Below are 144,179 nucleotides of genomic sequence, written 5' to 3' on the forward strand. Positions count from 1 at the left end.
GTCTTTAGGTTGCTGGTTCACAGAGAGTTTGCTCGGCTCTTGACATGATGGAGGAGACTGTGGAAAACAGCGGTCAAAAGGCTCAAATACAACCTCTGCCATTTGGCTGCCTGTGGTGTCTTGATAAACTGTTGCAGCTAAATCCCCGCTGCCCTACAGAAAGTGAAACAACCTCTTTTATTGTTCCCTTTTCACTCTTGGCATACTTCGCCAACAGCGGGTGTTATGAAAAAGCCTCCACAGGCCAGCTGATGTTTCTTGCACAACGCTGGTATAGAAGGGATTATCCTCCATTTAGCTATAGGCTTTATGTTCCCTGTACATTGGACTTCTGTGCCTGTATAACAGATCTTAGCCAGGCTTCATTTAGATACTCTAGTTTCATTTAAGATGAGAATGTTAACATAATTCAGAATGTAACCAAAGATCACCTAACAGCAACCAGTTATTAATAGTGACCTACTTTCTTGGATCAAATGATACTACCCATGGCAATAGTCAAGGTTATCTATATAAGGGGGTGTGTGTATGTGTATATACACACTCACCCACCCCTCAAGTTAGTTCAGCACACTGGTGAAATTCCTTGCATGTAGAAAGGAAGAGCGCAGATTTCGAAAGCAGATTTGGAACCTAGGTTTCTTGGTTTCTAAGTACATTTTCCATGACAGTGTAGTGTCTAATTTTGGATGAGGACTGATAGGACCTCAACATACAGCCTAATGCAAGCATGCTTTCCTTTTTAACTTTACAATATAATACTTAGCATTGAAATAGAGTTTTCTAATTAAATTATGTCAAGTGTAAAGATAATTCCAAAGATTATTGTACTGTCTTTGTTATAATCATGATTGGCCTCTGACTGGTCCTTTTAGATTTAAGTATCAGTGCATACTAGGAAGGTTAAATTGTTGCCATTTTTAACAAATCTGGTAGATCCATTATCTAGACATAAGAACAGATGCTACTACTAATTTGGGCTAATCTGGATGCTTTTGTAGTAGTTGAAGATTTCTTTACCGAACACAAAAGATGTAATAAACCGCAATGTAGTTTAAACAACTCTGGCAAGGAAAGACCTAGAAGACCACCTTCTTATAGAAGTGCTAGCTGTAGAAAAGAACCTTTGATTGAAAAATCGTTAAGTCAGTAGGTGGAAGAATATGCGAAAAGCTCCTAGAGCTATCTGAGAAACTACAGGAAGTAGTCAATGACATTAACTGGGCTGAAATTCCAAATGCAAGTATTTGTATAGAAGATAATGTAACATTTCCTTAGGTTAGAGATGAAAACTATTTGGAATTTGAAGCTCAAGGAAGAGAAAAAAAATGTTTTGAATGAGCTTGAAATGTCACTGGATGAATAATCATCGGAAAAAAGATGACAAGATACTGATAAACAAATAAACTACATCCTGAAGGCCAGAAATGCCCAAAATGAACTACCAGACCTGGAAAAAGAAATTAAAAAAAAAAAACATGAAGTTCTTGAGTTATGACACATAAACAAAGCAGAGTAACTAGTTATGGCTTGCCAGCTGCTGCACTTCATTAACAATATCCATGGGTTTTGGCCCTCTTCCATTAAAAGATAAATTACTTCAAAGTACCTTACATTTTCCACAGTGTAAATGTGAGTTACCACGGAGCATCTGGCAGGGAATGACTTGCTCCTTTGCAGCAAATTACTTATCTGTTGAGCCCCTATTCATATTCACCTCTACAGCCATTTAAAACAAGGTGAACAAGGGAAGAAATGACACTATCATGTAAGAAAGATGAACTCAAGGTTAGAAGTAATCTAGGATATGGCTCTAATGCTAAAAAAACATATATCCACTTTAAAAAAAAAAGTATTATACTAATGACATAGTGGTATTGACAATAGCAGAGCTTTGTAGTAATGCAATAAGGATTTTCAGTTTCAAAACCTACTGAAGCAAGAGTTAAGCATGAGTAAAAAGCAATAGCTCAGCATAAATGAGAAAATCAGGGGTATTAACTTCTATGACCTAAGGCTTGTAGTGTATACAGGCTTCACCTGTACCAGGCTGCAAGAACAGATACACAAATCATACATTCTTTGGGTTATTTGCTGGCACTGGAAATAGGAACTACAAATAGACAGCAGTAAACAATGTAATTATACAGTCAATATGATGTGTTCTTCTAATAACTGACATAGCATGATACATTTCAATGAATGAAATAACAAATTGGAACCTGTAGTGGGGACCATATAATCAAACATTTAGGAGGGGCTTGAGGAAGGCTGCTGCTACTAATGCACCTGAAGAAGTGATCAGAAGAAGCCTGGACATACTATCTGATCACAGAAAGGGTAATAATGCCCAATGGCCCAATGCAGTACAGGTGTGAAAAGGCACATAACAGCTATGAAAGACCACACAAAAAAAAAAAAAAACCAACAACAACAAAAAAAAACCAACACAACTCAACATTTTCTAATTACTTCAGGGAGGTCAATAGTAGGGAAGGAAGATGAGTGAAAAACCAACCTAGCAAAACCCCCCAGTATTGGCAAAATGTTGTGAAAGAGTAGTATAGACTCATGGGAAACATCTCTAGTTCTCTTCCTTTTCCTGCCCCTTCCTTCTTCCCCCTTGTGTTAAGACCTGCTTATCTGTGTATCAGCCAAGGAAGCCAACTCTTTAACAATCTTCATGAAAGACAGTAGTTCTGAATAATTTTGGGGTGTAACATCAGAAAGCTTCCAAACATCAAAGATGTTTCTGAACAGTCTCCAAGAAGAAAAGATGGCGATAAGAAGATACAGTTGTTGTGAAATGCAACTTGATAGTCTTCTGAATAATAAACTTGATAGTCTTCTGAATAATAAACAGTGGCAGAAAAAGATACAATTATCTTGTGGTGGTTTTTTTTTTTTTTTTTTTGGCTATAGTTGTTCTGGAAGTATTAGACTAGTTGACCACCAATAGACATATGAAATACCACCCTTCGCTAACACCTCTCCAAAGGCCATTAGAGAATAGCTTTATAGAATTTTTTAAAAACATTTCCACCATTAGATGTTACAGTTTATTCGAACAGAATCTATTTGTTGTGAGGAAACAAATAGGGATAGGAAATCATTGTTAGGTTTTGGCCACTATATTGATAAAAAGCAAAATTTAAAACTTTATGTGATAAACAACTGGACAGAATGTAACCAATGTTCTCTCAAAAATTTAATATCAATACGCAGGAAGACAATTTTCTTCAAAATTAATTGTGACATACTTTTACAGCATGTAAATTTAAAAGAAACTTATCTTCAACTGCTGCGTTAATAAATCCATATGAATATAAATAATCTGATTCAATCACACTTGTCATTTCCAGTTACAGTTTAGCAATCACAAGCAAATACAAGTTACTAAGCTAGAGTCATTTTTTGTCCTGGTCTGAATATTGAGCCAACTTGTCCTTTCCTCTTCTTGGGATTCTGAAAATTATCATACCTGGAAACAGAAAAATATATTAGCAAATTCTTATGAAATGCCTTTGTTTGCATATGCCTCTTCAGATACACATTAATGCAACACAGAACTACAGAGGTTTACGTGTATTTTTATGGAAATGAAGAGTGCCTGTCTCCTCAAACCTGGGGACCTGGAGAAGTTTTCATCCACAAACCTAACTCAGAAAGTTCTCTGCCCTGCTCCCTCTATTTTTTATTTTTACTTTTTGGGGCTGGGGGGGGAAGGTGGGACAAGGAACAGAAGTGGATGGAGTAGTATAGACTCCTGGGAAGCATCGACTCCTGGGAAGCATCTTTTACTCTCCTCCTTTCCTGTCCCTTCCTTCTCTCTTTCCCCTGCTTAAGACCTGCTTATCTAGGTATCAGCTGAGGAAGACAACTCCTAACAATCTTCATGTCAGAAGAACCTGCTGGTGAGATCACAGAACATCGCGATGCCAGTTTCCAGCTTTTTCACTCCAGTCTTTTCCAAGTCTAAGGAGACACATTCTCCTTTTATGCAGATTGTTGCCTTTTCCCAAACACAGCAGCTACAAAGACCACTACAGAGAGTCAAAACCCAGCAATTTGAAAATATGAGGGGCTACTACCCAGTGGGAGCAGGCAGGACCTAGCTCTAAGTCTCCGAGAATCAGTACCTCTTTGTACTGGTGTAGCTCTGAACATAATACAAGGGTTTTCTGGTCTGTGATTAGAATTTCTAGGTCCTACATTAATAAAAACAATAAAAGACAATGCACCAGTAAAATATGTATGTAATTTAATATTTTGTATGTAATTTAATATTTCTGAAAAAAATTGCTGTGAGAAGCTATTCAACTCTGCCATTCCCCACATTAAATAACTATTGTGTTTCTGATGAATAAGAAATGTGAAAAGACCAAATCTCCACTGAATACACAATTACAAAAAAAAATGTAATACTTACAGTTCAGTAAAATTCTTCCAGTCATCTTGACTAATGGATGGTCTTATACCCTCAAGTGCAGTCATCAGATGGGATTGGGTAATAATTAAAGTGTTCTTGGCAAGCACGGACTGATTAAGGGTGCTGTCCTCCTTGAAAACAGAGCCATGAACAGACAATGAAAAATTACCATAGAACCAAAGACATAGTGCCATGCATATCAGTAACTCTGGAACTTCCTCATTACATGTACAGACAAATGTATTCTAAATACAATCACAGCTCTCCCACCCCCCTCCAGTATTAATAACACAGAAATAACTATTTAGTTATATGAATGTTAATATCTGGCTTATTTCTCCTCAAACTAGGTATCATTTATCTTTGCTATTTTTGTTACATTATACTTAATATTACTGCAGAAATTATTTATTGAAATGCCAAGAAGTGTGGGAAAACAACAGAAAAATGTTAAGACTAAATAATTGAAAAAACTGCCATACTCCACTCTTGCTTCTGTAATTGGCTTTGATAGCATTGATTTCTGTCCTCAGGTGCTCTATTTGCTGCTCCTGGTTATTTTCCAGGGAGTCTTCTTGAGAAGCTGTTCTAAGCATTGAAGGTTGTGATGATGCTGCATCTCTCTGAGTCACGCTGGTAAAATCGTGAGTTATGGAGTTTGGTCCAGACAAACACAAAGAACTCTAAATTGTCCACAGGGAGAAATACATTAACTCATTATTGAGCCAAAAGAGCAACTCTACCATTACGGTTTAGCCTACAAATTTAATTCAGTATAAGCTTACCCCCAATGGCAAAAAGAGTACTTTCTCTTAAAAATATATCACATACATCACTTTTTGAACAGAAAGTTTAGGTTAATTTGCTACGGTGTTTGTGGAAAAGTACAAATTTGAAAATAAAGTGTTTCATCTTTAGAAAAGGTCTAAACATTTTTGCAATGGCCTATCTCAAAAAGAATAAAGATCTACTAAGTCCATTGTTTTATTTACATATGAAAATCAGTGGTTCTGAAACTTGCGCAAGTTTATGTAGTTAGCTTTGGCGTGACTCATAATTTAAATATTCATCACCTCCAAATTCTCTGTGCACTTGATAAGCGTGAACTTTCAAGTTCAACAGCTTTAAGACATCAAAGTCCTTGTAGCCTTGCTGAACAACTTTCACAGTTAGAGGAAAATTGAAGTCTCTAAAGACACATTAATGGAACACTATCAACTATAATGCGAGATAAAACACACAAAAGCACCTTAGCAGTCAGTAATTAGTTCTCCAATGTCAAGATAAGTTATTTTTGGCTTTAAAAATCAATGCAAGACAGTTTTGAAAACAAGAGTCTAACAACTTTGATAACTAACCTGTAATAGCAATTCTACAACAGATCTTGAAAATGAATGTCCCATGGATCACAAGCAAGCTCTGAAGTCATCTGCTCACCATAAGAAGCTCAGAGGCAGCATATTCTGTTTTGCTTACCTGGCAGCCAAGCCAGACGAGCTGGCCAGCTGATCACTATGCAGGTGCTGGGTAGCCAACCAGCAGATCCCTGTCTGCAAGCTAGCCAAAGAACGTGCTGCTTTCTGTGCAATGTGATACTACAACAACAGGAATTCCGCTTCTTCAGAGCAATGATGGAAGCTAAGGTTTACTTCTGTTGTTTACACAATCCCATGGTCAGACTATTCCGTTAATGCACACTCTACTGGAAACTGAAAAACGTTCGTTGATTCTTAAGATTATGACTTAATTCTTGAAAGCTGGATGGTCATTGTTTAGCAATAAAACTAAGTTAAAAAAAAACAAAACAAAACACCACCACCAAAAAGTCAAAAACTGTTTTGATATTAAACTTTGGAAGGCAACAAGCCATTAGACCAGACAGTAAGTTCTAGTATGAATGCAGTTTTCTTCATTATAAGGTATTAAGCAGTATTTTGGGATTTTTATTTTGAAGTCCTGCAAAGTTGCAGAGAAGTCCATATTGTATTTTGTCAGATCACATCCTTCCATCTTCTTCTCCACTGTGGAGCACAAGGTATAGGCTGAAGACAGTTTGAAGGACAAAACAGACAACTGTATTTATAAAACCATACCATTTGCTTAGTTCTGTTTTTCAGCTTCACAACTGATAATATTTAGAAAATTCAAAATATTAAGTGAGTAATTTACCAGTTCTGAAGGAGTGCCATTTCCCAGCTCTGATTCATAAGAGCTTCCAAAATAAAGACGATACATGTTGGACCTTGGATCTTCAGGAAGCAAGTCAGACATGTCTAAAGAAATAAGAGACTGCTCTAGTCCTGCTTCTCCATCTATTGCTGAATCATCTGAGCCACTGCTGTGGTTTAGAAAAACCATGGAAGAGAGGCTGAAGTCACTATCAGAACTAGAACCAAAATCCTGTGACAAAGAACAGAATATTAGAAGTGTTAACTCATAATTAACTGCAATCTGAAATACATTAAAAAATTCATATACAGTGCAAATGAAAGTATTGGTTTACATTTGATTCTAGTAATTTGTCTTTCCCTGGGAATATATTTCCAAATATTTTGCCACGAAAATCCAATGCCTTTAAGCAGAACCTTCTGTCTTGATGCTAGAAAAATAATTTGAGGAGATAATCTTAAGGTTTTATTTGTTTGCTTTGAACTGTTTCACTCACTCAGTAACAGCAAGTCTTGGGAAACTTCACGTACTTTTCCTGTTGTAGAACCGTATCACATCTGTCTCAACCATTCCCTCCAGGCAATTTAATAGCTTGTGTAAAGTGCTCTAGGAGATTGCGGTGAGTCTAATTTTACAGGGCCTAATTGTTGTACTCATCTTTAGTCATAGCCAACACATTTTAAGTGCTGATGTGGAAATCATAGTTGTTGCTTTAGACTGGTGTCTGCAAACCTTTTTGATTGTACACCCCTAACAGTAAAAAATTTCTGAGCAGACTCCACCAAATATATGCATATTTATTTATTTGTAATTTATATACAAGTACTATTGAAGTTCTAATATTTTCTTCCTGCACCTCAATGGATTGTCTTGTGCACCACCCTGGGGTGGGTGCACACCACTCTGGAGACAACTGCTTTAGACAATGCCCTCCTCTAACGACGGATAATCACCAGGTATCCTTACAACTACTTACTGATGCTACAAGTGAAGGGATTGTTAGGGAAGGTATGCTGGAAATCCCTCCCAATACTAAGAGTTGCATCCTCAGAGCCCCATCCCTTGGTAACAGCTGGGGCAAAAAGAACCCAAGAGGTCTCCTTGCTTTTGCACCCCTGACCCAACCCTTCCCTTTGATGTCCAAGTAGTAGAAGCCGTGCCTGCCCCTTTCCAGATAGAACCAGAAGACAGGCATTAAAAATGTGAGGAGAGGTGGCTGAATAGAGGCTAAAAGAAGAAAGGACCTGTCAGTCACATAAGTGGTATAAACCAAGGGTGGGATCCTGTACCTTGGAAGTGCAAGTATTAGCTGGTGCCTGGAAGATGAGCCAGAGCGGGCCACTCCAGATAATCACCATCCTCTCGCCACTTCTCTCCTGACCTCAGATCAAACTCAGTCTGTTGGAACAACTCCACAAACCCCACCAATTTCTTGCTTCCTCCATCATCCAAAATGTGCCACCTCAAAACTGAATTTGCTAGCTGCTCCTAAGAAACTCTGAGTGGGAGCCTTCCTATTGATCTGTCAGTCACTCCTCATACCAATGATAAACAGACTTGGCTTACATAAATCTGTTTAACATTAAACACCTATCGTAAAATGAAAAAAACTTGTGTTTAAGAAGTATTTACAGTAATTTGTTATTCTTGCATTTTTCTGCAAACATATTAAGATTTTAATCCTGTGTACAAATACGGGAAAACTAAACCTTATTAAACAGAATTTTGCTAAAAAATCAGGGATAAAATTAACCATTTCAAACATATCAACATCAAAATAAAAAGAGGAGAGACTTCTTTTATATCAGTTTTATTTACCTGTGTTAAACCTGAACCTAAATTAGTATGAATTGCCTCTAATTGGGCATTGTACAATAAAGCTTTTAGGTCAGCCCCTGTGAACCGTTCTGTTCTTGCTGCCAAATCCTGAAAATCCACATCGTTTGCCAAGGACAGAGAATGACTGAGAGCTTTTAAGATCTCATAGCGTGAATTCTGTAAAAAGGGAGAAAATAGCCAGTTAATAGCTGGGATTTTAAATATGAAATATATAAAAATATGAAGGTGAACTCTTGCTACTCATATATCCTTTTGCAAAGAGAAGTATGACAAAAGTGAAAAACTTCTGTTTATGTGAATAATCATATTCTAAATCAGAAGTAGGGGGGGAAAGGAGGGGGAACGGGGGGGGAAGCGGGGGGAAAGGAGGGGAAAGGGGGGGAAGGAAAAACTAAAAAAAGAGTATATATGTGTTCTTAAGGCATAGGATCATCTTCTTCATTTGTGTTTCAGAATGAAATGATGGGGTATTTGTTAAATGTGCCAACTGATCTGAAAATGAACAGCACTAACTTTTTCTCATAAAATGGGGAATCAAAGACAGACGTTGTACAGCCTCAAAGGCCTGATCCAACCTCCACTAAAATCAATGGGAATCATTCCTTTCCTAACTAGTGACACATCCGACTTAAAAAGAGCCTGAATATTCCAAATTAAATGTGGGTAAAGAGTGGGATCAACTGGATTCGGAATAAAACTGCTCTGAAAACTTCAGATAATTCAGGAGTTGCATTGGGAATGGCTATGGTTCATCACTTCAAGCAAACGGCAGATCCACTGGACTCATAATTCAGAGAAAGACACAGAACATGATAAACACTACCCCACATCCAATTTCTTTCTGCAGACTAGTTTCCTTTTTTAATTTTTTTTTTAAATCAGCTATATCCACAGGAACATGATTTGATCCTGAAGACTGTGATAAACAGCCTTGTCTTCCCCCAGTTTTATGTGAACACACTACACTAAAATCAGTGAATTTATACTGTTGTATAACTGGAATTCGGAAATCAAGTCCATTTTATCCAGGTTTGAAATGCCACTAAATATAAAGGAAAGGAGAATAAAGCCCATTAGTTTGATTTTTTTTCCCTTGCCTCTCATGTAAAATGTTTTGTTTCCTCACCTGATCAGGAGGTGGACAGTACAGGCACTTATCCAGTCGACCTGGCCTTAACAAAGCAGGGTCAATCAAATCTGGGCGACTAGTAGCAGCTAGCACATAAACCCCTTAGGAAAGTGCAGAAAAATATCATTAGCATCTGCTAAACTTTTGCATAAAAAGGAGCACACAGATGAATTTTTACCTTGTAAGCCTTCCACACCATCTAACTGAGTCAACAGTTGGTTAACCACTCGGTCTGTAACTCCTGTGTTGTCATGACCTCGGCGAGGAGCAATAGAATCAAACTCATCAAAAAAAACAATACAAGGCTTAGCTGCCTGAGCTCTAAAAGGAAAAAAAAAAAAAAAAGGCAATACTTAAATTCTGTTTAAGTTTGGGTCACAGGTAAAACTGCTTGTAAGTATTAAAGGTAATTGCTTTTTGCTTCAGAGAGTAGTTATCTTCAATGAGAGAAGAGAAAATCTGTTAATCTGTCTTCTGTAGAAATTAAGAGGTTCTGAAGAACTGGATTGCAATGGAATCACTGCTCATTTTTATGACACACCTTGCGCTCACTTTATAATTTCTGAAGTGCTTAACTGTCGTGTTAATATACATGAAAGCTCTAAAATCCAGTCACTGCAGATGAGGTCTTGGCTTATGTACATCTAACACAAAGACTGCCTACACTGTAAACTACACAAGAAGCAAAGCCTATGTAGGATAGGTTTACATTAGTGTGCGTTGAGGGTCAGTAAGGGCAGATTTGTAAAAACAAAACAACTGGCACTGAAGACTGCAATACCAAGTCTAGCATGATCCTATGTACTGAGTGTTCATTACTAGTTGGAGTACTGTCTCTTGGAATCATCTGAAAAGAATTCAGCATGTGTTTTCCAAGACAGTTCTGTGATGAGAACCAACACACTGTAAATGGAGAGAATTGGGAGTTCAGCTTCAAAAGAGCACTCCTGATCTGAGCTGAAATGCTCGGTTCTTAAATAATGACTGTCAAGCTGAACTTGCCAAGATCTGAACATCTGGTTTGGCACAATTAATTATTTCAGATGCTTTTGTGATCAAATGCCATGTCTCTCCTAGGACAAAAAATTATTTCTTGGAGCTTCAACCAATAAAATTCATTAATAACATCACAAATCTTTACAAAGCCAACCTGTTAAAGATATCTCGAACTGCTTGCTCACTTGCTCCGATATATTTGCTGAGCAGCTCTGGTCCCTAAAAAAAAAAAAAAAAAATTAAAAAAAGAAAACCAGAAAAAATATTCATTATATGTTTCTTAGTTTTAACATGTAATTCAACATCAGCCTAGATTTCATATACTAGAGTGAATCTTCTTGTAACCAAGAGAGTGGTTATCTCTGAACAGAAGAGCCGAAGGGTCTAGATAAGCCAAAAGAATCTTTTAAGCATTCCAACTTATTTTAAAGTAATAATTTCCATTTTTCTACTATAACAGAACATGTATTATAGTATCACAAGGCAACAGCTTACACTGTATTTTGAAAATATGTTTAAAATGCATTGTTCAACTTCATTGTCTAGTGGAACCAAAATCCAGGATCTTTTTAAAAAAAAAGGGAAACTAAGAACATCTAATTAAATTTTATAATTCTGCCTAATGAATAATTATACAAAAAATCTCCGTAATAAAACTGTGAAGTTCCAGAAGTCAGATGGTGTGATATCCAGAGACATACCATATTTTAAATGTGAGTTTCTTACTTAGATATTTTGCCCTCACCAGCACATACTCACAGGTATTACATTCAGCTATTTCATTCATTTAATAAAATTAATCAATTAATCTTCAAAATCTTGCTACCTTGATGCTGATGAAATTCATTCCACTCTCTCGAGCAACTACTCCTGCTAACAGTGTTTTTCCTGTTCCAGGTGCTCCATACAGCAAGACTCCTGATCTCTGTCGTATGGGCAGGTTTGCAAATAATTCTGGATACTGGAAAAGAGTTTCAACAAGATATATGCTAAATTATGTAATTATTCTGCAGTGTACTGTAACATCACTGACTAGTGTTGATTTTTGTCTAAACAGAATGTGTCTAATTTCTTTTATCCTCATTATTATCACAAGAGCTCATCTGGACTGTTGTTAGTTTACCTGGGGCTGAAGTGGGTTCCTAGGCTTCATAGGTACTTATTATACAAACGAGTGGCATTTTCTACCAAGAGGAAACAGGACAGACTAGGGATGCACCAGAGCTTTATAATGTGCATATTGGTACTTCTAAATTCCTATTTTAATTACCAACTGATATGACACAATAAAAGATTCTGTCAATTGTACAGAAAACTGTTCAGTCGTTTCTCTGAAGACTGAAATGGATGGCTCATCTCAATGCTGGAAGTTTTAAGCAAGGCAGAAAGGCCAAAGTAAAATAAAGGGGAACTGATGGGTTGGCATTCGTCCAAAAGAGAGTACTCCTCTAGCAAAATCACTGCAGAAGACAGCTGGAAATGTTATCTTTACAGAGCCTAATCACAAACCCTGCAACAGAGAGTGTAGCAAAGATAATGTTAGCAATACTGCAATATTCTAGAGCAACACTTGATCTATAGAAAGGCACAGCCATTGCCTTTTATATTTGGAAGAGGGAGGGGGAAGGAGAAAGAGTCTTCCAGTAGCTGAAGACAGTTGAAGACTGGGAAGCTACAAAAGTAGCTTAAAATCATACCCGTCGTCTTTCTGTCAAACACCATGTCACACCTTAAAAATAATTCTTCCCCTACTAACATTATGTACAAAATTCAGGTAACTAATTTAAAAGAACTGGGTACCTTTGCAGGTAACATGATGGTATCCATGAGTATTTGCTTCACATCTTTTAAGCCACCAATCCTGTCCCAGCCAATGTCCTTAGGTTTATGAAAGCTAACATTTCTCAGAGCTAATGGAGTAAAATCTTTTAGAGCTTTCTGAAAATCCATAGTTGACAGATTCAATTCTGCTTAAAAAAAAAAAAAAAAAGAAAAAAAAATCCTGAACAAAAAAAAAGAAGACATGGCCTACCAGTAACAAGTTCCTCACAATATGTAACAATTAAATACATTTTAAACATAAAACATAAAAACTGGCTTTTTATTTCTGTATTACTCCACAGGTTCTGGATAACAGAAGACAGATTATGAAATTAGATATTTTGTTGTCAACATACCACCATTTTGAAATGCATTCTGGTTGGAAACACAGGCATGGATGGCACGATCAACCAGCATAGTAAAATCTCTAGCAACAAAACCTTCTGTTTCCTTTGCAATACATTGGAGGTCAAGATCAGAGAACTGCTTTACATCAGAATTCAGCTTCTTTTTTATTATGGAATACAGCATTTCATATCTTTGCTTCTGAAAAATAGAATTATGCAGCAAGCGTATATTAAGTTTACTATTTAAATAGATTTCAGAAATTAAAAAAGTAAATGCATACAAGTTACTAAAATTTCCTTAAATATTTACATGTCACCAAACCTTCAACTAACAAAATCTGAGCAGGCATGAATATAAACAAAAGTTAGTTCTTCAGGTGAATTTCAATAAATTCACCAGTTTTACAACTTTAAATTTTTACAGCTATCTTAAATACAACAATAATGAAACAACCCTCCACCCCCCAGATTCTACTGTTTTACATCCATTTTTTTTTTCTGTTTCACAGGAAAAGAAACATCTTTAATTTTGCTGATATGAGTAGAATGTATTTGAGATGAAATATATTGCATTAGATAAAAATACATCAGATAATTTGGTATCTTTTGAGATCCTGACTTTTCCAGTGAAGTCTCATCCTTATTCATGTATTAGTATTAAAATTCATAAAGGCAGACTTGCAGGAAGTGGGAGAAAGCTACATTGTATCTAATGCAGAATGCCCTCCTCAGTGGCCTTTAATTGCTGGCCTGTGACAGAAGACAAGCAGGCAAGAACAACATGTGTTACATACAAATGAGTTGCCATGTCTGTGTCATGCCATTAGGGCATGCACAGGTACAAAGTGCTGCTTTCTCCTGCAATGAAGTTGTACCATTTATTCTTCCCTCTATCCTTTTCACTTTTCAAAATGGACTATATTCAAAAGTAGAGGAATATAATTAATACAGAAAACCAAACCAAAACCTTCCCATAAAATTAACATCTAGTTTTAATAACATTTTTAAAATACACATTCTAGGGACATACTTATTCCTCTGAGCAGTGAAGAAAAACACTTAGGTTTAATCTCATTTATTTAACTGTAGTGACTTACATGTTTCATCAAAGCTGCTCCTCTAGAATCCCCTTACAGGTAACAAGGAGACCTGCATATCTCACCTATGTTAGACAACCTGACTTGTTTTACATTGAACTGAAATGTCCTCTGAATACACCCTTCTCTTACCACTGAAAATAAGGAGAGTGGGGCCAACTGGGAGTTTTCATTGGATTACTTTTATTTTTTAAAAAATTTATAATGACAGATGTAAGTTCTGACGTGTTTAAGTATCATGAAAGAACTTCTAAGATTTCCAGATTTTTTCTCATCTTTGGGTGTAACCTACTGTTTTTGCAGCTGTTCCAGTACTGTATTTGAGGCTGCAGGGAAGGCAAATATTTTAACCAAATGAATAAATACCTGAATTTACCTGATCTGGAGATCGGATACATTTGAAGCACTGAAATATGTGAGTTCCTTGAGCTGAAACCAGGGAAGGATGTAGGGAATGCTCGGACTGACTTGTGGCAATTAATGCAATCAAACTCCCCATGGAAATAACTTCTTTTATCACATCTTTCAAAACTAAACACATAAGACATTGCTCCATGAATTGCAAAATAACAAAAGATTCTGCATTTCATAACAGACATTTCTACTGTACTGGAGAGCAGGATTAGGGCACACAAAATGTAACATCTTATTATATATTTGTTTTATTCCTATGTTTACAGGCTTTTTTTAAAATTAAAAATATAAAAGATGTATAATTGTTTTTCTAGGACAGTTCATTCCATTAATAAAATGCCATCAGAAGTGCTCTTTAACAGCTAAATTTGTAACATCAATGATGATGTCTACCACAGGATATTAAATGTGATTTTTTTTTTGTGTGCTATGATTCCTGTTCTAGAAATATTATTCCCTCCACACAAACAAAACAGGGAAAGTTATAAGTATAAAAATAGACGCTAAGCCTAGAAAATAAGCAATCTAGGAAAAAATAATATATGTAAGTCAAAGAAATTATGGATGCAAGGTAGATCTTCAAGGAATAATCTTTAAAACTCTAAACCTCTGTTGTATGCATTATACCTGTAAATAAAGTAATAAGAAACACAAACAATTCTGCAAGTAACTTAAGTGCACATTTTTTAAAAAGAAATGATGGTAAGATTTTTCTGAACTTCAAAAGTAATTTAATAAAAAAAATTATGCTAACTCCCTCAAACTGAGCTAAGAAATGAAAGATATTTTTTGCTATGGCTTGAATTTTACATGAGCAAAGTTGAATACAGCTAAAAAAATAAAGATATTAACATTGATAATTTAATTTTATTTTGCAACTTATCACTGCCTAGATTTTAGGGAATAAAAAAGAAGTGTATACAGGACGTCAAACTACAATTGATAATTTTATTTTTAACATCTGTGGATTGTTACATTGTAAAATAAAACAGAAGTTCTACAAAGCATACCAAGTAGATGATAAAGAAGTTAGTATTCAGCTAAAAGAAGTTGGTTCTAAACATCAGTAAGTATCAAATTTATGTATCTCTGTAATTGTAAATAATAATTATGGAAAATGGGATCAACTGTAATGATATGTCAATTATAATATCGATCTTATCAATAATTATCAGTTAAAGATTCATCTGTAAATTATAAGCAATTGCAACGTATTTGAGTGCATGAACAATATAAAAAGGAACTGAGAAGCCTCTACCACTGGCAGCGGTACTGACAACAGGCATTGCCATCAGCAGCGGTGGTAGACGTAACATTGGCAATGACTACTCCAAGCTCCAGAGTGGACTATTTTGATTCAGCTAGGGGTCCACAAATGGTCTACAAATGGTCTACGTACCATACTTTGTGAATCCCTGCCATGGAATACCACATGGTCCAGAGGCAATAATGATACAGACAGAATTGTCCAGGTAGTACAGTACAATTCAGGTGCAAGAAATTCTAAGTTGCATTATATTTTTATCCAGACACAGGTAGCACAGTATTACCATAAGCAAGTCTATTGCTTTGAACGGTTTCAGGGGTGTTCTCATGCTCTGGTGTAGAAGGTACTCCAACAATGTGGTCAAGATCATCCATCAAAAGAATGGATGGTTGTCTCCATGCTGCCTCTAAAAAAGCTTCTTCCACATTTTTCCTTATGTTTACTAATCTTTTTCCTAAAGCAGAAATACAGTTTTATATGACAAAACATATCAGGAAAAAAATCATCAGACTGACTACATCTTGCTCATGTAATACTACAATGTTTTGATTCCTGTAGCTTAACTTTAATCCTATAAATCCAGGTACCAAGATTAAACCAGAGTCAACAGTCAGTGAAGAAAAGAGTCCACATCTTCTATCAGAAAAGTACTAGAAGGATCCACCTGTCCTAAAATTAGATTAATCATCTTTCACTAACCGCTACAGGTCTAATTTCTAGACAGTTAAAAACAGAGCAGTATCAGTAGCACTCTAAATTAGCCACAAAGAGTCCCACAATTGGAAGAATTTTTCACAGCGAAGGACCCAGCTCTTTATCAATCTTTCCTTTTTTCTCTGGAGCAAGGAGCTTAGTAGGGACTTAAGCAAAAAGAGTATAGCCATGCAATATAAGGGATCTGTAAGAAAACAGCTGAGTATTCTCTGCCTCTGTAACACCAAGACTATTTGGTAAAGCCAGTGAATGAAAGAGTAAAAAAGCCTTTTTTGTCCTCTTCCATCTTTGACGCAAAATACTAGTTTTGAACTCACAAAACCTAAGGACTCATCTCACCATCATCTATAATCATGACTGTTAGATGACTATTGCCAACATACACTAAGTTAGTAAATATGCCATCATAAATCAGGTTTCAGCTGGTTGTTCGATCCTTCTTCGGTGCCTGTGTCATCCTTTCACGGAGTAATACAGGTATCCTTTAACACTTATGATTTGTTAACGTAACATTTGTTCCAGCTAGCGCAGCTGAAAAAACCCACACAGTTCAACTTGCAACTTCTTCCTATTTTGTAGCAATTAGAAATAAGCATGGCAAGCACGATTTGAATTTGGTGGTGGTACAGAATCACAGAATCATTAAGGTTGGAAAAGACCTTTAGTATCAAGTCCAACCATCAACCTAACACCACCATGCCCACTAAACCATGTCCCACAGTGCCACATCTACACATTTTTTGAACACCTCCAGTGATGGTGACTCTACCTCCTCCCTGGGCAGCCTGTTCCAATGTTTGACCACTCTCTCAGTAAATAATTTTTTCCTAATATCCAGTCTAAACCTCCCCTAGTGTGAAATAAGCTTACTGCAGCTGTATTTTCATCAGACTGTTAAAGATGCTCATTGCAGGGCATCAAATATCCTTGCAAAAGCAGTAATAATACTACAAAAATTATTCAGACTAAATACAGTAACTTCATAATTGTGCTGCTTCATCATACAGCAAACATTTGAGATAAAAAAGAAAGTCATACCTCTTAAAGCTTTACAATCAATTACTTCTACATGAGCATCCAGTCTATCGAATGCTTCTTCGCAGATGGCCTTTGCTAATGTTGACTTTCCGCTTCCCTACAAAAATAAATGTGAGCTAATGTAAATTGACAGAACTATTTCCTTCTGTTTCTGTGGAGTTTTTGTCACAGTATACACCAGTTAACAAGCTGGGAAAGCTGTATGCAGATTTTATTCCTCACCAAAAGTATACACATATTCTGTCTTTGTATCACTTGGTAGAGACCAAAGCCCTAGAGTGAAACAAGTATAAAGAAATGCATTGTGGATACAACCATGACAGATAGTGTTCTGATTCCACTAAGTTCAGTGTTAAGAGATCTGTTAGTTTCAGTGGAATACGGTATTCAATGATCACCATAAGAGGCAACAGGAAAATAAGAGTATCAACTCCACTGATATTTTATGTTGTAACACAGGAGAAAATACTATATTCTTATTTTCATTCAAGTATTTCAGAGACAAGAATGTTTATTATACTATAAACACAAAGTAGATCAATCCCCTAAGCATACAAATTGAAATTGAATTGGTAGCAATCTGTAAAACCTACAGTATATATATGTTATATATACATGAAATATAAATATACATTGATGAAGCGTGCATATAATGTGTATACGTATATATAACGTTTTACTGAATTAACTGTTCAGTTAACTGCTCTTTTTTCAGCTTGTTCTTTAATTTTTTTGAATTCACATGGTATCAAAGAAAACTAATGAAAACAGTTTTGTAACTACAGAAAACAACGTGAAGGGTTTGCAAGTAGAGAGTAGTAAAGTGTGTACCTTTCCTCCTGTGAGAAGCACCCCTCCACTTCGCAGTCCCACAGAAATAGTAGCCAGCTTTTGAGATAAAGGACGCCCCAGAAGACTGTGGCTTATGTGTTCAAAGGAAGATGTTCCTAATTTGTCCACTCCTCTGCAGAGCAAATAAAACATTAAATGGCCTAGGGTAGCATCAGTACACACCATGTAAACAGCTTGCAGTAGGGTGAAGTTTCAATGCTGACACATTTCGATGTACTTAACCTTTTCAAGAAAGAGCTAAAGACAATTCAATTTGAAGAGACAGCACCTTTATTTTGCAGTGGTGACACAGGGGACACAGACAGACATTGCAGAACACCCCCACAATGGAAGGGTTATCTAGTCATTCTACACCATCCTAGCTTGAGGTACGTCTCAGAAGATAAGAGCTAATTGTATTTTGGGGCTTCATCTATTTGAGTGTCTGAGTAACAACCTACTAAGGAATGTAACAAATTGATAAAACATGGAGCATGCCTGGGTCAGAAAACTTCTCAGCCTTTTCAGAAGAGCAGCACATAGTGCATTTGAAGGCATCCTTATCCTCCATCAGTCCTACATCTCTGTGACTTTGGACACAACAGTGCTCCTTTCAGGCCCACGAACAGCAAGGCTATCAGTTTTGTATTTCAACTTTTTGTTTAAAGTGTTGTTCCAGGAGAAATGGAATGAACAGATGAATCCTGGTTTCTAATATCTCTACTCTTGGAAAAGGGTTCCTAGAGAGGTGGTCAATGCCTCAAGCCTGTCAGTGTTTAAGAGGCATTTGTACAATGCCCTTAATATGCTTTAACTTTTGGTCAGCCCTGAAGTGGCCAGGCAGTTGGACTAGATGATCGTTGTAGGTCCCTTCCAACTGAACTATTCTATTCTATTCTACTCTACTCCTACCACATCCCATCCCTACCACACTACCCCTAAATCAGTTCCTATTCCTTCTTCAACATAATATCCTCAGTTGCCTTTCACAACACCGATAGCATACTACCACAATACTTCAAGTCTCTTGTGCCCCCTCTGTCTCATCCCTGCCTCAAGTTTGCTACACAGCACCACTGTCTTTCCTTATACTAATGACCACAGCTTAACATACCACTTAGTTATTGGCTGGGAAAGAGCCAGCATGTCTTACGGCTAGTTCCAGACTATACCACTGCCACTAGCGACCTAGCAGGTTAACCAAGTAGTTGTTGAGCGTATATTGCACTTTTTGCTAGTGGAGACATGATTCTGAATTTCTCTGCTCAGATGATAATTCTGATAAAACTATGAACTAAGTTTCTTTGAGACCCATACTATTAAATTTAGTTAAACAAGTAAACAGGTTTAAGTTACTGTGGGAAGAGGATTGACAGACAGACTGCAACATATCGTAAGTTTTGCTTCATCTGGAAACCCCAGCTAAAACCACTCTTCAACAACCCCAGTATCCCTTACTGCTACACAGACGTTCTGTTTCATACCACTTAGAAGCAGAGCAAGAGTCACTGAACTATCAGTATTTCTTCTGAAACTTACACAGTTCTGAAACCTCACATCCTATTGTCAGACATGGTGAACTTTTCAGTACATGAGTACCTTTAGTTATGTAAAGTTTTCTATTCACTTCAGTTAAGACTATTCAGAGGACAAAATTAACCATCTACATACACTAGGATAAGGTCTGAACCTGACACAGGCCAAAAGATGCAGAGTTTTTTTTAGATCTGGCTTAGTTTTTAAAAAATCTGCTTTTCCACCAATAGTCTTTTTTTTTTTTTTTAATTCCCATTCCCATTCCCTCCCATGTTTTCTACTATGAAAATGTCTCACCCTAAATCATTTAGTTTGTGGTAAGGAGGGTTCCTGGCTGTATCACACATAGGTGGCTCGCTGTCACCATCAGCTTTTCTAGTTAGAGGATGTAAAAGAACCTACAAAAAAGGAAAGAGTTAGTACTTTACATTAAAAATAACTACAGAAGAAGGGTATAAAAGTAACCAGCCATTTTTGGAATTGTGTAAAGAAAATGTTGCACGTATGCTTTGCTGAAGCTTATTGCGCTTAAAAGAAAGATGCACTGGCAAAATGGCATCGAAACAACTAGTTGCAAAACACAATCCCTTGTTTACAATGATGTAACAACCTGTGATTAGATGTTAGGCCAAGTGCTGCTTATACCAGACTACGCAGCCCATCACCTCTTTCCCTACCTGTAACTAATTATTTCTTCTCCTCCTGTGCCCTCTCTTGTTGAGCTGGTACAAGCACTTGTGAGGCAAGATAGTGAATCAGATCAGGAGTCTGATCTGGGTGAAAAGTAACCTGACAAAACACTTGGCTTTTTTCACCTGCATGAATTTTTCAGTCTAGTTCACTGCGGAGCTAGTATGGAAAGCTGGGCAGGCAAACAGAGCTAACAGAGAGGTTCACAGATAAGAACAGGCTGGTAGAAGATGCTGACACTGCTATTAAGAAATGCATTTCACCCTTTCACCTTAGTACCGGTCACTAGCACTATTTGTAGAAGTCTTCTTGTACTTCTCCTCTACAAATAGAAATAAAGCTCTTGTTTTACTTTTTTTTGAACAGGAATCCTAAATTTTGCAGGAAAAAAATCTATTCTAAACAGCCAAAACAGAACACCTTAATTCTCAGGTAGAATTTAAATGTATCAGTTTAAAAATGGAAAAATGTTATCCCACTCCTATAACCATAAACCTGGCGTCACATGCACTGGTTCAAGCAGAATTATTAATGAAACAGTAATTCTAATATTAAATAGAAGTATTTATTCTCCTGAGAAAGGAAATACTGAACAAACAGAAGCACAGAAACTATGTAAATGAAAAGGCAGTGTGAGCTTGTTAGGTTTGAATGGGGAACATGTCTCCTCTTTGTCAGAACAAGCTACCGTTCCTGACAGATACATAGACTACAAAGTGATTTTACAGTGGTTTAGGCATTAAGGGAAAGAACAACTAAGTATAAGGATAGTATGTTCAAACTTAGACAGTACTGACTTTCCTCTGCTCTAATTGATTTTTCTGAGAATTCAATATAGACTATGAAATTCAGTAAGTTGGGTGGCATGCCTGGAATCTCACCAATGCTGAGACTATAAAATAACAGATAAAGAATGCAGATGTTTAATTTAACGAACAGACTGACATTATTTATTTAAAAAGGGAAACCAAAATATGTTATATATAAAATATATTACATTTTTAACCAAATAAAACAATTTAAATTACTTGATACCTGATACTATGTGATATTTACTTGTATATTAGTCTTTTGCAGCAAACTGGGACTCAGTATAAAAATATTCTCAGACTTATTTTCTTCAATGTGCGTAGGATGCACTACACTAAGGAAAAACTCCTCCATTCCTGTAAAAACCCAAGGAACAACTATTAAAATTCCAAATAAATTTAGGTTTTATTCCTTACAAGATGAAACAGATTAGTGTATTTTGAATTACTACAATCTAATCCAAAATGAAAGAATAAAAAAGGTTAATCATTATTAAAGCATAATTCATGCTTACAGTTTCAGTGTAAAGAGGTATCTGTTACATTAAATGGTGTAGAGATTAAATGGCATATTGCCTAAGTAAATTCCATAACGGACAGTTGACAGCTACAGCAAAGGACAGTATTATCCTTACCTTCTTTAACAGACAGATGTATACAGTCTGTACTTGTCATTATCCATGGGAGATCATCAGTAGTAGAATCCTGCAGCCAAGAACTGAAAGCAGATTTAACATCATCTTCATGTATATCTTTATGCTAAACAGGAAAAAAGAAAGAGGGAAATGAAACAAATCAAGGTGTTAGTAAGTAAAACTGTTTTCTTCTGATGCAAGAGGCATTTGTTTCTCTTATGGTAGCAGAGAGATGGAAGAAGATACAACAGTTTTATTTATATAGAAAAGAACATTTTGCCAACAAACACCATTTCTACCAATTGCTCTATGGAAAGCACCTGTCTAGCTTTTGCTACGGCAACAGTTGAATCTTCCACTACCTCTAAAGATTTTATCTTTGGAACACTGATGTGAGGGCAAGGAAAAGCTTTTGTTGTTATTTTACTTATCTGTATTGCCAGATCCAAGAGCACTACTCAACTCCTGGGTTTGAAAGAGCACCCAAGATATGCACCAATATTGACCTATGACTTACTTCGGGTGCTCATTACACCCCCGCCTCTTCCCTGTATACTCTGCTTCCTATACAAAGAAGCCTGGGCTCATCTAAATCAGGGGCACCACCAACAAACTTCAACAGGCAGGCAAAGAGATCAAACAACTTACCCCAGATCACCTAGATAAATGGAATAGGAAAAGAACTTGAGTCCAGATCACATATATCTTGGCTGAGTTCCTAATCACAGAAGCATAATTCTTGTCTAAAAAAGGGGGAATCAACCAAGATCATGGAAGCAGTGTTCAGAAAGGAAAATGAAAGTTACTGTTGTATTTCTTTATGTGTTTGTCTGGTTTGTTCCAAGAACTAAAAAAACTTCAACTGAATTAAAAAGAAAGGAAGAAATCTGTATTTAAAACATATAAAAGCACACTTAACTACTTTGTACTATTTTAGCAAATTACTGACAGAATACTCTTAACTCCAATATAAAAAAAATAATAATGCAGTTCCACCATTCCTCTGTAGGTAAGAAATCAAAATAGAATATTGGGGATAAGAACAAACCATGCATAAGCCCTGCTAGGATGGGAAGTGCTGTATTTAAAGTTTTGAGGGGCAGCTAACATGGGAAATAATCAACCCAGTGTCGCACAGAAACAAGCATATGGTACATTACGAAGACATACATCATTCCAGAGCTACATCTGACAGACTGTGAGAACCGGTACAAAGTTTGTTCTTACTGTCACAGATGCTCACTCAGAAGACTGGCTATGTCTCACTTACAGGAAAACAGAGGGATTCAATGATATAACTTGAGATAATTAAATCTTTAGGGGAAAAAATATCAGCATTAAAAGGAAGTAAAAACCTAAACAGCACATAAAAAATTACAATAATTTTACTGCAGTTGTCTTCCTTAGGAAATCCATTGGGCACTGCAACGTTTGAAGAGTATAAATATGTCTTCTCCCAGAAGACTTAAAATGGATATTTCCTCTTTAACTCTATAATTCTTTTTCTTTTTTGTTTTTGTTTTTATAGGACTAAATGTATACACTTGAAATTTGCTAGGTTGGAACCAGTATTAATGTACTGCAGATGAGGGTCTGATGCGAAATTAGTATCGATTATTGTTGCTATTTCAACAGCAATTGTTTATGTTTGAGACCTAATTAAAGAGAAAATGCATCTTTTCCCTACCAATGCCATTTCTCCTTCACGATGTCAACATCCTTTTTAATAAGAAAGACAACAGAAATTTTTCACAATTTGAGAATAATGGAAGATTATGATTTAAAAGGTACTATACAGCATTCCTCTAATAGCTTCAGGAAACTGGGAGTTAAAATTCAGAAGTTGTATTTCCTCCTCCACCCTCTGTGACCTCTGCCAGCTCCTTTAAATAGGAAATTGTTATAGATAACATGCCAAACTACTTGAAATATTTACCAAGTGCATAACAAAATTCAAGGGCTTGATGTTTGCAGTATCCTTGATCAAAATACAAAATAATATTACTAGACAAGCCTTGTTTAAGTGGATCATAGCATCTTCCTAATTCAAATGACTTACATAGTAAAAAGAAAAAGCAAGGAATTATCCAAAAAGGAAATTCCCTTGGAATGATGTCATACATGATAGACAACTTCCAAACTATCATCTAACAAATGAAAACAAATAAACATTGAAAAAAAACCCCAGCCTTGACCACAGCAACATTATCAGTTCTCCAGTATACGAATAAGTATTTGACCAAGAATATCAACTCACTAAATTCTGTTTGGGTTGCAGTCTAAGAGACACAGGAATTTTAGGAATAGATTCAACCGACTTAATTCGGACTGTTGAATGCATTTCGATACGTAGTTTTTTTCTCAGACCATCTGGAATCTGAAATATTTAAAATAAAAGCAAAGAAAAAGGAAATATCAGAAAGTAAAACTTTTATAACATTGCATATATAGTAGAACATCAGTTTCTTCATCCTAAATAGAACCTCTACATTTGATCATAGATCTGTTTATTGGTTGTAATCTGGAAGAGAGTTAAGGAAACCATAAAATGGATGGTGGTATCCAAATCTTGTTCTCCCATGCACACTTCTGATTGCCTTTTATCCTATTTGTGAAAGTGCTCACTATAGCTGACCATCTACTAACTTCTTTAAATAAAACCCAAAAGGTTGAAAAAGAAGAATTAGGAGGAATTCCTAGAATGTTTTTAGTATAGGAGAAAAACAACTCTACTATCATTTGGTGATTAAAATTAATTTTACATGAGCAGGTAAATATAAATAGGCCATTAGACAGATCAGAACTAAGCACACCTGCAGCCCAGAGAGAAAAAATCCAGTTTCCCTAAATTGTATTAGTCAGTTTACTCTTTTAAAAAGGAAACTACTTTTCAAACATTCTGTGTTATTTTAAACATATATCCAAATTGAAAACATCTCATAAACGTTTATTAAGTCTGAAAGACTTTACGGTTGCTGGCAAAAGATTTAGTGGTAAAGACCACTGCAGGCTCTTGCTCTCGTTCTCAACAAAAAAAAAAAAGTGAATGGTGAGAAGTATATTATGTCAAAATAATCAAATGGTGATTTGGAATGCATTTTATCTATTTTTGTTGATCCCCCATGTGCTTCCAGGAAAGAAAGAACATAAGCAGGCTGTAGTTGTATCAGAACAAGCTGAACTGTCAGTGTCTGCACACCGGGACTTGTGGCACCTTGCAAAATAGTATATAAAAATTAAAATATTTTAAATTATATAAAAGCTAGTTATTTGAGATTATTTAAGGTTTATTTTAAAGACTATATAAAAGTACTTGCAAGCATCGTGTAGGACTAGGATATATGATCCCATTACTTTACAGTTTGATGAAACCCAGAGTCCAAATCACATTTTAAAGTGATAACTGCTGAAAATAATCTCAGTATGCAGTACTGAATGTATGTAAGTAGATACTTTTACGTTCTCATGAATACAGTGGCCACCAACAGATTTTGAAGAAAGCATGCATTCCCTCCAGAAACACTGAAGAATTTGCCCCATTTGGTGCAAAAATGCTAAGGGTGCAGAAACCCTGAGTACACCGTACATCTTGGAGGAAGATGGTAAGTATCGTAGTCCAGAATGAGATGGCTTAGCAAAGCATAGCTCTAGTAAATATTATTTGATTCTAGTATACTCTACTTGAGAGCTTAACACAAAGCGTATATCCCAAAACTGCATGTTAATTAGCCAGTTTCACAATTATCCAATAGAAAATATTATCCAATAAAAAGTCCAGAAGATAGTGTGCTCAAACTGACCCAAACTCTTCCAACATGCAGGGCTTCCCCACTGTGGCCATACTCTATGACACTCTTTAGGTCTTCAAATCCGTTCCAAACAATTTGAACAACAGATCCCTCACTGGATGCTTGACTGCTATTAGAATTAGAATGATTTTTGTCTTGCGTACTAGTCAAATGCTTTTGCTTTTCAAATGGCAGGTTTTGCTTCGCTTCTTGATGACGCTGTCTTGGGGAAAGAAGCTCATTTATTTTCCCATAAGATACTACAGGATTTGGATCCAAATCAACAAATTCTAAATTCCACGGAAAAACATGAATAGCATTGCATTTCAGAAATGCATGAGCAGCAGACGCATTTTGTACGCTGGGAGGCTGGGACTGACATACTCTAAAAATGGAGTCCATGTGAATTAAGTTCAGCAGCTTGTCTTTGAAGGTGCTCATTTCATCTTTATCACACAAAGTCTTTTGTTTCTGCTCAGATGTATGACAGAAAATGCTCCCTATGAAATTCCACATATTTGGGAGAACATTTGAGCCAAACGTCATGTTTGCATCAGCCTTACTCTGTTCAAGGACTCCTGGCTTTAGGTAAGGTTGCTTGGCAAAAGGATCCTTTACAGTTTCTTCTTGCTCCATGTTATTTTTAACAAGACTTTTGAGCAAGATGTCACTTTCTGTGGAAGGCGTGCTGGTGATATTTTCCTCAAGTTCACGCATTTTGGGAATTATCAGAAGCTCTGTGCACGGCTCTAGTCTCCCATAGGGGGCTGCTGGCATAAGCGTACCTGAGTATGAACAAAGCAGGTCAATGAATGCATCCACTCTTGCAAAACAGCTTACTCAAGGTGCCACAAGAGCCTTCACTGTTGCTTACCAATTTTGATGTAAACGTGAGTGTGCTGTTCAACCCATACAGGAAAGATGGCTTTTGGAAATACTATTCGAATCTGGTCAAGAAGATGTTTTTCAAGAGAGGAAGCGTGAAGTTCCTGGGAAAATGTGATATCTTTATAAATTAAATTCTGCATACATTTTAAACATTTGTTTGAAGATAAAAACTCTAGGCCTCTTTCTAATACACCATTTGAAATATAAAATACAATTAAACCCCAGCACATTTAGTATTTCCTTAAGGGCTGAAAAGAATGGTGTATTGTGCAAAAAACTGCTTGTGTCAAAATCCCTGTCATCTGTAAGAAAAGGACGTGAACAGGGGAAAAGGTTTTATTACCAGAATTTCCCAATCATCTGTTGAGACTGGTTCCACTTCTACTTGCTGACAGGAAGAGACGTGGGAACAAGGTTCAAGAAATACCTGGCAAAAGTAACACCATTTCAAAATATTTAAGTTCTTATTTTTAAACACAGAAAAGCTCCATCTTGAATTCAACTAGAAAACTGACATCTCCTTCATTATATGTTTTCACTACTTTGAACAAACATCTACTTAATGACACTAGGTAATTCATAAACAGAAGATGATATTCAGCATACTGGAAATGGATTGCACTGGGCGTGCCTGGGGACTTCAACACACTGTGAATGGAATGGAATGTGAAAAGCATGAAGAGCTTTATCAGCTGATAACAAACAATCAATTTTTAATGCATATTGATCACACAACTGTCTTTGTATTTTTAAATTTTTATTTTTAAGTGTCCTGGACTCTAGAATGCTGAAAAATTTGTCAAGTTGTGCACAAATTTAGATAAGGCAGAAACAGATGAGGAAATGAGGAAAAAGTACAATACAAAAGCAAAATCAGCTCCTTTATGAATGGCTTCACAGGAAGCAGCCCCACTTCCACAGAACAGTTCTAAGGTCCTGTGTATCAGGAGGAATGATAAAAGCCATTGTGGCTTAGGCTTTTCAGAAAGCCTTAAACATATATTTCAAAAGTTAAATTTTTACCAAAAGATCCATTTGACAGAAAGTAACAATTTTCAAACAATATCATGTCATACATTTTTAAATAAACTAACTTAAATTTCTCTTGAGATAAATCTAGTTACCTGTCCTCTGAGAGAGATTTATTTCAGGTCAGCTTTTATAAAAGTAAGCATTGATTTTAAATTCCTCTAGGTCCTCAGTTTGAAGCAAAAGTTGAGAGGAGTATCTTTTCCCCAACGCGGTAAATAGAAGAGCATATTATTATGAAACACACCAAACATGCAATTCCTGAATCCAAAACAATGACAAAACTACCTAATTATTCATTTATTCATTCGATTGTACAGATGATTATTTCCAGGCAACAGATGGGCAAGGTTTTCTTAGGTTTCCATTGTCAGCTGTTTTTCTGTTGAAGGCTATTAATTGCTAGAACAAAAAAGGGTAGTTACCTTGCCACTGAACTAGTAAGTTGTAAAGTTCTGCAAATAGATACATAATTTCTAGAGAGAATATGCTAAAAAAGTAAACAAGGTAAGATAATACACTGCTTTGAGTCACATTCTTTGATACCTTCTGTTATGCTGAATAAAATTTTTGCATATGAGAGAACAAGCATATATGAATATACTACACAATAACACTGTGTAGAGTAATTATTTTCTATTCTTGTTCCTTTAAATCTCTACCTATTAATTTTAAAAAACCCCTTGCCTGTTGAGATTTTAACAGTCACATGTCAGAAAGCTCTACTTGCCTCTTGGGCATCTCTTCAACTTCTGTCCAATGAAAGAATCGTTTACAAGAAGTTTAACACAGTGTCCAACAGTAAGAAGCCAATTTAAATAGCCGTTCAAATAGAGAGAACACACAGGGACATATGGTGAAGAGGGAAAAAAGGGGATGAAAATGTAAACCCCAAGTAAGTCAAACAAGAAGAAGTATGCAGCAAGTCAGTAATTACTTTAAAATAACAGGAACTCCAGAAAAAATATTCTCATAAGGTAATTCCCATATTGTTTAATTGCTTAAAAGCGTATTTTCCTAAAATTAATGGCATTGCAGAGAGTGGCTCCAGCCCTGCAAAGACCTACCCAGAAGCCTATCCTAACATTATTTAGGCAATTGTTAATGATTTAATGAGCAAATCTTTTCATGTTTGAGACATTTCATGATGTTTAAGTAACTGTCTAAATACTTGAAGCACGAAGTTCATAGCTAACTTGTAAATTATTACCTTTCCAGGTATCTTGCAATATAGTCTTTATTTAAATAAGAAAAAAAGATTGCATTTCAAACCTGTTCTCCATCTGTAATGCCAAGTTTCTCTGCTAACTGTCTGTTAATCTCTGCAATATTTTCACCTTGGTGACCTCGATGCCTGATTTCCATCCAGCTCAAAAATACAGGCTGGTGACCACAGGATACTTTCACAGCTTGGCCCTGTGAGTTTCAAAGAAATAACATAAATTAACATCAAACAAGCTAAATAAGATGACTGTCAGTCAACCTAAACTGTATTTGATTAGAGAGATCAAAGGAATTAAAAATATTTTTCTGGATTCTACATGCCTTATTTTAATTAATATTCCCTAACAATAACTTGCAGTATTTACAACATGTTAGTAAAGGGTGTTTCTATTAGCAATGACAGATTTTTTTAAAAAATTCTGGCAGACTGTCCAACTTCCCAATAACCAAGACCTTCCTTAGAATTCTTCTCCACTTTACCTATTTGCACAACCCTCAACATACAAGTGCATGCTGGTTTTGTTCTGTAACAGTTTCAATTTTTAAACAGCTTTTAATTTTTATGGAAAACAATTCCTCTTCCCTTCTGTATTATAGTCTACCAGAGAAATATCTTACAGTAATGTATAACAATGCATTTCTATTTCCCAAATGAGGAAAAAACATAAGCATTATGCTTAAACTTCACATGCTTTTTAACATTCACATGGACTCCAAGAGTGCTTGCATGAGCTGGGGAATGTGTAAACTAAGTTACAAGTCACACAACCTCAGACCAAAAAGATTTTATCAATCTGTTTCAAAACCGCTCAGCTATTCTGATTCCAAACTGAAGAATCTTAATATGTTCACTCAGTTTCCATATAAAGAGGCTGTATCCTACATTGTATCATTCACCTGACATTTTCTGTATTTTTTTTTTCAAAAATGACTATTTTTATGAAAATCAAGTGACCAACATAAGGTACACTGTGAATATACCACAGGTTTACTTGTTAACGTAAGTGATGTTTTCTGCCTTGTTCTCAACTGTATCCTAATAATTTCAAATATTATTTGACTTTTTGGTACACTCTGAAAACATTTTCAGAGAATATCTACAATGGTTCTAGGATCCTTTTACCAAACGTAGTATTTAATTTACAGCTCTCCCCTGTATTCACACAGATAAAGCCTCTCCCCAAGTGCCTTAATCTTCACACAACACTGAATTTCATAGACCATTTTATCACCCACTTACCTAATACCTTCTGCAATTAGACTTAGCTTTTGATTCCATTTAAGTTTTTATATGATTTACTCGGTGTAACCTATTAACATCATTATTTATCCCCTTATTAATATTTTTATTCAAGAGTTTGCATTTAATAAACTATTTCTATCAAGATTTCAGAGATCATATATCTTCATTTTGCGGATCATGTTAAGTAAAAGCAGGAGCCTACCATAACCAACTATGCGCAGAATGACGCTACAAGACTTCAAAGCAATTACACTCCCTTTTCCTCCCTTGTGCCAGCAAATTCGTAAAACATCCAGAAACCGTTGCAGAAATGAAGCTAACATGTATACCAGATTTCTTGCAACCCCACCAACTTCTTTCTAAGAAAAAAGAGCAGGTTTCTACAAGTCTAGATGATTTTGCTGTTGTGAAATGTCCTTTTTGGCCTTGGGAAATTAGCAGGTTACACACACCGGGTGAGGCCAGCTTGGCCGAGAAGGGCTTTGCCAGGACTGTGGCCACAATCTCCACTCCTGAGCTTCACTCCCATCTCCTCCTTTTCACCTGCTCATTCCTGCCTTTTTTCATCCTGTCTGTTCTGCTGGCAGAGTCTAGTGTTCATCGCACAAGGGATGCACACAGGTTTTGCTCTTGTTTTCATGTATGAAGTGTTATTTAAAATCTAAGGTGCACTTCCTGCAACCGGTCCATATACTTAGTAGAACTTTGCATGGCAGGAGTCCCTTTCTATACAGGAATGTATAGTGGAAGATTTACGTACACCAAGAATTACGATCCTCCTTGGACTTACCATCTTACCTCCTGCTTTAAAGATTAATTTACACATTATTCGGTTAATGCTGGTGAGTTACTGTGAAAACTGGTACACAAAGCACTAAGAGACGCGGATGCCAATACTGCAAGGCTACGTTGGGAAGTAAATTCCAGCCTTTCCCGCATCTTACGAAGAAGAACGGACGGCAACGCAGGGCGTTTCCTCCGGGGCCCGGCCACCAGAGCCGGCCAGGGCTGCGCACGGCTGCCCGCTGTCAGGCGCCGCACCTGCGGGGTCGCCTGGGCCCCGCCGCACGAGGCGCCGCGGGGGTCGAGGGGCGGGGCTCCCCGTTGCTATGGCGACAAAGCAGCTGCGTCTCCGTGAGGGGGGTCCTCCAACTGCGGGGGGAGGCTCGCGGGCTCTGTCACCATAGCGACACCGCAGCTGGTGGTGGGGAGGGCTGAGGCGTGAAAGGAGGGAGGAGGGCTCTTCGTGTCACCATAGCAACGGGATGCGGAGTGTGTGTGTGTGTGTGTGAGACGGTACTCTCCCATAATCCTCTCTGACTGAGGCGTCCCTCCGCCCAGGCCCCGAGTGGAGCCGACCCGGTACCTGCTCCAGGCGGAGGTGAGAGGCCAGCACGGGAGGCAAGTGCAGGAAGCAGTCCCGGGTCCCGCTCAGGACGACGGTCACCGCGGCGGCTCCAGCTCCCCCTCCGCCGGGATTGCCGCTGCCCCACATGCCGGCGGCCAGCCGGGCCCCGCAGCCCGGCGCCACTGCGCGCCCGCTCCGCCCTAGCAGGAAGCTGCCTACTCGGAGGCGGGCGGGCCAGGCCTTCCCGAAATGCCCCCTTCTCCCCCCTGCCACCCCGAGACAATGGTATGACCCACTGCCGGCCAATGCGGGCGCAGCATATATCCATTCCCTGCCTCCGATTGGCTTCTCTATCGAGGGCTTCGGCTCTTTCTATCCGGCTTATCGACACCGCCGATTTCCGCTTCAGTAGGCGCCAATGAGAGTTCTGTCCGTTGCTGCCTGATTGGCTGTTCTCTCGGCGAGCAGCTAGAGCTGCCTTACGCGGGGCGCGGTGGGTGATGGGAAGATGGCGGCCGGCAGCAGCCGTACCGGCGGTGGGCTGGGTGATGCCTGCAAGCACCACGCGCAGCTGGGGGTCTGCGAGTCGCGCGCCAAGTACCGGGAGGGGCGGAGGCCGCGCGCTGTGAAGGTGGGGCCGGCCTGGGCCTTCTGCGGGCCGGAGCCCGTGTTAGGGCCGCTTCTGCTGTAAGGGCAGCCGGGCGCTGCTGGTGGGGCCGCGGCACCGGTCTGCCCGTGCGGGACCCGAGCGGGGGGCCCCGGTCCTGGAGCGCCGCGTCCTCAGCGCTGGCGGGCGGCGCTGGCGCGGGCTGCAGCCGCCCAGCCCGCGGCCGGGGTTGTTGGCCGTGGCTTCTCGGTGACAGGGAGCTCACCAGCCGAGCTCCCTGCATCCCTCCGGCTGCAGTTGCGTCGCCGCCTGGTCTTCCTTCTTAGCGCTTGTCCCCGTTTTGGATGTTTTCCGGTTATTGTTCTCGCCTCGCTGCTGAGGTGTCTCGGGACGGGGGCTCAGGCAAGCTTCCTGTGCTTATTGTGCGAAACAGTCATACTCTAATTATCTTTATTACAAAAGTCAAGCTCTCAGTGGAGAGGAATTGGCTCTTCTGGATTGCAAAATCAAAGCAGGAACTTGATTTTATTTCTTGGAGCAGTTTATTTCTTACTATTGAGACATTTCATGTCCTTTATTAGTAGCTAAACTATCCTGATGGTTATGTCACAGTCCCCTTTGAGCGTCATCATCGGGGGCAAAGCTCTGTTGTGCCTGAAGTATGCAGCTGTGTAGCATGATGGAGGCCCTACCCTGAAGGGTTTGCAACCTTAAAATGTTAACGTGTTTATTAAAAAGAAAAAACAGATAGTAGATACTGGAAGGAATAGGTGGAATTGGACCTGATAAATCTAGTTAACTCCCACATTGCATTTTGTAAGTTAATCACTTAGAAATGCACACAGCACAAGTAGTCTAGTTCTATGCAAAATATAAAAACAAAGATTAAGAGCAATGAAAGGAAAGTTCAGGAGTGGAATGTTGCCGTTAGCCAACATGCAATTGGGTACAGAATGCTGCTGAACTCAGCAGGACTCGTGTGCACCAGGCTGGTTTTGTACTTCTGCTCTGGTGTCCAACACCATCTCCTGGGGAGATGAGGGGAAGGCCACGCATTGTGGGCCTTGCCCGCTGCACAGTAGGAACTTCTCATTCCAGCAGCAAAAATGCTAGATTTGCTTTTTGTGTGTGCAGTTATCATAATGCTGTGCTGCAGCACCTGCTAGGGCTGACTTGAGAAAGAAAGCAGGTAGTCAGCTCCTATCAGAAGAACAATTTATGTGACCTGTTTGCAGAGAGTATCTTTTATGACGACAGTTTGAGAGCTGGTTTCCCAAGTGGTTCCCTCTTTGTTCTGCATTTGCTGTTTTTTGAGAAGGATGTGTAGCTCATGTAATCTAAATAGGTTTTTTTTTCAACAAAATCAGAATGAATTCCCTTTGATCTTATGGTTTAGCTACGTATTGTATGTTGTGAGCTGTCACAGAACTTTCCTTAGAGTCTGCGTTACGTATCAGTCATTACACAAAGCAGGAAAGAGTAGTTCATGTGTTTTTTAACCTGCTGGAGGAAGACCTTGCTTCTCTCAGCATCTTACTTGTATCTGTCCATCTTAAAAACATATGCTGTTTGATCACTGTAGCAAGGAGACAGCTTTGCACACGTGATCTACCCCAAGGAATTGTGGGGGGTTTTTCCCTCCCTGTGTTTTACCTGCATGGCCTCTCTGCCTGTGAACAAGACAGGTTTTACAGTGTTTTTGTCTTTATTTTGACAGTGCCTCATATTAACTGGTTACTAGTCAGTCTTGCAAGGAAACTGGCCAGAGACTTAGCGATATTACTCAGCAAATGGTTGTACTCTGACCTGTTGGAGAAAAGTCAACTCTAATGTGTTCTACTTTGAGTAAGGAGCTTGAGTTCAGTTCCCGTTCAGTGATGAAGAGGTCCCAGATAACTGTGCCCTTACTGCTCCTGCAAGAGTCCCAAGTGAAAATAGAGTACAGAGGGATTTTCAGCATTCTGAGAAGATTTGAGGAACAACAGAAAACAGAGAAAATTCCTTACTTTTACAGTAAAGCAAGAATGTGAACATCTTAGAATACTCTTTCTTTCTTTTTTTTTAGGTTTATACGATCAACTTGGAATCTCGTTATTTACTAATACAAGGAGTTCCTGCATTAGGTGTTATGAAGGAATTAGTTGAACAGTTTGCATTATATGGTGCCATTGAAGAGTATCATGCTCTAGATGAATATCCAGCAGAGCAATTTACTGAAGTTTATCTTATAAAATTCCAAAAACTGCAATGTGCAAGGTACTGGACAGGGCAATACTGTCTCTTGATGTCTTAATCTTTTACACCTTCTTTATTTACAATCTGTTAAGATTCTAGAGAGTTGAAGTAAAATCCTCAGTTTTGCCAATACAATTTAATTCCCTTCAGGATGGCCAAGAAAAAAATGGACGAACGAAGTTTCTTTGGTAGTTTGCTGCATGTGTGCTATGCTCCAGAATTTGAAACAGTCCAAGAAACTAGGGAGAAGTTGCAGGATAGAAGAAAGTATATATCAAAAACAACAAATCAAAGAGGTTTGTAATTAAATTTCCTACAGAATCTTAATAACTCACTTCAGTAGTAGGTGGGGTTTTGGTTAAAGTGCCCATTAAAGAAAATGTTTTGTATCAGGCTGTTTTAAAGATGCATTTTAAGTATGTTTGCAGCAGAATGGAGACATCTTTCAATATTTAGAAGACTAAAATGAACAAATGCTTAAGCTTTAATAATGAAGTACTTCCTTCTCTTTTTGTTTTCTTTTCAAAATGTTATCAGAAATTTCAATGAGGAAATTTGGGATCATGTTTTCACCCTTGTTCCAGCTTATTCAGGCATGCCCAAAGGGACAGTTTGTAAGGAAGGTGACTATGCCAGAACATTCAACAAAAAATTTCTCCAGCATACATGTTGGCCCTGGAGAAACGCTAAGAATGAACTGGGTTTACAAAGGCTATTGTACTACAGAGTTCCCAGGCAGCACTGAAGGCTGGGCAATCTGAGAAATAAGCAAATTGCTGAGCACAGGCTTCTCCTTTCTTGTGCTTAGGTACTCTGATATCATGATTCATTGCATGAGGATATTTAAAGGAAGTAAAATCACTGATTTTTAGCATTAAAACAGCTGTGTTTTCAATGTTGCAAGACCAGCCTATCCTTGAAATCATAACTGGAAGTAAAAAACATTGATTTGCAACATTGAGAACTCAAGGAAAATATTTCTAAACTGCTGAAATACTTCTACTCAGGCATTCCTCTCAAACCAGCAGAGGGACGAGGCTGAAAAATTTTAGTTTGAAAGGTGCCACTTAGGAAAACAGAATCACAGAAAGGTGTCTGAGAATGAAATATCACTGGTAATGCTTCTGTAATTGTATTAAATGTTTTTTTCTTATGTGTTAGAACTAATAATGATATAAAATAGTGAAACTACTTTTTTGTTGTTTTAAAGATTGCTTTGTGTTTAAGAAAGTAGAGGGGCCTAAGAAGACCATCTCAAAGAACTCCGAGCATGATTGTCCATGGAGTGCATCAGGATCGTGTGCAGCCAGTAGCTGGGATCCATCCTGCTTTACAAGTTCTCACGGGGTATCCCACAACATGGGGTATCCATCTGGGAATCATAATCAGAGGCTGTTGATATTTCCCCAGTACGGTAACAGTTGTTCTGAAACTTCTGGGTGCTTTGGTCAAAACGCATCCCTAACTCTAAGTGCACGTCCAGGAGGATGTTCTCCATCAACTTCCTTAACGCAGCAAAGAATGGTTCTGATTGATAATGGAATTGATAGGTTTATGCCTCATACAACTCACCTGCAAGAACGTAAGAGGAAGAGAGAAGAAGGTAGCAAGTTTTCCCTCATTGGAACAAGTGCAAACAACACTGAAGTCATTATTGGTCCACAGCTACCAGAAATACCTAAAGTGGATATGGATGATGATTCATTGAATACTTCAGCTACATTAATTCGAAATAAACTGAAAGAGGTATAGATTCTGAAAATTCTGTTATTTTCAAGCATATATATTATGTGCTTGTTATCCATAGAAATAACTTAATTCAACATTTTTTCAGTATTATCAGTTTATTTGCCACTTAAAGCTAGTGTTCTTACTACTTAACAGAAGAACTGCAGTTACTACTTAACTGCAGAATATTGCAGGCCATTCTACTCCATACCTCTTACGCTACACTTCAGAAAATATAAATGTCAGTGCATGCTCCTAAATGATTTTTAGTAAACTACACTTTTTATCCATGTGGGGAGGCATGATAACTTTGGAGGTAGTCTTGCTGACTCCAGGGAGGTACTTGTTACCTGGTTCTGATTGAAAGGGAGTGAAAAATAATGAAGTCAGAGTTCAATGTAATTTTGCTTCAACACTTCTTACAGCATTAAAAGATGTACAGAACCAGAAATTCTATGCTGAGAAGCATGTCTTAAGCTATATAACCTTTTATGGAGAACATTTATCAATTACCAGGTCAAACACTCCTGATAGAACTTTCCATTTATATTAAGATATGAAAAAGCTCCCTTGACTATGACTAACTAGACTGATTTGAAAGAGCTTATATCCAGTCAAATTGATAAATAAGCACCCCTTATACTAAGTACATTTCTCAAATATGTGTCAAAACACACGTTTTTCCTTTCCCTTCCCTTTTCTTACTGGAATACCCGAGTTTAAAAAGTATACTAAACCTTACTTTGAAAACACCTCTGGTAGGGAGAGGTGATAAGATACAGAACACTCTATCACTGCGTATCTGAAATCAGTTTTATGAAATACAAAAATGGTACTGCTAACACTTCTAAGTTTCATCTCTCTTGTGTTTAATGCTGCCTTTGGTGTTATTTTTTCCCTTTTTCTGCAGGAAAAGTCAATACAAGTGTGATTATAGTAATTTATCCCTCCCAATACTCAAATGTTGGAGACATGGCCTTACTCTAAAACTAGCATGAAAAGGAAGTGGTTACAGTTTACTAAGATTTTTTTTTTTCCCAATTTAGGTAGCAGATTCTGTTTCAAGAGCATCTATGGAAAAGCCAGAGAGTAGCTCAGCCAAACCACTTGTAAAGCAGAGAAGAAGAATATAAATACTGCTGGGAGCACCTTCGAACAGTCATTTTTTTAAAGGATATAGTTTAAAATACTTATTTTTTTATGTTAAAATAAAACTATTTTATACTATATTTCCAAGCAATTCCCTGTTAAAAAATTGTATCAATTTGTTTCTTGGAATGAACAAACCAGTATAACATACTATTGTTGCAATCTTATGCTGTGTACCTCATACTATAACATATTTCATAACTCATTGAAGAACTGTATTTAGGTAGAGTAATAGAAGTAAGTTCTATTTATTCAGTAGCTTTTACAGTAAAGGAATACTGAAACTTAGTAATAGTTTCAAGTTGCTCCTATTTTTTACTATACCATGAAGAACGGTGAAGAAAAAACCTCTTACAACAGTATTCCACTTGGAGTTACAGTTTATGAGTTTCCTGGAAAGTTTTCTGTTCAAATGCCATGCTGCTCTGTTTTAAAAAGAAAAAAAAAAAGTTTATTTTCAGTTAACTAAAGTATTTAAATTTAATTGGAAAGGATGCTAAACTGAAATGTGTAAGCAGTGACAGTCCTTATACTTCAGCTACATCTTGCTTTTCAGCTTAGAAAAGGTAAATTCCATTGCATTAATGTCATTATCACTGAGAGACCAGTCAGAACATTTGAAGTTATAACTGAAGAGGAAATAAATTAAAATTTTAACTGCTCAGCAATGGTAATGTGTGACCAAGGAATGATCTGGCAGGGAAAGTGAGAAGGCCCAGCTGCAGAATGAGTTAAACTGGCTGGAAGCAGGAATGCCAGAGACGGAGATGACTTAAAAAGGAGTGAAGTTCCCCTTGGTGATGAGATAAGAAGTATCTACAGCATTGTGTTGTAACAATCCTGAAGCGGGAGTGCTCGGAGGCCACTTTTGGGCAGCAGAACTGGTGCTGGAGGGATGAACCCAATGCTGGGCTAAGGTGCCCCATGCTGATGGTCACAGGATTGGTGCTGGTGCAAGTGTATATAAGGAATCAGCTCGTGGTGCATCGTTGCAGACTTCTTGTAGAACCGCTTATGGTGGTAGGACTCTGTCCAGTAAGTTGTTCATTACATTTTTTGAAAATGTATTTAAATACAAGTGAATATTTAATTTGCGTCAAGGGGTATAATTAAATTCCCCAGCATAACCCCACTGGGATATCTAGTACATCATGGATTTTCTTCATGTAAAGCTCATGGCCAAAAATTATTTATTGCCTTTAGGGCTTGAAAGGACATATAAATAGAGTTCTCTTTTAACAGTGAAACTAGAGACCTAGTAAAAAGGCCACAGTTGGGTAGGGTACAAAACACAGGGCACAAATACTGTAAGCAAGAGACAAACTGAGTTTTCTACCTCTCGCCATGATTAGCCTGAATTGGGTACCTGTTTTATCACCAACTCTGACAGAAAGCAAGTAGTTTTTCTATGCTGAGTGAACGTAATTTTGTTCAGAAACTCTTTACTGGTGTAATATACTTGCCAATAGTACAGAAAGTATTTGCACTTTTTTTTTTTTTTACACTCAATGTACCTTTATGTCTGGCAAACATGGTCCAAAGGCTTCTAAGAGAAGATTTTCATCTCTGACTGCTTTTTCAAAGTCCATAAAAGAAAGCTTGCCATCATGATCATAGTCCTACAAAAGGAAAAAGCAAAGCAAAGGATGGTCAATTGTAGTAACTGTATTTTTGTTTAATAGACATTTTACTCATACAGATTCTATTTTCAGTTTGATTGTATGCAAAAACCATTTTCTTTGGGCCATCAGTCTGCTCAGAAAAGATCTGCATCATTTGCCTCTGCCTAAGGCATAAAAGGTGGAGCAAGCCCAACTATCTCACATGGCTTTGCTAACAGAATTCCAGAGAAGGCAAAACTTCAACATATGAAGAGGCTGAGGTGAGAATTGCGTGGACAAATCTCAAGCACAGTTGCACTGAGATAAATCAAAAGTAGGAGACTTCAAAGTAGGAGAAAATGTTAGGATATATTCTGTGTATGTATTTACATCATGAGTGCACCTACACGCTATTCATGAGGCCAGAAATACTTCACCCTAGTGGTTTCTGTAGTAGGCATACTTCTGCCCTGTCTTTTTCACGTACAGCACTCAGAAGCATACCGTGGAGTATGCTGATGCCAGCCCACTTCTTTTGTATTGCAGAATCTCAGCATAGCAGAATATTCCTCTGGGGATGGAAAAAGCATCCTCATGTTTATAGTATTTCCGCAATTTGAAAACCTCCTGTTTCTACTGACGTGGCAGCTTAAAACACCAACAAATGCCACAGTGAGCGTAAGTACTTCTTTAAACCATATAAAATAAAGGCTTTAAGTGAAGATTGATGGGTGGATATGACTATCGTTCAAGCCACAGGGCCAAATAAAAATTTTTGACGATCAAGCCATGGAACAATCACAGCTGGTGAACATGCAGGGAGCACAGGTTCTAATGGCCAGAAAAGCAGAGGCAAGGAGCTATGTAGACAGATTCCTGAACGGCAAAACCTGCCACTGGATGCTTAAGAGAAACAGAAGTGGCCGGGTACACTCTACCTTTTACGCTCCTCAGCACAAGGGAGAGCAGGGCATGAGCGTGTTCGTTACAAATGCTTTTAAGTATGAAAACATTTATCATGGGACTGGATGTACGCTTAGCCACAATGCAGTTGTACCTACAGGCAATTGCTCAAAGAGTAGTTTTGAGTGATGGACTCCACAAATGCATTTTTGGATATCTAATAATTAGTTGTTTAGTTATTTGACATGGGCAGCAATCAGCAATATCCTACTCAGACAACTGCCCAGCAGCCAAATCAGGTATGGACATTCTTCAAACAAGTATCAGAGCTTTCTTAAGTTCTCATGTAACAGGATGATGTACATGATTAGTTTATATATGTACTTACACATATGAAGATTTCATTAGGTCTAGAGTATACTGCTTGTACTTGGACTAGCATAGCCCACTTACCAACTGCCCAGACATGAGGGTGTTCATTTTGGATGCAACCTGCAGGAAAGCCGAGCATGTAGGTGCTCCAAAGATTAACAAATGGCTGAGTCATTGCTTTCTGCATGAAACTAGACTCAGCACTGTCAAGAACTAAGGGTAAGATGGACCTTTCAGATGAGGGTGTGCAAAAGGGGTGGGGTTGAGAAATAGAAAACATGGGGTTAAATGAAAGGAATTGGGATTCAAGATCTGGTTTAAAGGGAGATTTTTGAACTCCACCATAGAAGGGGAGGTTATATTTCTTGATTCGATGAAAATGTTGAAACATAGTCCCTGGCTGATTTGGACATCCTAGATCAATCACAGTAAGACAAGTTTTACATTAATAACCTTGAGGTTACTATTCTAATAGAATATAAAAATTACATAAAGACATTTCATGATCAATTGATAAAACACAAATGTACTTAATAATAAAGCTACTGGAGATTCCTAGCACTGATGTAAATGCAGATTACGCTTCTGAATTTTCTGCTTCTGACTGGGCTTTTGTTTGGATTGGGCATGCAGATGTGTGCATGCACACATACGCATGCTCATTTATGTATAAAGTTTATAATGCAGTCACATAATAAATTAACAGTTTCGTGTGAGGATACTGGACTGGGGCTCATTAGATCTGGATTATATTTCTGGCTTTCCTTAGGAGACTTGTTTATCTCAAGTATGTAACTAACTCTGTGGCTCAGAATCTCACTGTAAAGCAGTCACAGTATTTAGTTACCTCATAGGAACGTTCTGAGGTTCAGTTCATGAATATTTGAAAGACACTCAAGTGTCACAATGAGTAAGTACTTGCCATTTTCTTCAGGGCTATGTCTACCAAGTCCTTAATTCCTTCATCAGGATCTTCTTCTGATGGTTGTTTGAGAAGGCTGTTTTTCAGCATTTGAAACATTTCCTCTCTTGAAATGTATCCATCACCATTCAGGTCGTAAACCTCAAAACAGTCTTTTTGAAAGACAAATTAATTTAAAGTACATACAAACTATATCACACACCATTAAAGCTGTCACCTACAGACAGAAAATGTGAACTGTATGTTGTACAGCATAACTATTGAGCCACATTTACCATATATAATATTTATAGATGAAATATGTGTCACATCTTGATATATCTACTAGTCAATTATTGGCTATTTACCCTTCATAGTTAAAATCTATTTCTGCTCAAATAAATTATCTTCAGTTCACAGAAACCATAGTAACTTACAGATCTTAACTTCTCTAAAAGTGTCAATGTAGAATATAAATGAGGTTCTGGTTTGGAAGCCCAATTTCCCATGGCAGGGACCAGCTGTCTATATCAGAAGGGCTTTGCACCTACAAAACACATCCTAGTTATTTCAGAAGCTGGGTTAGAGGAGTAAAGGAAAAAGAAGAATAAGCTGTAGTAGCATGGAAAAGAGAACTGAAGTATCCCTTAATGCAAAGAGGAAATCTCTGTAACAGAGTATTTTGAGTATCTGCCTAATTTATCTTCTAATTGTTTCTACCTCACTGGAATCTGAAATCTATGCCCATAATAAACTTTACTCTCCTTCACAAAACTTATTTAAACAAACAAACAAAAGTCTTCAGTTTTGGAACACAAGAGGGTTTTCTTCCTGACAAAGACTAAGCCTACAGTGAAAAACTGTACTGGCATACATTTATGACAGACAACCCTGTGTATCAGTACGCTCTAGTATACTCTATAGTGCTTACAGCAGAGCTGCGTATTTTACTGCTTGTAGTCGTACTGACATACTGAATTACATCCTGGGCACACATCCTAGTGCTGTGACATCCTTCCAGATGAGTTTATATAGTGCATTAGGGATGGCTGATGCTGCAACCTGGGAACTATGGAAAGAACATGCTGTCATTCTCCATTTTCTATTATCCTTTTCCTTACATCCCCTATTTTTTATTCTGTCAGAACATATATTCTGTCAAAACTGTATACTGTAGAACAAGCTTCAGTTCAAATGCTAGTTTTTGTCAGCAACAAAATAAGGTGGCAGCTATGATAACGGCAGTTTACACAGAAAAACCTCTGTCTCAGAGAAGCCATTTCAGAACTCAGTTTCATTGCATTAAACTATACAGACAAAACCTCTTCAGTTACTAAATACTAAATTATAACAAAAGCAATGTGTAATTTAATATTCATGAATTCAATGATTACTACTAAATACTACCACACAGATAAACCTTACATTTAATCCTTTCTTCCAATGTTCCCCGAAGAAATACTGATAAGCCTTGCACCCATTCCACCACATTGATGCAGCTGTCGTTGTCTCTATCAAAAGTGCGGAACACTGGGAATTGTATTAGATAAATTTAAAATTTATATAACAGGAAAACACAAAACCAAGATTTTTTTTCTTAAATGAAATGAAAATATAAAATCATATTTTTTTCTAAAGATGTTTCTCTGCTTTCATCAAGGTATGATTACCCTTCTTGAATCTTTCTAAGCCATAACAACGAAGGGGATTTTGCCCCTCAGTTGACTGATCTTCCACTCCAGAATCCTGCTGGTATAAGACATTTTGTTTGATTTCTTGCTTTCCTGACGTAAACAACTAAGCAAAGTATGCTGCCATGCAGATGTAAACCAAATAAACCAATGTTCCTTACACTAAGGCATATTTGCATGTAGAAGAGGATTTTAATTACTAGGTTTTGTCTCAGAAAATCTTGGAGAAAGTAATCCTAGAAACAATACATACAAAGAAAAATAACCTTTTCCTGTCTTTCACATACAAAGGTCTTTTTTTTCCTTCTCCCTTCCCTGAAGTAAGAAACTTTCAATCCTGCAGCTTCACTATTCATACAGCCTGTAATATAGTACTTCAAATCCAAGATATAATTCAAAGCATCAACTAACATCTAGAATAATTAATATTTTAGAATGTTAATTGGTAAGTTTGCTACAGGAACACCTCTACATGCAGAGCCAACCATTCTGGAATTGCAAAACAATAGGTTTGCTTTTGAAAACTGAGATCAGCCTCCTTGTACATAAGCATTAAAATAATTTTTAAGAATGTGTCCATGTAAGGTATTTTTCAAGTCACACTTGACTTGTTGCACAAAATGGCAACAAGGTTTTGTTTTATGGCATTTAAATACCCCTCCTGCTAGAGAACAGTAGAAAACTGAACCAAGGGGTGGCTCTTCGCAGCCTGAGACTGAAAAGAATGGCAGACTCATGTCTCCTCCACATCCTCTTCTAGACACCTGTACATCAGAGATCGTTCATGTGACTTTCACAGCAACTGCAAATGTGGCTCTCGTGTTATGAATCCGTAAAATCACTGTATTTTCAAGGGGTTATTTGGCTCATTACTCTCATCTCCCTGTATTGCCTGCGTAGTCCCCTCAGTGCTGTTCACAGCACCTCTATTCCAGAAGTTATCCCCTCTAACAGAACGCCTTTCTGGGACGGCCAAGCCCGAGACAGAGCTGCCCGCCAGCTGCAGGGGCTGCAGCTGCCGGTGGAACCACCGGAGAAAAGAGGGAAGTGACACCACGCTGCCCTCTTCTGTCACGACACTGCAATGACTGGGATAGAAAGAGCCCCAGGATAGCACTGCAACTGCCTCTGGCTGGTCTCCCTCGTACAAGAGCGTGCGGTATCCTGAACTAAGGGAAAACTGTTCTGCATCAAGGAGAAGATACCCTTTACTCGGCAGCTCCTGAGCGTAACTCTTCCTTTGCTGTCCTGACAGGGATGAGATGGCACTGCTTTGTCTAGGCACGCTCATCGGGTCAACAGCGTAAAACTAAAATCTTCCATCTTTTTTAGACCTGTCAGTCTCACCTCTGTCCATCATCATGTCATCCGTCATGCCAAACGCGCTGTGCAGAGTGTCTCTGAACATGTTACGGTCAAAGCCGATCGCCGCAAAGCGGTTGCTGGACTCGGCCACCAGCATGTCGAAGAGCTTGATCAGACATTCCACTTCGCTTTTATTAACTGCCCGGTCGAAACACAAGCGAAGATACTGTGTAACTTCACTGGCTAAAACTACACGGCAGGCACAGGGAAGCTGCAGGGCCCGGACACCTCAGCTGTTCACCGTCAAACCGACTGCCCCCCACCCCTCCGCCGCGTACCCGCTGTTCCCAAGGGTATTTTCAAGGGGTTATCTGCCTCATTACTCTCGTATCTCCCTACTGCCTGCCGCAGTGTCAGCACAGGGGACAACGGGAGGTCCCTACTGCCTGCCGCAGTGTCAGCACAGGGGCCAACGGGAGGCGGCCGGGAGCAGCCAACACCCCCCAGGCGGTGGCGGAGGCACGGCTCCCGCCGCCCACCGCCGCGCTGAGGCGGCCGGGCCCGGCGCGGGGGCCGCCCGCCGCCCCCCAGACTCACAGTGCTTGGCGGATCGGCCCAGCGAGTCCACCAGCTGCTGCAGCCTCTTCCTGCTCATGGCGGCGGCCTCGCCGCTCCCCGCCGCCGCTGCCCTGGCAACGCGGGCGGGGCGGCCGCGGGCCCGGCCGGCGGGGCTCGACGGTGCCCGACGGTGCCGCTTCCTGACGCCGGCGGGCCATACATAAACAGAGAGGCGTAACGGAGAGAAACGTTTATCAGACGTTAAAAAACAGCAGCTGCATAAAAGAAAACAACTGCAGGTCAAACTTCTAAAAATGTTTCTGGCAAGAAGAGCTAAAAATTAAGTTCTACATACAATTCTGTTCGTTCATCTGCTGTCGGAACACAGAAGTCTTAAAATACTTTCATTCCCGCATTGCTCATTTTCTACTTTGCCCCACTGCTCCAACGTGGAACACGCCTGCAGGTTGCCTGGTGCCGCCCGAAACCCACATCACCTCCTCACGTGCTCAGCGCGTAGAAATCGGGAAAGCTGAAGGGTTGTGACCAGACTTCACTCTTCCTTCAGGAAAAAAGAGGATGCCAGAGGAGTCACAATGTATTTGTTAATGTATTGGAAACAGAAATAGTTCGCTGTCAGTATTAAAGCAGCTTTGTTGTGAACTGGCAAAGCCTGTACGCCCCTTGAGCCGCTACACCACTTCCAAAACATGACAGAAGCATTTGAAGCACGCAGCTGACCAGAACAAATAGTTATATTCAGACAATTAAAATGACATACTGGCTGATGTATTTGGAAGACTGGGGCTCTCATTTCCATTTTTATTTCTTTCTGTTGCAGGTAGTTGTGTAAAAGTCAAATAAAGTATCACACAGGACAGAGCATTTATGCTATGGTTCGTTATATGTTCTTTTACCAAAACTGCAACACCACAACTTAAAAAGAAAACAGCCCCAACAAAACCAAACACAAACCCCAAACCAAACCCCTACTGTTCACTGCATCTTGCCTTTATTTTAACCTCACTGACAAAACAGTGTCTAGAATCGGTAACATCAAGCCCAACAGTATAAAATATTCGATTAAAATATTCTTACTATGGTTTAGAGGGACATTGCTGCCACTCAATGGTTGTATTTTACCCAGAACTTAACTTGACGTCGATTTCTCTGTAGAACGGCAATACGAAATCATCTTTCTCCGCCAGTTTTTAGTTATGGTTTGCAGACTAATAATCAAGATCTTACAATTCTTGGCAATACAATATTTGAAACATCTGTATGCAATAGAGGTAAGTTCTAAGTTAGCACCTGTGCAATGAAAAAAGGGGTGGATCAAGAGTAAAATCTACAGCTGACCCTCAGGATGGACAGGCAGTTTTTAAAGGCTAACAGGAAGCCCAGCAATGGTACTTTAGTGGAAAATATAATGAGAATTTAATGTAAAAACTAAAATCGAATGGTTGCTTGTGTTTTCTTGTGTGCACATTTAATTTATAAAAGCTTTTTTTAAATTTCTAAAGCAACTAATTTAAAGTAAAACATGATTTAGGTCAACATTCTGTAGCCCTCAAGTACAAAAATATAAATACAAACTGTTTAAACAGTATCTTTAATGAGATTCTGGCAGTTTTCTTATCTAACAAGACACATCACGTAACAGGTCTGCCACTGAACTTGCTTAAGAGTAGAATCAGCTTCAATATGAAGCTGTTAAGGTATCAAAACCCTGCTTTTTACATGCTAAATATCTTCAGCAAGTGTGCACTTAAACACAGCAATGAACTTAAGAATAACTAAAGACATACAAGAAACTCTGCATGTGGAACATAATTCATAGAACTGGTTACAACAAACGATTACCTGCATTTCGTTATTTTAAAAATGGTACAAGTCATGCAAAACAATTCTAAAGATAATGCAAAGAAAGCTACCAGTGTTTGCAAGACGTGTTCAACTAAACCAAAATAACATTAAATGAAATACGCATATTTACTAGCAAAGATCTATCGCTATTTCAAAAAAGCAGAGGTAAAATCTTCAGGTTGTGAATGTCAGTTATACTGCAAAATGTCATTGCTCTTGCTTAATGCAGAAGCACATGCTTAGAAGCCCAGAACCGCTTATTCAGAAAGTCTGCTGACAATAGTTCTGGCTTCCCTAGAAGAAGAGATGCTGCAAGGATTAAAAATAGCAGAGAATTGCAAGAATCAACAGCAAAGGCACCCTATTCAGTTAGCCAAAATGGTAGGATTCCCTTTTTCATAAGCATGGAGACAGTAATGGGGCAGATCATAAACATTTCTACAAAGCCAGCATTTTAAATGTTAATTATTAATATCCCATTTTGTAAATGCCATTAGCAGACACCAGCTTGTAATAGTTTATGTGTAGTATTAACCTGCAGGATGAACTTGGGATTTTATTTGTCCCGATTTACAAATAAAGACTATTACTAATGCTTTAAAAGACTACTTTTAATATCTAAAAAGTTTAACTCTTATTTTCCAATATTTTACACCTCAGCTGGACTACCATCTGGTATTGTTTCAAACATCTAACACTGCTTACTGGAATTTTATAAAAGTTGTACCTCATGTATTAAGCAGCAGGCAATAACAATGGTCTTTCCCAGCACAGCTGGATCTGGCTGGCTATTGAAAGATCAGGAATATTTCTAAAACACAGGAAAACTCATGCAGTTTGGTAAAGTTTGCTGTCATTTCACAGTTTAAGTTTCCTTTAGTCATTGCACTTCTGTTGATAGTCTTGTTTTTTTTAAATATTATTCTGAATCCGAATTTGAACCAGCAATCTTCTTTTTCTTCTTTTTACCATGTTTCTTGTGCTTCTTTCTCTTTTTTGTTTTATTCTAAAAAAAAATAAAATTAAATAGAAGTTATTGTATAATAAAATTGCCATCTATTAAATTCTGCTAAGGCAAAATGAGAGCATGGAAAGGGTATCTTTACAAAGACATGTCGAAAGAGATTTCTATAAAAGCCTTTTGAGAAATTACAAAAAGAAAATTTCTATTTTACCCACTAATTTGCACTATTATGAGCAGTCTTCAATTCATCTCCATCATGGTCTGGCTATTTCACGCCTCTCATCACTGTCACTATTACATTTCCTAATCTTTTAAATGTTTTTCAGTGCTTTATAGGTTTCTGAGAAAGTAAGAAGGAAGTGCTTTAACAAGCAGTAACATCTTACATATGTGGGAATAACTAGGATGTTCACATATTTTAAATTAAGTGCTTATATTTACTGTGCCTAATTAAATAGTTCAACTACACTTGGCTAGAATCTCCAGCACTTGCACCTTGTTTAAAATAAAACAATTATGATCCCAATTGTAAATATGAACACACTCAATTAACCCTATTGGATTCAGTCCAATAGGGTTATTCTGTAATACAGAAGCTGAGAGATACAATCTCGTCTTTTTGCAAGCAGAATTTCAACTGAAATTCTTGACTAGGTGTGGCATTATGTAAACAAAACAATCTTGGTATAAAAGCTTCGTTTTATACATATTACTTACACACACAATTCTTCTAAGAAGAAAACCTCAATCAGTCACTAGAAATTTTATGGCAAACAGCTCATGTAATTATGAAAAACCAAACAAGTTCCATGGCAAATGTGTATTGAATATCACCGATATTCCTATGCTTTCATTTTTAGGTGACTAATGTAAGCCTTCCCTTCGCCCTAACCCATCTAGACCACTGAGATGTCTAATTAGGAACACTTGCTGACATGGGAGACAGAAAGATACACAGACATCTCAAGTGGCCATTTCAGATCTCAAAATCCATATACTCCTCTAACTGAGGAGCCTCAAGTACATGCAATGAATCTGAGTTCTATATAAATCACTGTTGAACCTTTCTCTCACTTTTACCAACAGAAACAAATCAACAAAATTGAGACAAGCAACAGGTTGCTAACAGCTTTTTATGTGGTTGGGGGAAGAATTATATTAGCATCGAAGTTGCAGCAATTATGTCCTAAGGTCCTTTTCATGGTCTGCTACAGGGGGCTTACCAAGGAAGAATTATACACAACACTAATAAAGGAACAGCACTGATGTCTGTGTGGCAAACTGCTACCCTACCCAATACTATATAGATCTTAGTAGTTTAGTAGGTTGATACAGAGTAAAATACATGCTACAATAAGTGTTAAACTTACATAAATCTCAAATCATATGTATCTATATAGCGACAAATATCTACAGTGACAAATTCTTTATTTAATTCAACAATTGAAAAACTGACTTCGGCAGGTAAATAGAGAAACTGTTAATTTAGATTCATGTGACAGTAGACTTTTCCTATAAAACATTTGTATTACTGAAAAATGTGAAACTGGAAATTAAACAAGTACAGAGTATTTATATCCTAAAACTACAGTATGAGTAAGAAGAATACTTGCTGTTTTCTCTTTTTCCTCATTGTTTTTCTTCTTTTTTGCTTGCACCTAAAAAAAAAAAAGAGAAATCAAACGTAATGGGAGAGCAGCTTTGGAAATGCTGTTTTAGATAAAATTTTGAGCTTTTGTTGCATGTAAATGAATGATGCTACAACAGTGGTAGAACATACTGAACAATAACCCATGAAGAAACACTGGTTATCTGTGTTGTATTCTAGAATATGCATTATCCTATAGACATCTGATTTGGGAACACCCTCTGCTTTTAATACAAATCTTCAAAGCAGATATGCACAAGAGTGAGAGTAAGATTGTTGAAAATTTTGTAATTCACCAGAAAAGGGAGCCAAAACATTTCAGCCATCTTGAAATCTACCAATCTACTCACAAACATCAGAGAGAAATCTTGTGAAGGACACCACACCAAACACTTAGCTTCATTTCACTGATCTCTAAAATACCCATAGAAAGTTGAAAATTTTTAAGAAAATCAATTCAAAATTACTTGTAGGTGTTAGGAGCTGTACTAAACAATTCTTACTAAAATTTTTTATTAAAGAGAAAAATACAAACAACTTTGAATGTGCTGCACTCTTAAATTCAACTGTACAGAGCACAACAGTTTAAACAATATATTAAATCTAAGCTAGTTCGTTCATTCACTCATGTGAATCAGTAAGCTAAAAGCATTATAACATCTGAAATTGAGGTTTCACACTGACCTCCTCTGTCTGATCTGATTCTGATAAGGAGTCTGATGATAAAGGTCCATCACCACGATCGGCTTTCTTCCTTTTCCTGTGGTGATTTTTGCCTTCCTACACAAAGTAATATATTTGTGAGTCAAGTCAGGCCTTTCAAATTTTATAAAACTTCTGCTTAAAACTTAGATTGAAATATTATTTCTAAGTTGTGAAACATTTTTAAATATTGTCGACATTAAACTAATTACTTATCATCAATAAATTACCCTACCAACTGTTAAAATGCTTTTAGTGGAAATAATATTTTTCTGTACATTCCTTTCTCTTGTTATCATGATACAGCAGCCTTCCAGAAGTGAGAGGAATAATACTACAGTATAGGCTCTTCTTTTAAATAATAACACCTGAAGGAGTAAGCGTTTGAAAATAAAATGTTTCACCACTTTTAAATACTACTGAGTAAATGAAGATGTCTCAATATGTGCATACAAACACTGCAGCTTCAGACTCTTGCTTTGTTAATGAAATTAAAAGAAAAAGCTCCTCTATATTTGTGTCCAACCAGGACAAGCTGTGTCTGCCAGGTGCACTTCAACACTTCATATATAATCTCAGTATATTTGAAGGATGGTATTTTTTAAAATTATTTTTAGAATTTTGATGCTGCATGAGATTGCTCTGATGAGTTACTTCCCCCTACCTCACCCTCCGCCCCGCCCTTTGCTCTGGACCAGGCAAGGCGTTCATAAGACTGAAGCTGCTTTCTTCCATTCAATTTCTAAGGCCTGAAACTGTAAAAATTCTTGCTAATCATCTTTTTGCAAGGTGGGATCATGCACCTCAGCTGTGCTATGTAGTCTATTTTAGGTACCTCAATCCTTTCCCAAAAGTACTCATGAAAAGTACACATGATGCAGCCCATTTGAGAGACAGGGTATCTTCAGATAGGAGAAGACCTCAAGTCCTCAAATGCCCTTTGCTTTCAGATGTGTGTAAGTGGTATTACAGCTTAACCAAGACTAAGGGGCTATGGGAGACACCTGGTCTTTGAAGAGAAGCTACTGAAAGTTAAAAGGAGTTGGTGGGAAATGGAAACTCTGTGAAATGGAAGCAGGAGCAAGAAAAAAAAATAATCAACGCATTTTCCTTATGCAATGGAGAATTTGTACGTCAAAGTCAATACTGCTGATTGTAGTACTAGAGGCCAATGTGGTAAGAAAGGTAACTGGATAGAAAGACTAGGGTGGACTCTGAAAGCATTGTTAGTTTACACGTAGTGTAGAAATACTGAAATTTAAGTCAACGAGATTATTTGCATTAAACATAATGGAAGGAAGAAAGTCCTCAGATGTATGTACAAAATAGTGAGGTGGTGGGAAGGAAAGAGGGTTTTCATGCTCAGAGAAAAGACAGAATAAGGTAATTTTTCTCAAGCTAATACATTTTTCTCTGAATTTTTCAAAGCCATCCTAAAGTACAATATCTATAATTACGACTACATTTAGATAAATATATCCTCTGCTTGATGTTCCTTAATTTACAGCACAAGCCAGTATCCTACCAGGCATGCCACTGAAATATCACCACACATATTTTTAGCTCAATGTGACTGCTCAAGATAAACCCCAAAATACTAGAATGCAGCTGATCTACTACAGCAGATTAGGTACTTTTTTCATTTACCTTCATAACAAAAACAGATCCAGCAGTTTCCACTAACAACAATTACTAAAACAGGAGCTGAACGCAACTAAAAGTCTACCTCAAATTGAGGGTACTGAATACCTTCTGACTGTGTAAGTTTTGGACAAAAAATTTCTGTAGGTGTAAATTGAGGCATTCAATATTTCAATTCAATATTCAATATGAAGGTAGGGAGGGCAGGAAGAGAGAAAAAGAGAGCGAGCGCTTCATTATGTATGTAAAATGCAGTTCTGATGTAAGTACTTCAAGAGTAAAAATACCTTCTCTTTTTCATAATCTTCCTTTGACCTCTTCTTTTTTGTGCTGTCCTAAATAGAAAGAAAAAACATAAACCATGACAAAATTATTTCAGGAAAAAGGCAGAAATCACAAAAGCAGTCTGACCCATTGTTTTTTTCTGTCTATTGAAGGTCATTCTTCAAAGTTGTTCCTTCTACCTTGCAATTAACAGGAAAAATATGAAAAAAGCCGTAATTCTGATACAGCTGGTAAGTTCCTGAACCAGCAGTGTGAAAAGGTCTGTATGGAATCAGGTAACAGAGTACTTGCAGTACACGGAGAGAGCCTCTGGAAAGGATACCAGCTATCACTACTGTAACCACATAGAACATATGTCTAACATGTCTTTGTTATCTATCCAGGCCCATCTCTGCTGATCAGGCAGGGGTTAAGCAGATATTTCTATGGAGTTTTCTGCCTTCCAATTTCAGCAGTAAGGGTATCTCTGTGTCCCTTTATGTAGCAAAAGTTTTCAAACTCCCGTTAGCACAAATTCATAGGTGCATGCAAACAGTGATTCATCACAACTTATACCACACTGAATTATGTATTCCAGTGAAAGCCTGTGATAACGTCTACGCACAGAATGTTAACAACTCGCTGTATTATTAATATTTAGGCAAGAAGTACAGTTACTATCCACTGTAACACAGAAAAATGCTAACATAACAGAACACATTGCCTCATATATCTTCTCCGCTTTTTTGTTCATTCAGTAAGCCTGTGTATGTACATTGCTCTACTTTCAGAAAAGGAAAAAGACACCCTCAACTTAATATCCATTTGGGAAAGGCTCAGTTCTCCAACAGGAAACTACCCAGTCCACAGATATTTCAAAAAGCAGTATTCTGGCCACTGATATCCTGCAATATCTGTATTTTCACAGATGGTGTTCTATTAAATAGCATATTCACAAGAATTTCACGGAACATTTTATTTTTTAAATGTTAATGTACTGTTAAAACTAAACATTTGAGCAGCACAAAAGCTGCGTATGTCTGAATTCAGAGAAATAGCTAAAAATTGCTGGTATAAAGCATGTTCGTTTTCTATAGATCAAGTTATTTCTGCCCGGTGTTGTGGCCAGTGGAGGTAGATTCCTGATTGCATCTGGAAGACAGAAGCGCAGCTCAGCTACAATAAGAATGCATAGCTTCAAATTTGAAAGATAAAAAAAATATTGATATGCGAAAGTCAGAAATGTTTATGTCTTTATAACACAGATCAAGAAAACTTGCCAAGGGTAACACATCTGCACATTTACCTTGCTGTCGGACTCTGATTCAGAAGTTGAGCTTGCTGAAGATTTCCGTGAGGAGCGATACTTCTTTTTCCTTCTCTTCTTCCCTTGCTTTTTATCCTATCAACAAATATTGTAAGAAAAAAGAAAAACACAACCCTGAATTTATTCTCACTAGAATTAAAGACTTACATTAAATGTAAAGAATAGGGAACACCAAATTCCTACATGTTATCATGTTCTCTTGAGGAATAAAGTACACTACAATTGATTCTTTTAGCAGGGGAACTTCATAACTCTTCTGCATTGAAAAAATGTAAACTGGTGAAAAATCCAGGTTCTCTAGATTCTGTTTATTACTTAGATGCGTGCTGTAGAATCTGATTATCTGTAACAAAGACTTTTTGCTAAAAAGTAAAAATGGTATGTTTGCATTTTTATGATTAGATGGGGGATTCTATTGAAAAAGCATACAATTCAATGTTGAAACAGAAATTGATCCAGTTTACAAGACAGCCACCCAAAATTTATAGTGTTCATAAAGAAATTATTGAACATATATCTAAAATTCACAACTTTATTGTATGTACCACATGCATAAAAATTAAATAATTTTATGCAAACCAAGCCCTCAAAGAATATTCTAAAATATATTACCAAAATCTGTGTTAAATAAGCCTCATGAACAAAACATGTTAGATTCTAGGAAGTTAGTTCTTACCTCATCTTCTGAATCAGATGAACTGCTGGAAGAATCAGAGCTTGATGAAGAAGAGGAAGATGAAGACAACTTGACCAAACACAACAAAAAGTGAAGCTTGTGAGATGCAGCATTTTGTCTGACAAACAGTCAAAAGTCCATCCAAACACCCTCTTTAAAATTTCTTCATTTGCAAAGTATTATCAATGGAATTATACTTCCAAGAAGCTGTTCTTACATAGATTTTCTTAAATAAAACTGTGGAAAGTCACTTCTAACATTTTGCATTTAATAATATCTATTTAATGCTCTTTTCCTCCCTTTAAGCAGAAATAAAATTCTCCTTGTCGAGAATGTATGCCACCCCTCTCAAATAAAAATCAGTTAATTTAACAGCTAAATTCAAAATTACAGCTATAATATCTTTCCAAGAGAACTTAAATGACAAATAGGAACAATCCCAAAGCAAAAGAGCTCAGAAAACTGAAAATTTTGCTCACCCTATTAGATTTCTTCTTTTCCTTTTTCTTTTTCTTAAAAACAGAATAAAACAAATATTACTTTAGAGTCGTGTTCTTTTGTCATGCATTTAGGTTTATGTACAATGATGCTGGCTTTTAAAATGTATCTATGACATTCTGTATTGGCAGCATTGATGATAAATCCAGTTCCAAACACAGACTGTATGGAATTGAAAATAACGTACCTCTTTCTTTTTGGAGGAACTCTCGTTTCCACCCAGTAATTTCTCCCTGTGTTTTTCCAATTCTTTCCTCCAATTCTGAAAACAAAACCACAGAAACAGTGACATGAGCATCATTTCCAGACAGCTTTTTTTAAGAGACCTTTTTCAAAATCCTGTCCTCTACCTGACATTGTAGTTTTCACAAAACCCACAGAAAATAAACAATATATAATGTTAACCAAGACTGTAATGCATTTGATTTTACAGAAGATTAGTATTCATTGAAATACCATGTTAGTTCACACCTTAATGTTCAAGTTATTTGCATTTAAGAGATTGTCATTTATCTTGAAGTTCATCAATCATGGTATTTTTGCTTTTGTATCACTGTGTTCTTCTTGCTAGAGCACTTTAGAAAGCCAGAACACCCTACCAGAAAAATTACTGTTTTGTCTTCGTTTTAAAATCACCTGAAGCAAAATTTCAAGACAAATTCTCCTGGCCCTTCTTCAACGTATGGGTGTCTCTAGTGTCTGTTCTGGGCCTTGTCAGTGTCGATAATGATTTGAATATTAAATTATTATACAAATCTTCATAGAAAAGCTCTTATTTTTGTTAGGCTGAGCGCACTGCAAGGATAAAAGTCTCCTCCCATTCCTCCTTTTCAGTCCCTCACAAGGTCTCTAGCTCTACCTAAAATCCCCCCTTCAAGAGCTCTGAAACGTCCAACCTGCCCCCATCAGACTGAAAGGCTGCTAACTTCAATCTGTGCTATTCCTGCTTCCTGTGTCACACATCATGTGCTGCCTTCTTTATTACTATTATTCTGATCTCCTCTTTCCTCACCATGAAGCTGTATTGCTATTGTATTGGCAAAGCAACGATAATCCACGTATTGTGCTGAAGGGACAGTAATACCAGGAATTAAGTAAGATTATACCTGTGCAATGCAGTATGATACACAGATCCCCAAGTCAGCATACTGTGAGTAGCTGAACAGTGCTGCTGAGAGACATGGCAGATTAGCCAGGATACAGTGCTGTGCGTAATGTGTTTCCATGGTCCAAGGTAGCACCTATGCAGTATTGTGGTGGGTTGTGTGCTTTGATACACCAGCTACCCAGAGCTACCTGAGGGGTCTCTAACAACAGCCTGTGCTTTATTAGGCAGGCGTTCTCTTTAAATTCTTTTAACAATGTGCTAGTGTTACGTTTTAAACAAAAAAGCACCACATCTGTCAGTAATATAGGAGAGAGAGCACCTCATTCAAACACCTATAATCTTTTAAACCGTTCAGAGATTTGTTTTTAGGAGCTTTAGGAAGAACTCATGGCCATTTCACGATTCCCTGCATCCCTTCCTACCCTTCTGCCATATTGAAAGGCTGTTACCTTCTATCCACGCCAGTTTCAATTATTTCACAATAAAGCTAAGATAAAAGCAGAAAGGAATATGATAAAATACTAAACCAAACTCACCAAGCTAAAACTCACAGAGCGCAGAACAAGTAAGCCTCTCTGAATAGCACCCATGACCCTCCAAATACTAGTATAACTTCTTAGTCAAAAAGGTACAGCAAGAGCAGAGGTACTATGCCCTTCCAGTAACAGAGGAGGAGCAGAATCTACTTCAACCAGAAACTCACACACAATGATGAAGACTATTGCTTGAAGCTTATGCCAAGATACCAGAACCCAAGATGGAACAGTTAAATTCATCATATACTAATTTCTTCCTACTTACACAATAGGAGCTAGATATGAAACTTTCTTACACCGTGCTGATCTCCAGTAGGTACTGAACACAAGCATCATAACAGCTGCATTTATAGTAGGGAACAAGCATGTAATGTAATCAGCTTAGGATCAGAGAGAAAGAAGTGCTTTGTAGTCCTATCTGTATATTGAAGGCCATTCTTTGTGCCTTCTCCCGTATCAGTATTACATGCACATTCCTTGCCAAAGATGTCTGTTTCCAGTAATACACCTCTTTCCAATGTATTTGGATTGTGTGACCTTAAACAAGTGAAGATCAGCACAACAGACATTAGTTTATCATACTGGAAAATGCATGAGTTTCATTTATTAATATAAACATGCATTTGTATAACTATATTTACATTTATGAAAAGTTCAAGTTTTATTCTGCAGCAATTTTCAAAACTTTTTACATGGTGTTTCTCTGACTTGAGAGTAGCTCTTCATTGATTAAGGGGTAACCTTAACATCCGATACAAACAAAACAAAACATTTACTCATTAAAAGCTTGAGTGAAGTGAAATATTATGGGTACTTGGTGCTGTTAACAATAATAGAGGAAAAGTAGCATATAAGATAAGAAGAATCGAGTATTAACATACTAATAACATTACCAACCTCATTCATCTTTTCTTCAAACTCAGCCAAAGCCCTGGATCCTTTCTTTTTCTTTTCTAGTTGCTCTTTCACTTCTTCCCTACATAAAAAGGATGATAGATTACAATTACTTTATTTTCACAATTAAAAATACCTTCTTCGGTGTCTAACTTTTTGTAAGTTTTTTGAAGTTTAGCTTTGGCTGAACTTCCAACAGAAAGAAGAATGTAAGCGTCTTACATGTTATGCATATGGTAACCCAATCCTAATAACTTAAGTACAGTAGCTAAATCCCTCTGAAAGATCTAAAGTTAACTTTGCAATTAGGTAAATTGTTCTCTAATACCTTATGAGTGAGCGGAGGCAAAATGGACTGAACATAAAGTAAGTTGTTGATAATATCACAAAGTGACGATTTTGCTGGGTAGGGTAAACCATGTTCTAAGAATATACCAGCAAAATGTTTTTCTAGAGATTACTTTGTTTAAAAATTAAATATATCTGCAGGCTTTAAGTATTAGAATTTGTGGAAGAGGTAAAATGACCAACATTTTCCTCTTCTGAGAAACCGTTGCCAAAATATTTAAAGACAAATGAGAAATACGCATTTCAAAATGAAATACTATTGTCTTTAAAAGAGGAGACTGAACACATATGTAGAAAAGAACACCTTGGCCAGAGACAAGGAATCTTTCAAAATGTATTAATGTGTATTCTGGGGGGCAGGTAGGTAACTGTGTCATCTTAGTAAGAGAGAACAAATCTTTTACTGAGGGGGGCAGACAAGTATTACCACTTACCATGTTGGTCTTGGCCTGTTCAAGTAGTCTTGTATTGTTGGTCCTGAATTTTGGGCAGGACCTCGTGCTCTGGCCATAGCTATGGGATTCATATAAGCCTTGAACATGAAACAACAAAAAGAAATATAAAATTCATCAGCTGTGCTATGATACCAAAATCTGTCCTTGTTGTTCTTCACAGAAGCTTTTTCTCACTCACTGAAAAATAATTCTGACTTGTTCCTAAAAATATAAAATGTTTAACTAAACCAAGTTGATTCGGTCTAGCAGAAGGACTCAGGTAGGTGCTTTCAATTTGAGCTATACTGTGGCAGAAAGAACTCATCCACAAAGAGACCATGTTCCTTACAATAATGCCCCTCCCTGAGCAATGATTTTGCAAACTGAGTACTGTATCGCAATTGCTAAAATATTCTTCCTTGGGATATGGAAAATGTAATTAAACTTCAGCTCTTACTCTCTGGGACAACTGATCTTATGCCTTTCAAGTTCTGTTCAAAATCGATGATAGTATATTCAACAAATTCTGCATAAAGTTTCTTGCTGTAACACCAAAACAAGCAAGTGATGGTGCTCTGCTACAATTATGCATGTATGAAAGTTCTGTCACTTAGGGCTATTTTAAGGAGGAAAAAAAATACAACCCCCCCCAAAAAACAATGTTATGAGCCATCTTTCAAACCCATGCATCCTCTTCATATTCACGCTAAAAATGTAATAGTCAAAACAACGACTAGCTTTGGTTGCCCAATCTGAGATAATTTTTTTTAACAGTATAACATTTTGTAGATTTAAAGTAAAGATTCAACCGTATGTGTAGGTCTTACATGTCTGACACTGCTTTTTGTCAGGCCATGAAGTAAGCATTCAGAAACCACCATGCACAATAAGCAACCATTTGACAGCTTTCACAGCTGTCAAAAGCAGCAGTTGCTGCGACCCGTCCTGTTCCCCCCACTGCAGAAGCAGTGGCCACAGCACTGCTGGGTTTCTGGACTGGACTGCAAGCAGGCTGGTGGCCTTCAGCTCTTGGGGCTACATTTAGTCCTGGAGGAGGGACTCCAGGCTCTGCCTGGGAAGAGGCAGTGGGCTGGAGGGAAGCACTCCCCACACTGAATTTGTCTCACGGTCCATCAGGTGGACCACACTGAAGCAATCAGAGGACTCTTTCCAGTGGACCATTTTTTGACTCAAGTTGGTTTTGTAGCTCTAAGGGTGACATTTGCTCCCATTTCTTGGGGCTTTGCTTTGTTGCTTTAATTCACACAAAAAGGCTAACTAACATGGGCAAGTACACGCTGAGGTATGCCAATTTAAACTAGTTTAATCTCAGCTTGGCACCTTCTTTTGTAGCCAGGTGGATGTATGCGCTCAAGTAGTTATAGCACTTAAAGATATGTATTCACAATATCAACTCTAGCATTTTATTATATTACGAATCTACAAATGAGTAAAAGTTTTGAATTCAGCTTTGAGTGGAAAAGGAGCTCCTTTAGCGAGGCAGGAAAGCAGTATTTGAGCACTGTTTTCATCAAACAAAGGTAATTTCAATGTACTAGATCCACTAGAGAAGACAACAGAAATGTAATTCATGACTTAGCTTACTCCAGACAGCAAAGTGAGTCAACTCTTTTTGGTTTCCATTCAAGAATTTATATCTGAAAGCTCTAGCTTCTTACATAATTATTATTCCTAAACCCAAGGTTTCTTGCTACTCTTAAATAAAAATGAGCTACTGTCTTACCTGAGCTCACCTAAAATGAACACCCCCATCGCCTCCCAACAAAACTCCCTCTCTACCTGCAGAAGAGGCTACAACTGTTAAATGCTGGTTTTCTACTTCCTCAAATGGACCCCAGATAACTAGCTAGGAAGCTTCCTCCATTCAGTGGGGTTCTTTAACTTTCCAGCAGCAAGCACATTCATAACTGAATACTGCTCTATATTCTACGATTAGGAAATTTATGTCTTAAAACATGCTCTTATAATTTCAGACAGGTTTATTTATGAAGAATTACTTTGCCAATAAACACTTCTAAGAAGTATTCACACTACTTTGCCAAACTGCGTGTCACTAGCCAGAGAGAGCACAGAAATGCACTCTCAATAAAGGAAGTGCTTGTCTGCATGTTCCTTTTCTTCTTTTGTCAGTTTGCTCAAGAAGTTATTAAAAGGTATTTGTTGTATAGCTTTCATGCTCATGAAAAGCATAAGGCACCTTCAGTCAGCTAGGGTTCTCTGGGCAAGCAATACAAACTGTTACTGCCTTGCAAGTATCCTGCAGATGTGGAAAAAAAAAAATTTCCATCTCCAAATACTCAAAACGATGGTGTATTTAAGAAGGGACACGGGAAAGAAGTAACAGGTAGAAAGCTCTGTGATCACAGAAGAGAAGCAAAGGGTGCTATACTATAACTTGTGTGTACTGAGAGCCATCACGGCATAATGAACCTTATATAGGAATATAAAGATTCGCTGGCATTGGTAGGTGCATCGCAACTGTCCTATTAAAAGAAAACTAAGCATAAATAAATGGACACCCAAATACACCCCAAAACATTACAAGACGGCAATACATTTCAAGCATAGGCCGGGTCTCGCAGTCTAACACTGTCAACTCTTTCTCAGTAGACTCTATTATTTTGATGCCTCAATAAAGCAGTAAAAAGGCACTTAGCTATCCGTTTATATAATGTGTATGTCCATCATGTCTATTACATGTTATTCCACCAAGGGAAGCAAAGACATTTCCCTGAATGGATCCGAATATGAACTCACAGCACATACTAGAAAGAGACAAAGAAAGGGGAAAAAAAGAGAAGTATAATGACTTGTTTTTAATCATAAAACTCAGCAACTGTAAATTTACAATGCCTATGAAACATGAGCATAAACTGAATGGCTAACTGGTACAAAAAAGTTTAAAGAAAAATAGGAGGAGGGATGAACGTGGTAACGCTATAAAATTAGGCTCTGCAATCAGGTGTGTAGAAGCGCATTTTTGGCCTTCCGACCGCTGGCTCCCGAGGTTAGCAGAGCGCTGCGTAAAGCTAAATTTCAAAACGCTCAGGTACAGCTGAACGCCAAGTTTAAGGAAATACAGCTTAGTGATGATCAGAACTACTTCAGCGAATGCTGCAACTCCCACTGGGAACATTTTATTTTCCTAAGAACCAAGCCAGCATCTTAATCATCTTCACTCAGCAGATCACAAAGCAGGCATCAGTCACGACTGCTGCCGGATTTGACAAGGCAATTAGAGGTTCTGCCAGGGAGCCGCGGGCACGTGCCTGCCCACGCTGAGGGGCCCCCGCTCCGGGCCTCCAGCAGCCCAGGCCCCGCTCCCGCGGGGCGCCCGCCCCGGCCGGGCGGGCGGGTCCGCAGGGCACGGCCCGCCTTTGTTGTCTGGCGGCACGGGGCCCCGAGGTCGGCCGGCCCCAAAGTCGCGACGCCGCGTAAGCAGCCAGCTCTTGAGTGCCCACCGCGGCGCAGGCCCGGCGGCCCTCTTCTACCTTGCTGCGGGGCGACGGCCCCCTTCTACCACCCCGCCCCACCGGCGGCCGGGGCACGGCAGCGGGCCGGAGAGGCCCGCCTAGGCCGCCGCAGCGGTGTGGCTGCCCGGGCTGAGGCAGCGCCCAGCTCCACACAGCCTCCCCACCGGCGTCCGCCCGAAGGTGCCGCCGCCGCCACGGCTGTGGAGGATCCCAGCGACGTCGGCCCGCGCCGGCCTGGCCCCCGCCGGGCTGGCCGCGTTACTCACCACCCGGTTGTCCCGCTTCCCCATGGTGCCGCCGAGACCCTGCGCCGCCGCCCGCCGTCGCCTCGGCCCAGGCCAAGGTCCTTTCCCCGCTCCCGGGAAGCTGCGCCGCAGGCGCCCCGGGCCCTGCTCGGCCCCGAGCAGCCGCCGAGCTGCGGGGAGCGGTGATGGCGGCGGCCACGCAGCGCCGCCTGCCGGGGCCGCGGCGGCACCACGGCCGGAGCGGCCCCTGGCCGCCGGCGGGTGGCGGCCGTTAGCGCCCCGCCTCAGCTCCGCTCCGCTCCGCCGGCCCCTTGGCGGTGGGGCGAGGCCTCACAGCCAGCAGAGACGAAGTGAGGCGGTGGCAGCGCCGGAAAGCGCCGGGGACGGAGCAGTCGGAAGAGGAAGGGCGGGAAGGGATGATGAAAGCGGGGTGGCTTTGATGCAGGGCGTCGGTCGGGGTGGTGGCAATGGCGGGGAGCCGGCAATGGCGGGGAGCCGGTGGCGGCCCGGGCAGGGCGAGCGTCGTCGCGGTGGCGGCGGTGAAGGGCCGGCGGTGCGGCGGGCAGGCGCCCGTCAGCGGCAGCGCCCCGGCCTGCCGGCGGGAAGATGACGCTGGGCCGGCCTTCGTGAGGGGGAGCTGGGGGAGCGGAGGGTAACTGAGGGGAGAAGGCAAGTGTAAAGGTGCGCTTGTATCTTGGGGCGCAGGGCCGGGGGCGCCCGTCTGGAATACGCATCCCAGGAGAGGGCAGAATTCCATTATGAGGGGTTTTTCTCCTCCTGACCTATCTAGCCGTCAGTTACAGCTGGAGCTGCGGTGTTTCCTTTTCCTTTTTCCTTCAGTAGATGCATAGACTAAGGTATTGCTGAAGAGCAGCCTGTCCTGGCATAGAATTCAATGAAATGGGGCTCTATTTGAAAAAAAAAAAAGAAAAAAAGTGCATAGTCATCACTCGTTAGCTATCTGCACTGCGAAATAAAGAACACTTAATATTGGCCAGGTTAATATTGCATTAGGTTAATGCAAATACTAAAAGAAGCCTGGGAATTACCAGGATCTACTCAGAATTTCAGCCATCCTTTTTTTAAAATGTTACCGTTAAAAATTACTCCATGTTAGTTTTTAGCTTTGTAAAAATGAAGAAAAGTAGTTACGTATTAATACTTTAATCATACAAAGCACAAATGAGTTTTGTTTCTGGAATAGCATTGCTGTGTTCATCATATTTAGCAATAGCTGGAAAAATTGATGAGTCCAGAGGAATTTGTGATAGCAAGCTATTTAGTAAAAGCAAGAGCAGCAGGCTGTGAGGAAGTGGAAGAAAACTAACAAGGTGACTACACCAGAATTGCAAGTAAAAATTGCTCAGTTGCAAATAAAATTTACTGTTGAAAATTGCAGGATAGCGCATAAGGGGAGGAATGACTCTAATTCCTCAGAAAGTCGTTGGTATGTTCTAAAACAAGGATGGCTACTTTGGAAATGCATCAGGCTGAAGTTCTTGCTGAGCTGCCTGTGATGCTGGAGAAGTACACTGAAGACAGAAGAAACAAACTGCGGTAAAATATATAAAAAATGAGACTAAGAGTATTACTAAGTATGTTATGATACCCTTTTTGTGAAGCATGGTGATGCCCTCACCCTGAACACATTTTCAGATTTGGGCCATTTTGGAGTACACCCGCGCAATCCAGGTTTAGGTGACTAACGCCACCGTGCTGCACCCGTGCAGGCTGTCCCCAGCGCTGCTGCAGCCCTTGGCAGCACAAGGGTGGCCCCCAGGTGTGGGAGCCTGGCTGGCTGGCTGTCCCTGTGCTGGCTCGGTGGTAGGACTGCAGGCCTCCATGGGCTTCAGCTCAGCTGTAGCAGTGTAGGCAATACCTAAGCTGTGTCAAGTCTGCCAGGACAGAATTGCTTTTCAGAAATGGTTTGACCAAATTTGAACCAGGGGAGTTTATTAATCCAATGCTTTGTGCGGTGAGGCTCTGGTGGCTTTGAGCTGGTGTTTGGTGCCTGGAAATACAAAGACTTGCCATTGCAGGAAGCAGGGGGTGAGGAGTCCCTCCCTCCCTTGTGTGGGCAGTGGGGAGGGGGGAGTCGTCTGCTGGGCATGCCGGAGTGTTTTAATTAGACTCCCATTAGCTTTTCTTCCCTGGCTGCGAAGGAGGCTTGGGAGTCCAGCCAGACAATTCAGCCAGCTAAATCAGATGTCTAAAAATGGATGAAAATACTTAGAGAAAGGACTTCTGTGTGACAGGAGACTGAAAGATGACCTTGTTTATTGAAGGGGGGAAAAAAAAAGCAACACCACTGATGGGTGTAAAATGAGAAATGATACAGATACTGTAAATCTTGCTTTCCGTGTATCAGTAAATGGCAGGCGAATGATAGACAAAGACAACGCATTTAAATCTTTTAAAATGAACATTTGTTTCTATGGTGCTAATAAGCATGTGACATCTAGTGTCATTAGACAATTTTGAGGCAAAGAGGATGAGAACATTTATGTGAATAATAAGAGTAACATTTGTGCTTATTTCTACATCGTCCTTAGTATTTTTGCTTAATGGATTTTGTTTTTAATTTTCCATAATTGGGTTTTATGAACTTCATGCAGGGGGTAAGTCACCTTCTCACAGATGAGGGGTAGGAAGAAAATTCCCATGTGTAGAATTTGTTCCATAACTGTCCACAGACTGTTTGATTTTTCTTCTGTGGTATCTTGCCCTGAGCACTATCAGAGATGAAGCACTGGATAGTATCCAGGTCTCTATGGTAGCCCTTATTTAATCTGTTACATACTTCCATGATTTTTTCCCTTCTTCACGATGCGTTAGCTATGGCTAGGATGGGTATTTACAACGCTGACTGTTCTGCTTAGCCACAGGCCCCACTGCAGTTGATTTTGTGTCTGTCCCTGGCTAGACTGCTACTCCTAATCTTATAACATGCTTAAAGACTAATTTGGAATGTCACGTAATGCAAAGGTAGCTGCTGTTTTTGTTTAGTGCTGCATCACATCTGCAGTGTAAATAACTGTTTTGTAAAGGACTTCCATAATTCCTTGTATTTTCCAGGGGCAGTACAAAGTTTTGGGTTTAAGTTACAAAATCCTTTATGGCTTTGGGGTCTCAGTAGCTTTGCAGTCATTTCTGTCTGGAGCTTTCATCCAGAAGCTGAAATCTGTTTGGATGCTTGAGCTAACAGTTTTTAGATTCCTCTGTCTGGTGGTTCATTGGAGGCCTCGTTAACAGAAGTGATTTGTATCCTGCTCTAAAGAGCACTTAATGATCTTTACAATACGCTGAAGCTTTATTTGGGTTGTTTTGATGAGGATTTTCTGGTTGGTTAGGAGTGAAGACAGAAAATATGAATCTGGTTTTAGAGTCTGATGTTGTGTCATTTTGTGTTTGACTCAAAACACGCACTTTGACCATTTCTGTATACCCAGAAATGTTACTAGTCGTATTTATAGCCAATCAAGAAAAAAAACAGTCAATCAATGAAGTGTGCTCAGGTTCTTAAACGATGGAAGATGAAAGCAGCAGAATTTTTAGGAATACAAAAATACCACGCGTGTTAGCGCAACATTTGGATCAAGTAACATTTGGGGAAAATACTGCGTTTCATGAGTGGCTGAGAGCCATTATAGTTGAGTTGAAGCACAATTTGCCTAAATCAAAACAAAGATTTCAGTAAAGACAAACTAGTGCTGAACCATATAGCATTCATAGCAATTGCAACAATTTTATGCCTTTGAAAGAAAAAATGATCATTCAAATTTTAATTTTTTTAAAATGGAATTCATCCTAGATAAGGAATAAAGTAGTTCAGAAATGAGAAATGAGGACAAATGAGGTTAGATTTTTATAAAACTAAAGGTATATGGTAAGGTGCTCAAAAGGGTGTGCATGTGCTTACGTTTCTGTGTCTGGTTGTGTGTATGTTTGTTGATTTTTTAGAATATTGAGGGTGTTGAGAAAAACACTTGCAAACATAAAAACTAGAAAACGATGTTGCTAATTTTCTGTATTTAATATACAATACTTGCTGCATTTGTATTCATTTTACATTTTTAGATAAAAATATAGCTAGAAAGGTGAAGTAAACCTCATGAAAGCAGTTTTAAATACAAAACTAATTTTTTGCCTTTTTACTTTCCAATAATTTGGGAACAACTAAAAAGAACTTGACACTGTGAGAATTTTTATTATATTGATTTTCATACTGAACCCTCAGCACCCAACAATAAATACACAACTTTGCTTTTCTTGCACTGCCAGCAGCAAAATGTTCAGTTCCAAAGGACTGTAATTCTGATACAATACAATATTGATACCCTTCTGTGTGCCTTAATTTAATTTTGCTGTATTGACACATGATTATTTTTGCAGTCAACCATCTTTACAGACTTGTAAAAGCTAAAGAATGTGTTATATGGAAAGGTGCACGCTCTGATGAACTTCAATGCAGTCAATGTAAAGTAGCCCCAGCTGAGGGTGTTCTTAAAGCAGAAAGCCCCATAGGGTGAGATTTGGGACACAGAGCAGGCATGCAGTTACATCAAAGGGCTTTGTTTGAAAGCTTGCAAAGGGAGTTCTGGAGTTTCCAAAGTGTCTGCTTTATTTCCCAGCCATTCTGTACAGCAGAAACATACTTTTTTCCCAATGAGTATATGGTAATCAGCAGCTGTGCAAGAAGAGAAGAGAGCTGCAAGATTCCATGTACAGCAATGGTGCAGTACTTCTATACACCACAGTTTGCGTGTTGTAGCCCCTTGATGTCATGTTGATGACTAAAAGGTAACAATTCAAGAAATAACTGTTACATTTTTTTTGTACCTCTGTAGGTGATTCTGTGTTTCACACATAGGTGATTTTAATGCTGAATGCAAAGAATGTAAAGAACACTGAATAGTAACTATTAAGCACACAGAATAAAAAAATGATGCACCTTTAAAAGAAACAGTAACACACGCACCTTTTCATGTTTGTACCCTGATTAAAAGAACATAATGAATTTCAAGTATGAAGTGATACAGTGAAATCATGTCCTGTGAATAGGTATTAATGGCAGTCTAGGTAGTACAGTTTGCACCATAGGTAACTTTCCACCTTGCAAAATAAAATCCTACTGTATAGGTAGGTAAAGTGACTTGAAATGCTAAAACTCGATGTGCCAGCTGTTTCACTGGCATAAACTGATACAATGCTGTAGAAGTCATCAGGACTATGCTGATTTTCACCAGCTGAGTATATGCCCTAAGGTGAATGAAAAAAAAAATTTGAATCTGCTTTGCATGTTTTCCTTGAATAATCAAATCCTAGACACCTCCAGAGCAAATGATATTTTATTACAAAAAAGGGGGAAAAAAGAGAAAAAATAAGCCAAACAGCATTAGAGGCTATTTTAACTTCCTGAATGCTTTTCTTGTTGTTTTTTGTAAAACCACACTGAGAAGTAAAGGTACCGAGACAGATTTTGATTTGCTAATGGGTGTTGGTCTGATGTAATATCAGTTGATAAAATTACTCTGGATGTGTCTCAGAAGCTGTCCTCACTGTTCATAGTATTCTGTAAACCTGAAAACACAAGTTTTAATAATGCCTTTTGAGAACGTAACTTATCTTTGCAGATTCTGAAACCAGTGTCCCATGAGAGTTACAAACAGGCTTAACTTTATCCATGTCTTCTGTTAACTTCAGTGGGATTTGTAATGTGTAAGGTAGGCACACATGGAGTGTCTGGAGCAGTAAGAACTGAATCTTATTTCTGATACATTTCTGTACCAGCATCATGCTTTTCTCCACATATCCCAATACCACTAAGTGCACTTCTGAACTTTTGTATAAAAAAGTAATGAATAGAAATTTTGAGACAAATAATGTTACTAAAGATTTTTATCACGCATTGCCATTTATATAGTATTCTTGCTGATTTACTAAGCTTAAGTATCTTCGTATAGACCTGACTGAAATTTATAGACTTACAAGGTCAAATTCTTGGTTTGATTTAACTGTAGTCAGTGGAGTTACAACAAGAGTAAATTATGCTAAATGATTTGAAATACTTTGAAACACCAATCCTATTTCATGCAATTGTCCATGCACAAAAAAATACCTAAATTTGCTGCCTTTATGCTTTTGTTTAGCCAACAATCTTACTTAAAGCCCAGATGGGCAACTTTATCACTGCAAAAAACTTTCTTCAGTTAGAAGATGCCACACAAAGTTGGCCCCTCGCTTAAGCATCTGGAGTCGACAGATACCTGCTGAACCTGCTACAAGCAAAATAAAGCCAAAGGCAGCCTATGTAATGTTTTCTAATTTTAATTTTTCAGACAACATTCCCCCACTATGTGTAAAATTAGCTCTACAATAGCATTTCAAAGTAATCTGCTTATTCCTTTACATATTAAAACAAAAATACCCTAAAGCATAAAAAGTACTACATCTGAACACACATGCTACTCTAGCTGCAAAACTCAATGTACAGTATGAAGCTTATTTATAATTTTTTTTGACTGATCTAGCTTTCTGCCTCTCTATGAAAGTAGCTTCACTTCAACAACCAAAATGTATTCTAAATGCAAATAAACAATAAAGCAGCAAGACTCGACACATTTTTTGGCAACTACCCTTTCACAGGACTAGTGTGTTTTCATAAGAAATAATATACTGAATTATAATAGCAATAATTTAGGTTAATGTCTCATAACTTGCAGATAAATGTGTCCACGTCTTCAATAAACACTGACCCCATGTACTGGTGTCTTGGTGCTGTTATTAACCATGTGTCCTCACAACTACAGTCAATTACTAAAGGAAAGCCTTTTTCTGCAAATACTTTTTGTGAGCAACTATAGTCACATGAGTAACCCCTCTCAGCTCTGTGGGATTGCTCAGGTGAGGTACAGTATTCATGTGTTTGCATACTTGGGCCTTCAGAGTGAAGAGTATCAAGCTAGTGAGGAAATGCAAATACACACTGTTACACAGAAAGTAGAAGACAGACATACAGATGAAAGCACCCTGTGATGCTTTCGGAAGTTATAATATAAACATCATTTCCAAAGTATACAGTTCAACTTCTAAGACAAAATTTTGAGCATATAATTTTTCTTTAACTAGAGCATTCAAAGACATTATACTTTTAAAGCTGTTCAAAGTAATGCAGCTAAATATTACATTAACAATAAAACCCATATGAGATTCAATGGCAGATATAGACCACTTACATGAATTGGAATGAAACGGACCATAAATACATTAATCTGAATGCCTGAAAAGAATTTACAAAGAAATTTAAAGACTGAAAGGAAAGAATAAATGGGTGCCTGTGGGCTTGGTTTCAGTGCCAAAATCATACAGCTTTGTGTAGAAAACAGATTCTATCAAAAAAATAAATGGCATCTTTATATTTTCTCTATCTCAAGTATTTTAAAATGTGTTTCTCGCTTTAGCAGAAGCTACTGCCTTGCCTCTGAAAGGTGCCTGGCTAAGAGTCCTCTAGACTGTTTCAGGCCCTGTTTCAATTGGAACTGGCTCTCATTCCTTACTGAAAAGCACCGCCATAATGTAAACTTCTTTTGCACACATATTGCTGTGACTCTAAGTGAGTTGTAGGAGACGAGTTCAGTTTCCAGGAAAAAAGATTTTGAACACTGCAGAGAATGACAGTGAGGTTATTTAACAGTGCTGAATGCAAGGAAGGTGTCATGGATATTGAGTTCTATTTGTTGGAATCTAAACAGAGACAAATGATTCACTTAATATTGACCACCAGAGAGCAATCAAAATTGTTAGACAGTGCTGACCTGCTCTGGTTTTAAGCTGGTAAAATAGAGTAATGCTTTTCTATTCGACTTACTATGCACAATAGGAAGGAGAATGGTGATGGTGGAAGTGAAATAAATCGAAACAAAACAAAGCTGGAAAAAACACTGGGTTGCTAGATATCTAGGGAGAAAAAGGAAAGGCTGGATCAATCTTTGCAGTCCCTTCAGCCTCTAATCTCGTAACACTGCAGTCCTTCTATCGTGTTATGATAGGTAACTTCAGTTCAAAATGTGCATGGCAATCAATACTTTCACATGAGCACATCCCCACTGAGCTTATATAAGCCACCTTGTACAGCCTCACATCCACAAACTTCTTGCCAGCATCCAACTCCTGATGTACTTTCTGTTGTAGTTGCAACCCATGGTTACAGCCACCTTTGTTACAAGGGACTCCCAAGATAAAGGCCCTGCAAGAAATCATGATGGATTTTGGGTCTTGCTGGAAAAAGATTGAGAAGCACTTCTTATTTAACTAGCACTCTGCAGACCCAGGCTATATTTTGAACCCAGTTTGGGTTTTTTTTGCTATTACCGATGAAGGGTGATTGTTTGAAGTACATCATCATCTACCTGGAATAAAACTGGTCTTTTCCCACAGCATGTCCAGAATTCGCAGTCATCCTTTTTGTGTAGTGAGAGAGGTTTCTTAGGGCAGTTCTTACAATACTGCTGTTTAAAATGCAAAAAAGTCAACTGTCATAGAAACACTAAGCATACTCTCCCCTCTAGATCCTGGAAGGACTTTTCCTCGGGAGAATGTATTGGGGGTTAAGGTCCATCTGTGCCTAGTACTTGTTGCAGGGCTCTGTACTCAAAACTGCCGTAGCAAAAAGCAAAGGGATGAGCTTGATTGGCTACAGGCACCCAAGTCATCTTGAGAGCTGGGGACCTTCATATAAGGAAGAACTGTTCCATAGTTGCTCTGCCTCATGCTGGGAGGAAACCTCTCCCTGGGAATAGTGATGTTGGGGAAGGGCAAGGGAAGGGTGGTAAGCAGGTGGAGGCCGGCATTGCTAGTCTTGTTTGTATCTGTTGAAAACTTCTGTATAACAGGAGCATCATTGGCTGCTGTTGTAAACATGTACATCACAGACAGTTGTCCACAGCTCTTCTATACTTAGTAAATAATCTTCTGAATCAAAACTTGTTTTGGCTCATCAAACACATTATGTTCAATCTAATCTATTCTAGCTCATCTCTTTGCTTGAACCAAAGAGTCTAGAAGTAGCACACACTTTGCCACATTCTACTGTGGTATTTCCCAGTTCCTAATGAGAAGCAAGGAAAAACTATAGTACAAATCATTTGCTTCCTGGGGGGGCTGCAGGATCACAAGGTAGTAGTAATTTAGCTCACAGCTTCTTAAGTGGCCGCAGAAGTATCAGCAGGGTCAGATACAAGTGATAGGTAATTTAGTGTCACTGCAGTGAGAGGAAGCAGGGTGTTGAAAGCCTGTTGAGGAGTAGACTCCCCAGGGCTTCTTTCACAGTGTCACAGTAGGATTATCTGGGATAAGGAAAGGACAGAGTGAGTGGCTGGGTGATCTATCACTGTATGTATTTAACAAATGCCAGAGAACTACTGTGTAGAATTAGAGGTTTCCCATCCCTGGAACCGTGAAATTTGTCTCTGTGTCAAGCCTAGTTCCTCACACTTACCGGAAGGACCAAAATTCGCTGCTCTGTGCCAACACTTACGCAGCCACCTGCACACATGGACTAATCACAACAAATTGCTACACAGACCTTGTAGTCTGTATTTTTGGAGGTGGCATAACAATAGTTAATGGTAGCTCTCAGGTTGGCACACAGCTCAGAAAGCTGCGTTCCTGCTGTACAACCTATGAAAAGACTTCTTTTTCCATGGCAGATGGTTCTGCAGTATTACTTACATCGGGTGTCGGACAGACTTGCTAGGTTCTCAGACTTGCTCCTGTAAGATGGTGAACCACCTGGACTGATCCAGCAAAACTTGCATGTGGATAATCTTATCAAAATCCAGGTGCTCAAAAACATGGATTGCCGAAGGATTTTCAATTTGTGGCAGGAGTCAGGTCACAATGCACAACGATGTTTTACACTAGTGGACACTGTTGGTGACTGTCCTGCATTAGAGCTGTACATTCTCCATGTCTGCAGCTGAACCACAGGCAGTGTCTGTGTGGCCAGCTTAATCTGCTCTCAAGCTGTCTCATAAGACTTTTTTTTATATCTACACAGAAAACCCTCTAGCTTCTGCAAAATCTGATTTACAAAACAGAGCTGTTGCTATGTTGAAAACTGCACTGTAACTCTTGACTTGAGTTAGCATAATTAGTATCTGGAACTAAAATCCTGTGCAACAGTTTTGCTTTATCATCTTATGCTTATGAAAGTGAATGACAGGAGAAAACAAAACGTGTGGGAAAAAAGTTTCCCCCCTACACTTACACGTAACTTTTCCACATAACTTCACTTGCCAGAATTGTCCTGAACTCTGCTAATGTCTGCCCATTTTTCCTATCTTTGCAGCACTTCACAATTTTCCTCCCTCATCTAGCTACTCAAAATTGATCCTAACATTCAAGAACTGGGGTTTTTTATTAAAAAAAGGCGGAGGATTTGCATAACATGACATACAAATGAAACATGGAATAAGAGGAAAGGCTGCATATTGTAGAACATTAATTACAACCTCTTTAGGAGTAATTGCACGAAGGAAGTTGGCAGTCTGTGAAAATTCATTTTCCATTCAGTGGCAGGGACAGTGCTTTTTGGCTGGGTTTAACATGAGCATGTCAATGGGAGCAAGTACCCATGTAAACACTAGAAAATGTGTTTTTTTCTGGCATGTGGATGGGTTTAAGGTGCAGAAAGCTAAACAGTGTGGATGCAAATTTAGCTCGCTCAAGAATGGACAGCAAGCTTGAGAGCTTTATAGCACATCCATGTAGACATCACCAAAGTAAATCACAAGTTAAACATTACCTGTTTTCCCTTCTCCTTTCAGTCAAACAGTATAGGTTGCTTTAGTGCAAATGAACATTAAAATGGTAGTTAGAATAAGTTCATATTTGGATGCTTTTCTTCCATAAAACCCTATCAACTTTGTGAGTGAAAAAGTATTGGTTTCAATGCATATTTAATACACATTGTTTGTATTTACATTTTTCACTTTATAAACATGCTCCTTTTCACTTTTCCCAACAATATTTTCCCAATAGTTCCTTAAAATCTCCTTTTTAAGCTTTACTAAGTGTCAGTTGTTTGGTTTTTTTTAAAAAGAAGGCAATATCTTTTGTCTGATCTTTTTTGGAAACGAAAAATCTGCTCTACCACAATCACCCAGTATCAAAATATCCATAGCAGAATCTCTTCTTACTTTCTCTAGCCATGCAGAAGTCTCATTGACATTGGGCTGGATGAAGCCCACCAATATATTCTAACACAGATAAAACATTTAATCTGAAGGAAGGAATGCCATATGGTTAGGGAGTTTAGCTGTTAGCTGTTTTGCACAGTCTTTCAATGAAGGCTGGAAATTTGAATATTGCAGAAGCTCTCAAAGGATTTTATTTAAGTCAAAGCAAATTTTCCACTAACTTTGCTCACAGCAACCTAGGGCTTTTCTGCCCAGAAAGCAAAAGGCTCGTCTAAGCACGGTGCTGGCTAATGTCAGCTTCTGCTGAACATGTAAAGAACTGGTGGTATCTACTTGGCCTTGCAGAATCAATTTTGAGAACAAGTTCCTATTTGATTCACTTCTGTTTGGGTGCCTATCACTGCCTGTATTAAAAACATTATATATTTTTTCAGGAATATTGTTAAATGGAAAAATATAGCAGTTTCAAAATTTTGAGTGTTACAGCTAAAAGAATGATTTCTAGCTGGTTTCTGCAAGAACCTAATTAGCCATTTTTAATATTATCTGTGCACACTACTCCTAAGTGGTTTTTATGGTTCTTATATTGTGTATATATTGCATATCAGTATGCAATACTTGCTAAGCTTCAAACTAAAGGGAAGAAATAACACTTGCCAAAAGTGTATTTGTCAGTTCCTATGTCCACATCTTTCTTCTTTTAATGGCCTAGTTCATTTAAATTGATGAGAAAGCTTCTTCTTGTTTTACATAAATTACTGGGATTTGACGGTTAGAGAGTCTCGTCCAGAAACTAAAATTATATTACAGCCATTATCTAACAATTTGCAAAACAAAGAGATATAATAAAATAAGTAGCTCACAAACAAAACTCCTATTTGAGTTGTACAGCCTGTTAGACTGTTAAAACTGTAGTCTTGTTTTTGCACACCTGAACTGTATTTGCACAAAAAAAAAAGGATATGAAAATGAAACTTGGAAGGTTGAACACATAAAATCCCATTTACTTTTCTAGAGATTGTTTCTGAATTTTTTCTTCATGGAAAATAATCTGTATACTCCAATACTTAGTAATCAAAAAGAAGTAAAATTGATAGCTTATTAACAGTCAGTTACTGAAGATTTCAGTATATAACATGTTATTATTCTCTGTGAAAGTAGAAATATATTTCTTAAATTTTCCCACACAACCACAGTTTGGAAAAATGTTTTTTCTAATGTACTAATTTCAAGAAAATAATTTACACATTAAGAGAAGTGTGAAATCCTGTTAATATGAAAAAAGATCTTGATATTTAGAAGCAGTTTTGTAGCAATAAAATAAATATGTTAGGTTCCTAAGCTTGTGATCAATTCAAGCTTCAAGCATAACACAGCAAAATCACTCTAATAGCCTAGTATCTTCTAATTCACATTGTGTATAAAAATCTATCAATTCCTGAAACTACTGTACATGAAAAATACTAGCAAAGTGGTTCTATAAAACAGAGTTCTTAGAATAAACTTCCCCATTCTTCAACTGTGTCTTATACATGGAACATAATTAATTTACGTGGCCTTTTAAACCAAACTGTGTGGTTTATGATTCATATACATATTTGACAACTGATGTATTTTCAGTTGTGAGTCAGATAAGTGCACCAAGTTTGTTGGCTAGAAGACCAAACCAGCATGTTTTCTCTTTATTTTCCATATTAATGTTGGCCTAATACCTAACAGCAGAGAGAATTATATGTATAATAAAACACGCTTCTCAAAGACAGTGAGTGAACCTGTGAAAAGTAGCATGGCACAGTATTTTCTTCCTATTCACCGAAACAACCATTGAGTGTAAAAACCACATAAGAGTTATGATGCTGGATACCATCCCCCATGCAAAAGATGCTCAAATGCTACAACTTACTGATTCCTTTCTTGTAAAAGGCTCTGTACACATAGCACCAAATTTAAATATTTTGCAAACATGATGTCCTCATTTTTTGGTGTGTTTTAGGACAGGAACAACAGAGAATGGTACTCTAGCATTTACCATTGTGGACTAATAGGCTGAAAAAACCCTGAAGTGTGGGCAGCCTACACAGAAATATGCACAAACCCTATTTTTAGAATTTTACTTGGCACACACAAGGCAAAACTAAGGGTAAGCAAGGAGGTGCACAAAGTGATTCTTTTTTAATCATCGGTTCTGGGCTGCTGGACTAAAAGAAGCAACGCTTGGTAATAGGGATGTAGAGGACACTGACACTACGTAGCTATTGAAAATTTGGAAGAATCTTGTTGGAAATAGCACCTGTGGCCATCACTGAAACCTGGTTCCTTAAGGGAGCTGAAGAGTGAGCACGGAGACAGGGTGAAGAGAAAAGGGCTGCTCCAGATGTGTTGCTATGGTTCAGCACTTAGCACTTCACCAGCTGGCTTTGGTGATTTTTTCTTTTGCTATTAGGTCGGTTTTTCCTGCAGAATTATGTAGTAGTGATAAAAAAAAGGTTGTTAGGAGATAGAAATTGCTCCTTCCATTTCTTAGAACACCCTGTTCTCTGCTGAGAAGAGCACAGTGCCTGGCTGTGGGTGCTCTAGGAGCTAAACATCTACACTTATTTTTAATATATTTTTTGTTATTTTGTTATTCAGTGGTTTTTAGCTGCTGTTGAATGGCTCCTGTAGAACACATACAGGCATAGTTATTGCTAAGAATTGCACTCTGAAGTCTTCTTTAAAGGGTTTTCGTTCTTTAAAGAATTTTCATCAGAGTCCGGAACATGCGTGTCAAGTAGCACTTTCTTTTTCACATATACAATTCCTACATCCTACACATATGGCAGTAATGAGTAAAGGTACTCAAATACTAGAGCTATACCAGTAAAATAAAAAGAGCAAGGGCATGGGCTCGAGCACAGTCCCACAGTTGTCTGTACTGTCTAATTATGAGCATGATTCCTGGCATGATTTTAGCCAGTGCCAGCACTTTGCCCAGCCAGAGAACAGGCTTTCTCAGTTTACTAGCCTAAGTGAAGCCCCACGGTTTAGCAGGGAAGACTGGAATAAGAGTAAGCCTATGGGATGTCAAATGGAATTTCTTCCTAAAGAGATTTTGAAAAGGAGGTAATTTGAAAAGTCATTGGTCCTTTGAATCTAGGCCCTTGCTACCACAAGGACCCCATTAGATAAATCTTTTCCCTACCCCTGCCAAGGCAGAACTTACATTTCTCTTTTTGTTCCTGCCATTCCCACTGGAATGATGTTCCAGAATGCGGCCATTAATGCAGCCCTGCTCAAGCTGTTCTCCTGAATACCCCCATTTATAACCTGATCCTATATTAGACAACATACAGTACCACGTTGCAGAAGCTCTGCTTCTGATTCCATAAGCCAGCTCCTGCTTTTCTCTGCTGCTCTCTGAGCTCTTCTTCTGACACTACAGATTGGGAAATGCTGCTCCAGTAATTAACTTCTTTGTGATTTCCATATTCTCATTAGTTTTTGGGCCAACACTAACCTTTGGCTTAAAGTGTTCTCTTCCCTCCTTTTTGTTTTACCCTAATAATGTAGCTACATTCAGCAATCATATTCTCTTCTAGCCTTTGCTTCACTAAGCTTAATATAAGAAGCTCTTCTAACATGGAACAGATGCACATCTCTATCTGAGAGTTTTGAGACTGATTTGAAAACACCCCCTCCTCCCCTACATTTTCACCCTATGTTAGTTGTTGGAGAGCTCTGGGAGAATTCTCTGACAGCTGCTGGAAAGCCACATCAGCTGAATTCCCTGATAGCAGGCACTAGGTAAAATGTGGAGTGTTTTTAAAAGTGCTACATTGTGTAGAAAACTTTTCTATTTGTTCCTGTCGCAAGATTCTCCTGAATTTTGGCTCTGTTCGTTGTTCTAATTAGTGTTTAAAAATGGTTAGCAAAAATGTCACTCTGGCCTATCCTTTTCTATGAATGCTAAAACCTATCCATGCTCAGGTTCATTGACTGATAGAGGAATAGGGCTGGGAGACCACCAGTGCAGTGGGTTTGCAGTTCCCCTTGGATGTAGGAACATAGAGGATGACAGAGGCAAGGCCAAGATTAGAGGGTTAGCTGCCGTGACCGCTCCCTGGCCTTCAGCTCGCTGCTCGTAGAGCTTCCAAAATTCTTGTGTTATGCATCTGTAGTATCTCTGTGTGCAGATGCCTCATGCATGCTCTTGCCAGGCCTAATTTGCGACTTGCCTGTTCATGCTGGTAGGTTTTGCATAGGCACCATTCTGGGCATGAAGAAAAGCACAGGCCACTGCATGCATGCAAGTAGTCCTTTTAAAATCTGGCTTATTTAAAACAGATCTAATTTAACCATACGTTGCATAGTTATGTGTCTAACAGTAACGAAAAGCAGGTAAGATCCACTCATTATCCTAGCAATGGATCATGTCCCAGACAGTGCAGGCACCTGAAACAGAGTTAACAGTGAAGTTCACCACAACAGCCAGTCTATGACAGGACTGAGAAGCCTGCCAAGGAGATGGCTACAAGTTCCCGTGCCACAGCTGGAAAAATTATATTGCTCAACTCACTGCTAAGGACCTGCTTCTGCCAAACATGCTGAGAATGAGGATATAATCCTGGCTCACTAGCTAGACAAGATGAAATAGAGATGAAGAAGAGAGAAGCCTAAGGGACTATCACAGGAGTAAGCAAAGCTAGCTGCCTCACTTATCATCAGTTATACTGCAATAGTGTATATTTATGGTTTTATGGTAAGGGCTAACTCGTTGGACCAATATTTTCCCCCAAGTCATATCCAGGTAAATGCACTAAAGTCATGCTAGGGAACAGCTTTTATGGATTTAAAATATTTCTTTTTTCCCGATACAGTATTAAAAAAATAAAAGCTTCTTTTTAAAATACTGAAAATATATTTTAGTTAAGGTAAAAATACTAAATATAAAAATTTAATGTAATATTTAAAATAACTGTGCTATAAAGGCATGTGAATTGCTTACTTACTTTGACATTCAATAATGGCACATAAACCCTAGTGGAGAAGCATGTGCCAGTATACTCACATGGTGGCTTAGGAGAGACGCTCATGCATTTCTGCATAGAAAACAAGTCTGCTTAATAAATGACATCTAAGGGATTTTGTGACAGTAATGTTCATGCACTTGTGATGCATGGGGGTGTTGCAGGTAAGGCAGCATGGTATACAGCATACAATTCAGCACAAATACATCTCTGTGCTTATTACAGGTATAGGATTCTCTGCTTCTGAACTGGAAATATTTTTTTTATTTTCCTTTTTGGCTGATAATCAGAACAGGTTGAAGGTGAAAAACTGTATTGATTTTCATTGGCTCTGCTCATGTCTTTGAGCTGCATATCAGAAAATTTGGAACAAGATAAAGAAAACATTCTTGCAGCTGATTCCAGGGGGAACGATGGGTTAGATGATGGGCTAGAATGTGCCTGGATTTCAACATAAACCGACCATTTGGAAACCAAAAGAGTCTTTAAGAACAGGACTCTAGAAGTTTTTAAAAACACTTTTTTTTTTTTTTGCAACATGCACACAAACGTAGCTAGGTAATAACTCGTTCGTGTACGAAAAAACCCCTAAAAGTTGAGATATTTATTATGATCACCTTCATCACTGTTATTTTTGTAAAGCAATTAAATGATAAAATAATCCATCCAAGTTTTCAAGTGGAGAAGCACCTGCATATATGCTATGAATGAACAGTAGCTGAATATATTAATGCATGTATCTATTAACTGCAGGTTGCAGAGATCTGATATTTCAATGCCATTCTTTAAATATCATTGTAAAAGATCACATAATAATAATTTAAAAAGTACCAAATCATGCTTCAGCAGCTAGAGAGAGAGACTGCATCATGTTTTGGCAGTGACTCGATCATCCTAATCCACACTGGCAGCATTCAATATTAAAAGGATAAAATGGCAGCAAAACCGGTCAGCAGCTTCTCTTCGTCTGGAGTTTTCCCAGGTAGATAAACAAAACAAAAACAAAACAAACATAAAGCTGCAATGGGAGCAGGTCAAAGCCCAGTCCCTTGCATTGCTCTGATGAAAGTAAACTAGATTGATTTCCTTGGATAAGCACATCACAATCCCAAAATAAAAGATAAGTGCATAAAACCTCCAAATAATGATCTTCGCTAGAACAGCTATGTGGTTTGTATGGGACAGTGGCCTTGTCAGCTACACGTCTTGTTCATTTATGGTTCATCTTCAGTCAGCATTACGATGCATTCACCTCACTGGAGTTTTGGCTGGATGACATGTGAGAGTCCAGATTCTCCTTGCATTTCTCCAGATCATGGAAATATGGGTGAGAGAGGGCAACATAGGCAGATATTCTCTTGGCTGGATTGAACGCTAAGCATTTCTGTAAGTATGAAAAGAAGTTGGCTTTAACTAAGATGTACAGTTAACAGTGCTAACATTGCATACATACATTAATGCATGCCACCTTCAATTTATGATCAGTGTGAGACACAACAGGGTCTCAGTAGGTGCTGCGTGATAAGATGACCATCCATATTAAAACAAGCAGTGGGGTCATAATATATGAATATGGCATCCCCAAAGCTAATAAGAGAAAATAACAAGCTAGAAAATTCAAGTATTCATAGTTTAGGAAATCCCAGAATTCAGGTTTTCTTGAATTCACATGCACAGGACATCTGTCTCACAGACTGCAGGGAGCAACTATTCATGAACAACTTTTGAATCCCGTCAGTGTTCAAGGCACTGTTCTTTTGTGGTTATACAAACATGGACAGCATCGTAAGGTATACGTTCATTCCTAGGCTCAGCATTTCTATAGGTCTTGGGTCTTTGACTTTATCGCCTTTGTATGCTAATGTTTTGTGTTCAGTTTCTCCCTCTTCTTCCTAGTTGTACTTTGCTTGCCTTCTTTCCAGATCCTTATCCCAGCCTTTGTCCAGCCAGCACTGAAATCTCTCCCATAGCCTTGCGTTTTATACCTTGTTCTTCTCTTTTCCTTCATTCACCTCCAAATAGTATTCTTCTGAATATCCTTGTCTAACCACTTCCTACTCCTACTTTCTTTTCTTTTATCAGAATTTCTATCATTTAACTTCTGAAATTTAATTCAGTGACTTCCAGTCCTACTCTCCCCTTTCATTTGTGGCTCCCAGTTCTCATCTCTTTGCCTAACAGGAACAGCTTCCCTTTCCACCTCACCTTCTAGGCATGTATATATGTCTTCTTCCTCCCTCCCATCATGCCTCACACTCAGTGAGCTCTCTGCCATATGTTATTCCTTGTTCCCAGAACCTAATTCTTGTCCCACGTCTAGCTTCCATTTCCAGGCTGCCTGCAGGCACAACAGAGGCGTTTCTCCCCTGTCATTTCAAGTGTCCAGATGTAGTCCAGTTTACTGCAGCTGGGAGCTGCAGTCATAAGGACAATAGAGGATGATCTGCTGTTCTGTAGAGATAACACTGGCCGGAGATAGCAGTTCCTGAAGAGACGCAGCAAGTCTTTCAAGAGTTGCACTGAGCCCACTCTACCGAGCCCAGGTGAACCAAAATCTTTTAAAGGCTTCCAGGGAACAAATTTAGCTAGATTTCAACAAGCATGGCAAAAGACAAACTGAGGCAAGGCCATTCCCTATATTCTTTTCCAAGACTGAACTTCGGGGCTGGGATTTATAACATATCTATAAAAATGATGGAAATAATGTAATTGAATTCAGTGTTACCAGTTGTACCAGCACAACTTGTTTGCGCCTGTTCAATCCTGCCATTTGTAAGAGGCAACAATTGGTGAATAGCAAATCTCAATTTTTCAGCATTCAATAGAAGGCATGCAGATGTAATCTGCCTCTACAGCTTATTTTCTGCTTTATACTGAGTCCACTATACCATGAAAAATGGTAGATCAGTTTTTGTACTTACATCAGGCTTATACTATAAGAATGGCTGAATCAGTGGCACAACAGTGGTCAGTAATGAGGATCTAAGCATAAGGTCAAACAGGTACTTCCCTGACAGTTTCCTAGTCTCTAACGGTTCTCAGCTCTGACACCCCTTGAGCCAAAGGTGGTGTCTTTGTGCTGATGATCCACAGATTTACATGAATTTGTCTACCTACTTTTGAACTTTTCTTTAATACCTCCGTTAAATGGAAACATAAATGCTTCTTGGCATGTTGCATGCACAGTGGGAACTACCAGTTATGCAGCTTGGAGAACAACAAATAGAAACTCACAAGAAGCAAGTCTTTGCCCAGTTCATCAATATCTGGTACAAATTTTTCAATAGGTTGTGCAGGTCTGGAAGTGAAAGCATTTCTTGGAAGGGCAACGTCATTAGGCCAGTCCTCCTCTTCTGGGAGTCCAATTACACTGTGAAAGGAAAAACTTAACATCAGGTCTGAACATTTACGCGGTCTCCCCTTTATATTGATTATACTGAGTGGCAGTTTACTTTATAAGTCTTTTCATTTAAATGAGATTAATTGTACAGTAGTGCACTGACGTCTGTGAATAGAGGCCAATGAGTGTAGGTCCTCAGAATGCTTGGTAGAAATTATTCTGTGGCCAGCACAATTTTCTGGCCTAGGTCTCAATTTTCTCAGCCTTTTTGATGAAAAAAGGCTGAGTGCTTTGGAAGAAAGTTGCTCAGCTCTTGACTGGATGGTGCAACATATGTCGCTCCAGGATGATTAAAAGCAGTAAGTTTCAAAGGGGAATTGCATGCAAGGATCTTTATTCACAAGAATAGGGACTGTGAGAAGAGTGTGGGTCAAGATGAGGGTAAGGCAATAAAAGGGATGTTTCATAATGCTTCAAAGCTATGTGCAGTAATTGTTGCCCAAATTTAAACAATTTATTTGCTTCACAACACAGGGTTTAAAGTCTCAATTCAGAAGTGGCATAGGACTTGAGTGTCTTTATGTTTTTACTTTAAATTGTATTTTAGTTTTTCTTTACCCTTTAATAGAATATTTTAATTTATTTTTATAATTTATTTATTTATTCTTTAAATTCTCGAAGATATTTATACTTATTAAATAATCATGCTAAGGTTTAAAACTTAAATAAATGAAATAGTAGGTAAACCTCCAATGACGGATCATGTCTCATACATTTCGTGTTTTAGTCTCATAGTAATATTTGTGGGGTCGAAATGCCAGTTTCTGATGGAAATTCTGGAAAAGACCATACATTACTTGTCAGATTTCAGGGAAAATCAATTTTTACAGCCTGTAAAACCGAGACTTTTGATGGAAACGCTGACAGGGTAAGACAAGAAGGAACACAAAAAAAGGTCACTGAATACTTGGGTCTGCACTAAGCCCAATGCCACTAGGGAGCAGCATTGACCTTTCTTCTTACGGGGAGGTTGGTAGCTGGGTGAGGCCATGGGCCTAACACTTTGGTGTAAATCATAGGTTACCTCAATGAACTTAGTGGAATTACTCCACATCTACCTACATGGATTTTAAATTGTAATTTGGTTCACCTAAAATACCTCCGAAAATTAATATGTCCTCAAAACAACAGCATGGCTAGAAGGGCAAAGCAACTAAAATCTCAGGACAATTTAATTTTACTACATCTGAAGATATCACAGCTCTTGGGAAATGAGAAGTTAAATCTGTATGAAAAATTGGTTTTGACTTTTATCACCACAGGTACGGTGGGGGTATGGGCAACTCCCTTGGCCACGGTGGTTAAAGCCATGTGATTAGCTGTTTGAGGATCTGGACCCATATTAAATATAACACAAATAGCACTGCAGGAAGGTGGGGGAGTTAAATATTTTAAATAACAATGAAGTTTAACCTGCCATTCAAATATGTTTGGTTAGTCCCACTTTTTTTAACATTTGCATGAGAGAACATGAACAGGGCAGAATAAGCACAGGCACAGGCAAAGCTAACAAAAAGAAACAAGGAGGCAGCCTGTCAGACAGGTGGGGTGGACAAGACCAAGAGTGGAAAGGAGAGATATTTTTAGTTACACACCCACATAGTACTCAAAACTCTTAATAATGAATGTCTGAGTAGATGCCCTCACTCTGGTTGGTAGCACTACCATTTCAGTGACTAAGTTTGGGAGCATCTTGGATGAGTTTCACCTCCTGCCAAAGGTTCAGGCCTGGTCTTGAGAAACGCCGAGTACTTTCCACTCCCATTGATCACAATGGGAGACAAGTCTGCTCAAACCATTGCAGCGTTTAGCCTGAAATCTATGAGGATATCCCACGCACTCATGGTGTCCTCGAAAAGCAGGAAATTGTTTTGGGCCATCTCTGAGGGATTTACCCTCGAACGTGCTGGAATTTTACCTGACGCAAATCAGAACGCACATGTAAAACAAAGGTAGACCACAGCCCCATTATCTGAAAGAATGCATCAGTCCAGATTGCACGAAAATCCCGAAACTACTTTCTGTCCAAATTAGTCTGGAGAATGAGTCACTACTGTAGAAAGAAACAATCCTCCTACAAGAAGGAGGATGCCTAACTGTAGGGGGTTCTCCAGCTGTGAAAACACAAAATAAACACTATTTAGCATAACCCCCCCAGAACCCAAGAAACTTTTGAATTATTCAAGGAGAACTACACAAAAGAAGCAAACCCAAACTTTCTCTTTAAGTAGATGTGTTATAAGGAATTTCTTCTAAAATTAGCATAGCGTTTTCTCTTCTCAATGAATACTTTTCTGCACAGGTAATCTCAGCCCCTAGGGATGGAAAGATCCCCGTCAGAGGCTGCCGCTAGCAGCTATGCATTTAATCCTAGCCCAGTTAATTTTGATTTTTCCCCTTAAATGTCATAAACGACTCAAAATCCTTAAAAAAAAATCACAGCTATGTCTTTTTTAATTATAAAATATGTTGTGTGTATCAAAACTGTCTTCATGTAATAAAGCAGAATATTGTAGGACTAACGGAGTAGCTTTGGCAGAAGAAGAAAAAGTAAACTTTAAGGACTGATTTTTCTGGACTGGGCAGGAAGAGCTATTCAGCGCATGACAAATTAACCACGCAAGTGAGTCACATACACTGGTATGGTATGCAGGAAAGGGAAGTCAACTGTGTGAAATCAAGACCTGCAATTTAGGAACCTCATATTAAATAATGAAAATGCTTAGAAACAGATCTGTTATGATTTGAGAACTGGAAAAAAGGTTACACAGAGAAATTCATGATTTGTTCTGTTTAAGCTCTTCTCCCTAGAAATTTTACTATCTTCTCTTTGGAATGTCTTCAAGAGAATAATATTTCAGCCTTCCCTCTCTCTCTTTTTCTCTCTCTTTGTCTATGTATTCCTTATTTCATCCAGATCCCTGGATCCCTGCAGCCCCTACATATGCAAAGGGAAGACAGAGGTGCAGAGGCAAATGGGCATTCCTTCTCTGGAGCGGGACCAGCCCTATGTATCTTTGATTTCCTAACTACATGATATGTACGTCAGATCTTAAATTTACGTGGTTCTTATAAATTCAGAAACATTCCTTGCTCTGAAGAGCTTTTACAAGAAAAAGTGATATAATCCTACTTGATTATCATATCGGTAATATCAATAACTTATTTTTTTGTTTTTTAACTAAGAACATATTTTGGAAGAGAATTATTCTACCTCAGAGAGTTTAAAGCCTCCCCGCCTCCTCAATGTATTTGGTGTATCTGAAGAAGAAAAACACAAACTCCTAGAACTGTAAAATGGTTTTGAAATAAAGCCAATTAGTTCATCTCGGACAAAGCACATGTTAAAATGCTGGTATTCCTTCTGGTGTCACGGTTACCTTCCCAACGAAAATATGGATTGTTAATCATTTTAACAGGCTACACAGTGTATTTTAAAAGCTAAAATATTTTCTTATGTACAGAAGTCTTTTCTGCAAAGAAGCTGTTGGCAATAATCTTAGAGATTTCAGTTTAATAACAATTTTAAAGTATCCTAATGTTGTTTTCTGAAATGCACAAAGAAATTACTGAAAAATAAAATGTCTGCATTTGTTTATGCAAAGAGGATCTCTTGGATCTAACTGTTTAGGAATACGCATGAATGGTACATGCACAATATGTTTAAGAGATTTAAAAAGCCCGAAACAGAAGTCTCGCATAACTTCCTGATGATGGCTGTTAGTTCTGCAGAACTATATTCCATGTTGCTTCCTCCTCCCACTCTGACACAGAATACACGGAAATATCATGTTGCATACGGTAGCAATAGGAAATATGTTCTAGAAATACTTTGTTCTAGTCACATTATTGCATAAAAACATGGCAAAGAAACCTCACAGTGTTTCAATGTTAAACAGATACTGACATAATGCAACTAGTTATTACTTACTCAAAGATTTTTCCTAGCTGATCAACATCTGAATTTCCACGGAAGAGTGGTCTGAAAGAATAAAGAAATATTTTTAGGATGTGACTTGCTTTAATTAATGTGAATTTATATTTGTCATTGACAGCTGCCAACGTAGAGTGAAAATGTGTTATTTTTTTTGAGACCTCACTTCTTCTGCCTCCGTGTTTTATCCAGTCTGTGAGTGTACCTTTCAAGTTTCTACTAAAACTGATAAAAAAGGGGACAGATGAAACATATTTTTGAATATGCTACTTTTGAAAATTTAATTGCATCCTTTAACATTAATGAAATAACTTTCTCAACTAATACTATCCTATGAATTATATCATTAACAAAATAGTTTTCACTATAAAGATGATACTTAAATAGCTGTTTAGAGAGACAACAACAGAGTGAATGTCATGCAATTCATTAAAATGTAATAAAATTAGAGATAAATTATTATGGATACAAATTCAAAACTAAATTTCTTGTATATTGTATATTGTAAATGTGCTCCTAAGTTCAAGGGGTCAAATAAATGACAATGGATTTATGAAGGTCTGTAAAGAATGGGGTGCGAAACGGTACAGAATTTACCTTGAAGGAGAGGAATACTTCTGCTGCATAAATAAAGATATGTTCAGGAAAGAAACAAATTAATAGGCTGAATGTCCAATGGTTTTCAGAAAAAACAGTGACTAAAAATACTTTAAAAGAGTGGAACACACTTTTTCTTTCAAAGTGAAATGTAAAATATTTTCATCATTTATAAAATACTATCACCCCCCATAGTGCCTAAGTAAAATTTGAAATTCAGATTTGTATGGCTGTATGGCTGTATTGATATCTTTGTGTTGAATTCAGTAAGGTGTGATCAACAATGGAATTTTATGTTTAAACTCCCAAGACATTCCAACAGATTACTCACGGATGATTAAGGATCCAGCCAAGAATGAGGGCATCTGTGAATCACAGAATCACAGGATCACAGAATCATTAAGGTTGGAAAAGACCTATTAATATCATCAAGTCCAACCATCAACCCAACACCACCATGCCCACTAAGCCATGTCCCGCAGTGCCACGTCCACACGTTCCTTGAACACCTCCAGTGATGGTGACTCCACCACCTCCCTGGGCAGCCTGTTCCAATGCTTCACCACTCTCTCATTAAAGACATTTTTCCTAATATCCAGCCTAAACCTCCCCTGGCGCAACTTGAGGCCATTTCCTCTTGTCCTGTCACTAGTCACTTGGAAGAAGAGGCCAACACCCACCTCTCTGCAACCTCCTTTCAGGTAATTGTAGAGAGCGATAAGGTCTCCCCTCAGCCTCCTCTTCTCCAGACTGAACAACCCCAGTTCCCTCAGCCGCTCCTCATAAGACTTCTTGTGCTCCAGACCCCTCACCAGCTTCGTTGCCCTTCTCTGGACACGCTCCAGCACCTCAATGTCCTTCTTGTAGTGAGGGGCCCAAAACTGAACACAGGATTCGAGGTGCGGCCTCACCAGCACCGAGTACAGGGGCACGATCACCTCCCTACTCCTGCTGGCCACACTGTTTCTGATACAAGCCAGGATGCCGTTGGCCATCTTGGCCACCTGGGCACACTGCTGGCTCATATTCAGCCGGCTGTCAACCAACACCCCCAGGTCCTTTTCTGCGGGGCAGCTTTCCAGCCACTCTTCCCCAAGCCTGTAGCATTGCATGGGGTTGTTGTGTCCCAAGTGCAGGACTCGGCACTTGGCCTTGTTGAACCTCATACAACTGGCCTGGGCCCATCGATCCAGCCTGTCCAGATCCCTCTGCAGAGCCTTCCTACCCTCGAGATCAGGCCCCAGATGTTGCGTACCATTTTTGTTCAACAAATGGTAGATTACTCCAAGAAATGCAATTCAGACACACTGCAAACTGAGATACTAACTTCGGTCGACTGATAGCCAGGCTGCCCCTCTCTTCTGGAGCACAGCTTTCGGAGTACAGTGCATGCTGTAAACTTACGGTTACAGTTTCCAAAATTGTTCACCTGAGACCTGGTGACTTGACAAACAATGCATATTTCCATGTTTTCACCGGCAGCTTTTGCTTATTGAAAAACATCAGTTCTCCTGCCTCTCCCTGCATACTCCTTTTCTTCTGTCTGATACAGGTCCTTAACAGCACTGAGAGCCAGAGACATCATTTCATTGTTGCTCTTCATAGGAGAAGACCTCTCCCATCTACACTGGGAGAACAAGGAGTACTCAGTTATAGTCCTTACCCTCTCATTGCTCATATGCAGGAGCAGGTGTAGGATCTGGATTTCCTTTCGCTAACCATGAGTTAATTCTGAAATACGGCGCTTTACATCTTGTTCCTCTCACATATAAAATAGAGCTCCATGTCACTGCCTATCTTGTGGGTCCACACCAAATACAGTACATAGACCCAGAGCACTGTGACATTTCTCAGTTAGACATAATAGTCGCTGCAGAAATCTGTGCCACCAAGGCAAAGAGCAGAGCAATAACTGGAAGACATGCTGACCATCTTTGATGAACTAAACATGCATTTTGTATCCTTCATGTTTGCTGCCATTCAGGTCATGTCGTATCAACTTACACTGCAAACTGCTTTGCCTAGGGACATTGAGAGAACAATTTCATCAAGTCTGATTTGAAACCATACGGCATCAGATTGAAACTGATGGGTAAAATGCGGTAGCCTGTTACTTGTCTATAAAGGGTTTTATTTATTTTGACTCTAATTAAATCGTAAATAAGGATATGCACTGCTTCCCAGATATACATGATATTTACTAACTGCAGCCTCTTTAACAAGACCATTTCAACTCATACTTAGAGGTTTCTGTATTTTTTTAAGCTTTAAGGTATCCAGCAATACTGGGTTCTACAAAAACCCAAAGCTTAACTTCACTCAGACAGGAGCATCTACTTCTGCTGTAAGTTTTGAGTCTGATTTTCAAAATGGTCAGTAGCTACAATCCTAGTATTGTTTGTGGCAGCAGACACACTCCACGTCTTCCAAAGTCAGATAATATGACAACCTTAGACATGTTCTGAATGACTGCTTACAATTATTAACATAGTTACTTTGAGTATTTCATTTTGGCTCCAGCATTAGAGTATCAGGGCCCTTTAAACTAGCAAAATCTACACAACCAAATAATCCTATCCATGCAAATGGAAAGCTGATTTAATGTTTTAAAACGTATGCTGAACCTTGTGTTAATGTGAAAGTTTGGCAAAGTCGGCCTTATTCGCAAATCACCTTAGGCAGCGTCGTGCCAAAACAAGTATGATTCTTGGGATTTTTAGGGGAGGTTTTTCCCATCGCTGTTGCTGCTGTCTCAGATTCACTAAGGGCTGAAGAAAAAATTTAAATTCTTTTGAATATATAATTATATAACACAAGGTGATCTTCCAACATACTTTGGTATTTCATCATAATGAAATGTTATTAATTCATCTTTCAGCCTCCAATCCATCCCACCATCATGACTACAACAGAATGCCAACTCCAGGCTAGACACCACTAATGTAATGAAATTTGCCTCATGAATTTTGGCTGGAGGTTCAACTGGAATATTGGACGGATGATTGGGGAAGTAGATCCACTTAATCAGCAGCCATATGAAGATCTTGTCTCACATTTTGGCACTAGTTACTCTTTAGTAATGACTTGCCAGCACTGAAAGTCCAATACACATAAAAACTTTCACCTCAAGCCAATTGTTTTTTTAATTCTATTCTTAAAGGTGGACATCAGCTCTCCCAGTACCACTGAACTGGGAGCATACTCAGCAGCCACAGAAGTGTAAAATTTCACCTTTGTTCTTGGTATCTTTCACTTGACTCACTCACGCACTCACTCCCTGACGTTTATTTATGCAAGCTGAATCCAGAAGTCCTTACATGGGGATATGTTCTCCTCTCTATGATGACAATCTGTGTAAGACTGGTTAAACTCTGAGAGCCTGATTTTATAGAATTCCTTCTTTTTTCCTTGGGAAAGGCATGGAACTGGATTTGTCTCCTGTGGCAGAAGATGTGAGTCTGTCCTCTGACGTCAAAGAACTCCTAAAATCTGTGTGTACGTGTATCTCAGGAAAGAGGGATATTCCAATAGAGGAAAGAGCTATCCATGGGGATACACTTGCCTTTTGTGTGGTTCCTTGATCCTCTCAACCTTCCCTGACTTTGCTTGCTACAAAGTCCATGCTCTGAGGGCTCCACCACCATTGCTGTTACAAAACACACACTTGAGTAGGGAAGAAGATGGGAGGAAAAGACTTACAGTGCTCGTAAGACATTTAATTTCCCTATTTGCTCAAGAAGTCTCAGCTGTTGTTTTGTCCGCATAATTTCCTATTTTTGTTGGTTGTTGCTTCTTTGATTTTTTAGGGAGAGGGGAGGAGAGAAATGTTACAGGGAATCTGCAGGTGTTCATCTCGTTTGACCACTCCTTCTCCAGGCCTTGAAGCTAGATCATTATCTACTGACTCTGGAACGGTGCTCACTGGATGGAGAAAAACCCCTTTCATGTCTAATGTAGGATCAGAATGCCCTTAGCCTACAGATGTGAAGATGAGTTTGAGGCACCATATTACCACCCTGTCCTGCTAAAATAAACTGCGTCAATAAGCATGTACCTTAGTTCCTGAGGTACAAAATGTGAAACTGCACAATTAAATGGATATTAGCTATGAGTCTGCATTGTGACATTTTCACAGGATAAATCTATCTACTTTTTTATATGGCAGTCCAACACAAAGATGCATATAAGACCTGGGCTGTGTGAGGAACAGCATTGCCAGCAGGTCGAGGGACGTCATCCTTCCCCTCTGCTCAGCACTGGTGAGACCACACCTGGAGTGCTGGGTCCAGTTCCGGGTTCCCCAGTACAAGAGAGACACGGATATACTGGAGAGAGTCCAGAGAAGACCCACTAAGGTGATTAAGGGACTGTAGCATCTGACATATGAGGCAAGGCTGAGGGAGCTGGGACTGTTTAGCCTAGAGAAGAGAAGGCTCAGGGGGGATCTTATTAATGTATTTAAATACCTGAAGGGAGGGTGCAAAGAAGACGGAGCCAGGCTCTTTTCAGTGGTGTCCAGTGACAGTACCAGAGGCAATGGGCACAAACGGAAGCACAGGAGGTTCCCTCTGAACATAAGGAAACACTTTTTTACTGTGAGGGTGACTGAGCACTGGCACAGGTTGCCCAAAGAGGTTGTGGAGCCTCCCACCTTGGAGATATTCAAACGCCATCTGGACATAGTCCTGGGCAACCAGTTCTAGGTGGCCCTGCTTGAGCAGAGGGGTTGGACCAGGTGATCTCCAGAGATCCTGTCCAACCTCAACCATTCTGTGATTCTGTGATAATACAGAAATAAAAATACAGATCACAACATAAGGTTGCAATGTAAAACCTCACAAATCCTGAAAAAGTTACCATCTGCTTATAGTTTAGAAGGACTTGCACCCCTAATCTTCTGGCCGAAAGACTCTCATGCTTATATGTAGCTGAACAAATTAGATTTCACCATTCACCAACTTTAGGCTCTTTTCTCTTGTCCAAAGGATTATACTCAGCTCATGTTGTTGTTTCATGCTGAGTTTCACCTTCACTGAATATTCTATCTATCTGAACTGGGTATTGGTGTCTGAAAGGTTGAGTACTTTATTTTATAGACACTGTGTTTCATGTCTGTGCTACTCAGTAAAAACTGAGATACAAACATTTCCTAAGCAAGTGTCCATGAAGAAATTTTCCCTGGTGCAACTCCATGGACATGCCAAAGCAATTCTAAAAATATTGTATACCATGACAATGCAATGACACCCAAGAGATAAATGAGGTTTAACTGTAAACTGGCCACATCATTACTTTTAGACTTTACTTTCAGCCTTTGGTCTACAAAGCAAAGAGGGTCTGTAACTTTTCATAAGAAAAGTCAGAATTTTCATAAAGATTGGAATTAAAGACATTGATAAGCATGGCTTCAGTCTATATTGCAGTACAGACACAAGGAAAAAGTAGTCTAATAAAACCACATGCACTGAGGCACAGGAAAAGATTTCTGCAGGTTTCTTGATAGTGGCTGACATTTTGAACCAATTAGTGACATTCTAATTGGAAACTGTCTTTCAATTTCTGACACTGAGTTACTAAACTACAGGTAAAATGGATACGTGGAAGAAAGGTCACCTGAAGAAAAACAGTATTGAAGAGGGAAAAAAAGTCAAGACATTCTCTTTCTAACCAAAACATACTACAGAGCTATCAGAATTCTAGAGTTGCCAATACAATTGCCTTCAAGGCTAGACAAGCCTTGTATCTTTCCAGATATATGTAAGAAATACCTTGCAAAATGACTATCTGGATTCTTTCTGCTAGTCCATTTGCTCACTGTGGTGACAACAGCAGTTGGGAATCCCATCACCTTCCTCATTATCACAGAAAAAGCAATAAGGATAATCTCTTGATTACTGACTTGAATGTATACAATATTCTCAGTGAAAAGTCTGTATATTGGCAGTCCACATGTACTCAGTGAAGTCATACAAGAACTCCCTAAAATGAAAAGAGCATCACGGGTGGGAAAGGTTTTTAGGCAAGTAGGGCTTAGACAGTCTAATTGAAGAGATGGCAAGGAGAAGTGTTGGGAAGAAGAACAGCGATTTCAGAACACGTAGCTGCTGCTTTGAAGGCATTAGACAAGATGGGGGAGGTGTTGAAAGAGAAAGTCCATGATAATTTGACATAGTGGAGAGAAAAATGTAAAGGGAAAGAATATAGCAGCAGTTCACAGAAGTGGTACAAGGAAATTTAGAAGTTGGTAAGGTTGTAGCAGTTAAGTCTAGGAGTTTGTATGACTGTGTGTATAAGAGCAAAAAGGTGACGGTGAAGAAACTAAAAAAGCTAAAGCCAAGAAACGTTTGCCAAGGAATCCTGCATCGTGCCATGGGAAATCTGCCAAGCTACATAGTCTGTGACTCAGAGATATATTTAAATGATGGATTTTTTTTTTTCTTTTCATATTACAAAATGTGAATAGCTGGCAAATAATTTTGTCAGATTCTTAGTTACTTGTTATGAAAAAATATTTTCATTTTTAGAATTAAAAACAAATAAGACCTAAAACTAGAATTATGAGATGACTAGAAATAACATGATCTGGACTGTCCTGTGGAAACCTTTATTCAGAGAGATTATTTCTGAGCTGATTCCTCACTCTTGTTGCCACCACTGTTTCTCTTTGACAGATCCCCTAGACAAGTCTGTACTGCAGGCATGAAAAAAGAAACTACGGCAAGATAAAAGGAAAAAATATGTATTGCTGTTTAAAGGTGAAGATCACTGGCCCTTCTGATAGGTAAAATGAATATGGTACAGTATAAAACTTCACTATGAAAACAGGCCACAGCTGACAACATTGCACGCTCTGGACAGTTACCCACTTCCAGTCACAAGTGACTTGCCTCAGCTGTTGTGCAATTCAGAGTTCTCATTTTAAACGTCACATTTTTTGTACTTCTCCCTCTCCTTTCCCTTTAATAATATCTTTGTGTGGGTGGGTGCCAGACACAGCATAGGAAGAAGTTGCTTCATGTAGAGCTTATTATACTTGATCACAAATTGCTCAAAACTTTTAAGAAACTTATCTTCTCTTCTCCTACATATAAGAAGAAAGATGGCATAGATAAACATTATGACTGAGGAAATACTCTTCAGCTAAAATCTGACAGAAAACAGATCAGCCATCTTAAGTTTCTCATTTTAGTCTTTAACAGCCCAATTTTTTTACTCGAAATCTATCATTGTTCAAGTAGGATAGTACCACAATCATGAATAACATCTCTAAGATCTATGGGCTATGTCAGCATTAAACTACTATTAGAATCAGAGCTAATGCATCAAAAGAATTGCAGTAATTATTATTTTCTCTGGAGTCTCTCATGTCACCTGGTAGGCAGAAGCAGATAAAGGAAAACAGGTATTCTCTGAAAAGCTACTGTAGTGTGTTGAATTTGCTCCCCATTGCTATTTAAAATGAAGTAAATGAATTTAAAACTAAAGATAATATTCTGACCCCCAAATGCACACAGTCTGTTTCCTAAGAAACATACGGCATTTCTGCCTGAACTGAAAAAGCAAGGTGATTTCTGAGCTGTGTGTACATACAAGCCAACAAGGGAAAGACCCAGCTGGTACAGCGAGCTTCCAGGACACTGTTCATGTACAGGTCCAAAGCTGCTAGGAAAGTGGCTGGAAGCTGCAAGTCACTGGTGTGCAAGAGGAGGTAAAAGGTAAAATAGAAAAGAATATTAATACTGAGAGACAGCACACTAAAAAAGATGAGGCATCATTTTGGCAGTCCACTTTGGGGTTAAGATTGCTCATCAGGTGAATGTTTTCTGGTGTGGGTTTTCATCATGAAAAGTTTGCACTGCTTTGCTGCAAATAACTGTATTACATGGAGATGCTGAACTTTCTGAGGGTTTTTAACATACAGGTTGGCAGCCTGGGAAGAGCCAGCATTGTAAAGTGGACCAGTCACAAGAAATTTGCAGATGTTCCCTTTGCATGCATAACTGAAAGGGAAATGTTAGTGAAAGGGAAACCAAACAGAGGCACTGCGTACAGCTTTACTACCAAAGCAGGGCCAGCCTACTGTGTAGATTCAGTTGTTGATTAAAAATACAGCAAAAGCAAGATAAAGAGCATAAATAAGAGAAAATCTAAGCATCTTCAAAGTTCCCTTAGGAACTGGGCAAAGGAAGATCTTTTTCTGGGTGCTTACCATTAGCTCGACACCTTTCATGTAAGCATCATGTTTCAAGGTCCCAGGTGGCCTTGGAGCAGAATGATGGGCCTCGTCCCCCACCACTGACATAAAAAGGAGCTTTATCACAGACATTAATGCCCCCAGGATCAAGCCAAGTAAGATCTGTTTTCACAACCTCTTATAAGAAAAAAAAAAGGTGCTTCAGCAGAAGGATACACACATATACATAAAAAGCCCCAAAAGTAAGGTAAGTGCAGATATTATCTTTGACCAGAATATGCTCTAACGTGGGCAGATCTCATCTGTTCCTGGACAGAACTGCTTCAGCATTCATCATTTAACACTACTTTTTGAAATGGAAGAGCCTTGATAGGTGGAACGTCCTTCACTTATTCCCTCAGCACGCACGTCACAGTTCTCTTATCTGTGGACATTTTCTTCTCCAGAAGATTTGTAGGTTTATTTCACCAGGGCTTTAAGAGTCGTTATCAGCTCAGGGAGCATGCTATAACAGTGGCATTTTGAAAACTGTCCCAATGTTTCAAGCAAGTTCTGGAAATACATACACAACTAACCTTGGAAAAAGGGAAAGGAAAAAAAAGTATGGTCTCCGCTCAGAGTGCAAAAAGAAGCATTCCTCTTGTTTGTAATGACAGTTCTACAAGCAATATGATTTAACTGTTTGTGTGTTAAACACCCACCCCATCACCGTATAAAGTTAAATTACATCTACCTTGTCAGTCAGCAGTTTGAAGTTTAATTATGTAACTAAACTGCAGGCTTCTGCATTTTTACAGCATCCTGAAAGAACTACTGGTTTGACAAATACAATATGGTCATGCTCTTCCTGTGATCACTTATTTAGTTATTTGTATTCTCTTCTCTCTCATGAATCTATTTCGTATCCCCTTTCTAAACTTGCACTCTCTACTTCTTTGCTCTTCTTGTGCAACTCAGTTTTAGGGTTTGAAGGCAATAATTGAACTATGGATTAGATAAAGGCTGTCCTATGTGGATGGATAGGAGCCAAGAAGGCTCATTCCTCTCCAGTTCACTCACATAAGCAATGGTGCAAATCAGTGTGCAGGATGCTGTACGCAGTCAGTGTGTGTGTGTCTGCACAGAGCTCAGGAAAATCCTCACCTCCAGGTGTTTGTGCCTGTGAACTAATTTGCCCATATTTTCCTTGAAAAGATCTAAATCCTCCTTCCAGACAATGCCAGTGCTGTTTTTCACCACTCCTTTCATTTAACTCATAATTTACTCTCACTTAAAAATCTAGCAGACAGCACTCCAAAATGACACATTTTAGTCAGAGTATCAAGGTGCTCTTTAATGCTGTATTTTAAAGAAGTGGCTTTAAAACATCTGTATCACAGCAAAGGACCTAACTTCAAGGTAAGCAATAGGAGTTTAAGTTTGTTCCTAGTCTTTATCAATTATGCAAATGAAATTAAAGCAATCTTCTACATGAAATATCTACTCCTTTATCCTGTATGAAATTTCATTGTGAAAATCTATTCAAATAACAATTTTCAGAGATACAGAATTAATTTTTTATAGTTCCACAACTTTTCTTGCAATGCCAAGATGACTCTGAGAAAGCTCATCAGTTGACATTTACCATATTTACTGGTCTAAACCACGCTTTTAAAATGGACTTTGCTCTGAGAGTGCCTGTAATGCTGGAACTAGTTTTAATCAAGGGGATATGTAATAGGTTTTCAAGTCTGAGGCCCTCTAATTAAAATCCAATTCATGTTCCACAAACTGAATATATTTTCAGTCAGATTGCTTTCCCAGTAAAGCTTTAAATGAAAAGATTTTTTTGCCATTAGCTTGATTTTTCTTGGAATAAACTCCTTCTAACCAAATGTGTAACAGTGTTGTCATTCTTGTATCAGCTGAAAGTCTATGCACACATTAATTATTGCCTGAAGGAAACTAACTCTTACCCACCCCTGATTCTTCTATATCAAAGGAGAAGCAAGTTAATTTAAAAGGAACACATATACTACACATACTGGTTCATTCAATCTGCCCGAAGTTACTTAGCAAACCAACATCCAAGTATGTGTTCCCAGGTTTTCTAGGGTTTTCTTTCTTTCTCAATAATGCTAAGCAAGGAGCTTCACAGAGTAAAGTATACCCTATAGATAAAAGAGCTTATACTCTAAATATGTAATATAAAATAATGAGAAAGGACAGTGTTATAAATGATGCTTTAGTTCCATCATTATGAGTTACACGTAAAATGGTAAATCTATTTGACTAAATTACTAGTCTAACTTTTTTTTTTTTTTTTTAAATCTAGAGCTGGGAAGAGTAAGGCAGAAAAGCAAATATCCAACTATAAAAGCATCAGAAAAAAAATCTGAAAGGCAAAATCTTTTCTGATATCTGTAGTAGTACAGCGACAGAGTGATAATGAGGTAACAGAGGCTGTGCATGGGCACTCCCTGAGACTTCAGACAAGAGAGCTCCAATAGATGTCAAATTTCCATATTTGAAGGGAAACATAGAATTCAGTATGTTCTACACAATCTAGAACATAACATTCTCAATACAGAATAAAATCCAAGAAAAAGGGATTTTTTTTTTTTTCCCCTCTGGGAAAACATGACAAGCTAAGAGAGAGAATCCTTGGGTTTTCTCTCCAACAGGGCTTGAGCTGCTCCTGTGTGGTACTGAGTACAAGTTTTGATGTATGATCACTTCTGTTGCTCTCATACTAGGTGTTAATGGCACCTGTTGCACTAAGCCTCTCTAAATTTTCAGATAAACCTGAAACATCAGTAGAACTGCTGCCCCCCTCCTCCTCCTCCTCCTCCCCCCACCCTCCACCCCCCGGCATGTCTCATCACCTTCAGCTGTAATAAAACACTCTTGGTCAGAAAAAAATCTCTGAAAGGGGATTACAACCCTTCAGACAAGAAAGGCAAGGAAAACATTTCAGTACTAACCAGTAAACTGTTATGTGAGCAGAGGTGAAATTTCAACTTCAAACTTTTTCTCCAGCTGCTGAGTTTGAGTGTCAAAAGACATGAAAGTGGATTAGAAGGATGGTGTTAAGAAAATACTTTAATTTTTAGCAGCTGTGCTGGCTTACAGTGAATTAATAAACACCTGCAGAAAAACTTGAGATAAGCATTTAAGGTAGAAAGCATGTATAGCAACCATGCAAGGAAAACTGATACAGTTTTCAAAGCCCAGTTAAACTAGATATAACTTTGCCCTAAGCAACACTTTGTCCCATGCAATACACTCTGTTACTCAGGCTGGAGAAGCTGCAAGATTTACATTCACTGGCCCATGACAGTGCATAGAAATCTGAGTTGACCTATTGAGAGCTCTCCGGTTACTTATCCTGTTCAGCTATTAGTGATTTCACATGAAATCTTTTTTTCCCACTTGAATCCTGACCAAAAGAAAGAGTATGTTTATTTCTTATATTAAAGAGAAGAAAGAAAAAAGAACTTCCAGATGACGATGCTGCTCAGATGCCACCCTCCACTACGCACCTGCAGCATTCACACACTTCATGCTATAGATTTCTGTGTTTCAAAGCTTCACAAATTAATTTTGGGACAACTTTTATGCTGTTATTTCTGCTTTGCCATTACTGAGCCATAGCCCTGCTTCTGTGTGTCTGTGGCACAACTCTATTGGCTTTCGACATTATTTTAATGGGAATAGCATACAACTCCGTCTTTACAGAATGAATGTTTCTGCAGTCTCTGAAGCACTGAGCTCCTTGAGCCACCCCAAATCTTGAACTTTTCAGTCCCCACATCACCAGGTTGTTCACCACCTTCATGTCCACTACAAGGAGTTCCCCAAGATCCAGATGGAGTTGGCTGTAATTTCTGAAAAAAAATCTGATTTGCTCAGAATTAAAAAACCAGGATCCTCTTCTGGAGTAAGTGAATAACCAAGTAAAAGCTTTCTTCTATGGCAAGCCATTTTATGCCTTGCTTTTCATACAGTTGTGGATGGAGTGTTTGCCAAAAATTGAGTTTACCAAAAAGTCTGGGCCCTCTTTAAACTCTGCTCTCACTTTCGGGCAAAGTGCCCTCACCATCAAACTCTTAAAAGATCTAGGAGATGAGCAACACCTACTTCTCCTTTTGCAATTACTTTTCAGAAAATGAAAACTAATTCCAAGGCAGAAGAGAAGCAAGCAAGCCTGTTTCTGTGCCTCAGTGGGTAGGACACCCAGCTAGAATACAGTTCTGACTTTGTACATATACTCTTTCATTGCTAATGATCTGATGAGATCTCATTGTAATTGAGTATCTTCATTCTTACAGCAGCAAAGTATTATTCATCACTGCCAAACAGGCTTAATTTAACAGCTACAGATAGGAACATTACTGAAAAATCTCTTGCTATATATACTTCTTTAGATGCTGAAAGCTTGCACTCCAATTATTTGGATATAAAGAGCACTTAAAAATTATTCAGTTGTATAGAGCAGTGTGTATGCTGTACTGACATAATAATAAAACCTGTTTCATAGACATAATATAATAAAAAATGGTCTGATAATTCACTATAGTTGGTCAATTTCTAGATGATATAGCTGATTGAGTCATTTATCTTTAGGTAACTGATTCAGACTTCATCAAAATCAATAGTAACTGAATCTTCATGCCAATTTACTCCAGCTCAGTAGAATAAATGAGTAGAAATGAAGTAATCCCTTGGATGAAATTCTTATTTGACAAATGTCTATATTGCAAAAGCACTTATTACTGACAAACCTGGATATGTTAGGAGAGAAGCTATGAATATGGAGAATATTTAAATAAAAGAAGAAATACTGCATCAGAGATTGTCTTAGAGTTGCTTCCTGATGGTATGCATTCAGTGCATCTATAAAAGGAAAGCAGAACACATTATATATGAGTTTCTGGAAGAAGTCATATGGTTTGGCCATGCATAGTCAGACTGCCGTTTCCTCAAAGACTGCAAAATGAAGCATGCCGCCAGTATAGGAGGGCAGACAGGTATGTTGCTGACATCAAGAGCTCTCGACTTGACAAATCCTGGCTCTGTCTCTAGCAAGTCAGTGTAGCATGGTGGCTGTGTCTCACACGGACTCATTTGTACAGGGCCAGCATGTCAGCAGGTCAAGCAGGGCACGCAAGCGAATGTGATGGTAGTGCCAGAGGCGTGCAAACAAAACTTAAAAGTAAGACAACACCACGTGTATTCATATGACAAGGCGAACTGTGGCTTCAAAGGAAGAAGGGAGAGGAACTAGTGTGAGCTGTATCCTGCAAAGCCTCTTCTCTATTTTTTAGTACACAGTCAACACCAGGACCCTGAGGACGGGTGGCAAAGGCAGCTCCAGTTACATGTGTACCACGTGTGCTGCTCTGTGGCCGTCAGCACGCACATTCAGGAGAGGCTGTGGCCACCTCCCTTCCTCTCCAAATTAGGACTCTATCTAGGTCTTTGACATCTGCAACTACAGCCAAAGCACTGGCTCCCAGACCAGCTGGCAAGTTCTCTGCAGGGGTCTGAACCCTGCGGCGTAGGTAAGCTTTTCCACAAAGGCAGCAGGGAGCTGCCTCTGGGCACTGTGGTTCCCTTGGAGAGATGGTTTTCCAGAAATCTAAGTATCAAACTTCCTCTTGCTTTCTCTTTGACATTTTAAGCTCTCCTCTCACAGCCAATTATTTACTTGGTACAAATAGTACAACGTTGCAGAAAGCTGTTAAGTTTTGCTCTGCTGTCCTTAGCTGTTTTTAAACTCCTGCTCTTGTCTGTTCCTTTAGGTGTGCTTTCCACTTCTCTCATGCAGATTTATGATTATTTTTAGATGTAAAGAACATCTAACAGCTTTGGTGAGCACCTACATGTGGAGAAGTGCTAGTGTGAAGCTGTTGAAAAGAAAAGACACAAATGCGAGACAGACTTGTCCTACATACTTCTGAACTATTACATACTGTTTTTACAACTGACCAATGGTAGCTAATTATTAGATTTCTTTTCCAGACAATCAAATACAAAAAACTCAATAAAGCTGCCCAGATCAAAGTTTCTGACTAGACACTCAATTTGGAAAAAAACCCCACACTTGGGAGCTCGGCATCGTGAGCCACAGTTAAAATCTAGTCTTTCTCCCCCCTCTCTGGAGTGCACCAGTGTCCAGGAAAGGATCCTGTACACCCACTTGGACTTTAAATACCTTTTTGTAGCCATTTTCTTATGAAAGAGAAAAGTAAATAAAAACAATGTTTAGTTCTATTACGAGTCAAACAAAAGTACACAGAGCTTCCCCCGGCCAAACTCCAGGCAAAAAGCAAAGCGTCTCTCAGCCAAGTTCCTGAAGAGGGAAGCTGTGTGAAAGAGCCAGGAGACCCTTTCAAAAGGAAAGTCTTTGCGCAGCGTACAGCTCACTATCCCTCTCCGGGTTGGAGAGGAAGGGGCATGGGTAACATTGCTCTGCTTCTCTCCTGTTCTCTGGCTGGTGGAGTGACTGCTGAAAGCCATCTGCAGCTGTAGATACCATCAAAGCAGCCCTCAGGCTGCTCTGGCTTATCCCAGGAATGAACTTGTCTTTGAGATGCTCCAGAAGACACAAAGGTGGTGCACCTTCACATTGACTGGCTGGCAGCTGTGCTGAGCACAGCTCAGCGTGAGGGACCCAGGCGTTTCTGCTGCCAGCTGCATTTCCAAATATCCACTACAAATGCTATGATGTTAATTCCAAGGACTTACAAATATCTACATCATAACTGACATGTTGTGGTCTTTCTCCTAGCCACAAGGTCTTTTGTTCTGACCTCTGGCCAGGCTACTTCAGATTGTCACAGGCTGGAATATCACCCCTCTAAGAAATGTGTAATTTTAAGGATGACATCTTCAGGGGGATTTCAGACTAGTGCTGTGCAACCTGCACATGAAGAAGCTACGGGAAGCTTTCCAGGAGGGGAGTTCTCTCATGAGCTCCTGCTCGGCTTGAGCTGTGTGCAGCCGCTGGCTGCCAGCCCAGAGCCACCCAGCCCCGGTCCTTTTGCCACTGCCTGGCCTGACGTGACCCCACACCTGAACTTAACAGTCAGCTTAAACTTGGTCATCTAACACCATTTCTGCGGGTCTTCTTACCCCTGCCTTAAGGTTCTCTTCTGTTTTTTTGTCATGGGTAATGACAGTTTTTGGTTTCTATGGTTTATCAACGGTTTCCCTTACCAACAGATCTATTCCTCTGACTGAAAGTCTGGCACAGCTGGAAACTAGAAGGAAAACCACAAGTGAATGGCCTGGCACTCATCTCCAACCACAGACCGATACAGTTACTGGATTTGACTAACGGCTATCAATCAGCCCAACTGTAGACACTTAGAAACATATCAGCTAGAAAAGGCTTGAGAGAGAATGTGAGTTAAAAAACAACAAGGTATTTTACTATTAATAGGGTGATGTTGTCTTGGAAACTCACATCTATTTCGTACTCTATAATTAGTGGTACTATTCTGACTGTTTGCCTTTTTCTCCACTGATGTGCGTTTGTCCTCTGCCCAAAGCCAATGCAAGTTCTGCCTCAGAGGTCAGATTAAACAGAAAACAATCCTGCTTATCTGAAAACTGGAATAACATGAACAAGTGCAGTCTTCTGCCTTCTTTTGTTAGTTAAGTTTGAAGCAAAATGTCATTGTTGTTCCATCAGATCACTAAGGTCACTAAGCTAAATTGTGGTTTGGGCCCATTCAACTTAAAAAATGCTTGAAAAAAAATCTTTGTAATAGGCTGGCCACTTATCTGGGGAGGAAGAAAAAATCCTATTTTATTAGGTCTGGTTTGGAAAAACCATCAGCCTCCCACACACCCATATGCACATGAATGGCAGAAGAATAAAGGAGGAAAAGTGCAAAGCACAGAATTTTGAATGCTGACAAGATCTTTCCAAGGAGCGAACCTTCTCCCAGTACAGTTGGTCTGGACTGTGGTGAACTTTTATGGCACTTGCAACTTAAATCATTCTTGTAACAAAACAAGATAATTTCCAAAAATGGCAAAAACAAACTCAGGCCAGAACTGTACAGTACCTTGGTTCAAAGGTTGCAAATCAAGCTGCGTAGCTTTTACAGTTCTAAGCTGCAACATCCACCTTTGCTTGTTAAAACAAAGACAAAACAGAAAAGGAAAAAAAAAAAAAGTTGTTTTTTTAATTTTCCTGCTACCAAAATCTAACTGTGAGCAAGCAGATAAGTGAATGATTACACTTTCGAGCTCTTGGTCCACTTGATAAGTTGGTTTAAGGTTCACTGGAAAACACCAGATAATATGATTGCAAAGTCTGTGTTTAAAATTGCTGCATGATAAAGAGTACAGTACTCTCTTAAACCACATTTAAGATATTGGCCAGTTTATATGGAAAAGCCAACTTATAAGCAGCATTCATGGCTGTATTTAGTCAGTTGCTTTTCGTCTAGATGTCTCTGCTGTTTTGGTTGTATTTTACGTTCCCTCCCAATACCCAGTTATACATCCTTTTGTTTTTTTCTTTCATGGATTCCTCTTCTGCTCCCTCTGTTTCTCTCTTCTTTCCAACATAAAGAAGATTTGAAAATATATTACAGGTCTCCTCTCTCCCTGCTTTTGAAAGGCATTTTGGAAATGTGTTGAAAATAAGAGAAAAGAGCACAAAAAGGGAAGGTTAAGCTAAGAGCTGAAAAAAAGGTAAAAACTTTACTGTATGGAGAAATACAGGATCTAGTAGGCAAAGCAAAATATTCCTACTGCTGCATAGCTACAGTGCCCACTTAAAACAGTGAGGACTAAATGATCAGATATGCTGAAGCACAAAAAAATAACTGACAAAGAATTAAAATGCATCTGAAATGAGACAAAGCTGTGCCATAGAAGTATACCTCACAATTCCTTACATGGCTGTATTCATATCTTAGAGTCTGTTTATTATCTTTAGAGTATTTTTTCAGACTCTGTTCACGGTACTATTCTTGTATGTGCAGAAAGGTAAAACATAACTGAAGTCTTCGCTACTATCAGTCAGAGTTGCCTTTCTTTCTCTTGTTTTCAGTATGACCAGGATTTCATCTGCAATATCCATACACATAGCAAGAAGTTAAAAACCCAGTTTGGTGACAATTCACAACAGTGTGCAAAACAACTCTTAATAAAGATAATTTTAAAAAGACAAGGAATATAATCCTTCCCCACAGAAATCCTGGTGATTTTTCCCGTGATTTTGTACCCTACATAAATCATGCTAAGCTCATCCATTGATTTCACTTTGAGACAGAGTTTCATTTATGGCATCTTATATGAATATGTGGGCTCTCTCTTCTGGTCCTGTCCAAACCAAAGTATCTTCAGTCACATCTTTGATGCACTTGGGCTACGGCAAGAATATGTACTGTACTTAGAAAAACAAGCTCCATAGTATTTTGCTGCTCATGTTCCAATATATGATACTTTACTGTTGATTACAGGCTTTAGACAAATGTTTCTGGTCCCCCAATGCTTTGAATAATTGAACAATAGTAACAGAAAACATTTTTAAGTGATATACTGTTGCTTAATTTGAAGTGAGGGTCACTTAGTACATATAAATCCTCCTGTCAGGTATGCATTTGCAAAGTTATGGATTCATTGTCTGTTTCTCAAGACCATTCAACAGCAAAGCAACTCATAACAAGGAAAGACTAACCCAGGATATGTCTGGAGTAGAGGACGCAGTACTGCAAATTTCCAAGCAATTCTCTGCAATAGCAGAATTTCTCTGAATCACTTTCCCCAAAGCCCACTGTCCTTTCTACTTCATTCTCCAGTTGAAGGGCATGCTTAGGCAGTTGAGAACCTGCGGTTCTGCTGTTGAACATACGTTGCCAGATGTATACCTAATTTTTTCAAAGTGCAACCTTAAAAGACTACATCTGTGAGAGATTAGCACCTATAAGAACAGCTAATTCAGGCCAAATGAGTGCATGATGAAACTGATGCTAGTTAGAAGAACAGACTCAAGGATGAACTGGACTGCAGATCTCTTTTGAGATTAAAGCTGCCTGTCCCATTCAAAGCACCAGAGAACCTGCAGGCTCTGTTACAAGTTATCACTTTGTTGCCTACTGGTAACAAATGGAAGTATGTACCTCCTTCTCTGGATAAGGACGTGCGTACAGTAGCTCACATACTCATGGCCTGATTTCCTTTGAAGCTACCTTTTTTTTTTGTGTGTGTCTGATATTTTAGCAGACAGATAACAACAATCATACTAGCAGAGTGGCTTAAATTCTTCCAAATTTAGGTTGAACACACTCTTTTGCTTGTGCTACACAGTCTCACAAACACCAGAAGAGAGACACTGCCAATTCCAGCCTCAGCTCTTCAACTGACAGTTCTTCATATCTCCCACATACATTGCAACGCTTATTTTGAATGAAAATCTCACAGTCCTGGAGAGTTACCTGTCGAGGTATTTCACAGATGAGACAACTGAAAGCTTGTACAGGATCACTGAAAGAAGTGCAAGGAATGGAAGCTGGGACAACACTATGCAATACCCTCTCCTCCTTGCCAGTTTGCAACACCATCTTTTACAGAGATCACTCCAACTAAGTGCTGTACTAGGCACATTAACAGAGATTAGCTCCGCCACTCTTCATGCCACTCTGTCGCACTGAATTGTTTCTAGAGAGGTTACAATCCCCTTTGAAGTCAGGGTTAATTTCAACAACGATTTCAGTGAAGCCAAGACTTTACCACATGATCCAGCTAAAAAGAGTTCTCTTCACTCAGTGGTAGAAGTTCAAACTTTCCTATCCAGCTTCAGGTTTTGGAGACAGCTTAAAACCAAGTGTTCCTGTTACACTTGGCTATTTTCTTCTGCAACCACTTGACCATATTTATCCCATAAAGCATTAACTGAAACTTAAGCTGCAGAGCCGACCGCTCTTCCCTAGCTCACAAGCAGAGGTGGAGTCCAGGGGCAGGTGGGTGCCTCGTCTCCTTCCACAGACCTATTCTACCACCTGGTTCTGGAGTCGACACAGAAAAAGTACATGCAATGGATCTGATGGCTGCATTTCAAACTCTACTAATAACCTATGGCTTGTTTGGAAAGGGGAATAAAGATTTACCATATTTTAGTGTGAAAGATGCTTTACAATTACTCTATACTGTAAGACATTGTATCTAAGAATGAATATGTGTATTGCTAATTTTTTTAAACCTGTTAAATGTTTTATGATTAAAGGCAGCCTGTAGGTCCCAAATTCAGTGCTCATATCACAGTCTGATCACCAAATGAGGTTCTCAGCTTTGATTTTATCACATCTGTATACATTACCTAGAGCAACAAAGTCCTGGGCTCATGGTTTTTCTACACACAATGATGTAACTCCTCTAATTGGACAAATTTATACCACTGAAAGATGATTTATATGCCCATAGCTTATTTCCCTATGTCCATTGTTTGTGCCCACTGGGCAATTTGTCCCATCATAGGTATTTTAGTAGAGTCACATACCTCTTATCTGCTGCTACAATTTTCAAGCATGGCTGCTAATGCAATAACTGTCTCACATATATTAGGAGCTGGCAGAGTAAGCTGAAAAATGAGACAACCGCTAAAAGCATGATTTAATATTTTAAGATGAATAAATAATAACTTCATGCTATTTGTGCCAATCTTGTGGCTTATGAAATTCTGGGACTGTCTTACCAACAGCAGGCTGATTAAAACACCATGGAGCTGGTGCATGAACGGTCTCAGTAAGAAGCCTGTGGTGCATGGAATTAATTTCCCTCTCGCCTGGATGAAGCTTGGGGCACAGAGATAATACTGTTCTACTTTTGGTTTGGGGAGGTGGAAAAGGTTTTTGGGAGAGGACTGTCTTTCAAGTTTTGGGTTTGAACGGATATCTGTAATGTTTGTGAAGATTGCACGTGCAGTCACAACACTGGCCACTCTCGCATGTATGACTTCTTCAGCTTGACTGGGCTGTGCATATAACATAGGCTACAAAAACTGATGGTCTCTTCTGATGATTTTTAGCTCTATATTTACTACAAAGGAAGACAAACTCAGTTGCCTGTGCAATATTACAGTTAAACTTGCCTAGCTGGAATTATTATATAGATATCTGACTCATTAGTCCCACATACATAGCTACTAACACCCTAGTTTGTGCAGGATTGAAATCATATAGGATTGTGGTTTTGAAGACTGGGCATGTATAGATGCACTAAGAACTAAGCATTGAAACATTTTGACATTTTTTCTCAAGACTGCCTACTTAGAAGAGAGTCCAAGACTGGTGATCCCTTCTTTCTTTTATAGATCATTTCACCCAGATTCAGATTCCAGTCCTCCTCCCCTCTCACACTCATTCACCTTGATTAAGTATTACCTAATCCAAGCAAGAAGAGAGACAGTCCCTTCTCCCCTAAAACACTGGTCATGGCTTCCTGTTTTGGATCCTCCTGCAGTCCTTGAGCCAGCTGGAAGAGTTTCATGTATCCAGACAGAAGTGGATGCCACTCCCATGTTTGCCTTTCTCTTTAATGAGTTGTTCACCGAGTAGGAGGTACAAGGCCCTTTCCTACTGGCCAGGAAAATGCTCAGCCTCAGAGTGAAATCCTTTTATAAGTAATCCTTATTTTTACCTAGACATAAAAAAAAAAAATCCTAATCTTCTTGCTGTGCCAAAGGATGCCCCCATGCCATCGAGCTCCTGTCAGTCCTGCCAGATGTATCTCCGAAGGATTCTGTGATACGGTAGCAAGCCACAGCGTACCTTACAACTTTCCTTACTGGTTATTATTATCAATGCACCATAGCTTTTAAATTACAAAGAAAACAGTCACTGTGACAAATATGTTTACACTTTTGTTAGATAAGGACAGTCCATCCAAGTCACTGCAACCTACTTAATTAGACAGGAAATTTAAAAACTGAAACTACCATATAAGGAGATTTTCAAGTAATGCTTTATTTGGGGGTGCTCTCATCAGCAGTGTGCATGAACAGAAAAAGATGCACAAAGCAGAATAGTTTCTGCATACATAACACATACACCTGACTACTGAGCAATTTATTGCTCTGTAAGTAGAGTAGGATCCTTGGGAATCTGTGCGAGAGGTTTCAGGATACAACCTTTGTGCATTCACATATGCAGAAGCCTACAAATCTGCACCATAATTAAAATGTGCATGTTCTAGATACAGCTACGAATTTATAGAAGCCTCAGATTGCAGGAGTACCAGAGTCCTCAGCTGAGAAGTGCCATTTGTTTAGTTGAATCAGCCAAGACGAGAGAAATGTTCAATTTTATTCTAGGTATATCTAGACAGAGATACATTTCTTTTATTTTTTGTGTCTATGAATTCCTTTATATGCTTTTGTGTATTTCTGATCTATTTCTTAAACAAATACTTTGTTTGCATTTGTCTTAAACTGTTTTGGATTAAGGGTGATTTAAATTAAATGAGGTGCCTTTCACTTAGAGACACAGCAATCTGTAACATAGGGACCAGACCATTCATACAGAGCTCACCTCTCTCCCACACTTGTCCAAACCTACAGCACCTTGGCTGTGTTTGTAACAGCCTACAAAACTATATTCTAGCAAAATCAAACTGTCAAATGTCTTATTGGCACAAGTAGGATTCTGATATGTTTTGTGATGCTGTGTAGTGTTTTATTTTGAAACCCATTCCAGTGAAGTCTCCATGGTATAAAAAAGCCCAGAGGAGTCTTAGTAAATTTCTTTAAAATGACAGAGCTTTAAAATCTTTGAAAGAGAAAGCATAAGAGAGTAGGGAAAGAAGGCAACAAGCACCCAGCAAGACAGTAAAAAGAAAAGGTTGTCTTAGTGTCAAACCAACATCTACTTCTAAGCTTTAGCTGCATTCTTGTACTCTTATCCTATCAACACCAGTGGAAATGCAGATCAGTGATTACCCAAGGGCACTACCATTTTCCAGCAGAAATAGCTGTTGCATTTATTCAATCTTTTGGAAATAATCCATGGAGTTTGCAAAATTTTACAGTTTATTGCTACCAAGGTCACAGTAACATGGGTTTTCTTTTGCAATCCACCAGGAGAATCAGAAAGACAACATATATCATACAGAGAGTATTGCAACATTAACCCAATACAACAGTCCGTGGAGGCAGTGTTCAGTGCTGTTCATTGTAGCTTTATGGCAATGATCCTTGGGATTAGTCTTCCAAACCATGCTTGTATACTGAAATATGTGAAAGTCATATTGTTTCCAATGAAACAACATAGTACATACAGACTTGGCAGATTCCTGACCTCTACAGTTTTTGTCAGTCTCCCAAATTTAGGACTGAGAATGTCAGACTGACCCTGCATTTGGCAAGAATAATAGAAGTCCTGGTTTTATCAAACACTGCTTCAAGTCAGATCTCATTTCTATTAAAAAAAAAACCTCTGAATTTGTAATATTAATGTATTATTTGCATTTGTAAACAAATAGAAAATTTAACTGTCCCTAATTTAATTTACTGTGTTGGATTTGGAGAGTCAGTGAGGCTCATACATCATAAAAGGAAAAATAAAATTGGTGGTGCTTGTACATGGCAATATTTCTTATCTGTCAGAATACTGCAAATTAAATGAGAAAAAAATGAGTGTTTTGAGCATGTAATAAAGTTCTGTGTTCAGTTGTTTGTTCTGTATCACTCTCATTGCAAATGACTCTGCTATTTAAATCAGAAAAGGTATCAATGGTTTAATCTATCATGAACCTGGCATTACATGGGATAAGACTAAATCTTTAAAAGTTTGCAATGAAGGGTTTAATTGATACTCCTAAAGTCCACATTCTTTTTTCTCTCAGTTTCTGACCTCATTTCTGAGTCAGGGACAGAGTGGGTGGAGTATAATTCTACCCAGGCCATTTGACCAGGCAAGAAGCCCAAGAAAAATGATTTTTCCATATACTAACATTAATAAGTAGTAGAATCCCGAAGTTATTTTGCAAGACTTCAATTAGTATTTTGAACTTCACATTGTATAAAGCAAATAGTTGTTTCTCAAGGCCATTGCAGCATGGCTTCTCCTTGTAAATTGTACTGATTTTGGTTTTTAGGTCACCCAGTGTATCAATCATTTTCTTTCACAGTTTCTTTATGTACACTTTGATTTCACAGTGGATGTTACAAAATGCTATACAGTTTCTACACAGAGATCACCCAGGTGATGACAACCTGCACTTTTTGCAGTGAGCTCAACCAAAATGCATGTGATTGGGTTAATATCAAGGTTCTTGGGGGTTTGTTGCTCTCCACACCCTATGTGGTACAACCTCCATATTAGTCTCCTTCCATGGGGAAAGACCAGTACACAAGTGTTGCTCTCCCATTCACAACTCACCTGCATCCAGCTGTAATATTTTGTAGCAAGACAGTTCTGATATAGCCAATTTAATCAAATCAGCCAAAAAAAAGTCTTTTATCTGTTTTCTTTTTTGGACTACATTTAACATCTCTGTGACTCTACACTCAGGCTAAATAGCTTATTCTTAAAAAAATCCTACTTCTGTTTCCTACCTCTAGAAATCAACTTTACTGTGACTTCTGAGATCTCAAATATTCCAAAAGGGGACTATGAGCAAACTCCTGATTCTCCAATGCACAAAGTCCAGAGCAAGAAGACTCTGCTGACCACGATGCCCTGCCTTCCTCAGGGCAAATCCTTTCCAGAATCCAGCTTTACTCAAATTGATCAACAGCCTCTCTAGCCCACCTTTATCTGCATTTGGATTCAGGTGTAACAGCTGTACAACAATGCTCATACAGGCTTTATCAAGAGCTGAGGCAGACTCCCATCAAAAAAGAAAGACTCCAAGATGGCAACAAGTATGAATTTGCAATGGGTATTTAAATTTTGCGCTGCAAATAAAACATCCTATCAGGCCTTTCCAATATAAACGTGATCCAGTGTATTGTACCAGACATACTGCACATTTTTTCAAATTTCAAATGAAAAACATGAAGAAAATAAAACTGTATTTCTTACTTTCGACGGAACATTTCTGCAAATATGCAGCCAACACTCCAAAGGTCAACTGGTGTTGCATAGCTGGACTGAAGTAAAACTTCAGGAGCTCTATACCACAATGTAACAACCTGTAAAACAAAAAGGAACATGAGAGAGCATGCTTAGCTACAGAATTACAACCTCATAAGTGTTGTGTATACAGCTCCCATTTAGTTGAAGCCAGATTGTAAAATCTCACAGATTAGGGCAAGCTGGTTTGGCCAGTGCATAGAAAAGGGTCCTGTATGGAAAATCTCGGTATGGATAGCTGCAGTGATGATGAGTTGGGAAGTGAGACCACTTCTTGTCAAGACAGTGCAGTTCAGGGTACAACACAACTACAGAATCAGAGTACAGCGTTGGTGTGATACCACAATATCACAGCACACTACCAGAACAACTCTTTGAAGCTTTTGCAAATTACAGACCCCAAACAGTGTCCAGTGGAGATTCGGACTCTCCATAGAGCAAACATTAGTCTATTGAACAAGGCCTCCTTTTCTTAAACAACTTTTGTGGACCCCTTAGATGTAATCACCAGAACCAAACTGGAAGCGAATAAGCTAGGGAATACTGTGGGTTTACCCATAGGACAAATCAGAACCTGTAGCCCATGTCTGTCCTAAGCCCTTCATAGTTTATGTATTATTTTTTGTAAAAGAAATGGGGTTAGCTCAAGTGTACAGGCCAACCTGAGTAAACATGTCTGACCTGTCTCAAAATTTCTCTCTGAAGAAACTGAAGAAATTATAACTTATGTTTTAATCAGATGGACACAGATTAAGTCAAATGCTCCCCAAAGCTGTCCTTCACCAAAGGCACTCAGTGCTGTCCAGTGTGGTTTCCTTGCACACAGAGGTACCTTAAACGGTCAGTCTTCAGCTAAGCGACACAGTGCAGGGATCCTTGGCAGATTCCTGACTTTTATAGTTGTGTCACTGTCTCTGCCCATGTGCTGCTGGTTAGACCAGCACTAACCTCTCTCACAATTTCCTTCCAAATGATACACTCTTTCCCAGGGACATACGCCACGTAAAGCATCTGCTTTTAGGCTGTTCTTGTCCTGGTGGTCATGTCGCAACATGTTGTAGAGACCCAGTGGGAATTTTACTGGCACTGCTCCATTGATGTACTTTGATGAGTCCTGCACATTGGACCCACAACAGAGATGGGACAGTTTATATTTATCCTTTTGTTTCCCACAAGTAGACCAAATACAGATGAGGCTGACTGTATCTTCAGTATATTTACAGAAGAACACAAGGAGCTTCTTCAGAGTCCTGCGTGATCTATTATGTTATATACTAGAATATAATCTCAGAGCCACAGGAGTATCCTGCTCCTGAATACAGTTATAATCCAGCAATAACAACACATGATCACCAGCTAAATACCAATATTTTCTTAGTGTGTGCTATAATTTAAACCTCTGACTATTAAACTGGGGGCAGGGAGGGTCTCAACCATTATTGGTTTGTTTCTCCAACAAAAACAAAGGTGGGAGATGCAGCATGCAGGAGGAGCATGAAACAAAGCAAAAACACTGAAAAGAAACAAGTGCAAAGATAAGAATGAAAATAACTTTTAGAATTATTGTAACTAGGATAGTGAGTTCTGAATTTCAAGACCAATACAAAGAAACGTGTAAGAAGAGTGGGGTTTTTTAATGATAACAATGTAATTGTCTTCTAAGCAAAAATAACAATGGAAGTAATCAGCCGAATTTGCTGGTCAAAGCCAGCTGAAACAAAAGCAAATACAACATTTATTACAATCATTACATGCTCTGACAGCCTTTGGAACTACTGAATGGCTATTGAAGGGAGGTTCACGGATATTTGCACAAGTGGTCATATTTGCTAACAGTCTTCTTAAACACTTTGATCTCTATTCATAAAATTTGTCTTTGAAACAGTTCAGTAACACAGTGCAAAGTACTGCACTGGCAAGCTAGACTTCCAGATACCTGTCCACAGAAACAGATTCCTGTATGGAAGTTGGACATTATTTAATTCCATTTATCTTGTTCCTGATTTGGTACCATACCAGAGATGCTTTTCCAAAATATTTCTCTCTATAAAAACCAGGAAAGTTTCTTCAGAGAGTCACTCCAGGGAAAGAAGACAAATGTAACTGGTGGTCAGGGATTTTTACTGGAGCTGCCCTACCTGATGCAGATATACCTCTCAAACTGATCTGCACTTTTATTCTCTCAGTACATTTGTGGAAAAGCATATTGAAGAAATGTTGCTTTGAGAAATTAGCTACAACAATTTCAACCCATTATTGTTTGCCAATGGCAGGGAGCAGTGTCAGGAGCAATAACTGTGTGATCTCTGATCTGCGGGAATACCACCAAACCTCATGATTCCTGGTTTGAGATCCACATAGCTCTTCTCACACAGAGTGAAAGGGTGCTTTATCTTCCCCAGTTCCACCAGCCTGCCGCATTAAGGCTCTGCACTCCCATGGGAAAAGGATTGGGGGATGCATGGTTGTGAGACCATTTGAATACTTCTGACAATGTATGCCCCAAACTGAAGTCTCCCTTCCGGGGAAATGCGGCACAGGACAGCTGCTCCTTTCCTGAAAGGAGCATCGCAGCTCGTGGCTGGTCCCTGGGTGCTCACTCAGGGGGAACAGTGCTGTTTTCAGAAGGCTGCGGAAGCATGCAGCACGTTAGCTGCTTCTCCCACGTGAACACTTACTGGCATAGTTCCCCAAGCATTTGCACCCTGCCACACTCCATGCATGCGTACGCAGGGGACTGGGAGATTTTACTTCTGAGTAATTTGGAAACTTAAACCTTTAAAAAAAATTATTTCCAAAGTCTTACAGTTAAATTCTAGCAAATGCCTGATTGCTTTATAGTCAGAGGGGAAATAATCTGTGTTGAGCTGTTTTGTTATACTCTGTCGTTACTGTGTAATTATAAAAGTGACCAAGTAACCTTTATGGTTTGTAATATGCAAGCCTGTGTTTCAAAATGTGAACCTGAAAGGGATCAAAATGTACCAAATGTCAATTTGCACACAAGTAATGCCACAAGATGACTCCTCCAGTGGTCAGGGTCTTCTCCTGAATAGCACAGGATGATGCAGATGATGTAGTGGTTTTGACACAGTTTCATACTCTCTTTCTCGTACCATAGAAACCAAGAAAATATTTGTGGACATTCCATTAACATTTGCAGATAAGTAGAAATGAAAATTATTCTGAACACAGGATATGGTGAGGCTGAACAACTAGATCATCACTTCCTCTTTAGCACGGTTCTGACTTAGAATGAAAAAATGCTTTGCTTAGGTAAGCCACACCACCAGTGAGACAGGCTCTCCCTGAGAGATAGAGCACCTGATAAAGAGCTGCTTGATAAAGTCCCATTTTGCGGATGGAAAAAGCAAGCACCTGCATCCGTACATTTCACTCAAATTCTGCCTCTCCTGAAAATCTGACACACGTGTAATGTGGCACAAGGTGATTGCTCTGTAGGAAAAGGGGTTCGTTTACATGCTGACAGAGATCCTAAATTCAGCACAAGTCTCCTAAATACTTTGGGGGTTGTAGGCTTTAATGACCATGTCACATTTTAGTTCTCTCATCTAATAAACTTCCCTCCTTTGCCTCCTCCTCGCTTCTCCTCACCCTGCCTGGCCTCTTTAGCTCCTCTCTTACACCAGCCAGGTTCCTCCCAGCTGTCCCCCCACCTCCTGGCTCCCTTTCCCTGCCTCTGCCTTGCTGCCACATGCCAGTGCCCCCCCTGACAGCATCACTGAACATGCCTAAACCCCTGCTGCTCATGTGCAAATGCCCAGGTGGACACGGCCTGCTGCCCTGCCATGTCCCAAGTGGTCTGCCTTCCCCCATGATCCCTGTCTGCTCTCTTGCACCCTCAAACTGCCCAAATTTCATGCCCTGTCCCTTCCCCTTCCAATTGCCTCCAAATGCTCCTGGGCCAAATTAGCTCCTTTTACCCCTTTAGCTTCTCAGCCCACTCTGCCTGTCCTGAGGATACCCTATGACATTTGTATTTCATAGATTAAGCTACATATGAAAAGATTGAGAATAATTCATACACTGGAAGGAGTACATACCTAAAGGAGTAACTATGCTCCTTTTCCAGTGCACATTTTCTGTTTCCACCTTCCAGATAAGACGGGATGATAAGATCATAAGAATGATTATCAGTAGCTGCAGATCACTGCTCCTAACAATTCAAATGTCAATAGATTTAGGCAGCACTTCAGGATGAAAATAAATGAAATATGTATCTGAGAGGCATTAGAAAGGAAAAGAACATCTGCAAAAGTCTACCGAGGCTGTGTCTGACCCCCTAAAGAAGGGAATGTGCTCAGTGAGAAGCCAGGGGAGAGCTCCATTTAGAGTCAAAAGAAGAAAGAGAACTTTATTTTGAAATAAAGCTTTCTGCCTTATTATACCTGAAAGATGTTGCTATCTGGGACCATCTAGCCCCAGGAGTTTCAGTCCTGTACTTCATGGTACCTGTTTCTGATGAAAAATCAAATTAATGGTAAGTATCTGCTCCCTAGCAATGCGAACACAAGATCTAGGCATTGTGTCAGTCTCATTTAATTTCCATTTACTTTACAGAGCAGATTTTCACTTTTGGGTAACTGCTTAATTTAAATGGATCTGCACAATACACAGCCCTTTCCAAATATAGTTGCTGTCTGAATAGCATACAGTTCAAAAAAGACAAAGACAAACAGAGGTTTAGGGATGGGGTTGAGTAACACAGACACAAAAGACTACATTTCGGTTTGCCACAGACTTTAAGTACAGACCAATGCTCAGTTGCACAGCTACAGGAACAAAGCAGGGATCAGACTGTAACACAGCAGCTATGTCTGTGCTAGGAAATTAAATGGGACAGGAAATGTTCCTTTGGCACCAAGACCAACAGGCACAGAGTGGCCTATGTCCACATTATTAAATTCTCAGCCTCCCAAAAAAGGTGATCACATGCAAACTGCTTATTGGGAATGGTCTTTGGTCCATACTTAACTGTGCCTAGGATCTGTCTGGGGAAAGGCTGGTTGGCATAACTCAAAACCATGCCACAAGCCATTGTAATAATTTAACAGTATAGACAATTGAGCTCCAGTACCCACGAATGTTTCCTGGCACTCTTTAATCTACTAGCCAGTGAGTCACGCTGTGGCCCCAGGTCTTCCTTTCACTCCAGAGAGAAGGCGTTTTGCCATGCTTCCCTCATCTCTGCTGATTCAGAGGGGGCTCCAGGAGGGTGATGGGGTGGGGGAGGCATGGCCTACTCCTCATCTCACCCAGAAACTGATCTTAATTTACCGTAAGTGTGTTGTATAGGTCAGATGAACACATGCTGCAACTGCTCACCATCTATGAGGAGAATCTAGCTGACTGGCCTACATATAGACGTCTTCCTTTTAGACATCTAAAGCTGGATGAGATTAATTCTACTCTAATTAGTTCTGAAGGGACTTTGAAGAGACCTATAAAACCTTTTAAAATATTAGCTTTCATAGAAATTACACCACAAAAGCAATTAGCAGGATGCTTAAATTAATACAAAGGGACCTTGAATCCAAATAAAAATCTTCTTCCGAATCTTTTGCTTTTGTGATTGTGGTTTCTACTATATTCTTTTTGGTGCTGATTTTGTTAATGATATTTGCCATTAGACACTGGCTTATTTCATTGCTTAAAGCATTTCAGCCTCATGAAAGATTATTTGTAAATTTTTTTTTTAAGTTCCCTAACATGGTTCTTAAACTCAGTTATTTTGTTCAGTTCTCACTAACAGGGCTTTCACATTATCTTTGGTACATCTTTTTGACTCTTTTTCATTTATTTTTGTCCTGTTTAATTAAAAATGAGGGAATATAGCTATAGAATATATGGTGCAGTTTGTAGAATATAGCTCTTTAGTGTTGCTTCATGGTCTCCCAACTTCACAAAAAATCTATTGCTTCAAACCATTCAGGAGGATTTAAAGTGGCATCTTTCCAACTTCACTATGGAGCTGCTACTGCATGGCTGCTTCTTCAGGTCTGGGACTCTAAAATGACTTGCATAATTTTCTTCAAACTTTGTAGAAATTTCTCCTCAGCTGTATGACTAAGCCTGACACATTCACCACAGACTAGTTGGAGAGGACAGAATTACAGACGGCTAAAAATCCCGGCTTGCATATTGATTGAAGCCTGGTTTCAATTTCCACTGCGGAGAGACTCTCTCTCCCTAACGCACCTCCCTCTCACTTGCTAGAAACACTGCACTGAATCTCCACAGAGGCTGAAATGTAATTTCTTAAATGAATATGCTTAAAAATGGCTCACTGGTCTGACAGTGTAACATTACTTAAAATGAAGTCAATGTAATGCTAAAAATTGCTTAGGAAAAGAAAGAATTTGTCTAATCATGTTTCATCACCTGCAGTTTGGAATAGTGACTGACAACCAGGATTGAGCAGGGCAGAAGTGGCAATTCAGAGGGTAGGTGACACTAAGTTACGAGGAGATGGCACTTCTGCAGGATCATGGGCTCTGACACTTGCCCTGCGTGCTGCTCTGTGCCTCCCCGGGCAGCCCAAGGGGTCCCTGCTCTGCGCTGTGCGGGCAGACCTCTGGCTGCCTCCAGCCTTCTCACGCTCCGAATTGCCCCTAGCTGCTCCCCTCCAGCAGTGGGGACATTCCCTACCTCCCCTTCCACCTCCATGCCCTCCAGGGACACCCCAAAGACCTGTGGGAGCAGAGCACACCTATGCCATATAGGGAAACTTTTCGTGTGTGTGTGTGTGTGAGTCCTAGAAGACAAGGGAAGGAGTAGTCTGGGGTATGCTGGAAGTGGGGAGCAAGGAGAGAGGACATGAGGAAGGGAGAGAAGGGTGATGCCTCATTGCACCTTGCAGAACCTTGTACAGCAACCTCCAATACGGGGAGAGAGCCCTTCCAAAACTCGCCTGTCCAAAAGGTATAATAAGGCCAAGATAGGTGATGGTAGTGTAGGCTTTTTAGCCTTTGTACAATTACTTCAACATATTTTTCATCCCTGGTTTGGAAGAGGAGTGTGTCTGCTTTACTTGCTGGGGACTGTCGTACTGTATTTTCTCATCACTATCCTTAAACCACTTGCTGAGCATTCTGCATTTATAAAGCAAGCCTACGACTCTCTTTAATCTATCTCTGAAGATCTATTATTATTTTTAACTGTGACGGAGAAGGTAATGATCACTACATTAGACAATGTGCTTTAGTTTCCAGGGATAATATCAGCCTGAATAATTGTATTTATTTGTTAAATCTCTTTTTTGAGTAGTGGTTCTTCCACTACTATGAAACTGTTTTCAGTTCCATCACAGAGATAGGTATGGCTGGAGAGAACGTTTTTTTCTTAGAAAGAGATGGTTATGTTTTGTCTGTTTATAGAAACATTAAAATGGTTTTGCTTTTAAAGTAAAAGTGAACCGAAGTACACTGGTGGCTTTTAGAAAGCACTTCATTTCTTGACAAAAGGTTTAAATTATATAAAAATTACATCCTTTCAAGTGCTATGGGTCTCATGAAATGCACATGGTAATAGCAATTTTAGCTCTTTATTCACATTTGTCTCTGTTTTAGGCAGAAGCTTAATTAACTGCTTTGTGAAAAGTAGAAGGATTGTTGTTATTATTTCATTAGTTAAATCATCAAGCAAAAAATTATCTGTTTATAGAAGACACAAATCCCAATCACATGTACCACCCACTCTCAAGCTGTTATTTTAGAATGTGTTCTCCTCTTTTTGATGCTAAAACATTTGTGCTTTGAAGGAAGCAAGATTTAGCATCTGCTGAAAGATAACTTGACAAATAAAGAAGCCATTCATTACTTTGATGGTTTATACACACAAAACTAATCAGAATTTTTTTTTTTTTATTTCTAGGAAGAACCACATAACCCAGTGTGATGGTGCTGCTGAAGAATATTTCTAGGTATATCCGTTATCAGTAGGAGTGTACGTGTGTGTGTGTGTGTGTGTTTGCACATCACACATGTCTATATAAACACTAACGGAAGATACTTTACCTACATTCAGTGGTTTTTACCTCAAAAGTCTCTGTGCACCAAGCACCTGTGTGCAACAGCTACTAGAAAGGAAAACTGGCTCGCAGATGAGGTAATATTTTCAACCATTAGTGATAATTCAGAACTTGCCTAAAAACTAATACAAGGAAATATATTTCCATTAAGCAGAGTATTTCACAGAATTCTCTACTGTCGCCATACAGAGAACATTTCTGAGAGACTACCTGAAACTTCACTTGAAAAGGGGTTTATCTTTATACAAAAAGAAAGAAGCAAAAATAATATCAGCAACACTGCTGTACCTGATCCAGAGCCCATGTCAAAGAAAGACTTGCCGGGGTTTGTTGTGTATTAAAAACAAAACCATGATGCCCTAATGTCTGAGCTGCAGAGCAACCTTCTATGGAATATGGGACAGCTCAGTTCTTTACAGAAGTGGACAGCTTTGCATGCAATGAGTCTTGTGCTGATATTGCAATGTATTTACCTATAGAGATACTTGACAACACTGAGAGTGACAGACTTTAAAAAAAAGTAGCCATTCTTCAGTCATGCTTCAAGACTCAATAATCAAACAAAATTTGTAGACTGGAACAGCAAATTCTAATAATCCATCTCAGAGCTGAAAAAACACCAAAGCAGAAAGAAATAAACACCACTGGCTTCTTATGCTGATCAAATCAAACATCGACTACAAGAAAGAAGAGATTTTTCTTCCACAATACCAAAAGAAAAAAAGCATTAGAAAGGTGGCAGCCTGCGACTGTGCCTTGGAATACATGTCTTGTTCTGGATCTGCCTGCAGCAATCATCTGGCACGTTTCCACTCACGTCAGTCACCTGTTGGCATTAGCTAGCTGAGGGAACAGTCATAATTTCTAGTACCCGATCTTGGGCCTTGTTCCAGTTGCTTTGCTCTACTTTACATCCTTAGGTAGCCACAAAACCAATTCATCTAGCACCCTACATATTTCCACTGGGTGGAATCCAGCTCTTCTACAGTCTCTCGCATCACTTATGCCCAGTCCCTGTGAGAAGAAGAACATGTAGCTCTAACTTGTGCCAAGGACCAAACCATTGTCAGCTCCATGCTGAGATCCCCAGAAGCTGCCCTTGTGACTGCCTGGTCTCTTCCCGAGTTTATCACTGCTAGACTAGAATCTAAGCCTTACCACTTACAGTTTGGCTTTATAATGGAGACCAGCTTTCCATTGCTACTAGAAAACCAGAGTCTGGCTAATAGAAAAAAGTCTCCCCACTTCCTGGGGTGGTGTGTTAGACCAGTTCTGAACAGAGAAAACCTAAATAAAGGAAAACCATGAAGGCTACCACAGACCTCTCTCCCATGGAACTTGAGCCCACTTCTGTTTCAAACCATCTTTAACAAAAGGAGATGATGCACAGAGAAAATACTGCCTCAAAGAATGGATTAAAAACTGCCAGTGCTCGAGGTGAGAGGCTTTACTATGGACTGTACAGCTGCTTCTAGACGAGAAAGAAGGTGGAATTAAAAAGTTTTTAATGAAACACGACCATCAAAACTGACCTGAACAAATGAGTCACTCTCAAAAAAAAATACTCCGTACCATTTTGAGGCAAATGTAACTACTGGGTCAGAGCTTAATACAGAATTCTGTTAGGATCCTGAATTGTTATAGACTACTATGAATACAATGAAGTTTTTCAGCTTGGGACTCTAAAAAAAGGGGAAACTTGGTGCAAACAGCTTCTACAAGATACTGTTTTCATTCAGTTGAGAATGAAACTTACGAACTGATGCTGTGCTTTGAGTTAATGGCCAGAGCTGAACCCGAAAGTAAGGATACAAATAGCAATCGGGGCATATAAGTAAGAGAGGTGTACTTTGTTTGCATATGGCAGGGTGAGCAGAGGACATGTGTGCATGAGCAGGTTAGCTGCTGAGTAAGAGCTTATTGGATCTTTACCCAGAATGTGTAATGAAGGTAAAATAAGCGCAGTCCCAATTAATCTGAAAATATTTCTCCAAATGTCTTTTATACTGAAAGTCTAACTTGGAAAACAGTAGTCTCTGGCACATCTAAAATTAAGATATTTGTCTGGATAACTTATAAAGCTGATACATAGGAGAAATTTCATACCTCTACTACATTTTAGCTACAGTTGTTAAAAATTCTTGTTATAACTTCGGGCCCTCTTCACTTGTATGTCCCATCAACTCCTAGGAGAGGCACTCACCTACCAGCGGCACTAAGATCTGTAACCTTTCCTCAACAGCATGGCGTGGTATGGTGGGAGCTCCCACAGCACCTGATATAGTGTTTGTGCAGCCACACAGCTCTCCTTCGCCAAAGTAGATTGGGGATGTGATGCCCCTGTTGGAAGTGGAAACTTGTGCTCCTTAGTGATACAGACAAGGCTTGAGTAGGGGCCTGGAGGCCAAGTACAAATTTCATTGATAGCCTGGTATAGTATATAAAAGGGCTGGTGGAGCAACATCTGTCAGTGATGCTCATGTGAAGCAATAGCTTACAGTTAAACCTCCTATATTACAGCAAAACCCAAAGGAAACCCAGGGTTGCAAACAAGGCAGCTTCTCTGTAGTAGAAGCTCCTCTTCGGATATACCTGCCCTCACTACTCCACAACATGCAGACTTCAATCCTGTTGTCACCATGATGGCTGACATGAAGCTGGAGCTTCCTACACCTATGGTACAAAGAATTTGGGCAACTCTAACCACTGCAAATCTGTTCTAAATTCGAAATTGAATGCAGTAGATTTTATTATGGCTTTAAATAAATGTATGGATTTAAATTGAAGTAAGTAAAAATGTAAATCATACCATAGAGATGAAACTCCTATGAAATGCCTTTCAAGGGCTCCTTGAAATTACATTTGGGAAACAAAGCTCTCATGAAACATCTTTCTCTCTAAAAACAAATGAGAAAAGAGGTTTGGAAATACACAAGTTTCCAGAAAAAAAGAAAAAGATGAACTTTCTGTATACAGGTGCAATATGTGGATAGGTGTATATGTTTATACATAATTAAACATTCCACAGATCATTAGAAATTAGCTGAGTTTTGAAGTAAATATCAGCAGGACAAGGACCTGCTGTAGACGTGTAATTTCATGGCAAAACCAAGGACTGGATAGAAAGGACAAAAAGACTAAGGGGAGTCTTCAGGCTCTCTCACGTTTAAGTAGTTTTGTGAGCTTAAGACCAATAAAATGCTGGGCACAATCCACTGATTTCCAAGGCCATGAGCTTTGTAGGCATCTTTACTCATCAAATTCCTCTTCTTAGTCCTAAAGTGTCTGTGGGTCTTAAGTGTGGATGGTCACACACATTAGAAAGGGCTGTGCTGGGGAAAGAAGCATCTGCATTTCAGGTGAAGCTCTACTGCGTGTGGTGCATGTTTAGGCAGATACCCTAGACACCTGGATGTTCTCAACAGAAGTCCATATGGAGTCCTGCCTGGTGACTGTAACCTGCCTGTAACTAAGAGTGGTGGTGGAAGCAATACGTGTTTGCATCCACATTAACATCTTGTACAGATGTTATTATGTTACTCTCAAAGTGGAAACTCAGCCTGAAGGGGACTTAATTGGCACCTCCTACATCCAAGCAAATAGTTTGACCACTAGGCTAGGGGTTTTTTGGGTGACAGCTCTTTCCTTGCCTTTGCTGAAGCCAAGTCACTATTCTGCCAGGAGTATATGAGTCATGGGGCAAGACTGTGTCTGAAAGTAGCTGAGTGCTTAAGAACAATCAGCTGGAAGGGGCAAGGAGCCGAGTTTCTGGATAGTGCTCTCTGGAATGTGTGTGCATTTTACATTAGACCATCACTGGATAAAAATAAAAGCAGGCATTAATTACATTAACCAGGCTGGATTCTACTTCAGATCTAGGCAGATTGTATTCCATCTCTCTGACTCTAATGGATAAGACTCATAAAAACTCCAGAAGACAGCACTCTGTTTTATTCTGTGGAGAAAGAAGCAACATCTCCTCTCTTGCTACTACTCACTAGCCAAAACTTAGAATTCACAGTACAAAGTGAAGCCCAAGATTTTAAAAGAATCCAAAAGAAAATTTGGATTACAACTTACAAATGCTAGAGGATTTTCTAAACTGATATTAAGAATCTGAAGATTTAGCAGAAAACCAGAATGTTACAGTTGGTCCAATACTAGACCTTGCTAGGCTTTATTTCCCAATTTTAACTTTAAAGCTTGTATGACTGATTTATGTTATTTTCAAGAAGCCACATTCCAAGGGAAATTCATTACAGATAACATATTGTATTAGTTGGATGAAAAAGATCTGAATTAGTCTAGATCACTGAAGACTCTACTCCAGAGTGGTTATAGACTTATAAAAATATAAAATGTTCTATTTGTGAAAATGATGTTGTAGAACAGACTTCTACAGATGACTCAGCTCTCTCAAAATTGATACAAAGCATCTTATTTAAGCTAAAGAGATAATAGCTTAAGACAATACAAACAAGAATCTCCAAGGTAATGAGTGCTTTCATGTTACAAGTTCTCATGTCTGAGGGCACTGCATCAGGCTAAAGGACAACGAGATAAGAACAATATTGCTAGTTACTAACAAATGGCAGATAAAAGAGCTCTTCTGGATTCTGATTAAGTGACAGCATTCTACACATTCCTGTGAGTTGAGAAAGTTTGCCTGAGAACAGCAGCTATGTTACATGTGAAGTACCACTAAACAAGCATATCTCTATGTTTTCAAATTCCAGCGTGAGTAATGGCTCTCTCCCTCATCTCTTTAACTTGAACAGAAGCTCCCTCTCTCCTTCTGGACATGCAGGAATAACTTGCTGTGCTTCAGTTTCCATTAAGACGTATAAATGTATATGCTGAAAGTAAAGAGAAGTTCTGTAGGACTCCATGGCTCCGAGCCAATGTTTACAATCCCCTGGGTGGGAAATGCCGGGTGAAAGGCTCTCCATGGCAGGCTGTAGGAGTCTTTGCTGTTGCCACCAATGACCTTCTGCCTCTGTTTTCAAAGTAGCTCCCTTGTTAACCCCTTGCACACTGTGTCCATAGAAGTTTTAGAGAGGAAACATTTTCTCTGAGAGTCCAAATCCACTTCCAGGCATCTGTTTGACAGACTCCAGTTTCAGCAGTGGTTAAGGGACTGTGGACTAATATATGTACTCTGCATCTGCTGTTGGAGCTCTGGCACTGAAACGTATTTTTAACAGTCCAGAAATGGGTTTAGTTGTGTTGTGCTTGCTACAAAGTGAATGTTCTCAGCCTCAGGCAATGGACATCAGTTTACAAGCACAGGGGTTGTGAAACACTGAGCATACCAGGAGAGTGTCCAGGAGAGAAAGAAACATCCAATTTACAGAGATATGTTTTAGTTCATTCTGGCCAATCAGTAGCAATGTTGTTTGCTGGTAGTGGCAATACCTTCTCCTGGGGTCTCCTCGGGAGAGGAATGATACTTAAAATTGAAGACAGACTGCACTGCTGTTGGCACAATAGAGATACACCACAAGGGAGCACCCGGTGTGGAATGGAGATCTACTACTTTAAAAGGTTTTGCCCCTCTCCTGCCTGGGAATGAAAAATAGAATATTCAGGAGGTCTCCTCCTGTGTCACATCCCTTTTGCTGCTCCGTGAATCACTCATGGCTCCTAACTGTTCAGGAACAGTCCTTATAAAAATGGACATACAAAAAAGGCCTTCTAAAATGTTTATCGCAATATGTAATCCATCCTTGAAAAGGGAGAATAAATCAAATGGAAACTAATATTCAAGAACTAGTGTAAATGTTTTAATGGTCTCACCGAGGGCACCAAGAGCTCTTGTGAGAACATCAGCCTTACTACCAGTTGACATTGGAATAATCAGTTTCATAGTCTATATGTGTTTCCCCATCATCATCATGGTGCTTGTCCATGCCTTTTCCCCACAAAGATCTGTTCTCAGAAGTAATCATTTCATGCAAAAATCTCCCTACATATTCCCTGCAAGGGAATAAAAGTGCCTGCCACCGCCAGAAAACTTTCAGAGCATTAACAGCCACATAAGGACAGCAACATCCTACCCCACTCCATAAACTTTCAGAAGTCCTGTAAATAGCATCCTCATGCAGTCAGAAAATCCTTCAATGCGTGGCTCCATGGATGCTGAGAGGAGAGAAGAGAGAAGCAGTACTAGAAGCTAGAGCTTCTGCAGAGAAACCAAGCCCAAGTGCCAGCCGCTCTGGGATTGACACAGATCAACAGTCCCTAAAGTTGCTGCATGGTCTAAGGGTCTAAACCTAAAGGTGGAGAAGGTACAGAACAAGCTGATAGGACCTCATCTATTCTTCAGAAGCAAAAAATGTCATGCATGAAAGGGCTAATGTTATTAGGCTGTGTTAAAAAAACTGGACATCTTATAAAAAGCTCCAACCTAACTCCAAATGTGCATGTAATACCTACTGATTTCAGTGGAAGCTCTGAGTGATTAGAGGAAGACATCTTCAGACAGTGGAATAATTTATATTTAGATCTATCCTTGTTTTTAATTGTTAGTATTTTAAAAAGTAGTTTTAGAAACAAGAAATTAGAAATAAACTATGTTTTCTACAGAGTATACAATTGCATCTAATAAATACTATCTATTTTTACTAGGAAAGTGGCAGTCTGCAAGGACAAGGAATTTCTTATGGTAGCAAACAAAGAACGTATTTAGTTTAGAATATTTTTCTTTTTTGTTAATATCATGAGGTTATGTTACTGCTGTTTAAAATTATTAATGATTGTGGGATCAGAAACAAAGTGTTTTCAAGAGCTAATAGTATGATTGTTTTTAGAAGGATACTCTCAGGCTGAATTTAGGCCAAGTTAGTTTTTGTAATATGAAGCTTTTACAAAACATGGGTCTAAATGACCCCTTCTTAAGGTTTTTTATTTACAAAGCATCTTTAAGCACCAGATAAACTTTGTTTTGTTTTGGGCTACTGCAAGAAAATCTGAAAATGAAACTTGTTTGAAACGAAGTAGGAACAAGACTAAAATAACCCATTAGCATAATCCAGCAGAAGGAAAACGGAAGTGAACAGCACAACTAATGAAAAAAAAACAAGAATGGATTTTAAATCTTTTCAGTTACAGTGAAGGTGTTATCAACAACAATAAAAGAGGCCTCTAGTGCTTCTTCTGAATAATTGAAGTGTTATTCTGGCAACATGCCTTGAAATCAATTTTGTGAAGACTCACAGTATTTCTTAAAACAATTCTGGGGTGTAATCTTCAGGCTGAAAAATGCAGAGTACTGCAGATGACCTCTCTTAACCATCCTGCTGTTCCTGTCTCTAGGACCTGAGATGAGTGACAGCTGACTAGGAAATGCTGTACACAAGAATGCCGTGTGTTGTAGCTCACACGTGAGGCAAAAATGTAATTTTAATCAATTACATCTCAGGCAAGTACAAAGTAGATTACTTACCGACCATTCCCATTATAAGTGATCTATGAATCAGCTTCTTTTTCAAAGCTTGAAAGACTTGCCTTGTCCTTGACTGGAGAAGGAACCGGTATACTTATGGGAAATGAAGCCTATTCTAATTAATCTAACTTCCAGCGAAGTTTTACATATTTTATGATATATAGTAGCTCACTAGGTTGCAAATACATGATTTTTCATTTTCATGAGAGAAAAGGATGAATCTGTAATTTGGAAAGGAATTTTAGTATCAGTACGTTTATGTTGCTAAGCATAGACCTGCTCTTGAACTTCACTTCCTTCAATGGGACTTAAGGAGTCTCATGCCTGTCAGTGATCAGTAGCTAGCCATACTCATCTCTGCCATAGATCTGACCCTCTTCTTCTTCTAGTGTTTTTATACCACTTTGACAGCTTGTTCCCAACATCCTTAATTGTGAATGAATTATATTTATAGATGCCATTAGGGACTGGAAATGTGTAGAGCGTCTTTAAAGTGAGTAAGAATGAGTTTCCACATGTGGTAGGATACACAATGGTTGGTTATAAGGGTAGGAAGAAGGGGTCCATGTCTAGAAAACAGCACATATATTAGTAAAAACTGAGTGATTTTGCACCTTGGCTTTTACTGAGGGAAACAGAAAGAGTCCTTTCAGACTCTCCCAGAACTCTGCAGATTCCTTCTGGTAGGGCACAACCCTCAAAAGCAGCACATATATAATACATTCAAGCTTCTAGCATGGTCTATTACTGGAGTTATCTGTATAAGACCCTGTTTTAAGCAGTTTTTAACGTCACCAAAATGTCACTGTTTACAATAACATTTTCCATGGTGGATCTCTCTGGAATATACTCAGCTTTACTGGAATATTTCAGTTGAAGCCATTCAGGGGTTTCCATGAGCGAGGCTAGGGAAAAATACATGGTTTACCCATCTTAAATTCTGGTGACCTTTTTCTTGAGAAGCTCTGGTGCCCTCATGTTTTGGAACAAGGGCCGTGGAACTTGGCCTCTATGTCAAGGAGGTGCCTCTTGCTGTCCTTGTAAAACTTGGCTCCAAATTTGGCCATGTCATAAATCTCAAAACCAGCACATGCTCAGTAAGCATTTATACTAGTGTATAATTATTGCACCTTCGGAAGGTTTTGTTTTCAACGAGCATGCTTCAGGCCAGCTCTGGGGGGCTCAGTGGGACATCATGGCATCTCTAGCTTTTGACTGAGTGCAGAAAGCCTGTTACTCTATAAATGGTCTACCCCATGTTTGAAGAGGAACCTATCAGACTCAGCCACAGAGATGAAAATAGCTGGACACACTGGTGGAAGAGAGTATGAAAGCCAGATTAAGAGAGGAGATTAAGACATCCACTTGTTGGGCTGAAGAACAATGGGGAGTGGGAGTGTGTGTGGAGAGTTGAGGTAACTGACACTGACTGAGAAAGAAGACTATGAGCTATGGAGGGAAGAAGAAGAAAAAATGACCAGTAAGGAGTGTGAGAAGGGGATCAGACAAAAATTGTTAAAGGAGAGAGGGACTACTGAGGAAGGCCTGAGGCTGAAAGCAGTGGAGACTGTGAAGTTGGTGAGGGGCATGTCTGAAGCCCAGTGGGAGGGCAGACTTCACAGAAGATTTGGCGTGGGAGCTGGAGTTAGTAGAGGGAGGAGACTGGGCTGGAGAAGAGGTAGGAATACAGGTTTGAGAGGAAGGAATAGCAGGAGTTGTGTGTTGGAAGATGAATGGGAATTTGGGAAATCCACTGGCAATGCATCCTGCCTTCTTCTAGTTTAATCAGCTACTTACGACAGCTATCCACTACAGTCACATATTCTTCTAGCTCAGGTTGAAGAAATCTATGTGACTGATCCATAGGTTCAGCCCTGCTGATAACCAGCATGCACAGGAATATAACACCAAGTAAAGAAATTCCATGGTTTTTTATATAGTTTTCTTTTCTTACAGAAGAAAACTGCACATGTACAAAGAAATAATGGAATAGATGACTTCCACATTTTGCAGCTAAAACCAATCACAAAAAAATTTGCCCTAAAACCAAAAACACTGACAAAGAAAAACCCAAAGTACTTAACGCCAGAAAGAGCATGTGAGTTGGGAAGTGAAAACAAGCCTGTGGCAACAAAGGCCACTGGTCACCGGAAGATGGTCCGAGTACATCCAAAAATGCCATAGAATTATATGACAATTTAAGCTCCTAACAGTAATTTCTTCCCCATCAGTTGAACTACAGACCTGCTGTAGCTGCAAACCCTGTCACTGCCTAGTGCAGTTGGTTGTCTTCTCTATACATATTGATAGTCTTCACACCAACTTTCATCTTCTTTGGAGAGGCTGCCTAATATCTGCAAGGCTATTTTACCTGTAGAAGAAAATAACAGCAACTTGTTCTTGTTTCTTCTCTTCTTCGCTGTGTACTAGTAGTAGCAAAATCACTTATTACATTGTGCATAGTAAATCAGGAGTATAAAACTTCCTTAAAAACACGCCAATACCTTAATTGTTTATAAAGACAAAGAAAATTGAAAAACAGTATCAAACTAGCATGTTTATGCAGCCTCCTGTTTTTATCCAAGTGTTAATGCTATATTGTGGGCTTTTCCCTAAAACAGATAACTGTAAGGACTGATTTCATTGATGAGTTTAAAAAGGCAGCATTCAATGTTACTGAGGGTCTCCTCCTTGCAGCTGTTGCTGTGATGGGTTGTACTTAATGAAATTTTCTCCCTCTTCCCTCTGAAAGCTTAACACCTATAATTTAACATTTAAAACACAGCCTTTGTTTAAACATCTCACAACAACAAAAATGCATATGCATGACACAATTTTATTTCTTGTAACAAAATCATTAGATTCATGCTGCAACAACTGAACTGCTCCATACACAGTATATAGTTAAAACTGCACAACTGAAGCCAAAATATGCACAGCTAAAAGGAATGTTACAGGGGGGCCTCTCTTAGTGAACAAAGCAGGCTCAGTTTGGCTCTTTTTCCCTAGCGCTACCACATCCGCACATCGTTAGTTGGAAAATTCCAGATATATGCTGTAATTTTTTGTGCTTTTTTTTCCCAGTACACTTGAGGCTTTAGTGTCCAGATGCCATTTTCCCCCCCTTATCTGTCCCTGCTAGTTTGGGTCTTTGCCAGTTGTGGTCAACAATTAATACAGCAAAAGAAAAATACAGTACACTCCCTGGCAACTGGCAGAGGCTCACAGGAAATACCAAATAAAAACTTTATTATGTATTGTTTAACTATTTTGTTTGCCTGTGGGCCACCCTGTTGTTGGTGTAATTTAGAAAAGCATGCTCCATCTGGATGATCTGTGCGCAGGCTCATTGTTCCCAGAATCTGTCACGCACAATCACTGCTTCAGCCTGTGGCCCTCTGCAGAAAGAAGCAAAGGCATGGCAGCCCTCCAGCCTGCATTCCTTTTCATTAGACAACTTGTGACCAAATGTTAGAATAGAAGAGTAACCTTTTAATATTCATGTAATTAATTTACTTTCCCCTTTAATTATAAACCTTCACATGAAAAGAAGAAAATAAAAAGACTTCCCTTCCTGATTCTCCTCCCTCCCCCATCCTTTCTATTTGCTTTTTGGGACACGGAAGGTGCTGGGAGTTTCATTATACGTAGGTACCAGTACCTCTGTCTATTGGAAAATTCTCATGGTCCTAAAATGTTTGTGGGCTTTTACTTTATGTATTAATTGTTCTGGTGTGTGGAATAGATTCTGAATTATAATAAAATGGGATAAATTAAATTCTTTCCTTCTATATGCCCTTGCAGCATCTGCTTCCTTGTCTTAACCAGTGGGGTAATCCATTGAACACAAAACCATTCTTCTATATTTGAAAACAGGATAGACATGTAATTGAAGTTCCCTTTCACACTAAGGTCAGCATATGACTCAAGATACTGTGTCAGCTGGGATTTTGGCTGTGCAGGCTTAGGTACATAGGCAGTGCTTTGCCAGTTCTGCTTTCCTGGAAAATGGTGCCATTTTTTTCAGCTGAGGTTAGACCAATGCTGAACCGGCTAACGTGATGCAAAAGTTTGCTCCCCACAACTCAGAAAGTGCATTTGATTGCCAGGGAAAGCATCTGATGCTGTAAGGTCCCACCATACGAGTTAATTTCAGCACGCTGAATTGGGGTTTACCTCTTCATTGCTGCAGACCATTCAAAAGAATCCAATTGTAGTAGGTTGTAATTTGAGTAGATGAAGCTAAGATAGAAATTGCCTGTCTTCAAGCTTCAGCATTTAAGTTCTTGTTGCCTGATTTTGACTGCAGTTTCAATAGGTGATGAGGACATTAAGGACTCACAGAAAGCCACTTGGCATATCAAAGGATGGGGGCCCAAAAGCAGTCAAGTATCCTATATAAGATGGTTTCTATGGCAACTGAGGAAATGTTACTGAACTTCACTCATTTTTCTTTTATTAAATAGGTATACTGCCATGTTAAGTCTGCAAGTGATCAACATAGATGTTAGTGGTTTTGATTAGTTCATGCACTAACCCATCAAAGGAATGGAAAGTAGCACAAGATATTTTCTGTTGTGGCCATGTGGGCACAAAGATAATGTAACAAGTCAGGATGTTTTAGATGAGGGCAAGACTTAAACAGGTCCTGGAATGTCTTTTACCTAGTTTTAAAATAGCACTTAATTGAGTTGGAACGATTCTGTCTGTGAAGCACCTTTAGCAGGGAATAGAACAAAAATTATGTCATTTGTCATATTAATTGCAAATTCAGGGTATAATATTTCACATATTCACTAGGAAAGAATTTCAGCTATGTGGCAAATTAAACTGCTTGCATATAAAAAAGTAGCATCTTCTGTCCAGAAGGCAAAGCAGCAACTGGAAATAAAACTGAATTCAAACACTCCTTGGCCTAAAGCAACAAGAAATTAAAAAAACCCAACCAAGGCAAAACCCAACAAAAAAAAAATCCTTCTCATTGTATTTAGTACAGCTTAATTTTCCCTGTCACTGCAATGACTGTCCTGGTCTTTTTATGCCTCCTCACTTTCTTTTTGCTCTCTTTTCTCCTAGCTCCCTCTATGTACTCTACACAGACTGCTAGGGATGTCCCATCAAATATACAATATTTGCAGGAAACAAAGATGTTAGGAACTGTGCTAAGCAGAATTCAAAGAAAGAGGTAGGTTGGGCTATGTTCTAGCCAAAACACTACAATTTTAAAAAATATTACAGTATACTTACGACAAGGCATTAAAGATGTAACAGAGGTCAAGCTCCTCCTACAATTCCAAACTTCTTCCCCATTTTCAGTTCCTGACCAAGTAAGCTTGAATACTAATGTAAAAACTCAGTAATTTAATTTACATGAATTTAAATTACATTCCTGAAAGGATAAAATCCTGAGAATGAGAGCAATATGCATCACTACACACGGCTTTAAAAATATCAAAGGAGAGTAATACACTCACTTAAAGAAATCTTCTTTCCTCTGAAGAAATCCTTGATTAAAATGATTATGTTGACTAATAAGAACAATTAAAATATTAACTAGGAATTTATCATAGTGGAAAAATTTAATGCCTGGCCATAAATATATAATACGATAAAATGTCTTCAAAAAAATCTATGAAAGAAAACTAGATCTTGATCCAAATTTGTACAGCTTTTAACACAATGATGTTCTGTTCCATGATGAGGGAGTCTCAAAAGGAATAATTTCTGCTGAGGGAATTATGACAGCAAAGGCTTAACTGTAGACAAGTTCTTTCCTGATGTCAGAACATAAATCCATAGTTTCTCTGAATGAGCTTAGCCTGACAGGACGGTCCTATAACTTCCCTCATTTTACAGCCCATCATCAGCCCATCAGTTTCACTGACCAAATCTGTAATCCTTTACAGTGTAAATACTGTCCCAATGCCATATGTATACATATACATGCCATGCAATGGGAGATTTCCTGAAGACTATGGTGGAAGCATGCAGGAAGAGTTCTGTTGAGCTCCTCACTTGGACAAGGTGCTTATACAGACACATTGATTCTTGGAAATACCCAAAGAAGTGTTCAGAGCAGGACATTTCAGTCCTGAAATGAATGCTCAATCAGGATTAAAGGGCTTCTCTTCTCCATTTTAGCATGCATCTCACCAGGAATTATTGAGAGGTTTGTGCTCACAACTCTGAATGGGTTCCAGAGCCTAAAGGACATGTAGGGAATCCTCAGAAGAAAATGTTAGATCTGACAGATATGATTGTCTGTTCAATACTCATGCTGTCTTTTCAGACTTCTGGGCTTAATTACAGGTACTGTCTATTGAGTTATTCATGTTATTAATCTATATGTAAATCTAATGAGAACATTTCTCAAGGTACAGGGTAAAAGCTTCACTGCCATGATGATTTGACTAGCCACACTGAAAAAGAAAATCAAGACCAGGATATCAACTGTATTAAAATCTTAACCCACTTCAATTTCATAGAAAGCAGCAAGTGAGCAGAGAGCCTATTTCAATACATATGAAATACAAAATATATGGTTCCCTTCACCTTCAGCTGTTCTTCAGGTTAAAGTATAAAACTCCTTCCATTTATTCATACTAGTTATCTGTGTACTGTAGCCTACTATCACTGCTTGCGATGTTACTGAAGGTATAGAGGAAAAAAAATCTCTTTGATTTTTAATATGACTTAAAAAGCTTCAGGTATTTTGCATATTTTTGATTGTACATTCCTATGATATGGGAAGATGTTCATAGATCTCTTATTTTAAAAAATCATTTTTTCATCCCTTGGTGTGAACAATAGTAAGAAAAGCTTATTAGTGGAATACCCAGGAGGAAGAGTGACACAGTACACACAGTGATATTGAATACTCAATATAAATAAAAATTAGTGTCCACTTATCATGAAAACTTTTATTTCTAGTCAGTCTAATAGCTTCCTCAGTTCGGTATGAATCTAAGAGTTTTTGAGAGATTTATGCTTTCTACTTGCTAATAGTGTGAGGGTCAGATTACACTTGCGGTATATCAACTGCAGGAAAAGTAAGTTCTGCATAAACATAGCAGTTACCCTCTCAGACAACCTGGTATTTGGCACAATATTCTGCACACTAATGATGTAGAGAAGGGTAAATAATAGCTCCTTAATCCCTTCCTGGTGAATCCATTCTTGACAATAAAATTTCTTTAAAAAGGTGAGGGCTGGAGCTATCAGGCAGATTTGGATAACAAAGATCACTCAGAATAGAAGGGAAATGAGAACATGTACACATAAACTAAAAAAAAAGGTAATCAAAGTTTAGGGGAAAAAGTATCATAGCTTCTAAATTCTAAGAACAGCTGTAGTTTTTGTCCTTGCTTTTCTGTGAATTAGTGGTAATGTCCAAGGCTACAGAAGGGAATAAACCTGTGCATACATTCAGAGTTAGCAGTGTATGACTCCCATTTTCAGAACCTGACGGTTCAATACTGGAGCAGTGCAGCAGTCAATCTGTCAAATGTGACTATACGTAGAATATGCACAGAGCCTTCTCACAGCAGGGTGGGAACTCCACCCCCTTTAGGGCCTCAAGAAATCTCTGCAGGGTAAATATATAGCTGATGTTGTAAACACAAATTAGAGTGAGACAGAATTCAGGAAACTCAGGCTAAGTTCAGAAGATGTTTACATTGACTATAAAAATCTGAAAACAGTGTTTACATTGAGAGAGGCTTTCTTCTTTTCTGGCTTAATACAGACTTTATCCAAACTTGTCAAAAGTGAATGTATACACTTTCTAATTTTGAATCTGAACTTACCTGATGCAAACGTATTTTTTTAATGTTGTAACACGGAAATGTTACTATTTCAGTAGTTCTGGTGATAACTGCAGTTATGGATACGTTTTCATTTTTATGCAGCAATGATTGTTGCGTTAGTGGATCTCAACTGGCTACTATAGTTTTTAAATGAGGTACTCAAAGTATTATTCAACAATGTCTTTCAAGGTCACTTCACATTCTTGAACCTTTGTAAGATTTTTCATTCACTCTTGCATTAAAAAATTGATCACCTGCAAGGCCTTGAGAATTTTAATATGTTATTTTGACTCTGCTGTGTTAACACTAGGGAAAAAAAAAAAAAGAGGTTGTGTTCCACAAAGTACCTGTGAGCATTCTGTGGCCAAAGCCTGGGAACTGGATAGGCACTTATATCAATAGCATTTCTGAGGGCCATTGCTGTTCCCTGTATACTCCACTCCTCCAAAGCAGCTTGAATATTTGTTCAGAGAAAGTGTCTGTATTTTTCAAATAGAATATGAAAACCTGGTATGACATCCTGGCCACAGTGAAGTTAAAGGGATGTTTTCCACTGACTGCATTGAAGCTAGGATTTCATACCATCGAGATTCAACAATAGTGTGTCAGTCCACCATCAGCAAAGTTTGAAGCTAAAACCAAAATGGAGTAATTTTCTTGCTCCACATTTTTTCTTCTTTGTTTGTGTCAAAGGATCCTTGCTAGTCAAATGACTATGATGTCCAGAGACACCAAGCTTTGTGTTTAAAACTCAGCTCTTACTATAAATTCAGTTTTACTACAAACTCATGGTTTTAACATTTTCATATATTGATGGTCTTGATTTCTGTTGAGAATTATTCACTTATCTCATATATGACTTGAATTCATCTGGCTACAGTGTATGACACTGTCTGCTTTTAATGTCCTCTGAAATTATGGTTCAGACCATGTTTAAAGCTCATAGCCAACTTCCCACAAACCAGAGAAGTCAATAGTTGAATAACAATTTTTTTCACTCTGTTCCACCTACATAATTTTTTCTCTAGAAAATCTAGTTGCATTTTTAATAAACTGATAATTTTTTTTTTCACAGACTGGTGAAAACTGGTTTTCTGGAACTAGGTTATGCACCGACTTTGGTCCATTTAACAAGGTCAGACTGTTTATTCTTGACCAAATTCTTTCCCACTGTAAAAAGGTACTTTTAAATGCCACATTCCAAAACCAGTGCCAGTAAGTCACTGAAGCATATTTTCCCACAAGAACTGATACTGTGCACAGGCCCCTCCTTATTTAATTCTCCTGGTGTTTAAATTACATAAGGTGCAGGATGTCTTTAGTGTCACAAATCACTTAAATCTATCCATAGCTTAGTAGCACTGAATCTACACAGTGCCAGCTGTGTCTTTATTAAATTAAATAGTTCCATTCATTTCAAAGCAATAGTGTCTGAGCAGCATCAGACAGCGAAAGAGAAACAAAACCACAATTAAGTATAAAATTTAAATATAAAAAATATTCCCTGTTGATTTAAAGACAGACCCTCTTACTTGCCTTATAAATTGGCTTAGTTCGATGAAGCCATGCTGATTTATACCAGCTGAAGTATGTGGCTATGATGACCTACTGCAATAGCCATAAGAAAATGTAACCCAGTAAAGCACTTCCAATTTTTAAGCTACGTTTCCAAGCTGGTTTTCATTTTATGGAGCCAGAATATAAATATGTACACAAAATTAAGAAAAATACCATTACATCAAGAACATACATATCTACCTCTGATCCTCTCTGTTTAGATGTTATACTGAGCATGGTTTGAGATATGTTTTTTCTTAATATAACATGGCACCCAGATCAACCCAGCACAATAAACTGCGCAGCAAGATTTTCAGATTTTCCAGCAATCACCTTCTGCATTTTAAGAATGACATGATTGGTTCTGTCCTTGCAAATGCAACAGGAAGCAGAAGATGTAAGAATCATGTGAAAAATGTATCTCCAAATATAGCAGGGTTAAAAAGCATCAACTAAATCTTTTTCTGAGATGTACTGTCATTGAAATTACAGTACCAGTGATGGAAGCATATTCTCTTAAGTGATTTATAATATATTTGCAAAATAGCCAAAACTGCACTGCCTCTAATGAACATAAATATATATTACTCTTAGTGAATATTAGAAGATATTTACTCAAGTACTCACACTGAAGCTGTTTAAAAACACAGAATAGTCAGGAAAAGTGTGTTTGATGATACTTTAATTCCAATAGAACACTTGAAAAAGTATCCCCTGCAAATTAAAAAATACTCAAAGGTTCTCCTATCTGTTTTTTCACTGGAAGTTCAAAACCTTCAACATAACTCTATGTGCTCTAACATGAGATCCATGCCATACTCCTTTCCTGTACTTGAAGAACTCAGTCACACTGTTCAACAGAAAGCACTTCAAAAAACCCAGAAACAACTGGGTTTCCATGAATGTTCTTAATATTTTGTGAAGAAACCTACTTGTTTTCCATACTTTGTAGTGAACCCTGTAAAGGAGCTAAAATTTTTGTTCATCATCACCTAAGAAGTGCCAGGCTTTATGCCAGAGTGAACTAAATAGCTAGTTTGCCTGTCCAATAGAGCCGGTCAGTAGAAGTGGTGGTAGTACAAACTAGCACTTAGTTTGCATCTATCTCAATGTTATTGGTATTCCAAGTGGATTAACACATATTATTTAATTATTCTCTGAAAACTATTGCCATAAGTGATATTATGAGACCTTCGTACCACTCTAGAAGGCCTCAACTGATTTACGGTACTCCCAAAGGTATTATACATTGACAGCTCCTGATAGCTCTCATTTTCGAGCTCGTACCTTACTTTTAGGGGTCGTAAGATTCTCACAGACTTAGGCCTTGCATTTTCTTACACCCAAAATCTTTCTGCTATGTATATAATAATGTATACATAGAAGAAAAACATTCCATGTTTTTCAAAGACACAACATCCTCAGGCTGTATTAGTTTATAGCGTCTTCTGCCTCAAAAATTAATCAAAATAGGGGACTCATATTAATTTTTATAGGCTAGGTGAGGAGGGGCGAGAAGACATGAAGTGATGATGGAAGTAATGTATTTCTTTGTTTTGCTTCATAAAAAAGGTGTAGAAAATCCCATTTCCCTGAACGAATCAAACAGGAGGATATAGTATTCCTCTAGGATTTATTCCAAATAATCCACCCAGAAGCTCTCAGCTTTCTCAACATTTTGCTGTATATGTTCCTATTGATGTCTGTGTGTGATGTGTGTGTGTGTATCTATTTGTGCACTGCTTCCCACTGCTTCTCTCACTCTCACAGATATCTTCTCAAACACCACTGGCTCTTCTGCACTTCAATTCAGATTTCAGTCAAACCTGCTCACCCACATAGCTTAGATTCCTAACTGGCCTTGCATATGTCCTGTATTTTGGGTGGTGGTTCTTATTATTTCAGTTATATATTCCAGAAAAGTGCTTAATTGCTTTTACATATTTATCCAAAACATACCACTGCTTTTATGCTTCATCAGACTTCATTCCACTGGGAGCTGTCTCAGCTCTGCCCATATCTTGATGGAATCCTTGATAGTGATGTTCTTTATGACTCACCAAGAGCCTAAACGGCAATGGTATCAGGATTGACTTGGGCTGCATTCACCTCAGCTGTCTTCAGATCTGAATACCATGTAGATGTTCACATCTGAACTTGTCACCCTTGACAGCCAGTGGAAAGAAGCAGGTACTTTTAGAGTCTGATTCATCTGACCTACGTTAACTGTCGTCTTTAAGCTGAGATAACTCACTCTTCACTTTACTGTTTACACTGATTAGGAGATCTGCTTTGATTACTACTAGGCTACTTAGTGAACTAGCTTAGAGTTAGATGTCTACACTTGGTCAGATAATTCCTACTTACAGTATTTCTACGTCAGGAGATATTCATACAGCCTTCCAAGTCCCCTTACGGTTTTTCCTCCTTTGTCCAATTTCCTTTCAACTATTTCTCAGATATCCCCAAGAAATGGTGTTTGCTTTTAACAATAATAGGTTGTCTGGGACACAGGGACACACCTCGATAGTTTTATCTTAATTGGGAATGTATCACTACTACAGTTTTTTCAACTTTCTTCTGGCAGCATGTACATATATTTGACAGGTGCTCAGTGGGGATTGGCTGGACAATGCTGAGTTTACTATGGGATCTATCTATTGGCTTCCTATTCACCACTCCATTTATTCAGGTCAGCATTGGACAGTAGTACTCTCTGAATGTCGTCAGTATTGATTTTTACCCCCTAATTTCTCCTAGCGCTCTGGGACAGTAACAAACCCCCCCTTTTAAAAAGTTTTTGCATATGTTACAAGCCATTGAGCAATTCTGACTTACGAGAGATTATCATCAATTTTTCCTCGGAAAGATGTGAGGTCTTCCAAACTGGGACAGTTTCTGCATCAACCCAGGGGTCCAAATCTCTGTGATTCCTACCAAGAGAATCATGGTCTCTGCAGATCCATGCAGTGTGCAATGCGTAAATGTAGATCATTAGCTCATACCTAGACATAATGAATGCTGAGGCATACTATAGATTTGATGACTTCTGTATGCTATCAGAATGAATATTATATGCTGATTCCAGTCCCTTTTGTGCTGTTCTACAAAGGTACACAGCAAAACTCCAGCTTTGACTGAAAAGTTTCAAAATTGCAGATTCCTGACAGAATGTTTCTCTTATGTTTTTGTGCAATTTGCCTGGGATCCCGCACCTAGTGAAGAATTAATTTATTACAGTGACAGCTACTGTCAAGCCTCTTGGTTCCTTGCTTTGTGTATCCTCAGCCATCTCAAAAAAAGGCCTACTGCTAACAGCTAATATTGACCGATGGGCTTCTCCTCCATGCTGAGGTCCAAACGTATCAGTAGTTATGTCCTTCACTGCTACTCAGTGATATTGTAGCAAGCTGGATCTATCTTTCTCTCAGGAAGAAATTTCTTTGCCACACAACCATGGCATATCCTGCACTTGTTTTCCATTTTCTCCGTGCCCTCCACTGAGTAAAATTCTTTCTTTAGATTGAGCAGGGATTTCGCAGTCCCAAAATGTGCAACATTTTAACAAGCACAGCTGAATCTTTCTTTCACTGATACTTGTAGTTATCACCTGCTGTTTCTTCCCACTCCTTGTTGATTCTGTATCTCATCTTTAACTTCCAGACTACTACCACCTGCTACCATCATTGTGTTATCCAAAGATGATACTAAATTCCACCTGCCAAACAAATTTTCAATTCACATATCATGATGCTCTCGTCTGGGAAGCTTTTAACCCAACAGGGGATCATTCCAGCTGTCTCAGTGGATAAGCCATAAACATTTGTCCTTCTGTAAACTACATGAAAGGAGAAAACAAAAATCTTTTGAGGATGCGTGTTTCTTTGCCAACATGTTCCTCACAGTTCCACTTAGGGCCGTGCTTGCAATCAGAACTTCACCAAGGCACTCAATCTGTCCTATCCTCAAAACGTTCTCTCATACAAATGATAGTGAAGATACTGTAGAGATTTAAGCACCCCTAAATGTTTGGGTTTTGTTGAGTGGCACAAGTTCTTTTCATATGACTGAGATCATGATCTAAGTCTGTGGTGTTTCTGCGTCAATATTGCCATGGAACTGTAAGCTGTAGAATTTGTGCCCAGTATGAGCTAAAAAGGGTTTTGAAAGGGTTTTGAAAAGAGATAGGCAGTGATAACCATTTCCAACACTGAAAATCAAAAAGTCTTATTCTTTTGTTCACTTATACAGCTTTTCACCTAAAATAATTTTGCAATGTTGGTCAATGAATAAATAAACTTTCCATAATAGGAACACAATACTGCATACAGATGGGTGGCTGTGGAGTTGACAGTTCTGTATAGCTGCAAGTTTCTTGTCTTTAGTGGAAACTCCCCCACTCATAGATTGTGTCTGCAAGGTAAAAGACCTCTTTTGGAAGCAACTCATCATCCACTAGGCATTCTTCCACCTGTTCTGCAGAACAGAGTATATGTATTTTCAGATCATTTGTGCTAGGAATAAGGCTGTTAAACATGTTTCTTCCAAAATGAGGTCATTTACCTTAAGTACAGCAGATGAAACTGTGCAGAATAGAAGAAAGAAATACTGTGGACTGCCTTTTCCACTAGGTACTCAATTCATCCCAGCCAAAGACCTCTTGCTCTGAATTGCCTCCGAAGTCTTTTGGATAGTTAGTATACTTTCCCCCATCCTTTGGACCCACTTGACATTATCTACTGCTAACAGTCAAGGTGAAAAACAAGTACTACAGCATTAAGGGTACTATTTATTCATTGTAATAAGCAATAATTCTTTTACGTTAAAGGTATTAATTTTGTATGTTAATGGCCATACAAAATATGGTGCTGTAATTTTCTTCTGAATCATAGCTAAGGGTAAAGCCCAAGAACTCACTGAATGCACATCTCTGTCTCTACATATTTCATCAAAACTTATTTCTTCTTTCCTGCTGGTCAACAATGAACTAGCTGTTTACATCGCAGGTTTCCATGGTTACAATCTTGCATGGGCCCCACATGGTACAACTTATATCTTTGTTAAATCAAGAAAAAAAAAAAATCTCTTGCTTCCTAAGCAGAAAGTCCCTACTCTTATTATTCCTCTTCTAAATCTACACCATGACCTCAGAACACAATCAGCATGAACTTGCAGGTGGTTGCTTTCCCTCCTTCTTTGCATCAGAGTTTTCTCCTGTATCTGTGCTTACTATATTCATTGCTCATGTTTTGTAATGCTAGTTGGTTTTGTTTTTTCCTTTTTATCATCTGCTCTTTGTCACTCTGGCTCAGCAAATGAACAAAACTCTGATCCTGGTTCAAATCAGTCTGAACTTTAAAAGCAAAAATGTACTGAGTCTTCAAACAGTATGCAGTCATTCCTTTTTTTTTTTTCCTTCTTTACTGGAAAGCTACTACAAGATGCCTATGTCATTACGATAGTTGCCTTGGAGAGCAGAACAACTTGCTGACTGCAAACCAATTGCCTACAAATCAGTTCTTCCATGTTGATCACAAGTTTAAAGGGTATTTTCATAGACTGTATCTGTAGAACAACTTTGCCTTGCATTAATTACAGAGATGACAAAATCCAAAGCAATCATTAGTTTATCATCTGCTACATTAGCTGTTCTGATTTGCACTTGAATTCTACAGACTGCATTTTCAAATTAAGTTTTCCCAGTTTTGCAATGGACAACTTCTGTGTGTATTTCAGAACAATTAGAAGTTTTATTTTCAAATCTCCTGCTTAAGTTTTTTAGCATGTCTCATTCAGTAACTAATTTATGACCTTTCTGCACATTTCATAGAGCCAGTTATACATTTTAATAGACCAATTTTGACTACTGCTACTCATCTGTCTGACCTAAACAAAAACTCAAGCCACTGCTTGTACCTCCAAGGCCTGACTTTCAGTCTGGAGGAACTTCCTGAACTATATTGGGAGTTTTTGGTAGGTATTAATATGTCCTAGCTGGTTTTGTATTTTTGAAAAGCATTCTGTAGTCATCTTTCATGACACTTCTATTTAACAGAATTATTTCTTAATCTTGGCACTGATGTAAACTTTTTTTGTTTTATAAACCAAATATAGTATTTTTTCTACTTACCTACAAATAGAATTTATCAGATCAGAATCTCCTTTTCCATTGTCTTTCAAACACAGAACTGTTCTCCTAGAGTTTCAGACAAGCAGATTCTGTGGTAGCTGTCTCATCTTCTGATTCCTTTCAATAAGAAAATACTCAATTTCCATGGTAAATCTTAGAGATTCCCAGAATGCCTTTGGCTTTTTTGCTTTACCTTGGTTGCAAAGCCCAAACACTGCTAATGTGTCTTGTCAGGCCCTGTGGTACCTGCATGTTGTAAGAATGCAAGTGTCCTCAAGTGTCCCTCTCTTCTTCCTCTCTCTAGCTCTTGGTAGTATCTAAGCCCACTCAGATTGATGGCTGTCCTCGAAATATGTATCATGGCTTTATAGTAGATCTGAACGGCTGAGGCTGAGTATAAATTCTGAAGCACCATGAGAGCAGGGCTACCTAGAAAGGCTACCAGAAGTGCTCCTTTCTCCTCCTTTTCCTCACCATTCATATACAGTACAATGCTGAAGTCAGCTTCCCTGGGATTTTCAGTACGCATTTCTATTATTCGAGCTGAGAAAACGTAAGTCTGCAGAATGCACACAAAGTAAAAAAATGATAAGCAGACAGTCTCCTGACAGGTTCATTTTTACATCCAGGTGTTCACTTTACTTCCACAGTAGCCTATGTTTCTGCTTACTTTCAAGTGCTGATTTTTCAGCTCAAATCCTTGTTGCGGGTTATTTTTATTAGCCTGTTCCAAGTTTATCCAAGGCATCCCCTTTTTCAGGGAAAGCCTTCTGATCAGGTTTTCAGCAGTCTGGTTGGTTGTCGTTCACTGATGTGACTTGCCAGGTTAATCCCATTTCCAGATGGGGAACATTGCAACCAGACTTCCCACTCCATCTGGGCTTTTTCAACTTGCTGTCCCAACAAAGATTCCATTTTTGCCTTCAGATTGTCTTTCATCCCTATTTGGTAAACTTCCAGGTTGTCTTTTTGCTTCTTTAGTGGAATCTCTCTCTGTTTTATATCTCATTTTAATTCTTTGTGCTCTCATGCTAACCTTTATTTTAACTGCCTCCTTTGGTTTATGAGACCATCTCCACTATTTGCTCCATCCCATCTTAATAAAGCTAAGAAGCTCACCATTTCTTTCTTTGGAAAATGATTTTGCTCTGACATGTATGCCAATCCATCTGACCTGCTGAAAGCTGTTTCCATTCAGGGTGGAGCTCTGAAGCACATCTCTTTGATAAAGTTGACTATATAATGCACATGAAATCTTGAAGGGGCAAATACAGAGATATGGAACTGGAATGGACTGCCTCAGTCATCCAGATTTGCCAACTGCATCACAGACATTTATCAAGCTCTCTCTCAAGATCATATTTCATCAACATTATATTTCTTGCTTGCACTGGTCCTACTGTAGGCTGCTTCAGAATCTCACTACTTGTTTTCTAACTTCCTGTCTAAAGTTATTTAAGCCCAGTTTAACTAATTGGTTCTCATGCCACCATTGTGTTTTTAATGCATGTTCTCCCTCTCTGGCTCCTTCCTGATGTTTTTATATATCAATTGTATCTACTCTCATGATTCATTTTGTTAAATTCAGTCAGGTTCTTCTTGCCTTGCAGAAAATATTGTCCCCGCTTCCCTGACTGTTAGACAGAAATCTGTCCTTCCCCATGCCTGTTCCTGTCCAAAATCATCTCTCAACCATAGAGAAACTTAACTGCTCACAGTACTCTAGATGAGGTCTGATGAACTAATTTGTGTTGTAGCATCACTATTTTCTTATTTCTAATAAAATATCCTACATGTAACAGTCTAAATCTCCATTTGCTCTTTTCATGCATCTAAACAGTGACTCCTAGCCTGCCTGTGATCTCTGCAGCTTGTTATGAAGCTATTTGTAAGATCCCCAAAACTGAGGAATTCACCTTGTAGCTCAATAATTCTTTTAGCATAACATATTTTCCTCTGGATTTAGTCACTTAATTCTAGAAGATGGGAAGTCTAGAGAAACCTAGTTTAATTCATTGGTGCTCTACAATTTTCTGAAATCTGGATAATCTAGGACTATTATACTTCCACTGTTTATCAAATGAATTATCTTTTCATGTTTTGCAGGGACGAATGTATACAGCAATATGTAACTGATTTCTCTAATGCAGGAAGCCAACTACAAGGCCTTGGTCATCTGCTACCATTCAGCATATAATAACAGAGAATATAATGGAGTTAAATTAAGAATGGAAAATTGAAGGCTGGACATCAAGGAAACTTTCTGAGAGTGATTATATAGAGGTCTTGGAACAGGCTCCCATGGGAAGCGATGGAATCCCTATTTCTTGGCACATTTAAAGTTAACATGGGCAAAACATTAGAAATGACGTAACAGAGAACAATCCTGCCTGATTCACAAAAGGATTGGATGATTTCACTTCTCTTCTGCTTTTGAGGTCTAGAATTCCAGGCCAGCAACACTGAACAAATACCAAATATTTTTAGGCTAAGAGAAATTTCCTCAGGTGTACCTGTACAAGGGAATTTTCAGTTAGAAATACCTTCAACAGCAGGACTTTGGCCAGTGCGCAGAGAAAATTTACAGATACTTCCCTGCCACTGCAAAAACATGTCAGCAACTCATTTTTATTATATATTAAGCCCTAAGAGCATTTCCATCAGCAGTGTACAGACACCTGCCTTTACTCTGGAATAGCACGAGTTCCAAGGAGAGTATGCTATTTTCTCTGCTCCTCTTCCTTTGGCTGTCTCACATTCAAGTACCAAACAGGCCCATGCCTGCTTACCCTGTGTGCTCTGATAAGAGCATAACCTGAGGCCGTATTTTAGTGTTTCAGGATGGTTTGAAATTATGTGGGAACAGTTTTGTAAATACACAGGGAGAGACCTTGTCAAACAATCAAATTGTTTTTACAATCCAACCCACTCAATTATCTCTGGGAGTAGATGTAAAAACAGACCCGCTTAAATCAACAGAAAAATAGTACAAAGAAGATGTAAATCACTGGGTGGGGGAAATGCACCACATATTTTTATATCCAAAAACAGAAGATAGAAGTACGGTTACACAATAGCAGGATGCTCTTTTATAGTATAGCGAAAATACACAGGAGTAATTTTGTGCCTTTCTTTCCCCCTTTTACAACCTCTCCCCCTCATTTTTTTTAGCAGATTAAGCACAGCCTGTTTCTTATAAATTCAGTTCTTCTACATCCTAAAGTCCGTTCACCAGATATTTATATGAAAACTGTAAGTCAGAACTGTACCATTACTAACACTATCTACTGTATCGTCTTAAGTGAAAGAGGAGGAAAATAAAGAGAAGAGAAAAGAAAAAAGAACATTTCATTTTATCTTCACATCAACATGTGAGGGCCTATTTGCACTGAGTAAGTTTTTCTTGCACCAATGGAACTGTACTTCTGCAAAATAATACCAGATTTCACCCAGAGGTGAAAAGGGAATGCTTCACAAAAGCAGAATTAAGTGGAACCTAAGTAAAATTATCAGGTGTCAGATTGACAACAAAATAAAGAGCTTTTCTTACAGTGCAGAAGTTAACTACAGCCCAAAGTATAAATAGTTCAAAAGTAAGCAAATTAATTTATGAAGGATGGGTACTTCAGTAAATATTATAGACAATGATCCAGATACAATCTCCAGCACTGGAAATGGCTAAATTTCTGATTGCTGAAAGCTGTTTATTACTCTCCTTCCTAAGCATCCTCTGTTGGACATTATCCTTTGATACTGTGCGCAGTCAACCTTTGGTCCAGCCCAGCAGAAACTTCCTTTGTTCTGATATGAGCTGT

General features: G+C 38.9%; 5 protein-coding genes across 7 annotated transcripts in view; 1 reads left to right on the forward strand and 4 right to left on the reverse strand.

The window, feature by feature from the left end:
* Nucleotides 1–3,114: 3,114 nt before the first annotated feature.
* On the reverse strand, nucleotides 3,115–31,428 carry PEX1 (peroxisomal biogenesis factor 1). The gene is made up of 24 exons (XM_059818817.1): nucleotides 31,300–31,428; nucleotides 28,739–28,882; nucleotides 26,781–26,864; nucleotides 26,424–26,538; nucleotides 25,562–26,334; nucleotides 24,019–24,138; nucleotides 21,762–21,885; nucleotides 21,374–21,483; nucleotides 19,925–20,025; nucleotides 18,092–18,224; nucleotides 17,261–17,357; nucleotides 15,792–15,962; nucleotides 14,204–14,358; nucleotides 12,743–12,929; nucleotides 12,363–12,532; nucleotides 11,389–11,523; nucleotides 10,717–10,781; nucleotides 9,745–9,887; nucleotides 9,564–9,667; nucleotides 8,417–8,593; nucleotides 6,599–6,829; nucleotides 4,912–5,112; nucleotides 4,430–4,560; nucleotides 3,115–3,481 (listed from the first exon to the last, which is right to left on the reverse strand). Exons 1-24 carry the CDS (start codon nucleotides 31,426–31,428, stop codon nucleotides 3,397–3,399), a joined length of 3,885 nt encoding a protein of 1,294 aa, XP_059674800.1. The 3' UTR covers nucleotides 3,115–3,396.
* Nucleotides 31,429–31,789: 361 nt separating this feature from the next.
* On the forward strand, nucleotides 31,790–37,001 carry RBM48 (RNA binding motif protein 48). Its single transcript, XM_059818783.1, has 5 exons — nucleotides 31,790–31,912; nucleotides 33,954–34,144; nucleotides 34,274–34,419; nucleotides 35,334–35,869; nucleotides 36,898–37,001. Exons 1-5 carry the CDS (start codon nucleotides 31,790–31,792, stop codon nucleotides 36,982–36,984), a joined length of 1,083 nt encoding a protein of 360 aa, XP_059674766.1. The 3' UTR covers nucleotides 36,985–37,001.
* Nucleotides 36,186–44,428, reverse strand: CLXN (calaxin). Of its 2 annotated transcripts, XM_059818785.1 has the most exons (7): nucleotides 44,371–44,428; nucleotides 43,816–43,971; nucleotides 42,203–42,307; nucleotides 40,799–40,950; nucleotides 38,515–38,619; nucleotides 37,356–37,425; nucleotides 36,186–36,207 (listed from the first exon to the last, which is right to left on the reverse strand). In XM_059818785.1, exons 1-6 carry the CDS (start codon nucleotides 44,426–44,428, stop codon nucleotides 37,375–37,377), a joined length of 627 nt encoding a protein of 208 aa, XP_059674768.1. In that variant the 3' UTR covers nucleotides 36,186–36,207; nucleotides 37,356–37,374. The 2 variants fall into 2 exon arrangements, with proteins under 2 accessions (XP_059674768.1, XP_059674767.1); XM_059818784.1 differs by lacking the exon at nucleotides 36,186–36,207 and having other exon boundaries at nucleotides 37,307–37,425.
* A 260-nt stretch (nucleotides 44,429–44,688) lies between these two features.
* FAM133B (family with sequence similarity 133 member B) lies at nucleotides 44,689–61,035 on the reverse strand. Of its 2 annotated transcripts, none has more exons than XM_059818695.1 (11): nucleotides 60,998–61,035; nucleotides 57,238–57,335; nucleotides 56,459–56,537; nucleotides 54,105–54,179; nucleotides 53,899–53,931; nucleotides 53,420–53,488; nucleotides 52,723–52,818; nucleotides 51,440–51,487; nucleotides 49,494–49,589; nucleotides 48,775–48,819; nucleotides 44,689–47,203 (listed from the first exon to the last, which is right to left on the reverse strand). In XM_059818695.1, exons 1-11 carry the CDS (start codon nucleotides 61,019–61,021, stop codon nucleotides 47,117–47,119), a joined length of 750 nt encoding a protein of 249 aa, XP_059674678.1. In that variant the 5' UTR covers nucleotides 61,022–61,035; the 3' UTR covers nucleotides 44,689–47,116. The 2 variants fall into 2 exon arrangements, with proteins under 2 accessions (XP_059674678.1, XP_059674679.1); XM_059818696.1 differs by having other exon boundaries at nucleotides 47,187–47,203; nucleotides 48,771–48,819.
* A 16,659-nt stretch (nucleotides 61,036–77,694) lies between these two features.
* CDK6 (cyclin dependent kinase 6) overlaps nucleotides 77,695–144,179 on the reverse strand; it is a 131,823-nt gene continuing 65,338 nt past the window's right edge. The window contains exons 5-8 of the mRNA XM_059819037.1: nucleotides 109,328–109,437; nucleotides 84,512–84,562; nucleotides 80,415–80,550; nucleotides 77,695–78,564 (exon numbers count right to left, since the gene is read on the reverse strand). Of these exons, the coding sequence (XP_059675020.1) occupies nucleotides 78,418–78,564; nucleotides 80,415–80,550; nucleotides 84,512–84,562; nucleotides 109,328–109,437 (444 nt within the window). The 3' untranslated portion in view covers nucleotides 77,695–78,417. The remainder of the gene's footprint in view (nucleotides 78,565–80,414; nucleotides 80,551–84,511; nucleotides 84,563–109,327; nucleotides 109,438–144,179) is intronic.

The sequence above is a fragment of the Gavia stellata genome, chromosome 6 (assembly GCF_030936135.1).
Source record: "Gavia stellata isolate bGavSte3 chromosome 6, bGavSte3.hap2, whole genome shotgun sequence".
In the NCBI taxonomy this organism is placed as follows: domain Eukaryota; kingdom Metazoa; phylum Chordata; class Aves; order Gaviiformes; family Gaviidae; genus Gavia; species Gavia stellata.

Bases quoted from the DNA above. Each gene is read 5' to 3' on its own strand.
- FAM133B (XM_059818695.1), bottom strand. From the start codon at position 61,021: ATGGGGAAGCGGGACAACCGGGTG. The intron at 53,489-53,898 runs GTGAGCAAAATT...TGTTTGGTCAAG, and splicing joins AAAAGAAGAAATCTAATAGG to TTGTCTTCATCTTCCTCTTC. The intron at 52,819-53,419 runs GTAAGAACTAAC...ATTTGTTGATAG, and splicing joins CATCTGATTCAGAAGATGAG to GATAAAAAGCAAGGGAAGAA.
- PEX1 (XM_059818817.1), bottom strand. From the start codon at position 31,428: ATGTGGGGCAGCGGCAATCCCGGCGGAGGGGGAGCTGGAGCCGCCGCG. The intron at 21,484-21,761 runs GTAAGGATAATA...GGGTTTTTACAG, and splicing joins ACATCTGTCTGTTAAAGAAG to GAATGGAGGAGTTTTTCCTT. The intron at 15,963-17,260 runs GTATGACTTTCT...TTTCTGCTTTAG, and splicing joins TGATTGTAAAGCTTTAAGAG to GAAAAAGATTAGTAAACATA.
- CLXN (XM_059818785.1), bottom strand. From the start codon at position 44,428: ATGAGCAGGAAGAGGCTGCAGCAGCTGGTGGACTCGCTGGGCCGATCC. The intron at 42,308-43,815 runs GTGAGACTGACA...TACAATTCCCAG, and splicing joins TGACATGATGATGGACAGAG to TGTTCCGCACTTTTGATAGA. The intron at 38,620-40,798 runs GCAAGTACTTAC...TTCCTTTTGTAG, and splicing joins ACATAGCCCTGAAGAAAATG to GACTATGATCATGATGGCAA.
- RBM48 (XM_059818783.1), top strand. From the start codon at position 31,790: ATGGCGGCCGGCAGCAGCCGTACCGGCGGTGGGCTGGGTGATGCCTGC. The intron at 31,913-33,953 runs GTGGGGCCGGCC...CTTTTTTTTTAG, and splicing joins GGAGGCCGCGCGCTGTGAAG to GTTTATACGATCAACTTGGA. The intron at 34,420-35,333 runs GTTTGTAATTAA...GTTGTTTTAAAG, and splicing joins AAAAACAACAAATCAAAGAG to ATTGCTTTGTGTTTAAGAAA.